At 35.6% G+C, this 141,559-nt stretch overlaps 8 protein-coding genes across 8 annotated transcripts; 5 read left to right on the top strand and 3 right to left on the bottom strand.

Moving 5' to 3' along the window:
* The first annotated feature begins 747 nt into the window (after positions 1-747).
* Positions 748-3,913, top strand: LOC123656909 (DNA excision repair protein ERCC-6-like). Its single transcript, XM_045592522.1, has 2 exons — positions 748-968; positions 1,024-3,913. The coding sequence occupies exon 2, from the start codon at positions 1,046-1,048 to the stop codon at positions 3,908-3,910; it is 2,865 nt and encodes a 954-aa protein (XP_045448478.1). The 5' UTR covers positions 748-968; positions 1,024-1,045; the 3' UTR covers positions 3,911-3,913.
* A 674-nt stretch (positions 3,914-4,587) lies between these two features.
* Positions 4,588-4,959, bottom strand: LOC123657460. The gene has a single exon (XM_045593003.1). The coding sequence runs from the start codon at positions 4,957-4,959 to the stop codon at positions 4,588-4,590; it is 372 nt and encodes a 123-aa protein (XP_045448959.1).
* A 2,060-nt stretch (positions 4,960-7,019) lies between these two features.
* On the top strand, positions 7,020-9,676 carry LOC123657509 (dual specificity mitogen-activated protein kinase kinase 6). Its single transcript, XM_045593050.1, has 3 exons — positions 7,020-7,334; positions 7,798-7,963; positions 8,586-9,676. Exons 1-3 carry the CDS (start codon positions 7,267-7,269, stop codon positions 9,360-9,362), a joined length of 1,011 nt encoding a protein of 336 aa, XP_045449006.1. The 5' UTR covers positions 7,020-7,266; the 3' UTR covers positions 9,363-9,676.
* A 35-nt stretch (positions 9,677-9,711) lies between these two features.
* On the bottom strand, positions 9,712-45,697 carry LOC123657508 (transmembrane protein 94). Its single transcript, XM_045593048.1, has 27 exons — positions 45,464-45,697; positions 45,070-45,326; positions 44,885-44,992; positions 43,005-43,153; positions 42,619-42,771; positions 40,071-40,279; positions 39,785-40,004; positions 38,934-39,137; positions 36,267-36,451; positions 35,405-35,528; positions 28,570-28,704; positions 27,494-27,639; positions 27,097-27,239; positions 25,442-25,518; positions 24,986-25,185; positions 21,143-21,275; positions 20,762-20,902; positions 17,784-17,912; positions 17,564-17,643; positions 16,541-16,664; positions 16,114-16,164; positions 13,357-13,479; positions 12,623-12,787; positions 11,398-11,674; positions 11,212-11,305; positions 10,724-10,933; positions 9,712-9,968 (listed from the first exon to the last, which is right to left on the bottom strand). Exons 1-27 carry the CDS (start codon positions 45,574-45,576, stop codon positions 9,896-9,898), a joined length of 4,023 nt encoding a protein of 1,340 aa, XP_045449004.1. The 5' UTR covers positions 45,577-45,697; the 3' UTR covers positions 9,712-9,895.
* A 484-nt stretch (positions 45,698-46,181) lies between these two features.
* On the top strand, positions 46,182-83,374 carry LOC123656862 (WASH complex subunit 1-like). The gene is made up of 6 exons (XM_045592474.1): positions 46,182-46,269; positions 50,648-51,060; positions 51,145-51,438; positions 52,659-53,008; positions 74,623-74,755; positions 82,852-83,374. The coding sequence occupies exons 2-6, from the start codon at positions 50,686-50,688 to the stop codon at positions 83,041-83,043; spliced, it is 1,344 nt and encodes a 447-aa protein (XP_045448430.1). The 5' UTR covers positions 46,182-46,269; positions 50,648-50,685; the 3' UTR covers positions 83,044-83,374.
* LOC123656861 (cytokine receptor) lies at positions 46,292-50,475 on the top strand. Its single transcript, XM_045592473.1, has one exon. The coding sequence runs from the start codon at positions 46,573-46,575 to the stop codon at positions 50,338-50,340; it is 3,768 nt and encodes a 1,255-aa protein (XP_045448429.1). The 5' UTR covers positions 46,292-46,572; the 3' UTR covers positions 50,341-50,475.
* Positions 83,375-88,657: 5,283 nt separating the features above from the next.
* LOC123657374 (WD repeat-containing protein 13-like) lies at positions 88,658-95,464 on the top strand. Its single transcript, XM_045592931.1, has 11 exons — positions 88,658-89,106; positions 89,846-89,901; positions 89,992-90,111; positions 90,291-90,398; positions 90,625-90,778; positions 91,429-91,595; positions 92,258-92,318; positions 92,419-92,501; positions 93,047-93,210; positions 93,757-93,956; positions 94,698-95,464. The coding sequence occupies exons 1-11, from the start codon at positions 89,025-89,027 to the stop codon at positions 94,796-94,798; spliced, it is 1,296 nt and encodes a 431-aa protein (XP_045448887.1). The 5' UTR covers positions 88,658-89,024; the 3' UTR covers positions 94,799-95,464.
* Positions 95,465-97,290: 1,826 nt separating this feature from the next.
* On the bottom strand, positions 97,291-120,829 carry LOC123657461. Its single transcript, XM_045593004.1, has 19 exons — positions 120,824-120,829; positions 119,315-119,392; positions 118,652-118,934; positions 118,260-118,327; positions 117,676-117,882; positions 117,179-117,309; positions 115,897-116,017; positions 115,171-115,286; positions 110,766-114,432; positions 108,479-108,620; positions 107,562-107,751; positions 106,448-107,448; positions 105,056-106,312; positions 102,884-103,059; positions 100,304-100,354; positions 99,740-99,925; positions 99,096-99,219; positions 98,228-98,338; positions 97,291-98,114 (listed from the first exon to the last, which is right to left on the bottom strand). The coding sequence occupies exons 1-19, from the start codon at positions 120,827-120,829 to the stop codon at positions 97,291-97,293; spliced, it is 8,739 nt and encodes a 2,912-aa protein (XP_045448960.1).
* Positions 120,830-141,559: the final 20,730 nt, after the last annotated feature.

Below are 141,559 nucleotides of genomic sequence, written 5' to 3' on the forward strand. Positions count from 1 at the left end.
CTGAAATCTATAGTCTATAAAATAAATTAAAAAATATATATCATGGAGCATGCGTGGCGGGAATTTTAAGAAAACAATTGTCAATGTCAAAGTGTGAATGTTATCATTCGATTCTGCAAAAACGCAGCGATCGATTCCCGGGAATCAAAGTTGGATTAAGTCTAACTCCAATCCTCGCGAAATATTAACTCATAACCCCCACAACTGCGCGTTTCCACAATATTGCGACCACACAGCTGACACCTGAAAGTGCCCAAAGATGCGTTCTACTTATAAAATTCGCCTACAAGTATACTTACTACTTACAAGTACTACTTATAAGTACGCCCACGGCGTTTTTTACCTTAGTGGAACGGTAATTTCAATAGTCGATGGCGTTGTGGGCCTTATATGGAACGCACCAAATCTAAACCAAAGAGTATATAAAGCTTCTCACCTAGAGTATGTTTAAAGGTGATCTAACCCATTCTAAGACCTAGCCCACCCCAGCCTGCAAAATAATGATATTTGTAAGAAAAAAAATACTAATCGATAGATTTTCAATAGCTCAATTCAACTACGTTGTCTATTAATTAAAAATCAATAAAATCGTTGAAAAAATATTAATTTATCAATAATTTCAAACTCCTATATCTTTTGATGATTACAATATTTCAAATTGCTCATTGTGTTAAAAAACTACTAAGTTGATTCCACAGAGCATAGTAATACTTACAGAAAGTTGGTTCAAAGCATTAGAATTATTTATATAGATGGTTTAAGTAATGTATTATCTATGCTAAGCATTTCGAATAATGTGTTCGTATTCTGTGGAAAATAAGCAAAGAAAATAATTTTTGATAAACTTAAAGCTATTAAATAAAAAAGTTTTAAATACAAATGAATGATAATTGTAGGCACATCAGTTTTCAACATGGTATTCAATAAACTTTGACGCTTTGCTTTGACGTTTGGAAGTATATTTTGTAATTTACTGTATTACTTATATTTTGTAATTTAATTTATTTACTTATATACTCTTTGATTTACTGTAAAATTAAGAAACATGGTTGATTCCATAATAAATAAGTACTTAGAGACCCAATTAGCGCTTGCAAAACAAAAACTTGAATCAAAACATGAAATTGTAGACAGCGTAACGCAAAAAAGTAAAAAAGTAGCAGACTTAATATCGAAAAAACAAAAGAAGAACTTTCAAATCACTGTAAACGAAAATGATAAAACTGATAAAACGTTTCCTCAAGCGAGTACGTCAGGAACGAAAAGTTCTGACGAGGATAGCGAATACATACCGTCCTGTGAAGAATATGACGATGTACACCTACCGAATTTAGCTTCTACATCTCGTACTAAACAAAATATCAAGAGAATAATTGATGACGGAAATGAAATTCTTTATAATGAAAGAATCGATAATTGGAGAAATTGTCTTAAATCATGTCTGTCTGGAACATATGACGGTGCATATAGTTCTGCTGACATACAATACATTTTGGAAGGATATAAAGACCATGATGTAAATCATGAATTACAGAATGGCTTTTGTGTCCCTAACTTCATTTGGAAGCAGTTGTATAAATATCAAAGAACTGGAGTCAAGTGGCTGTGGGAGTTACATCAGGTGGACTCAGGGGGGTTACTGGGAGATGAGATGGGTTTAGGAAAAACTGTTCAGATCATTGCTTTTTTAGCGGGATTATCAAAAACAGATTGTGGCACCTGGGGAGGACTAGGTCCCTCAATTATTGTAGCTCCAGCTACTGTTATATACCAATGGGTATCTCATTTTCATTTTTGGTATCCACATCTCCGAATAGCAGTACTCCATCACTCTGGTTCCCACAGTGGCAATCACAATAAACTGATTCGAGACTTGCATTCATCACATGGTATTTTGTTAATTACATATGCTGGAATTGTCAAATATATAAAAGATTTATTGTTGAAAAAATGGCACTATATTATCTTAGATGAAGGACACAAAATAAGAAATCCCAACACTCAAGTTAGTAAACTAGTTAAAAAGTTTAGTACCCCTCATAAACTGTTAATTACTGGTTCACCCATGCAGAACAGTCTGCAAGAATTGTGGTCTTTGTTTGATTTTATGAGACCAGGGCTACTGGGTACTCATACTGCATTTATGGATCATTTTGCAGTACCTATAACTCAAGGAGGTTATGCAAATGCCACTGAATATCAAGAAGCAACAGCCTTAGAAATTGCTAAAGCTCTGAAAAATATTATTACACCTTATATGTTAAGAAGAACGAAGGCAGAAGTACAAGATCATATCCATTTACCAGAAAAAAATGAGCAAGTTCTCTTCTGTGCTCTTACTAAAGAGCAACGGGATTTGTATATGGGTTATCTCATGAGCAGCACAGTTCGTAGTATATTGGATAAAGATTCAAAATTTGGAGATCCTTTAAGAGCTAGAGTTTTAGTTGCATTATCAACTCTCAGAAAAATATGTAACCATCCTGATCTTTATCTTTATGAAGCATATGAAGAAAACGAAGAAATAGATGCAGAAACATTTGGTCTCTGGAAAAGATCTGGCAAAATGTCAGTTGTACATTCCTTATTAAAAATTTGGTTAAAACAAGGTCATAGGACATTAATATTTTCACAGTCTCGAGCAATGCTTTGTTTATTGGAACAGCATTTACAAAATCATAACTTTAAATATTTAAAAATGGATGGTACAGTTAGCATTAGCAATAGACAAAATTTAATTAAAACTTTTAATGAGAATCCTGAATATTTAGTTTTTCTTGCTACAACTAGAGTTGGTGGTCTAGGAGTAAACTTAACTGGGGCTGATAGAGTTATTATATATGATCCAGATTGGAATCCCGCGACAGACAACCAAGCCAAAGAAAGAGCTTGGAGAATAGGCCAACAAAGAAATGTTACTGTATACAGGTTGCTCTCTGCTGGGACCATTGAAGAAAAAATATACCAAAGACAAATTTTTAAAAATTTCCTTAGCAACAAAATTCTAATAGATCCTAACCAAAAAAATGTCCTCACAACAAGTACTTTACAAGGTTTGTTTACACTTGAAGACCTGAACTGTGAAGGAGATACAGAAACAGCAGCTCTCTTCAAACATACCAAAGTTAATTTGACTGATCAAGTAAAAAATGAAGAAAAAAGAAAAATATCTAAAAGTTCATCATTCTCAAAACGAAAAGTGGAAGAAATGCGAAGGAAAGCTAGAGAAATAAGTAAAAAAATTAAAAAGAACTTAGAGATGGCATCGGCCAATCAAGATGACCCTCGTGAAAAATATAAGAAAAAACGAGAATTAATATTAAATCCACCAAAAATTGAAGAACCAGAAACAAATATTTTTGACAATAAAATAACTAGTACACCATTTGAGTGTGTTCTTTCCGAGTTAGATATTGTAAATAAGCACACAAAAAAAGATTATGAAGAAAATTTAATAAAAGATGTTTTAAATTCTCAAGAAGATGATAAAATAAATGAAATAACAGGCGAGTCTCAGAATGTAAAAGACGAGAAAAGCATAGAGGCTAACAATAAGACCAGCGAACGAAACTTACAATTAATAACAGATAAAATAGATGTAATTGTTGATAAAACTAGAACAAAAGAAAAATCTAAGTCTCGGAAAAGAAAATACTCATCAGAATGTGAGATCGAGAATTTGGTAAAAGTGAAAAAAGTTAAACATAAAAAACAGAAGAAAGATAAAAATAAAAAATGTAGTGATGATGATTATGTTCTAAGTAAACTCTTTGCTAAAGCAACTGTTAAAAATGCATTACATCATGATGTGGTTGTTGGTTTGGCTGAGAAAGAAAAACGACACAAAATACGACAAGAAGCAATTAGAACTGCTAAGAAAGCTGTAAGAGCAATAAAGTTTTCTACATAATGATTCAACATTTTATTATTTACCATAGTTATATTTATTCAATAAACTAAACTTACTATGAGTACTAAAAATACTTTTAGAAAATTTATTACTTTATATTTAAAGGATTTTGATATGCTTCTAGAATTACCTATATAAAAAAATACAAGCTTTTCATTTATTTTATTTTATTTTATTTGGTTACCAACAGATATACATCAGATATAGTATTAAGAGTACAATTTATATGAATCGTCATGTTAGGATTTAGATCCAATTACAGGCAAACACAGCTTCCTCATTTTAAGTCCAAATATTTTATTTTAAATGCGCTAAAATAAAATAAACATTTCCGCTAAAACTTTCATAATTAACATATGAACATCATTACACAATTTATAAGATTTAAAAGCTTGTCGCGACCTATATAGATAAGTAAATTATAAATAAATAAGTATAAACACACACGGTCGTCTGTTTCTAAAGTAAGAAACTTAATGCTTGTGTTATAGGTAACAGCCGACTAGTATAGCTACATATATATTTTTTGATATACATACTTATAAATAATAAATATATAAGCAGAAAGCAGGTTTACTACAAACTGCGCCAACGGGCTAGTCAATTAACGACGAAAGTGATGTCTTTATCTTTCGAGTACATTCTCGTATTGCATTAAAATAACTAGTCCGCCATCTTTAAAAGTCCACCACCTCCAAAGGTCCACCACCTCTAAGGGTCCACCACCTCCAAGGATCCACCACCTCCAAAGGCCCACCGCCTCCAAAGGCCCACCGCCTCCAAAGGCCCACCGCCTCCAAAGGCCCACCGCCTCCAAAGGCCCACCGCCTCCAAAGGCCCACCGCCTCCAAAGGCCCACCGCCTCCAAAGGCCCACCGCCTCCAAAGGCCCACCGCCTCCAAAGGCCCACCGCCTCCAAAGGCCCACCGCCTCCAAAGGCCCACCGCCTCCAAAGGCCCACCGCCTCCAAAGGCCCACCGCCTCCTAAGGCCCACCGCCTCCAAAGGCCCACCACCTCCAAAGGATAACCATCTCCAAAAGTCTACCATCTCGAATTGTCGGCGACAAGATTCTCTTCCATTGGCTCGATTCTTTGACGCTGCGTAGAGATGTCGGGTAGTGACCCGACTGCATCTTCTACTGTATCTACCACGGGAAGTGTTCTGAGGAATTGTTCGGACTGATACCTACAGTAGAATTCCACCACCGGACATCGCATCAAAATTCCAAATTTCACCCACATCACCTCGATGTCCGACAGCTTGATTTTTGCGCCATTTCCTGCTGTACACGACCACTCTATGGAACCAGCTACCACCTACGTTATTTCCAAACCGATACAACTTAGGGACCTTCAAAAGAAGAGCATATTCCTATTTGAAAGGCCAGCAACGTGCCTGCTAATCCTTTGATGTAGCGGGTGTCTGTGGATGTTATTTTCATTTAACACTAGGTGAGCCAACTGTCCGTTTGCCCCCTATTCTATAAAAAAAATATCTCCAAAAGCTCACCATCTCTAATTTACATTTACGATTTACAGGGACATCACTTCATGTTTCAAGCTAAGCTTAGCAAGCTCTTTCATTTGATACCCATATTGGAGTGCATTAAAAATACTTTCCGCCGTCTTGGGGGTGGACGCCATGTTGAGTTTGGAATGACGTCACATAGCTAAACATGCATTGTCATTCAAACAAAACTTTTATACAATATTTCAGTTCAATCGGTTAAATATATATGTTTTAAAATTGAGTTGCGAGATTCAATCCTAACAAACATACATACATACATTACAAGTTAAATAAAAGCTTTTATCATAAAACAAATTGTTTATTGCAGATGTTTTCATTTGATAAATCTCTAAAAATTTCTTTAAGTAGGATATTTTGCATACCTATTAGTGATGTTTCGGATATCTGTATCAGCGGATATCCGCGGGAATAATGAGATCTGTATCCGTATCCGTCACTTTTCAAGCGAATCTTAGACGGGTCTTTTATTAATTTTCAAATTCAATTGTCAGGATTAAATGCTGCATAATAACTTAGATTATGTGAACATTTTTGAATATCATATCAAAAATTGACCGCTCCAGCGGCGTTCGAACCCGCGTCTCCGACTGATCGTGTCGGCGCACTAGCCAATTCAGCTATGGAACGATGTACCCGCTAGATCGAAATTTTTGATACGATAATTTTTATATTCGGTTTAAGCGAACCGTGGCGCCGTCTATAGTGAGCTCTTTACAGAAACCCGTAACTATTCAAAGTTTCATATTACAATGAAAATCTTTGACAGGAGACGACACCATGCTATTTTTAAATATCTACGATTTTATTTTTGTGTACCCACACATTAGGAATTCTAAACATTTTTGAATATCATATCAAAAATTGACCGCTCTAGCGGAGTTCGAACCCGCGTCTCCGACTGACCGTGTTGGCGCTCTAGTCAATTAAGCTACGGAACGACCTACCCGCTAGATCGAAATTTTTGATATGATAATTTTTATATTCGGTTTAAGCGAATCATGGCGCCGTCAGCTCATTCTATGAGAACAAAGTGTTTATTATAACGAAAAATGGGAGTCTTTTTATATAAGTTCTCACTGAAATAAAATCGTTCCTTAATGTTCTTAATAGCACTTAATAAGATAATAATAAGAAACCGAATGTTTCTTAAACGACTGCTACCGACAATTATTGCCTGTGATTTAGATGGATTATTATGAAGACCAAACCATTCAGCCCACAGGGTTAATAGCTGAAAGGTCGTCATTTAGATATTTAATAGACTCATGCAGCTCGGTCAGCTCAAAATGACGATATATTTGCAAATCATCCGCATACATGTTGTAGGGAGAAGAAATAGCACGTGAGATGTTGTTAATAAACACAAAGAATAATAAGGGAGAGAAAACGCTGCCTTGTGGAAGCCAGCGGTGTTTTATATATATTAAATTCTTAATTGTGTCTTATTATTACGTAATACAAAAATATTTAAAATACGTTTAATAATTCATTAAATATTACACTTAATTTTTTAACTAACTTCATGATTTTTTTACAAGCTTGGTATTTTTAACGAAAATTTTGTCGGCAACACTATTAGCAAATGTCAAACAAATTACTGAAATTGTGAATATTGTAATAATTTACACATTTTTGGGTAAATGTAGGAATTGTTTATAAATTTACCTTTTGAAAATCATTCGTAAATCAGTCGCTTTACAAATACTGTAACGATATGTCATTTACAAAATAATTTATTGGTATTGTATCTCAACACGAGAGATCTGGGTCTAATTTGGAATAGCATTAGTTTGGTCAGGTTTTCGAAGCGATCTTGTGGTGAAAATGTCCGGCCGGAGGAAACCACCACCGCCAGGGTTTAGTTTCAAACCCCAAGAGGAACAAGTTACTGTGTAAGTTAAATGTATTGCACCTCAATATTTTGTCGATTGATGCAGTAAGTTGTCTATATTTAAATAACAATTTAATTTCTGGGACATGCATTTATTCACTACGTTTTGTTTTATTTTAAGATACTTTTTAACTGTGTAACTTGTGTGTCATAGGTTATAGTTGTTTTCCTTTTTTTCCATTTAAAATTTATGGTTAAATAACTAACACCAAAATGCAGACTTAATATATAACTTAATGAAATAATTGCGTTTATTAGAGAGTGTATGTGAGATATGTCTATAAATTTCTCATGGGCAAGGAAGGAAGCTGGATTCAATTTCAGATTTCAACAGAAAAATGACTAAATATTATTCCATTATTTAAAATATATTCTGATATTCTAATTTATTATTGTATATCATATTAAAGACTATCTTTAATATGGCATGGTTTAAAAGGGTTCTTATAGATATAATGTTTCAGGACTCCTCCAAGAAACCTGGACAAGCAAACCACTATCACAGTCGATGATAAGACTTTTACTGTCCATGCTGATGACCTGGTGAAGATTTGTGATCTTGGACGTGGAGCCTATGGCATTGTAGAAAAGATGCACCACAAACCCAGTAACACAATTATGGCTGTAAAGGTATATGTTACTAGTCGACCCGTGCCCACTTCGTTGGGCGTTAATTATTATTATATTAATCAAATAATATACTTTAAAGAACAAATTTTATAGCACTTAAATAAATAATATGTTGCTCCCGTGTATTTATTATTTTATTACAGAACCAAATAACATACTTTAAAGAACAAATTTTATAGCACTTAAATAAATAGGTTGCTCCAATGCCATCTATCAAAAATCGAGAAAACGTCGTCGATAGACTAAAATAAGACAAAATTATAACATCGAAAGACTAATAAATTGTTTTCTAATACCGATAGATGGCGCTAGTTTATTTACCATTTTGATATTATATTTTAATATTTTTCTTATTTACTGAATTTTTTGTTCAATTACAATAAAATATAGCCTATGTCACTCCTGAATATTGTAGCTTTCTGTTAGTGAAAGAATTTTCACGATCGGATCAGTATTCGCGAAGATTTCCCCCTACATACAAACAAAGTTAACAAAAACTTTACCTCTTTATTTTATTAGTATAGATTAACATTTTCTTCATGCCTACTATAACATACATAATTAAATTTTTACTTACATAAAATAAGAAAGTATTTCTAATTTGATTACTTTTGTCTTACAGAGAATTACAGCATCATTTAATGCTCAATCATTGGAGCTAAAGCGTTTGTTGATGGATCTCGATGTCTCTATGAGGGCTAGTGCATGCCCATACACTGTCCATTTTTATGGTGCCATGTTCCGAGAGGGTGATGTATGGATCTGTATGGAAGTTATGGATATGAGTCTTGATAAGTTCTACACTAAGGTCTACAAGAACAATAAGACTATAACAGAAAATATTCTTGGCAAAATTGCATTTTCAGTTGTAAGTGCCCTCCATTACTTGTATTCAAAACTGAGGGTCATTCACAGAGATGTAAAACCTTCCAATATCTTAATAAATAGGAAAGGGGAAGTGAAGATGTGTGACTTCGGTATCTCAGGATATTTAGTTGACTCAGTAGCTAAAACTATTGATGCAGGATGTAAACCATACATGGCACCAGAACGCATTGACCCAAGTGGTAATCCTGGTCAATATGACATTCGTAGCGACGTTTGGTCCCTTGGAATATCTATGATTGAACTAGCTACTGGTAAATTCCCATATAACACATGGGGCACACCATTTGAGCAACTTAAGCAAGTAGTAAAAGATGATCCTCCAAGTCTTCCAAGTGGTCAATTTACACCAGAGTTTGAAGATATGATTACAAAATGTCTCAAGAAAGATTATAAACAAAGACCTAATTATGATGCACTTTTAACACATCCATTTTGCTTGGAGCACAGTCAGAAAGAAACCGACGTGGCCTCGTTTGTTCAAGAAATACTAGATTTACCCGATGATTCCTAGTGATAGGAATAAATTATTTACTTACCTATAAGTACAAGTGTTTAGCAACTAACAATAGTGTAGACAGTAGAGATCATAATTAAAAATTGTTATTAACACTTAATTTATGGCAAGATTAAGTATAGTTGTTTAAAGGATGTAGATTTATATTTTGTAAGTCTGTGAAACATAACATTGAAGTATTTTGTCTATTCTAAAAGCCAGTGCCTAATTTCTAACAGTGACTTGTAAGCCATTTGTGAATTGTTTATGACAGGGCGAAACATTATATACATCACAAGATAAATTAGTCCAAATAAAATATTTGTTTAAAATTATATTTTCTTATTCTACCATAAAAATATCCAGATTTGTGAGAATATCATTTATTAAAAAAATTAATGTCTGTAATGGATTTGTTGAGTAAATTAAGTACAAAATAGAAGGAAGGTACAAAAAAAGTACAACATTTCACTTAAAACTAAACTTCAACCATTGGCATTGTCATATTAAAATTTACTCAATTGTAATTGACTAGATATGACAATCTCTCTCTAAAAGGGCGAGTTCATCCCCAACTTAGTGCCGAAGTCTAATCTAGCTCGTCTCTGATTTCTTGCGTCAACTCTGTAAGACGAAACAGATGGTTTAATAAGAGTAAAATATTCTACAGTATCATTTTACTTATTCATTCATACACACACCGCCATAATTCCCTGTGTGGCTACGGCAGTAAAGAATATAGCCACCCCCTCTACTCGTGGGTGTCGTAAGAGGCGATTAAGGGATAACACAGTTCCACTACCACCTTGGACGTTAAAAACCCGACCGATGGCGCGATAGCCATCCAACTGCTGGCTTTGAAATAAACAGGCCAAAGACGGGCAGCAGCGTCTTCGGTGCGACAAATCCAGCCCTGCGGTCACCAATCCGCCTGTCCAGCGTGGTGACTATAGGCAAAACTTGTGGAGGCCTATGTCCACTGACTGTAATAGGCTGAAATAATGATTCACTTATACAACGTGCTATTAAACTGGCGTCTTTCCGTTCAGGTTCATATACAGACACTTGTAGGCATACCACAGCCGAAATTCGCTTCAGCCTATAATATCCCAGAACTGGGCATAGGCCCCTTTCACCATGTAGGAGAAGGATCAGAGCTTAATCCACCACGCTGCTCTTTCGTGGAGGCCTCGGGGCTTGCAGTCCCAGTTCCCCTGAATCCGGCCCTTTGTATGCATATGGATGAGTCCCTGGGTCGAAAATGCAAATTGACCCGGTGTAGGTGGCGCTGTCGTCATGTCAGCAATCTATCGTGTGCCGGCGCCGCTAGTAGTTTTCTGTTTAGCTTCCTGGTGAGCCTAAGCGCATAGCACACTCACTTGAGCTCCTGCCACTTGATGAGCTCGTTGAGCGCGAGCGCCAGCAGCGGCGAGGCGGCGGCGGCGGCCAGCAGCGGCGGGCGCACGCGGTAGCGCGGCGCGCACGCGCCCCCCGCGCGCCCCGCGCCGCCCGCGCCCCACGCGCCCCACGCGCACCCGCCGTACGACTGCCGCACCAGCGCCGCGCTGAACGTCACCTGCGCCACCACCCTGCGGGACGACCCTGCCCTTACTCTAATATACGATCTTTATTGCACTTAAAAATACATACGGAAACATTACAGGTTCGTGGCAATAGTAAGAATTATCTTTTGTATTGTATTGGTTCCATATAATGTACATGTGTACTGAAACATTGTCATTAAACACATGAGGGTGTATAATTTCTAAAGCCGGATTTTAAACTTTTACTACTTTGAAGCGGACTGAGTTATAAAAAAGAGTGATTTTTAAGACTACAATTGTTTAGAAAAAAAATCATCACTTACAAAAACACTACAGTCACACACCACACCCAATTCGTCCAGAATCGCGCTTGCCAGATAGAAGAATGCCGATGTATAAACGACAGCGATATAACGACTGCAAAGAGCAAATCATTATTATTACATATTAAAAATGCATAAAATTCGTAATATTGTAAAAGATAAGATATAAATAATAATAAAACTCACTTAAATGCAATGTTATCAATGCTAGAGTAAAATGTTGAGCTAAATAAAACCCGTCGTAGAAATCATCTCCCCAGCCGTGCCAGCTCTTCAACGACAAATCTTCGCTACTCGAGTAGTTGCCAACGTTAACGGGATACACCAGCCAGCACGAGGTTCGATTCGTGAACGTGGCTATCTGCTCGCAAAAGCTTCGTAATGTAAGGCCGTATATAATTAAGATCGAAATAGCCGAAGGTAGGAACTTGCATGCGTAGCACCAAAATACGAACACCGCCATCTGTCGACAATTTAATATTTTATCATTACAAAAGAAGCGTACAAAACGTGTAAAACGTTGTGCGAAACTGAGCGTTGTTGTAAGCGGTGCATACACCGGTGACACAGGAGAGTCGAGTCTTTCATTTTTTTATACCTTTAGGATGGAAAACAAGCGTACGGTCCGCCTGAGGGTAAACGATTGCCATAGCCAATAAATGCCTGCAACGTTAGGAGCATTGCCGCGCCTCGCTTTACGTCCTCTCGACCTTCTTTATGAGTTTTTGCTACCTTTTTTAGCGCAGGAGCACAATACTACTTGAAAGCAGTATTATTTGCTGTGATTTTCGCAAAGAAGCCAGTGACTGTGTAGAGTGTAGAGTGTAGAGGCAGTCGTAGAGAGCGGCCACTCACCCTCGCGGAGAAGGCGCGCGCGGGGCGCGTGGCGGCGCGCAGCACGAGCGCGGCGTGCGGCGGCGCGAAGCTGAGCGCGGCCGCCAGTGACTGTGTAGAGTGTAGAGTGTAGAGGCGGTCGTAGAGAGCGGCCACTCACCCTCGCGGAGAAGGCGCGCGCGGGGCGCGTGGCGGCGCGCAGCACGAGCGCGGCGTGCGGCGGCGCGAAGCTGAGCGCGGCCGCCAGTGACTGTGTAGAGTGTAGAGTGTAGAGGCGGTCGTAGAGAGCGGCCACTCACCCTCGCGGAGAAGGCGCGCGCGGGGCGCGTGGCGGCGCGCAGCACGAGCGCGGCGTGCGGCGGCGCGAAGCTGAGCGCGGCCGCCAGTGACTGTGTAGAGTGTAGAGTGTAGAGGCGGTCGTAGAGAGCGGCCACTCACCCTCGCGGAGAAGGCGCGCGCGGGGCGCGTGGCGGCGCGCAGCACGAGCGCGGCGTGCGGCGGCGCGAAGCTGAGCGCGGCCGCCAGTGACTGTGTAGAGTGTAGAGTGTAGAGGCGGTCGTAGAGAGCGGCCACTCACCCTCGCGGAGAAGGCGCGCGCGGGGCGCGTGGCGGCGCGCAGCACGAGCGCGGCGTGCGGCGGCGCGAAGCTAAGCGCGGCCGCCAGCAGCGCGGCCACGAGGGAGCTCACCACCGCGCCGCCCACGCTCAGCGCGCCCGCACCGAAACACATCACCGATCCCACCTAATAAAGACCCACAACCATTCCATACAGTATTGATGTCGGCTAGTTTATAGCATGGACAGCTGCATCCTGCATTTATCTTCTAAGCTAGTTTAGATTTTATTGATATTTATGGATCCTTTCCCGTTAGTCGTCACGTTTGGTTAGCAAGTTTTTTAGTTTCAGTCTGCTTTGCAAGAACGAATATACCTACTATAAAATGGTCCTTCGAGCCGGATTAAGAAAGACTAAAATTATTTTCTAATGTTTACACGAATTTCATTTCGGAATTTTCGGAAGAACCTCCTCCCGTGGTCATGGTTGCTGTAAAGTATCCGAAATGTCGGGCATTTAAAAATCCGAAAAAGTTCTGTCATTATAAAGACTAAAATTGACTTAACAATTTCAGACTTAGTCATTTATAAACAAAATTTTAGTCTTTAATAATAGAAAGGATATAATCTCAATTTCAAATGGTGGTTTTATTTGATGAAATTAATAATATCCGTTTCCTCAGCGTAATAACACTGTTACAAATCAACATAAATCCCAAAGTGTTCAAAAAGTCGTGGAATTTTTATTTCGCCTACCTGCAATAGTGATAGGAAGCAAGAGCTACAGATCCAGAACTGCGTGCTGTTCCACACGCACATCGTAAAGTGACGCGACATCGTGATGAGCGCGAACAGGGACACGTCTGCGTCGCGAGACATCTGCCGGGACGAACGGTCACACTTTCAGCATAGATAAAGTAAAAAAATAGATAACGCACCTAGAACAGAAAACTGAAGCCACTTTTTTAAAGATGTGTGAGTGAGTGAAGTGTTGACACTTTTCAAAAAAAGTCCCTAAAATTTTTATTAAACAATTAATTTAATATAGGTAAAATGGGTATGTGAAAATAAAAACCTGTTTATAGTTTTAAATATATTTACTCCTTTTTTCGATTCAAATTGCTACATAAATCTATTGTAGCTGTGTTTTGATTTATTGAATTATATAAATCTGTGTCAATGAAAACTTGCGTTTTTAAGTAATTGATAATTTCTCTGAGGGGCAAGTTCCTGCTTTAAAGACGTCTAACTCTTTGCTGTAATAAATTGATTTTATTTTTAAATTTTTTTTAAAATTAAGTTCCTGTTTTTTTAACTTTTCTCTTAGTTTATGTTTTCTAGGTGTATCGAAGATTGAATCTTGGTTAACGACTAATTTAGACTCATCCGGTAGGTCCTAGAACAAAAAATATAACATTAAAATACGTAGTAGTAAGTATCAGTATGTACTTGATGGTACTCTACGAAGTCCACGTTTTGTACCGTACATGTCAGCTTTATCAAAATGGTTTGAACAAACAAACTAGATGAGGATGGCTGTCGTTGTAGTTCATTTCGGCTCAGTCGTAAAGCAGCTACCCATTCATCTCCTATTAAAATATTCGTTGGAAACCTAAAACCATGATATTTAGTAGTCAAATATGAGTAGTTAATTCACAAATTTAAACAGAAACAAACGAGTTAAAAATTCATATTTAACTTGACTTCAATTTAGGAAAAACATAAAAATCACACGATAAAAAAAAAACAATAATGTTGTCAACTTTCTACTTAATTATTTTTCTATGATTGCCTACAATATACTTACCCGCATTTTGGGCTAATGGAAATAAAAATTACTGGTAACACTCCCTCGGTACGTCATTTCGGGACATCGAAATTATAAGTTCCGAATAACCTCAACATTATTTTGGAATAACAAGAAATATAAAGTTTTGTATGTACTTACGTGTGAAACGATATTTCTTCAGACTTTTTATTCACTTTGGTATTGTTTTTGCACCATTTAATTACATAAGAACGGCATTTTGAAGGCAAAGTTACTGTACGAGGGCCCGTGAGATACTAACGAAAATGAGCGTAGTTTGATGCATATGTGTGCGTGAGCGCGTGTGTTTACTTGAAGGAGCCGAGTTTTGTGGCTTCAGTAACAACAAAGGCCGCGCATTACCTACCTTTTTTTACTTGATCTATGACTTTCAGTATTAAAACAAATTGTCACACTTTCACCATTAAGCAAAACAAATGGTTACATTTTCAGGATTAAACCAAACAAATTTTCCCACCTTCAGCATTAAACAAAACAAACTGTCACGCTTTCAGTATTAAACCAAACAAATTGTCCCACTTTCAGCATTAAACAAAAAAAAAAAATGTCTCACTTTCAGTATTAAAGAAAACAAATTGTCACACTTTTAGTATTTAACCAAACAAATTATCCCACTTTCAGCATTAAACAAAAAAATTGTCTCACTTTCAGCATTAAACAAAACAATTTGTCACACTTTTAGTACCAAACTACAATATTATTTTGATCAAAATATACCGGCTTATTTGGTTAAGAGCAACATCATTTTTTGTATATTAAAACCTGCACATAAAAATGTATAATGCAGTTTGTGGCTGTTGCGCTGGCGGTTGCGAGTTCGATCCTCACACATGACAAATATTTGAATTGGCCATATAGATGTTTGCCGTTGTCTGAGTGTTTGTGCAGTCCTTGTGGGTCTCCCCACTGTTCCTCGGAGAGCACGTAAAGCCGTCGGTCCCGGTTGTCATATACACCTGATAGCGATCGTTATTCACAGTAGGGAATATATCCACCAACCCGCATTGGAGAAGCGTGGTGGATTAAGATCTAATTTTCCTCCTACACGGAGAAAGAGGCCTATGCCCAGCAGTGAGGTATTACACGCTGAAGCGCGCACATAAATACAAACATCATCATTTCAGCCTATTAGAGTCTACATCTGGACATAGGCCTCCACAAGTTCGCGCCAAAAATGGAGTGAACTCATGTGTTTTGCCCATAATTACCACGCTGGGCAAGCGGGTTGGCGACCGCAGGGTTGGCTTTGTCGCACCGAAGACGCTGCTGCCCGTCTTCGGCCTGTGTATTTGAAAGCCAGTAGTTGGATGGTTATCCCGCCATCGGTCGGCTTTATAAGTTCCAAGGTGGTAGTGGGACTGTGTTATCCCTTAGTCGCCTCTTACGACACCCACGGGAAGAGAGTATATATTAGTATATATTGGCTATATTGTTAATCCCGTAACCACGCAACAAAAATACAAACATACAAATATACGTATATTAGCTACAGAAACCTTTAAGAACCTGAAGATTAATAATTAATGACATTTTAGAAATTTTCACAATCACTGACTATTTTACACTGACGTTCTTGAAGAATATTTAGGCAAATGAGAGTTTTCACTAAACTATAAGTACTAAAAGCCTAATTTTTTAATTGTTTATTTCTTATGACAAATTTTCATTTCTATTGACGTACATACCTGACTGTAGCAGTAGTTGGTGCACGGCTGACTTTGCCATTTGTTTTTCAACTTTTAGGTAAGCGTGCGTTAATATTTATATTAATAATTGCTTAAAATACCCTAATGCTAATTGCTTAACTAACTATATACTACGCTTTTTATATAACTTTATAATAACAAGTTTGGGAAAATAAAAAGAAACTGCAATATAAGGCAATGATGTCATATACCATTGGAATTCTATTTTATATCTAACTTTTGAAATTTATTTTTGTCATTTTTACTTAAATTCACCTTACTTATTCATATCAATCTAATTAATTAATATGTTCATTTATTCAGAATTATGACTTTTTTTAGCGCCAAACACGGATGACTTTTAAAAGTTTTTCAGCTGTAGTAAAAATCGTATTAAACAAGAAAACTTGATATGACAATATATTACCGTCAAGGAACACGGCACAGAGTTGAGCGATCTTGCTAAGTCGATCGGCCCGATGCAGTCTCGAGGCACTTGGTAAGGCGGCATTTTTTGACACAACACTGGATATAACGGCTCAACTGCTATGCTGGCGGGGCAAAAATATAAAAAAAAAATGTATTACTGTTCTCGACATATTGATGACGGTGATGGTTTTCTAACATAAATACTAATATTCTTTGACGGTTAGCAGGAAAGTGGACATAAGGTCCCAATCAAACCACCAATTGCAAATTCATGCGACGTTTCGATCCTTTATTGGACCATCATCAGGCATCTATATCATATCATCATGGTCCAATAAAGGATCGAAACGTCGCATGAATTTGCAATTGGTGGTTTGATTGGCACCTTATGTCCACTTTCCTGCTAACCGTCAAAGAACACTTATAACAAATGGACACAACGATAAATAATAAATACTAATATTTTAGAGAGGAGAGTTTTAATTTTTTTCTGTTAAAACTACTTACTGGATCTTTGATTTTAAAAATATTTTTACTAGAATAATAATAATAATCAATAAATAAGAAAATAACGCCTTACACTCAATGACCCCCACTAAGATTAACTCCTGTCGGGGTCCGAAAACACAATACACAAGCACGAACACTCAGACAACGGCAAACATCTGTATGGGCAATACAAATTCTATTTCATGTGCGACGTTCGAACCAACAACTACTAGCGCAACAGCCACAATTAATGCTGTGACCGTTCACTGTTGCGCTAAATTGTCGTCAAATGTTACGTTAACACTGAGTGACATACGCTATATTTTAATAAGACAAAACGTAACATCTAAAATTGTGTAATCCACGCAGGAAAAGGCGCAGGCATAAATATATTTTTTTTATATCGTACGCTAGCAAAGATACATTCCGTGATTTACTTTTTGGCTGATGCTTATATTATAGACCAGTAATATGGTCCGCGGCCATTTTTTTTGTACCGGAATTTTTATTGAAATAAATAAAACAAAATAACCTGGCATCAGCTTGCATAAAAATCTCCATGTTTTGACAGTTGGCTGCTGAACCCATCACGCACACAACTTCGCTATAATCCTAGAATAAAAAAAGAACACCTCCTTACATTCACGAATCAATTCAATAATGAAATAATTGAAGATGATAAAACTTTATTACTTCCAAGTTTTTTTATTTTTTATAAAAAACGTCGCCTATATCCATGCCGATAATCATACCTGCATAATTTCAATCATTCGTTGAACAGAGCTGGCAGTGCAGTCCGTGAAGAGAGACACCAGCAGAGGCACGTTGTCCACTTGTTCGATATGAGGCCTTATGTTTTCAATACCACGAGGCAGTTTCGCCTGTGAGATATTTAAGGGTATTATAAATTAGGCACATATTTTTTCGAATTTAGAATGCAATTTAAATAAATAGTTATGTCCGTTTTTTCACAATTCCACCTTCTGCAACATTTGAAAGCAAACTGGTTTAACAGTCTGCAAAATAGGGACAACCATAAAATGATGTATTCGAAAATGGCATTATAACATACTTGGTTTGAAATGAATTAAAATGATTCTAATAACTAGAAGAAGCATTTAAACTTTAACATAAATAAAATGAAAGATTCCGATGAAGAAAACATATTTTTTGACTCAAATAAAAAATAACATACATAAAATGAAAGATTCCGATGAAGAAAACATATTTTTTGACTCAAATAAAAAATTTGATTCACAACACTGATTTTTTTTTTACAAATTTCGTTGTATGTTTATGGGAATAAAAAGTGCAGGAAGGAAATAAAGCAAAAGGTAAAAGCATTTTTGTCACAAGCAACAGTCACATTTTTATTTGCTCCTATTTATAAACTTCTTATATTGATGATATTTACAAATGGTACGCTCACATAAACTTCAAAATAAGAGTTCGACGGATTCGGCTAATTTACTTTTTTGTATGTTCCGTAATGCCCGTGGAAGGTTTTAACACGTTCAGTGCCACCGACTCGCCCTGCGTGTTTACGTTAATTTTATTCCAGTGCCGGTGACTCGCGTGGCGAGTTCAGTGTTTTTCGGTAATATTTTCAAAACGCTTCTGTATATTCTGTTCAAAATTACATTATAGACTTAATATGATATTATTTAAACATTTACATGGTGGCCTGGATGTAAAAAACATTTTTACATTTGAAAGAAAAAAAAATATTCTGCAATGCCATGAACTCGCTAGGCGAGTTCAATGCCGCAGATTCTCAAACTTTAACGTCGTCAAATTAATAGCTTGGATACTATTTATAATATGAACCTAAAACAGAATGAAAGCATCACAAACATCTAAATAACAGATAAATTGCGGTTTTATTAACACATATGGTTTTATGTTTGATTTTTAGTGGGTTGATGTGGCGTTCACTGTAAATCTAATATCAAATTGGATAATTCTTTTTTTCGTGTTTGTTATTGTCAGGACAAGTTTCGTTTAGAAGAAAATTAAAAGTTTTTTTTTTTTTTACTAACATAAGTTTTTTTTTAATTTCATGATATGAAATGTGAGTGAGTGAAATACACTCGAGAGCAAATAAATCGCACAGCCCTTACATTTTAATTTTGACCGCAAGTATTTTTTAATTTAATGTTGTTTGCAAATACAACTAAATTAATAATTATAATATTAATAACGAATTAAATTGAAGTACACATTGTTAGCTTTCTAAAAACCCATTATGTGTAGCTTTGACCTTCGAAATCATTACAATAGCTACAAAACAATAGAATTACCCAAATTCACTCTTTCGGGTAGTTCGGTTTGTAAGACTTTGAGCAGGTATAAAAGGTTAAAAAAAATATATTTTTTCGAAGACAATGATTTGTTAATACGAGGTATTGCCCCCCCCCCCCCCCCAGCCTGCATAACCACTTCCATTCGATTTTTCATTGTAGAAATATATTTTTTTACAAACACTTGCGGTATGCTGTCCCATTCTTCCTTGATTGCGGTTTGGAGCTCTCTTAGACCTGTCGGCGGTGCGTTTCTTGCCCTTACTCTTTTCTTTAGTTTATCCCATAAGTGCTCAGAAAGAATTCTTTCAGAAATATTATTAGTATAAAATATAACCTTAAAATTAACTACTGTATAAAAAGTTGAGAACCACTGCCTAAATTACGAAACAAACTTTCCTACTTTTTTATCCTTTGAGTTTTTTGCCATGTTTTTAAGTTAAAACACACTTAATAGTCCTCAAACACTTTATACTTCCGATACAAACGTTACGGAGACTAAGCCGGCCACAATAATAACAAAAGATAAATTTTACCCTTACATAATGCCAGTGAACTCGCGTGACGAGTCCATTCAAATTATATTGCAGTGCCGGCGACTCGCTTGGCGAGTCCAACGTGAAATGTATGCGGCATCCGCGAAGACATCATGAAAATCGCAGTGGCATTGAACGTGTTAATACTAAAAATATTTACTAATAACTTATGAGAGGACGAAGTCTGTCCAGGCTTGGTTACAATAACGACCACGAAGTATGAGATTTCAATGATTTGTACGCCAGTTTGTTATTTGTTCCTCATACTTTTCACATTGAAATTAGACAAAAAACACTAGTCTCGGTGCTTCTCCATGGGGTTTTGCATAATGACTTGAGGTACAAAAATGTTTCATTAAAAATAAAATAAAAAGGTTTTACCTAAAAAAAAAAAATCTTTAATTTTAAGCCAACTGTAAATAATTGATCAGATATAATCTTTTTCAGATTGTTATGGACAATTCTAAAAAAGGGGACAAACCGCATAACAGACTTTGCCGTATGTAGTTTTACCGCATAAAACAATTTTTTTTAATAATTTTTCAATTGTATCATAATATGCGCCGTATTTTTTCGCCAATATATCGCTTTTTTTAAATTTCTTTTGTATAAACTTTATCCTGACAATAGCGATCACAAAAAAAGATATAATCAATTTGGTGCAGTCGTTCGAACGCTTACATATTACATACATTACGGCGATACATTTTTATTTATATTACGACGCCTTCAAACCAATAACGTTTAAAACATACAATTAGAGTTTATGGAGTATTGCAATTAATGCTGTCAATTAGTATTTTTAGTTACATTTTAGACTCCACAGAATGCACCGCTATTATTGCTGAAATCGATTGCAATTTGACAGTTTTACCGCTGTCATTATGTACAGACCCGATTGCTCATGTCGAAGTTGAGCGGCGCAGTGTGGTCGGTGGAGTCGGTGAGGCAAGATAGCGAGCGGCAGGCGTCGGGGGGCGACTCGGCGCCCAGGAGGGAGTCAGTCGACGTTCGGCTACCGCTGCCGCGCTGGAACTGCAAGTGCACCCTTGTTCACTAGGGTTTGGGCCCTACTTGCCAAGGGTATTTCAAAACTCCAAACTAGTGTTAGTGCTATAAGGGTACGAAACTTGAAAAAAATGTAGAGGCTTTTTTTAGGTTGGTTGTGAAAAAATGGGAGATATTTTTTATTAAGGTGCATACTATAAAAATGTTATTATAAAAGTTTTGGTAATAAGCGAATGCTTGTATCCGTAAATTCAAGGTCAGCGTTACCTTTATTCCACATTGAGTCGTGATCGAATGTCTGGCTTTCTTGATTTCATCGTCAAACTTAACGGTATTGTGTTCGACGTTGATAGCGCCCGGTGCGGACATCGATAGCGCCTTGGATGAGGATATGGTGCCACTGAACATTTACATTAGCGAAAGATTTGCTTTAAATTAGAGCCTTAGAAATCCTATCATAAATAAATCTGCTTTTTTTAAATATAAACTTTCATAAATTTATCGTGACATACTAAAAGCTAACTCTACATCGCACCAAAAGTATTAAAAATACGTCATAAACCCGTATACTTGATATTGGTTATCAGTGATGATGTTCAGTGTTAAAAATCAATATAATGTTTACAGAGGAATTAAACAAATTAGTAAGGTTAGTACTGGATTCCATGCAATATTGTCGGATTGACTGCGAATATAACTCGGGGGTTAAAAGCGAACTACCTTCGTGTGTTGCTTTAGATTAGTCTTATAATTAGTACCAAAAAGTAAACTAAGCGAAAAACAAAAAAATAAGCAAATTTATATCACAAGTCCATGTCACTTCCTATTAACAGACACTTTTTAACCGACTTCCAAAAAAACTTTTGACCGGGTGGACCGGTTTCGACAAATTTTGTTTTAATCGAAAGGTGGTGTGTGTCAATTGGTCCCATTTAAATTTATTTCAGATCTAACAACTACTTTTCGAGTTATATCTAATAATGCGTTTTTACTTGACGCTTTTTTCGTCGACCTACGTTGTATTATACCGCATAACTTTCTACTAGATGTACCGATTTTGATATTTCTTTTTTTAATATGTACGATTTTATTTTTGTGTTACCCACACATTAGGAATTCTAAACATGTTTCGAAATTTCTTTTTTTGTTGGAAAGGAGATATCCCTAGTTTGGTATCATCATAAGAAAACCAGGATCTGATGATGGGATCTCAGAGAAATCGAGGGAAACTCTCGAAAATCCGCAATAACTTTCTACTGGGTATACCGATTTTGATAATTTTTAATTTAATCGAAAGCGAATATTTATCATGTGGTCACATTTAAATTTTATCGAGATCTGATAACTACTTTTTGAGTAATCTTTGATAACGCGTAGTTGCTTGACTATTTTTTTCGTCGATCTACGTTGTGTTACTTGTCGATGTAATTGAAGTCGGTTTTTTTTCGTTTGCGAGCAAACACAATTATTTAATAGGGTATTAACTTCCCATTTTTCTATTCCATCTTTTTTATACCACAAGTATGGTGTAAAAAGAGAGGGTCAATAAGTGTACGGTCATCCTGATAAATAATTAAATAAATGTAAACGTTTACCGTGGCCTATGAATGCAACAGCAAGGGTAAGGTAATACTTGCCCAGTAGAACTGCTCCAGATTTTTAAGTTGACATTATTTTTCTCAGTAATATAAAATGAAAATAGGAAGCGCCATGTCAAGGAAAGTGTTCTACGTAACTAATACATTGTACTTCTGTTATACATATATTTTCTTATACTAATATTTTATGTTTTTTTTTTTATTATTTTTACAAAAGATACACGTGCATTAGTTTCGTCTCGGCTGATTTGACATTTTGTTTTATTTCTCGCTAAAAATACTTTTTAACTTCTGAAGTTTTGGATTTGAGCAATATTATGCTTTAAAATATATAAAGCCTTTTTTGATATAAATAGGTCAGCAAACAAGCGTGCGGCTCACCTGATGGTAAGCGATTACCGTAGCTCAAGCGCGTTGCCGACCCTATCCCTAATTTCCCCCAAGAGCTCTGGTCACCTAACGCTTAGCTACTTCTTCTACTCGACTAATTTTTTGTACATAGTTAAAAAATGGTCTGCAGAACATGTGGTGTAATTTATTGTCTCTCGTTTGCATCCCCCGGTATGATCTGTTCGTCCCACCGTCATAATATATAAAACAAAACGTCAATCAAAACAGACAAGCGTGCTATTACTTAAAGCGCGATAGTTATAGACGAACCTAAAAGTAAAGGCGTCGCCCGTATCGGGCCTAGTGAGTTGCGAGGCGGTGTTATGGCGGCCTCGCAGCATCTGAGAGGACAGCGGCGATGCCGGCTTGCTGTCAACAATACTGTCTCTTTCACACTTCCTTTCCTTACCGACTAGTGCAGTCGACACAACGTTAACGTATACCTTAGTAGCATTTTATACATACACACAAATTATATAGTTTGTGAGGATGGATAAATATATAGTTTTTTTTTACACAAAAAACTACTGCATTGACTTCAAAGTTATATTGATGTATATGAATGGGTATTTGGGAAATTTTCACAGCGTATATATCACGGAATAGAATCCCATTTCATGGGAAAAACTGCGATTACAAAATAAAACATGAATCTTTAATAACTGCTCCATGTTGTCGTCGATTCGTAATTAAAGTAATTTTATCTTCCACTTATATTTCAATAAGAATATATTGAAAGCTTTTATATTGATTGATTTGATACATATACGTATGAAGTGAAATCGGAAGACAGTTTTATCACTTATAAATTATTGAAAGCATGTGAATACGAGCAATGACAAGCTAATACTTTTGACAAGCCAAAGAGCTAACATAATTTTGTTCGTTCAGGTAGAAGCTTATATACATTTTCGTTTTCATCTTTTAGTGTTCACAGCATCTTATATCTTGTAGGAAATCAAAAAACCATGCAAAAGTAGGAGGTACCCGATGGTACAAGGAAAGAGTATTCAGCGAATAACAAATTTTGGTAAATGAGTCAGATGTCAGGTGTTTTTAAGAATTTTCTTTCCTATTTCATATAGGTAGTTGATTTTATTTGAAAAAAATTTTCAGCAATATAAATGGCGACTATGCAATATTTAACTTCGAAATTTAAAAAACAAAAGACAAAGATTAACACATATTAAACCTAGTACATATTCATTAGAAAACAAATTATAGTTCACAACATCCAGAACACTAAGAAGGTTATCAAAACTCATTCATAATGGAAATAATAAACTATTCATAATATGTTTCGTGTTATATGTGAGTGATGAATGTATATGTTAACTCTTTTATTCATTATGTATAAAAAATGTTAGTTGTGTGTTCAATCAACCAAGTTTTGTAAGATGTACCCTCCAAATTGATAAAATTTGCAGCAACATTTTATTATGCCCCGTCCAAGAGTTATATTTTCAACCAAATTGCTTTAAGCATGTGTTTTCCATTCCTCTTCTATCTCTAAGTAGAACCATCAGTGTTTATATGAAAATTAAAATCACTAGGTTTGCGGTTCGCCAGTTGGTAAGCGGATACCGTAGCCTATAGAGGTTGGCAACACTCCAATGCCCCTCCCCCGGATCCCTTGCTACCTTACATACCACAGGAATACAACACTACTTGAGAGTTACTGTTAACGTGAAGTGATCACAGAGCAGTCTTTAAAAAATTGTGTTTTGGACAAAACAAGTAAAAAAAGTCCTTTTGTAAAAATTATACTATATCTTTTTTTCATTTGAAAAGTAGTGCAATAATTTTGGAAGAAAAAACATTTTAATAATTGTATTTGATAGTCATTTTTAGAAAATTTTCCATCTTTCATCTCTTATTATTCTATGTAAAATTAATTAATAATTAAGCCAGTAGTCTACCGCTCAATTTATATCAAGGCAGGATGGAATGAAAGCGAATTGTATAAACAAGCCCTTAAGCAGAGTGCTCCTAATATAGGCAAACTTCGATTAATGAAGTTTTTGATTTACCCTCAATTGCAACAACAATGCAAGAACAAATGTTCTTGCAACCATGGAGAACTTGTATTTATTTCGTCGGATGTCATGCTGCTATAGGTTACCTGTGTGTGTGTTCGCTCATGAGCGAGATGTGGCAGTTCCAACCAGACTCGAGGCCCATCTTCTCGCTGAAGACTCGCGAGCGCAGTTCATTTTCCTTGCTGAAGTGTACGAATCGAATGCAGGCGCGCTCCAATCGCTCGATAAGCTCCACCATGTCACTCTGCGCCTGGTACTGCATCGTCACCATGCCGATGAACACCTGGAACGTAATATCTTCTAATAGTACGTCTGTCAACAATTACTAAAAAGGAACAAAGAAATTGCTGAAGGTGATTTATCCATGACGATATGACACGGTTATTTATGAGAGTGAGTGATCAATATCAGACAATAGTTCATTTACAAGGCCGACCATAAATAAAATGGGAAAGAGCCAGGCAAAAAAAAAAGTTCATTTACAGGCCCTAGTTTAGTCTACTCAAGTAAACAGTATAACTACCTTACAAAATTTGTACCTGATTACATTGCATGTCGAAATATCCGTCAGCATCACTGACATCGTCGTCTGTCACTTCGTTGAACAACAATGAATCTGTAAAGTATAGTTTAAGTAAGAAAATATTATAAGATTTTTATACTACTAAAATTTACGGCACGTAAGACATTTCAGTGACATATTTATTTTACTTTATTTTATTAATTTATTCCATCATATTACATCTAAGATTACAGGATATTATTCGTAATGCGTTAGTGTCGTTGTCGTATTTAATACATGAAATGACAAAAAATGATATGAATGATAACTCCCACAATGTCCCACTCGTCGGACATCGCACTCGGCGCGCACATGCGGATGTCGACCACTCCTACTTGTCAGCTAACGCATGAGGCGCGCACGTGAGGCTGTCGGGCCACGCCCACTTGTCGGACATCGCATGCGGCACGCACGTGAGGCTGTCGGGCCACGCCCATTCGTCGGACACCACATGCGCCACTCACGTGCGGATGTCGGGCCACTCCTACTCGTCAGTCACCGCACGCCACGTACGTGAAGCTGTCGGGCCACTCCCACTCGTCGGACACCGCAAGCGGCGCGCACGTTAGACTGTCGGGCTAGTCCCACTCGGACACGTACCGGTGGAGTGGAAGTGCAGCGCGCCGGCGTCCCAGGCGGGCGCGGGCGCGCGCGCCGGCACGTGCGCGTACAGCGCGCGGCAGTCGGGCGGCAGCTCCAGGTACTGCGACACTCCACTCGGACACGTACCGGTGGAGTGGAAGTGCAGCGCGCCGGCGTCCCAGGCGGGCGCGGGCGCGCGCGCCGGCACGTGCGCGTACAGCGCGCGGCAGTCGGGCGGCAGCTCCAGGTACTGCGACACTCCACTCGGACACGTACCGGTGGAGTGGAAGTGCAGCGCGCCGGCGTCCCAGGCGGGCGCGGGCGCGCGCGCCGGCACGTGCGCGTACAGCGCGCGGCAGTCGGGCGGCAGCTCCAGGTACTGCGACACTCCACTCGGACACGTACCGGTGGAGTGGAAGTGCAGCGCGCCGGCGTCCCAGGCGGGCGCGGGCGCGCGCGCCGGCACGTGCGCGTACAGCGCGCGGCAGTCGGGCGGCAGCTCCAGGTACTGCGACACTCCACTCGGACACGTACCGGTGGAGTGGAAGTGCAGCGCGCCGGCGTCCCAGGCGGGCGCGGGCGCGCGCGCCGGCACGTGCGCGTACAGCGCGCGGCAGTCGGGCGGCAGCTCCAGGTACTGCGACACTCCACTCGGACACGTACCGGTGGAGTGGAAGTGCAGCGCGCCGGCGTCCCAGGCGGGCGCGGGCGCGCGCGCCGGCACGTGCGCGTACAGCGCGCGGCAGTCGGGCGGCAGCTCCAGGTACTGCGACACTCCACTCGGACACGTACCGGTGGAGTGGAAGTGCAGCGCGCCGGCGTCCCAGGCGGGCGCGGGCGCGCGCGCCGGCACGTGCGCGTACAGCGCGCGGCAGTCGGGCGGCAGCTCCAGGTACTGCGACACTCCACTCGGACACGTACCGGTGGAGTGGAAGTGCAGCGCGCCGGCGTCCCAGGCGGGCGCGGGCGCGCGCGCCGGCACGTGCGCGTACAGCGCGCGGCAGTCGGGCGGCAGCTCCAGGTACTGCGACACTCCACTCGGACACGTACCGGTGGAGTGGAAGTGCAGCGCGCCGGCGTCCCAGGCGGGCGCGGGCGCGCGCGCCGGCACGTGCGCGTACAGCGCGCGGCAGTCGGGTGGCAGCTCCAGGTACTGCGCCGCCAGCGCCTGCGACACTCCGCGCGTCAGCGGCCTGTCGGACCACGACCCGGTAAGATTCGATAGTTGAAGCGGCATTTTGACGTACAAAAAACGTAGCAGTTACAGCGTTAAAATATAAATATCTACTTGTTACAGCTCATGCGTGCAGATCGTGCGTCAGACGCATGACAATGCTAGACACTTTTTGAGTATGGAACTATACAGTAGTCTGCTAAGAGTAAATTTGAAGTAAAACTAGTCACAAAAGAGGAGTTTCATTGTTGTACCTAATCTAAATTAACGTACTTGTAAGCAAAAGCAGTGCAATAGGCCGTTAGCGAATTTCTTTGGTAGAAGTCGATGATCTTCTTGCGAACGGAGGGCGATATAGGCGTTAAGTCCCGACCGTTCCAGTAATCCACGCAAGAGTCTAAAATTATGTCAGCGGTGCCCTGGAAATATAAACAAGAGTGTGATAGGCGACCAAAGTGACAAAACCAACTGATCCGTCCAATATTGGTCATGCTTGGACTGATAACATTTAATTTTTGTATCTTAATGGTAAAGTTTGGTTTCTTAGAAGGTACATATCCATTTTGAGACTATAAATAATAAGTTAAGTTTTTATTGGATTTCAGCCAGGGATAACAATTTAAAATAAAAACAAAACTTAAGTATCAAGACACATTTATCAAAATCTTAATTTCAGATTAGTGTCGTTGTCTTAAAATTTTAATATACTCAGAAAAAGGTTTTTATTTTCATCAAGTATACAGCATAATATGAAATTTGTGCAAAAAAATGTAGAACGTATTATTTTTTGAACACCACAAATCATTGTTACAGTTTCAAGACAGTTACATATTATGTAGTACAATGGACTGTCTTATAAACAAAGTAGCCATTTCTACCAGATAGCCCCAACTTTTCGTAAGCCAAAATAACTTTTTTAAGGGAGCGTATCCATACTACGTGACTCATTCAGGGGAGGGGGATTTTAGGTTTTCGTCACGTAGTCAATCTAGTAGTAATCTCTAGAAAAATCTCACCTATTTTTCAGCTATATTCAAATATAAAAAAAATTAAAATATAATGGCGCTTTTTAAACTTACAAGTGGCAACACTGACACACATATGCTAGGATGTCAGCTGATTAATAACTGACAGTATACCGAGCAGTGATGTGTGGTTAAAAAATTATTGAAACAATACTTCTACACTTCTGAATTACAGCGTCAAAACTTGAGGGAGGTCTTAGCAAATACCACGGGTGGTCACCAGAGGGGGGGGGGGGGCTGGTTAAAATTGTAAAAACGGGTATGGGTACGTTCCCTAATAATATATTAATATCTTAATTATCTTAAAAGGAGATAGATAGTTACCTGTGTAAGCATTTGGAGTTGATTGGACTGATCTTTAACAATAACAGCTAACATGTGCGGCAGCGGTACCTTCACTCGTGTATTGAGATGTAGCGAACGCATGAAGCGAGTTTCCCTTCTTATTGTATCTGCTTGCTGAAAAATATATATAAAAATAGCAAACGTTGTCCTGTCTCAAGAACTATATTAAGAACATCAGAATCATGATGATTTCTTAAACTTTAACCAATTATTATTAGTTTGGTTTAGTTTTGTTTAGTTAAATGACTCAATGGAATTGAATGTGATGTCAATTATTGTATTTTTATCTTTATATGATATGTATTTAATATGACAACGACACTAACGCATTACGATAATATCCTGTAATCTTAGTTGTGAGATGATGGAATAGATAAATAAATAAATTTCTAGGCAATTCTGTTAATTTATCTTTGTTTTTGCTCTTCTGTAAAGTAATGATTTTTGACTTGTGTCACTTATCACATGAGGCAAAGATTTACTTATACACCAGCAAATGTTATTGGAGGCTGACTTTGGAAGTCGCCTTTAGAACTTCAATTTTTAATAGTCATATTTGTTTTAGCTAAAATATTTTCTGCATTTTCGTGTATTTAAAACTTTGCCTATGTTTGGAAGCCATGTTTTTTTCTGTATTAAGTATAGTTCGCGTCATGTAAAAAGAACGCTGGCCTTGAAGCTGCTCAGAAGCGATTTATCGGTCTATTTGGTGGTACGGGGTAGGGGACGGGAGTGTTTATCAGGTGTCGCATGCTTGCCGGTGTGCTATTGGTTGGACAGTTCGACGTCGACTCAAAATATTATCGCGCACAAAAGTTTTAAATTACAAAATTCTCCATTTACTATTTATTTCACTAAAAAACAAATATCAATTTATCATTTTAAACACATAAAAACTATTGAGATACGAATATCGAGAGTACAGATAATTAATATTTTTGAATACGACATTTCAATAACTAAAAAATTTGTTATTGTTTTTGTTTAAAAAAAAATGTGATTTTGTAAAGTGATAATTAAAAACCTGACCGTTATTTGAAGCTTACTTGTTTGAGAGATAGGCCCCTCCACTGTTTTCCGTCTTATTCACCTCTCTTTCTACCCTATATGTCTGTCTCTTTCGCACACATCCCCACCTACCACCAGGCAGGGCCACGACATTTGATGTAACGGTCGGAGGCCCGCTCGCGTCATTGGCGTCCTGTTTTCCGTCGAGAAAGGAAGTCAGATACCACCTTTATCTGCGTATTACAAAAGTGTTAAATTCTGGTTGAACGTAAGTGTAAAATATCTTCTGTGCTTCAAGGTGGGTTCATTGCGGTGAAATGTAAGTACAGCTTTGAGTTTTTGAGTGATTTTAGAATAATATAACGATTTTATCGTTCGGTACAAATTAATTAGTCATTAAAAAGCAAAAGTTAATTTGATTGTACATGTTACTTTCTACCCTCAAAATTTTTATTTTTATTAAAATGTTATAACAAGATTTTTCAAGGCGATATTTTACTACCCGTCTCTTATTATTTTTTTAGCCATACATGTGATTTTAAAGTATGTATTTATCGGAAATATTTGTATAGGATGGACGACTTTATCGATGAGCAGCAAAATGTGGAGTACGTTCCTGCATTGGCTTCGACAAGTGCAACGTCAACGCGTGAGACACGGCAACAAGCAGAAGATAGACGGTGTACTAAGCCCACGGATGCTTCAAAATCTAAAAGAGCCAGGTCAGTGGGTAGCACGTCATCAAGAAGTAGTAGTAGTTCAAGTAGTAGTAGTTCAAGTTTGTCTACATCATCTTCCGATGCAAAAGCAAAACGATCTCGTCGCCGTAAACGCAAGCATGGTAAAAAAAGGAAGGGAGGAAAAAATAGTTATGATAAGAACCGCCTGGATAAATTAACGCAGGATATAGACGAACTGCGCCGACATTTAAATTTTAGTGCTCCTAGCAACGAACAAAGTTCTTACAATGACCAAGAACCAATTGTAGACGATAATGTAAGTGGTATCTTGTATAGCGAATTTGAACAACCTGCTGAGCAAAGTCAATCGCCTTTTCAATTTAACTTCGACTTTGAAACAAAATTAAAAGAATCTGCTATACCTAAAACACCACAACATTTCTTAAAAATTCTTGATGATATTCAATATTTTAATAAAAGTGAATGGTCTGAAGTGCGTTATGCAGAAGTACAAAAATTATACAACCACACACCGGGCTTTGTAGATTTAGAAACAAACGATGAAGTAAAATCTTATGATCAATTGCGTAATTTGTCATATAATGATAAAGCTTATGCGGCTCTTTCTTTTTGCATTCTTAAACAAAGGGAGGCCCTGCAAGCCAGCCTTAAAGACTTAATTTCCTGGGCTAGTAATGAAACGAATTTCAGTGTTGAAAATATGCATGATAAAATTAACGACTTATTCTCAAAAGGTGAATATGCCAAAGTTTCTGCGGATTTATTACAATTAGTCTGTGGACATCGTGCCGAAGCCATACAGATGCGTCGGCAAGGTTTGATTAATTCAGTACGTGACCCACTGCTGAAAAACACCTTACGTAAAATACCCCCTTCCAATAAGCACCTTTTTAATGAGGAATTATTCACTACATTTCTGCAAAAGAACAGCGGTGTCAAAAAAGTCTTTATGCCACTGAACAAGACCAATACTGGCCCTGTTTCGCGAGCAGGATCCAGCAGGTCAATACGCCACCCCTCGCAGGGGTTGGCTGCTTTTCATGGGCCCTCGCAGGGTACCACAAATCAAGGATGCTGCTCCTCCCGAGCTCATTCGCAACATTTTTGTAATCAACAATCCTCGCAGGGTATTTTCTGTAACCAGCCCTCGCAGGGCTATCACTATAATCGTCCCTCGCAGGGACAACCTTCGCTAAATGCAACAAATCGCACAGCACAGGCGACTAGAGGTTCCTTTCGTTCGTGAGGAGGTAACACGAGCAGCAGAGGTCAAAATAAAAACGAACGCAAGCGCCCTGGAAATAGAACCGACTTCGACTCCAATAACAAAAGACGAAAATACTGACTCGACGTTCAAGGCCGGGCAACTGCTTCATTACTACCGCCAGTGGGAAGAAATGGGAGCTCCAAAGTTTTTACTACAGATAATAAAAGGGTATCGGATACCCTTTCGCAAAAAACCTCCCTTAGTCTTCCCCAGCATCACAAGCGTAGCTTATTGCACTCCAGAATCAGATGCAATGACGGAGATAATAGAAAAGATGAAATCTCAGAGAATTTTAGAAAAAGCTCAGCTCTCCCCAAGTTTCTTGTCCACGATGTTTCTGATAGCAAAGAGCGATGGCTCGAACCGGCCTATATTCAATTTAAAAGCCCTGAACCGATATGTTATAACCGAACCATTCAGATTGATAAATGTATTTCGAATACCAGAGTTCCTGCAACAGAACGATTGGCTGTGCAAAGTGGATCTTTCACATGCTTACTTTCATCTACCTATAAAAGAAAGTCACAGGCGATTTCTTCGGCTGATTTACAAGGGAGAACTGCTACAAATGACTTGCCTTCCCTTCGGCCTAAGTACGGCTCCGAAAGTATTTGCTTCATTGACCAATTGGATTGCTCAAATTCTGAGGCAGAAGGGTCTACGAATAATTGTGTACCTGGACGACTTTTTAATAGTCCATCAGGATCGATCCACGTTACGAATTCACGTACAAATGCTCCTAGACCACCTGCGTTACCTAGGCTGGCAGATAAATCTAGAAAAATGCTCTCGTTCCCGAAAAGAGTCTAGTCTTTTTAGGTATCCTTTGGGATCCTTGGAAGAACAAAAAATTCCTTCCAGAAGAAAAAATGAAGAATATAACCAGCAAGATACTTCCTTTGCTGAAAAGCAAACGAGTAAAACTTCGAGAATTACAGAGTGTTGTGGGGCACTTAAACTTTGCAAGTTTTGTTGTGCCCAACGGCAGGTTGCATTTTCGAGAACTCCTAATATTCCTCAACTCTTTACTGAACAAGCCTGCAGTAGTAGCACAGTTACCAGAAAAAGCTATAACAGACCTAAAATGGTGGCTCCAAAATTGTCATCAGTGTTCAGCAATTCACCTACCACCGCCGAGCCATTTCATAACGACAGATGCTTCCGATCTAGCCTGGGGAGCACAAATCGACGGACATTCAATATCAGGGACATGGACCGACGAAGAAAAAGCCTTACATTGCAATATCAAGGAGATAGATGCTTGCGGTCCTGAAAGTTCTAGAGAACCAAGGTTACCTACTGCGTCAGTCGACGACGTTACTCCAATGCGACAATCGCACCGTTGTGACTTACTTGCGGAACGAAGGCGGAACAAGATCTGTTCCTCTGTTGGAGCTGACGGCCAGGGTTTTTCACCTAATCAGTCTCAATCAGATTCAACTGTCGGTTTATCACATTCCCGGTCTCTACAACAGCCATGCCGATCATTTATCGAGGCACCGGCTACCGCCGGAGTGGCATCTCCTAGAACATTGCGTAGAAAAGATATTCCGCAAGTTCGGGACACCAGTAGTGGATCTCTTTGCATCTCGTCGGGCGCATGTAGTTAGCCAACTATGTGTCACTGGAGATAAACGATACAATAGCCCTATATCACGATGCTTTTTCTCAAGTATGGAACTACAGCCTAGCTTGGATATTTCCACCACCATACATAATTCCGAAAGTCCTGTCTCATTTGAACTCGGCGATCGGAGTGTACCTGATAGTGGTCCCACGCTGGGAACGAGTTTTTTGGCGAGCCGATCTAAAGTCACGAGCGCTGGCAGCTCCGTACACGATATACAAACTGGAACAGAACCTCATAGATACAACGACCAACCTTCCACCTCCCAAAGTCCAGGAGATGACCTTGGAGGTCTGGAAGTGTGGGGGTGGTCAAGGAATTTAATCGAGTGGAGTAAAAATCAAAGGCAACTACTCTTATCTTCCTGGCGTCCTTCAACTCGCAGAACGTATCGAGCAGCCTGGAATAGATGGTTAAGCTAGTCTAAGAAACATAAATTAGATCCTTTTCAACCGGATGGTTCTATATTAGCTAGATTTCTAGCTGACTTGCATATAATTGAGAAATTGTCTTATAACACAATTTTACTACATAAATCCGTAGTTGCTACACTTTGTAATGCGAACCAGCCTACTGACTTAAGTTCTCATACATTAGTTAAACACATTATCAAGTCGATAGCTTTAAAGAAACCAGCTAATCGAAAGCCTCCTATATGGGACATCAACGTGCTAGTTGATTACATGCAGAGTATGCCCATAGATGAAAACAATACTTTCGATACGTCCAGACATACGGCGGCGCTACTGTTGTTATGCTCCGGTAGACGAATTCACGATCTAACATTACTTTCAATAGATTCACAGCATTTAGTCGAAAACAATAATAGTTTAGTGATGTGGCCAATTTTTGGGTCAAAGACGGATAGCTCTGAGCATAGGCAGTCAGGTTGGAGGTTGATTTCTAACTCTGAAAACAAAAAGTTAGATCCAGTTTTTTGGGTTAAACAAACTATGAAACTTCTTGAACCGAAACGTTAAGCTTGCAACTGTACAAATCTTTTCATTAATATCAGAGGCAAACCTAAAGCAGCCTCACGTACCGTAATTGCCGGCTGGTTTAAATCGTTGCTGAAAGAAGCTGGTATATCTGCCTCGGCTGGTAGCGTAAGATCAGCGGTAGCATCTAGAAATTGGGCTGATAATCTTCCTCTAGACGAAATTTAATCACGAGGAAATTGGAAGACATGTAACACATTTGCTCGGTTTTATAAGCGCGAAATCCAACCACAACCAGCTAACAGTAGTGTTACCAGTTTATTTAACCCAATTGACTGATTTTTTTTGTTAAAATAATATCGTTTTAATTATTATAATTATTTTTAATGAAAATTACTGAATCACATTACTTTTTAAATACATTGAGTATTTTTTGTTTTGGTTATACATCGATTACAATAATTAAATACCAATTTTAAAGTTTATTTAACTATTAGCTTTCAAAAGAAGAACTTAAAAGATTTATTTTTGTAAAAGTTAATATGGTATAATATAGTATACTTGGTTTTCAATAAATAGTTTTTTATCACACATCCCATTTCGTGAACCTTTCTCTTGTGTTCCTTTTATTTTATGTGGCTATCATTCACATTGGCGTCCACTACCACCAGGCGATAACAAACATCTCAAACAAGTAAGCTTCAAATAACGGTCAAGTTTTTAATAGCAGCGTTTTACCTGAAAATAAAACGCTTATTAAATACTTACCTTATTTGAAGCTTACATTTTTAACTCTGCCTGGTGTTTTTCGATCCAATAACGCGAGCGGGCCTCCGACCGTTACATCAAATGTCGTGGCCTTGCCTGGTGGTAGGTGGGGATGTGTGCGAAAGAGACAGACATATAGGGTAGAAAGAGAGGTGAATAAGACGGAAAACAGTGGAGGGGCCTATCTCTCAAACAAGTAAGCTTCAAATAAGGTAAGTATTTAATAAGCGTTTTATTTTCAGGTAAAACGCTGCTATTATTATACTTATTTAGTCCGAATTATTCGCACTTGTATTTCTAGTATTTTTTTATGTACCTACCAATAACCATTATACGAAGCCGCGAGTGAAAGCCTAATTAAAAAATTAATCAGTAGTACTTATGCGCGAGTATACCCATGCGCAAACGCACCCCCTCCAGTTTCTTTCAGCGTTCTTTTTACATGACGCGAACTATATTTGAGTCGTTAGTATCGTTTTTATAAAATATTGACGGATATTCTCACCAAGTGTCTAAATACTGCTAAACACTCTTGTACGTTATATGACTCGGCAACAGCGTCAGAGAATCCGATCTGCTTGGCTAATTCGCACAGACATCGTCTATTTGTCACCGGTACTAGATCCTCACTAAAACATTGAAAATTTTTCAGGCTTATTAATAAAGCAATAACGGAAACTTTTTACGTTTTAGTACATATATATATATACACAGACTTTTTGCCATAAAAAGTATGAAACGTGCAATGATTAGCTCGTCACTAAAAACTCACTTCACGCATCACTGTAAAACGTCACTCTCTCTGACCTGTCAGCGGTACTTTCACGATTTTACTGTCCATATTTTTTATACCACGTGCCTTATATCTTTAAGAAGTAAACTTAAAAAAAAAGAGTGAGCTCCTTGTATCTTCACTAACTTATATCTCCCTCTCAACTTCCGCGCGCCTCGCCCTATCCCACTTTTCGAAGAGCCCTCGTCACGCATGCACCAGCTCGCTCAAGTCAAGCGCGCGTGAAGCAGTTAAGTTCAAAAGACAGAGCAGACGCGGCCCAGCCAGCGCCCCCGTCACGCATGCACCAGCTCGCTCAAGTCAAGCGCGCGTGAAGCAGTTAAGTTCAAAAGACAGAGCAGAGCGGCCCAGCCAGCGCCCTCGTCACGCATGCACCGGCTCGCTCAAGTGAAGCGCGCGTGAAGCAGTTAAGTTCAAAAGACAGAGCAGAGCGGCCCAGCCAGCGCCCTCGTCACGCATGCACCGGCTCGCTCAAGTGAAGCAGTTAAGTTCAAAAGACAGAGCAGAGCGGCCCAGCCAGCGCCCTCGTCACGCATGCACCGGCTCGCTCAAGTGAAGCGTGAGCAGCGGCCACCTGTGGAGCGCCTCCTGCGTGAGGTGCGCGCAGAAGTGCGCGTAGGTGTGGCGCGGCGCGCGCGCGCACGTGTTGAGCAGCGCCGCCAGCCCCAGCGGCTTGAGGCGCGCCAGGTGCGTGCGCCAGCGCTGCTCGTCGAACTCCACGCGGAACGGCGCGTTCTGGTCGTGCGTCAGGTCCAGCACCTGCGCACAATAAAAATAAATAAAAAGTATTTAGTGCTTTTAGAATAACAATAATAACCGAACTGGTGTAGCGGTACTAGTAATCGCCTAAAACACCGACGGTTTGAGGGTTTGATTCCCGATCGGAGTTGATATTTCATTTGTACAAAATGTCTTTCCGGTTGGATAAGCGTCCTCGGAGAGCGCTTTAAGTTGTCGGTCCCGGTTGTTATCATAAATACCTGATAGCGATCGTTGCTAATAGTAGAGAACACATCCACCAACCCGCAGTTTAGCAGTGTGGTGGATAAAGCTCCGATGCTTATCCTGCATGGAGAAAAAGGCCTATGCCCAGCAGTAGAATGTTACAGGCCGAATGCGTATGCGCTTATTGAATATCTGTATCTATGTCCAAAAAATATACAAATGTTATTAGCACTGGTGGTAGCAAATTCCTCCCGGGAACTCTGGTCACCTCACTTACCAACAGGAATACAACCACTGCTCGAAAGTAGTATTATTTAGCTATGATCTTCTTTCTGTCGGTCTGCTTCATATTTTGAGTAGAAAATTTCCTGTTGTGCCCTACCTCAATTTAAATGTACACTCGCGTGCAACTGAATCGACTCAAGCCGTATATTGGTATATAAGTTTGATTTTTCGGAAAATGGCTTATCCGATTTTTGTAAAAGTTTTTTTATTCGAAAGACATATATTTTTTTTTCATAAACATACCAATTTTCAAATAAAAAATGACAAAACTTTTTGAATAAATACGGTCAAACAGGAGCATTACAGAAATTACTCGTTGCGGTACCGACGAGTTGCGAGACTAAATCATGTATAAAAGCTCACATGACCCATATTTCTTATCAGTCACTTGTCAGATGTTGGCAGGTACACATCTCCTTAAGCTCCCAGTATTTTAATCGCGATCCAATGGACACTACCTCAGAAGCAACGGCCCAAGTTGTAGCTTTGTTGCAAGCGGGCCATAATCAACGACAAGTCGCTCGTGAACTTAACACGAGCCAATCAGCTGTTTCACGAGTATACAAAAGGTTTCAAGAGATTGGTGGCTTCGTTCGGAGACCACAAACCAATAGACTCCGGAACACATCTGAGACAGACGACCGCTTCATTGTCTCAACTTCGTTGAGAAATCGTCATCTCACGGGCGTTGATTTGCAACAGAAGCTCAGAAGGGTTCGAGGAGTGGCTGTCAGTCAGCGGACAATTAGAAGACGCCTGAAGAAAGCCAATTTACCTCCTAAACGGCCAGCCAGAGGCCGGAAACTGACCGCAGCTCACCTTCAAGCCCGACTTCAATTTGCTCGTGAACACCTCAATTGGACTATTGATCAATGGAGCTCCATTCTGTTCACTGATGAGAGCAGAATGTGTCTCCATGGCAACGACAGAAGCGACCGAGTGTACAGGCGTCCAGGGGAACGGTTTTCGCTATGCTGTTTCGCTGAAACAGTATCATATGGCGGTGGTTCAGTCATGATGTGGGCTGAAATATCATATGAAGGGAAAACCGAGCTTGTTTTCGTGCCTGGTGGTGGTCGGAGTGGTGGTCTAACAGCTCAAAAGCACGTGGAAATCATTCTCCTCGATCATGTTGTACCTTATGCAGGGTACATAGAAGAAGATTTTCTATTGATGCATGATAATGCTCGGTGCAATACAGCAAGTGTTACTCGCCAGTTTCTTCAAGAGGTGCAAATTGAGACGATGATATGGGCAGCCCTCAGTCCTGATCTGAATTGCATTGAGCATTTATGGGACGAGCTCAAACGGAGGGTGCGAGCTAGAGATACGACTCCATCAAGCATCGTCGAGCTCAAAACTGCGCTAGAGGAAAAATGGAATACGATACCTCAAGATTTCATCAAAAAATTGATAAAATTAATAAAAAATCGCATGCAAGCCGTTATAAAAGCTAGGGGAGGCAATACAAAGCATTGAAAATTTAAATTTTCTTTACTTTTATCAAAAATAATTTTTTTATTCATTATGTTGTTGTTTTCATTTTTCTTCATTTTTTATGCATTTCTGTCAAATTAAATTTTATCAATAAATACTCAACCGATTTTTCTCATTCGAATAGCATTTTTTAAGAGAAAAGATTAGGCTTTCAAACAAAAAAAAAAAACAAGAAAATCGGATAAGCCATTTTCCTAAAAATCGAACTTTTATACCAATATAGGGCTTGAGTCGATTCAGTTGCACGCGAGTGTATATATATGTATTATTTATCTCTTTATAGTGAATAAGATTTAAACCTTATTGTTTGGCGAAGCACTCTAATGAAAAGAAGCTTTTATGAAACCAACAACACACGACCATGAAGAATTATATGGATAGTTTATGTAAATGACATATTTCAATTCAGTTTATTTTCTTTCTTATCTATACCTGTAGTGAATCATGAAGTCGAATGTAGTTAGTCAAATTTGCGTAGAATAGATAAGCAAGTATAATCACATCAAGTTCATACTTCGACAATCGTTGAGGGCTCTGGGTTTTGTTTTACGTCATCATCTTGATCTAAATTCGTTTGGCTCTGGTGTCCCATGGATCCGATGAGACTTGTTTTACTGGAGTTATGCGACGTTGGACTAGAATTCCTTAGAAAAAACACTTTTTCAGCTGTAGGATTTGGCCATGACAGTATACCTTTCTTATCCACACAACAAAGAGCCTTAAAAAAATTAAATTATTTAAAGAAATATGTATTAAATTCAAATAATATAGCTAATGAATTTACACATCATATAATTTCTAAAGGCGGATTTATATTTGACTGACGTGTCGTATCGTGGCGCATCGGAACAGAATCGCTATCATACATTTTGTATGACAACGTGTACATTGATGTGTTGTGACATGTCGTGATGGCTTCTGATGTGTCGCATCAGAACCGATCCTGGTTCACGTCAGACGAGCAGGTTGCAAGGAGTGCTGAAACGGTGCAATCACGACACGTCAGATTAATGTGAACAGTGCTGTGTTATGACGCGTCAGCGTCACTTGTTTATTGACATAAATTGCAAAATGATTGGATGAATCCAAAAGCTCCTCCTGTTTCTTTCTTTTTTTAAAAGAGTTGCCAGCATTGATAGTTGAATGTTTTCTTCAAAATCTGAATTAGTATCCGATGGCACATAGAAGAACATTTAAACGTTTGACCTTTTCTAGAGCTGCGGCTGTAGATGATTCAAGATATTGTCCTGATGTGTTAGAACACCTAACCTTAATAATGTAAACGGTAGCCATCACGTCATTACACGAGACGTGTCGTCACGTCAGTCATATATAAATCCGCCTTAAATACATAATGTAACTTACTGATAATGAACCTAAAACATGAACAATATTGGCAGTTCTAGTGACCATATCTTCCCTTCCAATGAGAATATTCCAGAAAGTTCTTCCCAAGGTCTTCAATGCTTGTGGCTTAAGGTTGGACTCGCTGAGAGCTTGTATCAAGGGATCGCTCGGATCCTCTGATATGGAACACGATTTTGGACGAGTGTACTTTTGTCCCGTTTCTGATAAAAGTTTAAACCTGTAAAAAACAAACTCATAAATATTCATAGCTTAGGAAGATGAATACAAGATGTGTCTAACATACCTAGCTAAGCCGTAACAGTTAAGTGTTACCCAAGCAATTGGAAAGACGATTTGTAGTAAGGGCAGTGAAGCGGCTATGATCTGTAGAAAGTACACCTCGGTCCAGTGCGTCACGCCGGGCAGGTGGTACAAGTAGCGTATCAAGCTAGTCACCACCATTACCAGTATCACGAACGGCAATACAATACCTTCTATTATTTTTACTGTGCACTGTTAAAAAAGAAAACGTTTTATGTTTAAAATTAACAGAATAAAAAATTAAGGAAAAACTTATCGTGTAAAAGGTTTTTCGTTAAAGTGGTACATACATAATATTAACATTTTATTGTTTTAATTTTTATTTGAATATTTAATATTACAAATGTAGCGTAACGCAATTTGGCGTTGGGGGAGGGGTCTAGTAACAAAAAAAGGCGGGAGAGAGGTTCGAATATTGTTTTTTTACCGACGGAAGTAAAATCTGAGTTGGCAAGCCATTTTCCGTATTAAAAATTTAATATTATAAGTGTTTGTTTATTAAATAACATTATGAATAAATAAAATAAACAATATACTCATGTATTGCGAATTAGAAATCGTCTTTGCCATACCACACTATGTCTGGGTAGACAAAATACCAATATACTTCTTATGATCCGGAATCAATAGGAGGATAAGGTGTGTCACCAAGATTGCTGAAGCAGTGCCTTTCAATTTTTTGGTAGAAAGATTGATCACAAAGGACGTACACCATCCTAGAATTGTCGATAATTTCCTTAACGACTTAAATTAGGTAGACCAACAACCAATAAGCAACATTAAAAAAAGTTTGGATATATGACAATTATCTTACGTCACGTCTAATTTGGCCTTTCCTTGTATATGACATTGGTATGGTATTGGAACCCTCCTGGCAAAACTAGATGCAAACGTCGTAAAGTTATTGAAGTTATGGCTCGGAATAGCACATTCAGCTGACCGTTTATTACTAAATTTACTAAACTAACTATATTTAAGGATAAAAACAGTGTTGGGATGAAGTTAAAGAAGCCATCGGAACTTTATAAACACCTCAGAGTTACCAAAATGCATGTCTTGGAACAATCCCAGGATGAAATAGTCTCATCTTTACCAAAAGACAAATGTGTTATAGAGCTTGGTCAAGACTTTAATTTCATAAACAATTTATGGCGGGTGCACAGTTTAATAGACAGACTGGGTTCTGCAAAGTAAAAGGAATACCGAGAAATAATACGATCTGTAGAAATATTTCTGAAACAAGATGAAAATGAACAACTATAAATTGCACGCAACGAATTTGGAAATGCAAAGTGAGCTACCAAACCATTGGTGAGTTCTGCATCCCGTTAGCCCTGAAATGGCACATCTTACTATATGATTGGTATCCTGCCCTATTAAAATTCTATCTTAATGCCTTCCAAATGACCCTCCCAGATTAAAGTAACCTGATGGGGGATGGGGATGATAAGATGGGGGAAAGCCTCTGAAAAATCTTGCTATACTTTTGGTGGGGAAGTAGGTACTGCTAGGCCTTTATTGATAGGTTGCAAGGTGCTGCTTGATAGGGGTTATTACTCACGTCGACATGATAGAGTACTTGAAGTCATACGTGTAGCAGTAAGTCTTTCAGTAGCTAGAGCCCAAAAAGGATTGTCCACAAATAAACGACAAATTAAGTTTATAAAGGATGGCTCAACTGTCAACTCTAAAAGCAAGCCTTTCTCAATCACAGGTATGGCACCTGATTGGACTATTTTAATGGATACGCATGACACGCACTATAAAATCTCAGAGGATGTTGGTGTTTCGTCATCCAGACCTGACATTTTCCTCTTTTCTAGACGCTTTAAACATATAATACTAGTAAAGCTCACTGTACCGTGGGAAACCAATATTCCTAAAGACCACACAATAAAATTAAATAAATATTACGATTTAGTAAACGAATTAAACAAAAATGATTATGTGGTTAATTTATACGCGGTAGAAGTAGGAGCGAGAAGTATACCAGCAAAATTTCTCTATAACCTTTTGAAATACCTTGGCCTATCGAGAACTACAGTAAGTTCTATTTTAGAACGAGTGTCTTAGAGTGTACTAACAGGTTCCTACCAAATTTAGCTAGGCAAGGCGGGAGCCTCGAGCAGTGAAGGTGAGCGTTGATGCGCATCTCAAAGGGGGCCTCCTTAAACCTACACCCAGGTCGCAAGTCCTGGGAACCGCTCAGAGTTTCTCCTTCTGCCACACGATGGATGACCCGCATGGTGAATCCATGGAATGCCAAGAAGTTTGTCTCTCTCCCTCTTTTAGGTAAAAATGGTCCCTAATGTTTTACAAAACTTTTGGATTGTAGAGCACGGGGGAAGGGTTGTACAGAAATTAATATAATAACATAATACTGTAATATATTTTTGTATTATTAAATTTCTACACACACATATATTCTTATTCTATAAAAACAAAAAACAAAACTGCATAAAACCACTCTAGACTAATTAAGTAAAGGAATAATAAGCACATTTCAGGCAGCACATACAGGACAGACTCACCAAATACCTCTGTTTCTCAAATACAGTCACTGGTCTTGTGGTAGCTTGCTCTAATGCCAACTTCAGATTTTTCAAGAACGGTGTCTCGCACATTATGTATTCTTTGTTCGGATGTGGCACTCTTACTCTTGGAACGCTAAAATGTTCTTTTGCCTGTAAAAGAAAGATTGACTAATTGAGAGTTTTTTTGGTATGTAGTAAAAATACAAATCACACTTGAAGGTATTTTACCATAAATATTTTTTAGTGACAAAAACTGAAAATTAAAAATATTTCATCAAAATGTGAGACTCTACAGTATGTATTTCATTAACAAACTTTAGTTATTATAAAATAATTTTTTATAATTAGTCATTGTTAAAATTGCAAACTAAAAAATTCTATACCTGAGACCCTGATAAAAAGATTTGTCCAAAGAAAAGTTCTGCATCGTCAGATTCAAGACCTCTACAGTGACCTGGAGCCTCTTGACCTGGCCTAAGAACAATTACATCACCCTCCACCAGAAGAGCCCAAGGTAAGTTGACAATAATGCCTTGAAAACAAACAATTTTTTAACCAGCTTCAAAAAATGGAGACTATTTGATCATATTTTTATTACAGGAAAATGTCTTAGAAAGGTAAGTTTGCTACAAATATTATATTTTCAAAAACAGACATCTAAAAAGTTTAACTTTTTGAACAAAATTTTTGAATTGTTTCTAGTGACAAATACGGTCAATTTAAGAGCCATTTCACAATTTTACGCTCTGCAAGTTTAGGTAAATTTGGTCGCATCGCGCGAATCGTACGAGCCGTCGTCGAGCATCTTTGTGCTAGTAAGTATAGTGTGACAACCAAAAGACCATCTTGATCATTTTCTAATGTATAATAAAAATTAATAACTATGGTATAAAATGTTTTTTACATAATTAATTTGTTAAAAATTTCAAGTATGTTATATAACAACAGTCAATAAATTTAAAATAAAAATAAAAAATCAATTTTATGAAACAATTTTTTTTAAATTGATTTAGTTTTTTCAGTTTACGAATGAATCTAATATTTATGATATGAATAAAATAGCATTTTATGACATCGACACCGACAAACATATTAATTAACAAATAACAAGACAAACAGATTGAAATGCCTATTTGTATTGATAGTGTGAGAAAAGAAAATTAAATTATACATTTGTCTACAGAAATTATCATTATATTATTTTACAGTCATTTTCGTAATATGTTTATTTTGTTTATATTTTATTACGAAAGTATCAAATGCGGTTTATCCGCTATAACAACAGGCGCTTGGCGCGTGTGAGCGAAAGAGACGGCTACGCAGAATTTGGCGTGGACCTTACCTCTAAGAGCGCTAGCGCTCGACTGATTTACTGAGCTTGATGCGTGGTAATATATACTATCTTTTTATTATTTAATATAAAATGTATTAAAAATAATTACATCTTTTAATTATTTTTTTTGTATTCCTTAATGATGTAAGTTTACTTTGATGAAGATAGTTTGTTAAAATTTCTTAGTTTTCTAAGAGAAATATCGCTTTTAAAATTGTACTTATTTGGAAAATATTCATAACTCTAAAATTTTTTTATCGTTTAATAGAGATACAAATGGAATAAAAATCTATGATAGTGTGCAACAAAATTATATTCCACATATTATGATATATTTTTAAAATGGTTTCAACGTAGAGGTTATTGAAAAGTAGGACTTCAAAGTATACATTGCGACAGTTTACCCAGGGAGGAGGCTGATGAAAAGGTTAATAATTTTATACACATAATATAAATCAAAATTCTGATCCGACTATGGACTACAACAAAGGTTGCTTTATTATATTTCAAGAATATAAATTACATTATTGCATCCAACACTGAGATTAACGACGTCAAAATATTAGAATTTTGCGGATTGTTACCGATTTTTGTGAAATGGCTCTTAATCCTTATCAAACCAGTCTAATGAAATGTAAATTTTATGATACTATTTTCAAAAAATATCACACTACAAACTAGTTGACTTTCGAAAATTGTTGTATGTGATATTGTGGAAAAGAAGACTTAGGGCCTATTTTATCAATTGTAGATAACACCATTTGACAAATTACAGTATCCGACAGTAAAGCTATAATATAATAACAGTATAAACTATATATATTTATAAGATATTTTTATTCCAATATATTAATTTTAAAGTTGTCGTTTATTAATGCAAATAAGCCCTTAACTAATTTTGAAAATTAAATTGTATTAGTTAATGAATACCATCTCTGTAAGTCCACTGCAGTATCACGCAAGGGGAAAAGGGAGCACACAAGTGTGGATAGTGATTTTCTTTCCAATGACATTTTTCTATAGCTTCGTCAATAGTTTCTGCAATAAATATTATAAAATAAGCCTCATTCAAATTTCTATACCATAAAAAAAAACTAAAGTTACTAAACACATACCCAGTACTTTCTTAACACGATGAGGTATTTCGTTATTGTATATATATTCTTCGTTAAAAGCTACTAAAAAATTAATAGCAAGTAAAATAAATAAAAATAAAGCTTCCCATAATAAGTACTCTTGAGCCAGTAAAGTTTCACCAAAGAGATATGTCAATATAAGGCAAATTATATTTATAATAGTGACGGTATACGCAATTCCGGATAGCAATACTTTTTCAGACGTGAACGACAAAATATGTCGTACGACACCAAATCTGAAAAAAAGGTATTTCATTGTAAAAATTTTGACCTACCTAACAAAAGCATTTTATTATAGTTACTCTGAAATAAAATTAAAAAATATTAAAAAATAAATAAAGACGAAAGTTTACAGTAATAGTAGTATAAATACCCCATGCGATTTTTCTGTTTATGTTCTTCAATAACAGTTCGAATGTCATCACGTAATTTTATGAGGGCATTTTTGGTTGAGTATCCATGATTATGTTTGTTTTTGTCATCCATTGTATAAAAATGTATTTACATAATTACTTTAAGTTACTAGTCTACATAGAAAAAATGTGAAATTATGTAAATTCCTAAAATAGTGATTGAAAGACTAGTAGGTACTGGGTAAAAATTTTTTGAAGTGCGTTCGGAGAATATTTTTCAGTGATTTACAGTTACAAATTTAGGCATCTTTATAATTTAATATGAATTATTTCATTTAATCCGATATTTATAATTGTATTAAAAGAAAAAATATATATGTTTCAGAGACATTTAGTCAAAACCAAAGGTCAAAACTAGATTTACAGAACAGTTTCGTTTTTTATAGTTATTTTTATGTTTAGGTTTCGAACGTCTTACTACTTAACTGTCACAGACTGTCACTTTATAATTTTTTTTGGGATTTCATGATATTGTCACTTTACATGGAGCATATGCTCCATGTCACTTTATAAAATTTACAGTTTCGTTCGGAAACCTTATATCTTTCTAAAGTAAAAATAACTTAATTTACTAATAAAACATGTACAACTTTATTTTACTTTTTATTGTATTTCAAATTTTTAATATTTAAATTTTGTAGTAAATGTAAAACCAATTCTCATAGCTTTAAATCTGGCTACTCTTTCCTGTCTATTGATTGATGTCTGCACTGAAGTGAAGTTGGCGTTACTGAGAAATACTTCAAAGTTTTTCTTTCTATTTTATGTAAGTAGCGAGGCGTATTAAATTTTCATGCATTCACGGGGTTTCAAGGGTCGGTGTACCAAGTTTAGAATCATAAAATCTCTCGAAGCGACATGAGCAGTGTAAATGATAAATAAAAGGCTTGTGTGTTTTTTCGAATTTAGTCAACCTTGTGTCATCGTTTGGAGTGGACAGTGCGCCATTGACTTCTCGCGATAAAAATATAAAACAAGCAATGTGTTTATCGTTGTTCGTAACTTGTTTAGAAAAACGGCTTATGTTTTAAAATCGGAATGTGATAGAAGAAAAGACATTATATCCGTTATGGCCGATTTAGATTCACGTGAAAGAACGAAGTGTAGTGGTTCCAGGAACGGACCGCAGTTTAGATCATGGATTTGGTGTATACTAATAAAGTGTTTGATAAGTTTTCCTTGCATATTTTCAAAATGTCTAGGTGTAGATATAACAGTGGCATTGTACCCTCAAGGTGACATAACAGTTCCTTATGGTGATCCTTTAGAAATATTTTGTATTGCCGAAAACTTTTCGTCTAACGACATAGAGTTTTCACTCGCTGGCAAACATATCGAGTCTGAGATTGTAAACAGTACCACCAGAAGATTGTACATCAAGAAACCTGAAAAGCAAGTTAACTCTTACTACTGTAGAAATAATAAGACTGGAAAGAAATGTGTTTCCCGTGTGTTAGTCGAAAGTATTCCAGCATATGTGAAGGACTTTAACTGCCTGTCAAAGAATCTCGATATACTAAATTGTTCTTGGACGAGTCCGGAATCATATAGCAATATTAACTATTCCGTAACCTTCTCTATCAATGGTAATTTAGTGAAATCACCATGTATTGCAGAAAAAGTTGAAAATTCATTTACAAGATACTGTGTGTGGAATACAAGCAGCCAGCCTAGGTACAGGCAGCAAGAGGAGACGCAGTTCTTCCACCTAATAGCTTGTAACGTGTTTGGATGTATTAAACAAAACTTCAGTATAGATCACTATTCAATTGTCAAACCAGATCCACCGAGTGACTTGAGAGTAGTGAAGAATGGTAGCCACAGTGTTGTCTTAAAGTGGAGTGTTCCTAACAACATAGTGGACCTGTTAACATGTGGTGTTGATCATATAATAGAATATCAAATCGCTAAAATTGATAATACAACATATTTCCACACAGTAGATGCATCGTCTCTTCCTCCAAAAAATAAAACATATAGGTTTCAGTTAACTAATTTACCATATGCCCACATGCAGTACGAAGTAAGGGTATACATTAAATCAAAAAAAGCAGTTAAAAGAGAGTTTTGGTCAGATTTTTCATATGCAGTTTTCTATACAGCTAGTGAGAGACCAAAGAGACCTCCTGATATGATTGCAGGTGCTTTTAATCAAGCCACTTACTATAACAGTAGAATCATATATGTGTATTGGAAACAACTTGAGGAGTATGAAGAGGCAGGCGCTAACTTCACATATAAAGTACTTGTGTCTCAAGGTAACAAGACTGAAACTGTGTTTCCTGACAAGAATAAGAGCCTGAGCTATGTAAGTCTAAATGCTACTCTAGACGCACTGGACGTGTCCGTGTGGTCTTTTAATATAAACGGTTCTTCTGAGAACAGTAGCCACCTGTATATTCCACCAGAAAGAGACACCCGATCTCTGAAACCTTCATCATTTACCAAGTTAGCATATGAAAATGGTACCTATGAGCTTTCATGGGTGGGAATTAAAAATATAGATAATTACACACTATTTTGGTGTCAACATAACACTACAAAAATATGTGCTGGCCGGTTGGATTTTGCTGTGCTGGATCCTAAGAAAAATAATCATATTATTGATTTACCAAAAGAATACAGATATCAGTTTGCAATATCAGCGAATAATGGTACGAAAACTGGGGGAATGGTTTGGGCTAACTGTGATATATCAAAAGATGGATTTGCTATGTATGGCTTTCCTGTACATTTAGATTATGACATTCCTGGTAAAACATATGTAACATTGAGATGGGTGATGGACTGTGCCCTTCAAGATGGGATTATAACAGGATACAATATAAGTTATTGTCCAATTGTCCAAACGAGCACGGACTGTGATGGAAAAGTAAAATATGTTTTTATTCCTAATCCTAAACAAATGGACATTACAATAAATAATTTACTGCCTTATAAAACCTATCAGTTTACATTTTACCTTAAAACTATCTATGGCCAAAAGAAAATTGAAAATGCTACTGCAAGTATAACAACTTCAGAAGATAGACCTACGAGTCCAGTAAATGTTCACATACCAGAAATTCAGAATGATTCATTGACTGTTTCCTGGGATCCTCCTATACAAAGGAATGGTAACATTGGTAAATATATCATTTCCAACTATGGTAAAGAAATTTATGTTGATATAGTTTCTGAAACTGCAAACATCTCTAGACGGCAAGTCACAATACCTGATTTACAAGGATTCACTAATTATTCTTTGACCGTACAGGCTTGTAATATTCCCTTAGGCTTGTGTTCTATAGTTGGATATAATGATACAATATTTGTACGAACAAGAATAGGTTCTCCTAGCAGACTGAAAGCCCCTACTGTGAAAAACAGTCCTGATATGTTAAAATGGGAACCACCTACAATACCAGGTGGAACTGTAGATCTGTACCAGATAAGAAGAGTAAGGGATGATATGGAACCTGAAATTATGAATACAACAGATTTACAATATTCTCTTACTCATTGTGAAGGTGTTGTTTCAACGGAAATTTACCAAGTAAGAGCTGTTAATTTTGACTTTGATTTGTATCATGGAGTCCTAGGTACCGAAAATGTGACATTACCCAAAAGAATTTCGAATGAATCTCACATTGAGTATCCAGGTCCCTGGAGTGAACCTAGTACTGTTGCTTGTAGGAGCAGAGATGGACTGACAATGATCATAATATTTTTGTCTATATTCTCTATTATTGGATGTATTTACGGTTCAACAAAACTTTACAAAAAATATAGAAAAATGGAAGATATTAAGCCAGTCCTGCCAAATGGTTTGGGTATTCCTGAAAAAGATATTTCGAAGTACACATTTGGTGGTTGGAGTCCAACAAACAAAGAGGAGAAACCTTCGTCTGATGAAATGCTCTTGTTACCTAACACTCAAACAACAGTTTCATCACCAGACATGAAACAAAAAGATGAGAATTCTAGTGATCAAACTGATTGTACCATCATATCTGACTCGTCACAAGGACCTATTGATCAACAAGTGTCAACATTAGATGACGTTTCAGATTCTTCTCTTCACATTGAACCAGAATCTAAAACAAATGATGTTGATAATAATGAGATTCAAGAAGAAAACACTGCCTCGAAAGATATAGAAACTTCGCAAAATTCTCCTTACTTTAACAATGAATCTTTTAGGAGAAATCCGACAACTGGCTATGTCCAATCTGTAGTAAATCCTGCAACTGGATACTTGCAGTCAGAACCAGCATCAGTACCAGCACCATCATCAATAAGTACACCTTTGTGTTGTTCACCTCAACCTGCCAGTACAAGTTACGTTATGGCCGGTCTGCCGCCAACGATATTTACTAATGCGACATCGCAAGTTACAAATCCACCAGCTCCATCTTCGGGATACGTTCTGGCTGAAGATCCGAATCATAGATCTATAACGAATTTCTCTAAATTAGGAACTCTACCTCCCAAGTCCATTGGTCCAGAAAGCTTGCCTACGATGCCTACCTTGCCTACGCCAGCAAAGCATTCCACAGACAGTAGCTATATTCAGCTTCAAGCATTAAATTCCTTACCTAGTCTTAAGGCCACCGTACGAAACCCTGTGCCATTGAAGCCATCAAGCTCGAATGGCTACGTCAGTCCGGAAGACTGCGTCCTTAATAAACATCTAAATAATATGCTATCAGCTGGTCAACTTGCCGAGGAGCCTGCTATATTAGACCCGACAATGTCTCCCGAGGCTTATTGTCGGTTTTCCTGGAGCACTGACCCCGCGAATGATAATTTACACACGTTACTCGCCGATACGCCCACGCGAACGTCCAAGAATTGAGTCAATCATAGTATATAAGTTGACACAGAACTGATTAATGAAGATAGACTAGCTGTGACTGAATTGTAAATAGGAATTAGTTTTACTGTGTATAATAATAATAATTTAACGGACATTAATATATCATCCCCGATATTAGATGTTTTATCTAGTGATAATTTCTGTGCCTTATTAATTTATTTTAGATAATATCATTGACGTGTAGTAGGTAAGATTCAATTTTTATACTGATAATAATTAAAGCCTTAGGGTGTTTAGCGTTGTTAAAATTTTTGTGTAAATCACAAGTAAAACTTACTTGTTGCAGAATCTTATTATGCACAATACTACAAGATATTAATAATCATGGAAGGAATTTATAAAATTAAAATAATACCAAACGATTTGAGTATGGAAGAGACTGTTTTGCAAATTGCCGACACCTTAGACAATCTGAACGGAATAGTTGATGACATATTCACGCGTATATCGACTAGGATAGAACTGAATACAAACAAAACAAGAAAACTTCAAGAAAGAATTGATGCGTCTAGAACGAAGGTGGAGAAACTAGCCGGTATGCAAAAGGCGATCAAAGTGTTTTCCAGCGCGAAATATCCGTCGGCTATAGTGTATGAACATTATAATTCTATTTTCGATACAAACGTCTACAATTACGAATCTAAAAAAGTAACTCTGAGTGGGAAATCTCAGAGGCAGTCCAATGAGACAGCAATTCAGGTAACTAGAAACTACGAATCTTATATTAGACAAATGTTTATTCTAGTTTGTAAAACAACTGTAAAAAAAACTTTAATTTCGTAGGAGAAACTTCATTTCTTCCACGTGAAAGTCGTCGAACCAAAGGCGACTAAACCTAAACAAGATTTCGATCTCAAAGCTGTCATCGACAAAGCTTCGACTGTGGGCGATCTCCTGATCTACAACACTGATGAGAGTCCTTATTTGGTTTTGCCGACCAAGGCGCCCGCTTACGTGCCCAGGGTCAATACAAATGTTGAAAAAGAATTATTGGAAGAGGCGCCTCCGTCCATAATTAACAAAAACCTTTTGAAGAGAGAAATCGACGAGTATATGTACGCGCCAGGCATGGGGATGGTGAGTTAATATTTATTCTGTTTAATTGAGGTTTAGGAGTACTTATGTCCCATAATAATCAAATTCAACTACACGAGAAATGTAGTCAAATTAAGTTAATATACAATATTAGGTAACTTTAAAAAATACATCACATAATTGTGTTTGCAGGCAAACGAAGAAAAACCGATTTCAATAATACCGACAAGTAATACAACGTAGGTAGACAAAAAAATGTCGAGTAAATACGCATTATCAAAGATTACTCCAAAAGTTGTAATCAGATCTCGATGAAATTTAAATGTGACCACATGATAAACATCGGCTTTCGATTAAATTAAAAATCATCAAAATCGGTACACTCAGTAAAAAGTTATGCGGATTTTCGAGAGTTTGCCTCGATATCTCTGGGATCCCATCATCAGATCCTGATTTCCTTATCATGGTACCAAACTAGGGATATCTCCTTTCCAACAAAAAAACAATGATCGAAATCGGTCCATAAACGACGGAGTTTTCCCTGAACATACATAAAAAAAAACATATATACGGTCGAATTGAGTAACCTCCTCCTTTTTTGAAGTTGGTTAAAAAAGAAAAAAAAAATTCTTTCTTAATGAATTTTTAAATTAAATCACTATAGATTTTTTTTAAAGATATGGGATTTTCCATTTTATACGCATGATTAATGTACCCAGTGCCGGTATATTTAACAACATGACTTGCTAGGACAATATTGGTATCGGCACGGATTTTGAGCGCTCGGCGACAGAGTTAAGAATGCTTTAGGAATTATCCAGGGTTCGCAAACAGAAAATACTTTTGTTAAGTGCAAAAAAAAAATAAAAATAAAATGTAAAAGCATTTATCTTTAGCACAGGGGTCCCATAGGAAGAAATTTTTATATTACATTTATAAGTTTTACTAACTTAGTTGTAAGTTTAGTTTTAAGTTTTGTGTACCTAACACGTAGATTATTATTAAAATGTATTTTTTATAGTTTATACTTTGTAATTGTACTAACACTAGATTATAAGAAAAATTATTACTAACACTATATGGGCTAATCCCGAAATAAATATATTATTATTATTATTATTTAGTACTAATACTGAAGTTACAATCCCTTATTTATAGTAAAAATATTAAAAAAGTTGTATAGATAATTAGTAGTAGCAAATATTCTGTCATTTCAATCAAAGATATAACCAAATAGTTATTTTTTTTTTAAATTATAACAGGTACCGGAACTAGACATGCCCCTCGACCTGCCCCACCTGCCCGGAATCGCCGGGGACGTACAATTTACCATCGCTGACGACGATTCCATCGCGCCGTCGGCCGTCACCTCACCGGTGGCTCCGGTCAACACGGTACCGGAGACGGAACTACCGGAGCTGCCGGATCTGAACGAATTGCCCGAGGTCAAGTTGGATGCAACCCCGGATATACCGGACGCTCCTCCGGTTCCGCCAGCCCCGGTCGCCCCGACCGCCCCGCCCGCCCCTCCCGCGCCGGCCCTGCCCTCTCTCCCTCCACCACCGCCTCCACCACCGCCCGCGGACTTTGAAACACCGAAAAGTTCTAAAAGGTAAGTTTTTAGAATAATTATATTTTATAAGTATACTAGTTAGAAGGTGCAGGCGGTTTAAACTGCGTAATTTCTGATCTCGTGTGAATATCGGGATAAAAAGGAGCCTATGTGATATTCTGGATCTCCAGCTATCTATATCCTACGTTTTATTACAAGCAGTTGAGTAATCATCACATACATTTATAATATATATTAGTAGCGGTATGCATTGTCCGTATTTTGTACATTGTGTATAATCTTGATACGTTGTTTTAGTATGTTCACTATTAGACTATTAAGTACAGGTGCTTACAGAATAATTTGAGATTGCAGATAGGGAAAATTTAAAACTCGTCATGAGTTCACCGGCGTAACGATATAAAATTAAGTATTAAACATTTGCTCAAATTAATTTAATGCCTTTTTAAAGTTACAAAAAAAAATCTAATCATGTTTATTTAATTTATTTTATTATATTTGTAAATTATTAAAAAAACGTGGACTGTCTATAAATATAATCGTGCTATATTTACGCTTAGTAATTAACGATATACATTTATTCAAGAAATATTCCCGTAACCGAACTCGTAATTAAACCTAAATTATTAATTCTTCGGTGCGACAAAGCCAGTACTGTGGTCACCAACCCGCCTGCCCAGCGTGGTGACTATGGGCAAAACACATGAGTACACGTTATTTTTGGCGTCAACTTGTGGAGGCCTATGTCCAGCAATGGACTGTACAGGCTGTAATGATATTAAACTTAAAGAAGTTATTATAGCCGTATTATTTCCAGGCTACCGATTTTATAAATAGAATATATGAAATTGATGTAGTTTTAATCCTGTGTTGATAAGTGACACAAAAAGTATATTTATACAGATTACCTTTGTCTTAACCTCGTATCGAACTCATCAATGAAAGTGTTTCGTAATTCTAAGACCAAAAAAGGTAAGAGATTTTACCGTAGTTAATCGTATGTGTTCGTCAAACACTAATTCTTCAACTTATATTTGAATAGATTGCTATTAGTATTGGGAGGTTTATCTCTTGTTACTTTCCTGTCGTCCTGTATACCTGACTTTTTCAATATGCACCCAACAACATGTGTGCACATAAAAAATGGTCTGGGCCCTCATTAATTATGTAACAAAATGATTTTTGATATTTTTAAGGATATTTCTTCGTATCTTATACCTTTATACATTACTAAATAAGTGTTTATTTTTCATGATTTATTTTTATAAAAAGCTAAATAAACATTTTATAAAATACGCTAAGAAACTATTACGTCGTTTACTATGTCGTACACTGACTCATTAAAATATAAATTATGAATTAAAAATATATTTGTATTTTAAGTAATTTCGTCACAATGTTTATTCATACGCTCTGTCTCGCGTGACTCATAAACGATTACCGATATAATATTAAAATTTGTTATCAAAACATATGCATATAATATTTTTATCGAACCTTACTTTTTAATTTATGTACGAAAATTTAAAATCGATATATCCTGCTATTATGGAATCCACATACCACACATATAAACGTGTAATACGAAAATAAATAACTCGTCATGAATATTGTTATTGTAAATAGATGTCACTATGAGCACATACCACGAAACGTATAACGTATTTAAGTTTGCATTGTAGAGATTACGAATCGAGTCTAGTAGACAAATAGTTCACATATTTGTTCGCTGTTAAAATGCTAGAGAATTTATAGAAATAGGCACGTAAATTATTAATAACTACTGTTAAATTTCGTCTAGGCATGTAAATAGTGTGGAACTATGATTTTATCTTATCTAGAAACGTATGAAACGGTATGAGGAAATTAAAATGAATTATTAGATTATGCGGAGTCGGGGCGCATCTGAGCTACTAGCTCTCTAATCATGACCGGTTTGAAAAGTGGCTTCGCGGTAAAGATGTACCGATATCTCATTATTCTTAGTGCTTCAGATGATTATTTTGTAATATCAAAGGTTCTCGAAGTGCACTTAAAGGTATTCATCGCCTAGCATACCTTAAGGTAAAATTTTCCTGGTACACTTAGTGAAATATTATTTCTATGAAAAATATGCCTATCAAGAAATTTTATTTTTATTTTGTCTGCAAGTACTTAGTAACACACGTAGATCAAAGGCGTATGAAATTTAAGAAGATTGAAAAAGCCATAATAATGTATTAATATATGTGAGGAACCGAGCGGCGTTTTTTTAAGCATGTTATTGGCATTCGTGAAACGTACATTTTTCAAGTAAACCGACTGCAGTAGATGTTGCATTACATGAATTGTAAGTGGCATCGTTAGCCACAAAAGGAAGGCGTAGTAGAAAGGTTTTCGTAGAAAAATGTAAATCGTATGTTCCACTCGAGTCGGATTAGAGTTATGGGTCACTTGACCCTAGCTCGGACCGTCGATGGAATATTAAAATCGACTACATCTCGAGGAGACGTAAGCAACTTTTAATACGTGGCACGTCCGAAATGTTTACGCGCTTATTAGGAATCTTGAATCTTCGCTTCCCTGTACGAGATGTCGATGGCATTCCTGTAACGATATTCCGAGTTCGTATTATGGTTTATTAGCCGTATTTAATCAAGTTATAAATGAATACAGTATTTCTCACGAGATACAAATTTAATTTAGGTCCTCGCAGTGTAATTATCTTTCACGTATATCGCGAGCTTTATAACATGTGAAAGTTTGATTAACTTATCCACGGTACGAGCACGTAGGTTCTGCTAACGGCAGAATAATAAAATCATTAAGGCTATTCTCGGTTGGCAACTCGCACGTTCAGGGCTAGAATTTCTAGTCGTTCGCCATTTGCTGATCTTTATAAAATGGAACACCCGGATGAAAATTTCACCGTATGCATAAATGATTACATTTCAAGAATGGCGCCATCTAATATATTAAAGTTTCATGAAAATACACGGGAAAAGACCGGATTGGAATTTTAAATGTACTCTGCCGTTTTCAACGACTTGGTCTCGCAGATCTTTGGTGTAGATAACTCTTCCAAGAATATGGTAGTGTCACAATCCCCTTGTAATCCCGTGTTTTCTCCGAAAGTGTTATCAATCATCGTTTATATTTGAACGTTGCATAGTTCCATCGGTCCTAGTTTTTCTAACAATATAAAAGCACTAACGAGGTTCGAATAGTGGTTACCCAAAGCGGTGTGCCGATTGTTGGTGGAAAAGTTTACAAAATAAATCAAATTCAACGTATTTTGCAAAGTGGAAACGGTTTTGAAAACAAATCGCGTGCGTTCATTCCTAGGAACTTTGATTTGTACAAATAATATTCGTGTTTGTTTTAATGACGTATGGGAGGAAAGATAAGGTTTCACGTCTTATTAGCGCTGAACGGTCAATGTTTTGAAATGTAAAGGTCGTTTAGCACTCGCGTGCCTCGGTTTGACCACGTTTTTTGTATTCGTCGAAATCTTATTTTTTACTCTCTATCGAGAGCAACAAAGTATTCTTATAAGTGTATAATTATGATTTATGTACCACTCAGGAATAACGATTTTATTGAGCATAGCTTATTAGATATATACTAGCTGACCCCGCAAACGTTTCTTTGCTATATATGTTTTTAACCCGCTTAATCCCCCCCCCCTTATAACTTAGGGGTATGAAAAATAGATGTTGGCCGATTCTTAGACCTATATGCCCACAAAATTTTATTAAAATCGGTCGAGCCGTTTCGGAGGAGTTCAATGTTTAACACCATGACACGAGAATTTTATATATTAGATTAACGCAAAAAGAACGTTAATTATTAGTAAGAAGTTTTGAAAACTTTTTCGGTTTTATTTTACAGTATATAAAGCAGTTCGGTTAGATTCACTCGAGAAAACACAAATTGTTAATCTTAAGAAATATATCCTTGATAAACCAACTCACCAATGTTTTCATTAAAACAAATATTACATTATTTTGGATGGTTTTTCTAAATAAAAAGAAAAAAATTTAAAACCTTTAAACCAAAGTTGATATTTGATTTTTTCATATTAAAAAAAAAAGTTCTTTTTAGTTACCTAAGCGTTTCAACTAAGAGGAAGGGACAAATGGATCGCCGAGTTAATCCCTTTTAAATCCCTTTAACATCTGCTCAAGCAAATCCTTTGGGTGGCAAAAAATTTTAGACGAATTCCATAGAGGGGAATTTTGTAAAATTAAAAATTAATATTCATGTATAATATGAATTATATATTCATGTATAATATGAATTATACATGAATACATACATGAATCCAAATATTAATAAAAATGTTAAAATGTATTTATCGTCGAATAAAAAATGATAATGAAGGAGTCACATCGAGTTTTAATTTTTTTTTTCTACGATTATGCATCATCCCCAAAGAGGTTAAATGAAACTAAATAACTCCGTTGCTATTTAGCGTATCTTACGTTTACCAAGTGTATGATGTAACTATTTTTATATAAACTATTATCAATTCACAATAACTAAGAATTGGTCTGATAGCGTTATCAGTGTATTTGCTAAAAAAGGGAAAATTTATTGTTTATATTTATTTACATTTTCTATAATTTTTCCTTGTTATTGCCTTTATTTTATTTTTTGTTATCTTTAATTAACATTTGTCATTTTAAGGTTTTCTCGTCCTTACGTTAATTGACTTGGACCATTGCCTTGATACTCGATTTTTTTTTTATGATGAAAAATTAATATTTTTGTGATGAATAAATAGATTAACATTTTTTTTTTCGTTTTTATGCTAATGTATTGTTGTAAATTTATTTCGATTGACGTTTTACGCTATGAAACAACGTGTAACAACTGTACGTGTGACGCATGCGTGTCGAAAGAACGTGAATATGGAATTTATTAAATAACCCGATTTTTATATGCAAATCTTAATAATATAATCAAATTGAAGGAGTCCAATTGAAAATAAAGGTTTTATTTTTCGGTATCATGTTTATTAATTGAGCCAGGGCACAGCAGGATACATGTTGCCTAAGACCTTGCGCAGCCTGAGGTAGTACCTCAAACGTACAGAAAAAAAAGTAATACACCTCACAAGTTGTGCTCCTGTTATAAGTAAGGTACTCAGAATTTAAAAAGGTCGGCAAAACACTTATGAAGCTTCTGGTGTTGAAGGTATCCATAGGCTACGGTAACCGCTTTCCATTAGACGGCACTTACAGCTGCTTGCCACAAAAAACGTAATATTTATTCGCATTAAGTTTCGGTAGTTATCAGATTAATTAGCTTTTATTATTACGGTTCGGTACCTATGAATCATATTACGTGTTTGTCTATAAACTTCCCCGATAAGCGCTTTAATATGCAAAATATATTGTAATTGAAGTTTCATGCTTTTAAACAGACAAATAAACTTTACTTGTTTAATATAGTAGTGTGGAATATTCTCGTAATATAAATATATTAATTTTATACATGAAGTGTACCTACACGCTATAATTTCGTTACACACTCGTTTGTGACGTTAAAAATAACCTGGTCCACCTGCGCCATACATCTCATCCAGTAATTAGTAAATATGGCATGCGGTTCTCGGCATGCCGTCGCGATATTTCCTTTAACATGACATTGGCCAAGTTGACGACTATACGGCTCGCTCGCTGCGGGAAAGATGCTATTCACGATATGACAGTCGTAAATTATTAAATGATTAGTTAACACGTTGAACGCCAGACCAAAAACCATGTTTAGTCCAGTGGGCCGCGACGGACACCATGTGACTGCCATTATATTGGGTCCAAGAGGCCGTGTCGGACACCATGTGTCCGCATGCCCTCGATCACTTCAGAAGCCTCTAGGGAGCCGACAGACAGTGTTTCGACTGTTTTTACTAAGGCAAGTGACCCGCGCGGCCTCACAGTGCAATAAGGCCACATAGCACAAAAAAAAAATCGAAAACACTTTGAATTTATAGGCTTTTTAACAAATTGTTTCCAAAAATGTTATAGCTGGTGTCTGCCACTTGAGATCTTGGAAAATAATGGGTAAATAACTGTTTCCGTCAGTCGCCCATTATTTTTGAGGTTTTCGCTGACAATATTTGCAGAAAAACACCTTAACAATTTTTTGACGATTCTCGATTTATTGGTGTGGCCCCAGGCGAAAGTATGCTGTCGGACATACGGTGTCCGTCATGGCGTCCAACGTGTTAAATAGTATCACGCAAAGCATTAAAATGCTTTCAAGGACGTACAGATCGCATTATTTGTTGGAATAGACTAAAGTTCTCGTTTGTCGTTGCGACGGTCCTGATGTGAATGGTTCCTGTAAGACTGGGCGACCCTCATTTGGCATTGGAGTCTGTCGATCAATCACATAGTAGAAACCTTGCGCTGCCGATGCGGAGTCATTAGCGCTCTTACATGCTCGCTTCGCCGTTTAACTTTTTTTTTTTATCATTTCGATTTCCAGATATTCACTCGAAACCGTTTATTTATTCATACAAACCATAAAAACATCTATTTAGTGGATTTTATTTTTAATTGGAAGGTATTGTGCTATATTTATTATACTAGGATCTTTATCGTATATATGTGTATAATATTAAAAACAAAGTATCGTTACAGTTTCCTGTTTTTGTTTAAAACCGTACTTATACGTTTATAAACATTAAATTTTGTAGCGTTAATATTGTTGTGACGTTAAAGATGTTGTTAATAATATATAAACCGTTGAAATTATCTTTGCAATTCAAGACATATTTTCACTATGTATAATAATAACAGGAAAATATACATAGTTTTGTATATTCAAATTACATATTTAACTGTTCAAAATACTGCAATCGTACGTAAATGGAGCTGGCGTTAAATATGGCCCAACACCTTTTGTCATCTAATTGTTTGAATGACCTTGATTTAAATTAGCATTATAATGTATATAATGCTATTGAATTGTCCTATAAGGTTGGAGGAGTTGCAAAAAAATAAATTGTTCTAACTAAAGCTCGAGATCTTAAGGTAATGATAAAAACAGACTATTAACTTCTAACAAAATTCCATAGTTAAATTATTTATTATAATGTTTTAAAGTCATGATTAAAGCCCATACTTTTTCAAAATTTAAAGAACCATTTCTGTTGATACGATGCGATTAGTTATTCAAAACGTTAGTTCTTATTTTATTCAAGCTTAATAATTGCACAGTTTATTTAATTATATTTTGCCTTTACTATTTTTAACGAGTTTCAAGAAAACATCTAATTCTAGGCGTTTCTTTGTTTGCTTCATCTTCTTTATTTCTTTGGCACTTCTTTGTGAACTTTGTAGATTTTCATAAATTTTTCTTTCCTTAAATTTCGTAGTAACATATCTTTGTCAAGAGTTATGTTCACTTCAAAGAATTTGGCCTGACTATCATATTTCTATTATTTGGGAAAGAAGTTATACATCGCACGATCCGATATTGATAGAGAGAGATAGGGCCATTGTTAGGGTGTGGCCAATGCTTTTGTTCGTTTTTTTGAAATTGTAAAAGCGCGTTCCTGTTGAATACTTCTAAAATGTTCTCTAGAGAAAATTAATGATTTTTATATGTAAATAATTTTATAAACAAATAACAAAAAAAACAATATTGGATATAGTAAGTATATAAATATAATAAATATATTAAATATATTATGGACTAGCGGTCCCCGCGAGTTCGTCCACGTGGAATTTAACAAAAAAGTTATTGTTCAGTTAGCAGAGTTATAAAATAAAAGTAGCCTAAGTTACTCCTTACTACATCAGCTATCTGCTAGTGAAAGTCCCTTCAAAACCGATTCAGCTGTTTCAGAGATTAGCCGGAATAAACAGACAGACAGACAAAAATGGTAAAAAAAATGTTATTTTGGTATATGTACCGTGTATACCTCCATATGCATTTAGTGAAAAGCGGTTATGTTAATATTACAAACAGACACTCCAATTTTATTTATTTGTATAGATAAGAACATATAAATAAAATAATTATTATGTAATTCTTGTAATCTTAAAAACTATCGTCATCAATTCCTTCTGATGAACTTTTCTGTACACACGTGAATAAATAAACTGCAATATATTTTCTTCATACATCGTATATTTTTGTTTTGATCTTGTTTATCACATGATTGCCCATGACGACCATTTTTTGTTATCCACTTTAGCTATTCCTTCAGGCCTAGCATGCACGCAACGACAAAATTTTGTCTACCCCTTTTCTCGTATTATCTCTCTATGTCTACAGTAGCTAACATGCGTGCACGCGATACTCTTCTCGTTACGTCAATAGAAGAGATAATCATTAAATTTTAGTGATCTGTGATATTTATCTCTACGGAAGCTAACATGACATCGTAATTTTGTCGAATTTTGTCGTTTTAGGAAGAGAAACTTCTCGTTTTCAATATTATCGACGAGAAAGACGATAAATAAAAAATAAATAAAACCGGGTGCCTATTTTTTGTATACCATGGCGTTTCCCTATTATAATTATATAATTTCGGTATACGAAGAGCGGGAAATGCGAAAAGTCGAGTGAAGTGTGCCATATAATGACACAAAAAACGTATTTGCGCCCTGTTGCTTCTTATTCTAAATAATAATAATAATAATACTTTATTTCAGACCAAAGTATAAGTCCATATTGGGTTAATACAACAAGACAAGACAACATTCAGAATAAAAAACAAAACAAAATTATATAAAAAAAATCAATAAGTAAAAATAAAATTAAATAGAATAAAAGTAAAATCAATAATCAAAAAAAAAAAATTCAAAAATTCAAAAAAATTTAAAAATTAAAAAATAAAAAAAAAACAATGCGTGATAGAATTACAATTATCTAATGTGCGACAAGATATAAAGCACAACATGAGCATATTGTTTTACATATATAATTAAATTCATTTACTTACGCCGTTTTATTTTCCATATTAGATTTTTTAAATTAGATATACACTTTTTATCTTAGCCAAAAGGCCGAGAACATTGTTAAATAAAACATGTGTCACTCGTTTGAAATTATACAAACGTTGGCTCATCCCGGTTTGGCACGATTGGTCAATAACCTTGTAAATTCAACTTTACGACATAAGAAATAAGAATGATATTCAGTTGTGATTATGGTTGATAATGTTTCTCTACTCGACAAGGCGAAGTCTTCGGAAGAGAATTTTGTCTCTCGTAGTGCGCATGTTAGGGTAATCGAGAAAATACTCGATGTAGACATTATCTCTCTCTCTCGTCAAGAGATATCTCGTTGTATGCATGCTAGGTCGGCTTGTAACAAAAGAATTCGAACTTCATCAATTTTATAACTTTTGTATTTTGCTGCCTTTCACTTGAGCCCAGACAAGCTCAATTGGGTTGAGCTCACAGTCATACGGTGGCAAACGTATGACGCGACGATTTGTGGACTTTGCCATCTCGTCTACGACAGCGGTCTTTGTTTTGCTTAACTAAATCCAAAAGTTGCAACTTATACGTCACGAGCAATATTTTTCGATTGTAGCCATTCAATGATGTCTTGTTTTCAAGATGAAGTTTACTTATTTATTTACTTAAATAAGACACCAGCAGTACACACATGACAACATGTTTAGTCAACTTTTCGAAAAAGATACGCTGCATTATCTAAAATAATAACTGGATTCTCATCCAATTTAGGTAAAACGTCATGGAACATATTTTAAGACATTGGCGTCCCTATCTTGCTGGTAGTCAGTAGTCACCGAAGATTCAAAATATTTCAATCCTAAGGTTGGAGCTCCTCTACAAATCCATGAATACTGCCGATGTGTACAAGTGTTATCCGCTTGTGTTTTCCTGCAATAATAATAATAAAGTCAATTCGTTAGTGGAATAATGTATATCATAAACTTATACATGTATATATAGCGTTTTTATAGGATGTGTGGAGGTTTATTTATAAAAAAAATGTAAATAAAGAAAATATAAAATTAAACACGATATACAGCCTGTCGGATTTATCAATCTTGTTGATGGCCCACCTAAGAATACAGATCTCGGTGTAGTCTATTATATCAATAGTCGCTGAGGTATCAAGATGTTGGAATTTTGACTCAGCACCGACCAGTGCAGTCTTGACATATAGTACATCACCAGGTAGACGAAAGATTACAAATAGGACACTGGTTTTGCTTCTCAAGGTCGCGATCGTTATTCGTTAAAGGGGACTTGTGACCAGCTGTAGCCACCCACTGACAGACGTATATTAATATATACGTCAATCAGTGGGTAAAGCTAATACTTGATGGGTTGATGACCTTTTACTGAATTTACAAATGTACAATTTTTTAATAAACAAGTGTTCTAATTCATTAAAATAAAAAGCGGCGCTTGTTTGTTTCATTAAATATAGATATTTTTTGCATTTACAATTTATCTAAATACCAGTTATCGAATAATATATATTTATATATAGAACTTTATGTTAATATAATTAATGCTATTAATATATTCGTCGAATCGTGGTCGTTAAATGTCGAAACCAGTAAACGGTTTACCAGAAATTACAAATTAGAATGTTAATCGTTTCTAAAAAAAAAACGTATCAATTATAATATCTTGACAAACTAGATAAATATTTCTTTGTTTATGGTCTCAATATTATGTTACATTTCTTGGGAACCGCTACTTCAATTTATTACATTTGGTTCTCTATTAACCGGTTGCATTCATTTCAAATTCAACAAAAATAACTCGTAATTATTTATGATAGTAATGTAATATTAACAATATACCTATATTGTTTTAGAGTATTTCTGACCAGTTTCACTGGGTCTGATAAAGCTGTCCGAAGTACAGCGACATGCACTAGATAAGTTTTTGATATACACCGCACCCCAAAGAAAAAGAACCTGGTCGGTCCTGTTTATTATTTTTCACCTTCAAACTTCAGTAAAATATATCTGTTCAAACTGTGACATGTCGTTTATTAGTAGGTATTTGCAGGCAAACAAAGAAAAACCGACTTCAATTGTATCGACAAGTAATAGGTATAACGTAGGTAGACAAAAAAAATGTCAAGTAAATGCACATTATCAAAGATTACTCCAAAAGTTGTAATCAGATCGCGATGAAATTTAAATATGACCATATGATAAACATCGGCTTTCGATCAAATTAAAAATCATCAAAATCGGTACACCCAGTATAAAAGTTATGCGGATTTTCGAGAGTTTCCCTCGATTTCTCTGGGATCCCATCATCAGATCCTGGTTTCCTTATCATGGCACCAAACTAGGGATATCTCCTTTCCAACAAAAGAAGAATTATCGAAATCGGTCCATAAACGACAGAGTTATCCCCGAACATACATAAAAAAAAAACATATATACGGTTGAATTGAGTAACCTCCTCCTTTTTTTGAAGTCGGTTAAAAACAGAACCTACAGAAATATTACCTGCTGCTAAAACCTATCATAACTTTATGTCAAATAATTATCAATCGGTAAAACAGATTCTAAATGAATGAAAAATGATTCTAAATGAAGATTCAAAATGAAACGTGACTTTGTTTTACATCAAAACATATACTTTGAAATATGTTGTTTATCTATACAATTGTTATTCCAAACGGTGACAGCAACTCTGGAGCCGTAGTAGTAGACACTTGGAAGGTTTCGTAGAATATGTATTGTGGAGTTTTGTATCGCAAACTATGGGGGTAAGCGGGTTTATAAAAATCTCATTCGCTCGATTTGTTGTTGTTGAATTAATATTTATTTACAAATACGTAATATGCGAGTGAAGTCACGTGCAACAGAGATTATACGCTTATTGGAGATAGCCGGCTCTATGGCCGCTATAGCGATAAATCATTGAGGAAAACATAAAAGATTGAAAAGATTAATCTTCAATTTACTTAATAAATTCGAAGAATTTGTAATTGTCCGTTCATTACCAGCTGGAGAAACCAGGGTTATTAAAAATGAAATACACAACCCGCTTTGTTACGACAAAACGTAACGTAAATAAACTTAACTCCGATAGGATGACGTCACCGAGCTAATTCATAGAACGGCTTACAAGGCAATTGCGGGCGCGCAACAATAATACGTGTGCGTGGGTAAACGATGATGCGTTTTGCTTCGTTTAGAGAATTGTTCGTTATTAGTGTTGGAAGTAAATCCTCATCCCCACTAATATTATAAATGTGAATGAAAGTTTGTTTGTAACGCTTTCACGTGAAAATTAATTAATCGATTATCTTGAAACTTAGTACACATATTTATTCTTGGAGATATAAGAAGTAACATAGGATACTTATTATTATAAAAATTCAATGCGAGCGAAACCGCAGGTAAAAGCTAGTCCTAAATAAATAAAATAGTAAAAAGTTCACTCTTATGATGTACCTACTGCGGTAAAACTACAGAATTGATTTCAATTGAGCCTTCTAAGATTAATTCATTTGATCGATTCTTATCTAGAGATAGAATTATTACAAAAAAGTTGTTTGGATTAATTCATTTAGTATAAATTTATAAGAAAGAAGAAATTTATACATTTACTAAGCACTGTCTTCAGTACCTGTAATGTGTTTTTTACAATGGAGTATTTAACGGTTTTTCCGTTGCACATAAAAATGCATTTTTAACATTAAAAGCAGCGTAGTTTTATAGTCGTTTGTATCTGCTATATCTTTCGCTTCAGCCTGTAACATTCCACTGCTAGGCATAGGCCTCTTTCCGGAGGAGAAGGATCCGAGCTGAATCCACCACGCTGCTCCAATGCGAGTTGACGGACATATTCCTTCCTATGAGTAACGATCGGGACCGACGACGGCGTCGGTCCCGGTTATCTCCGCTACATCGTTAGGCAGACCTAAATAAGTGAATAATCCATATTGCGGAATATTTATTATTGAATTCATAAATTCAGTTTAAGATTGACATATTTCAATGGGCGATTGTTAAATCATTACTTCCACTTGCAGACAAGGCACGTTGACCCTCTATAAATTGAATGTAATATCACCAGGCGAGTGTCATCCGTGCGACTGTACAATTTGTTCGGACACAGCTATAAAAGTGCCAATGAAATTTTTATTCACCTTAACTTTTTTATTACAAAGTAAAAATTTCCAGTAACGGTACGAGTATCTGTTAATCTGCATTCATGATAGTATTTTATTGTTTTTTTCACTACTGAGTGACATTTAATAAAAAAAGGGTGTATTTAACGATAAGAATCGCAAGAGTGCGATATTTATACTTTTATATTTTTTCTAGACCTAGTTTCATCGACATTCTTCGGTCGATATAAACGGCTTAGTTCTTTTTTAGCGGGGAACCTCTGGATCAGAGCTTACTTATAAATAACGAGAAAGATAAATGAATTCGTCAATCTCTTAATTATTTTAGTCCAATCCGTGTATACTAAAACGATTCGTTTTGTAAGGACGTAATAGTTTTGAAATTTTTGTTTAAGCCACCCCGGTCGGTATTGTAGGTTTTGTATTGTAATTGATTGATGTCTAAATTAATAAATATCCTCTTAGACCCGACTAGAATAACGAGAATCTGACAGGTAATAACATAAAATATTCTTACGCGGTAATAACTTGCGACGTAGGTATTTATAGTAACATAATTAAAAAGTAATCTCGAAGGCTTATAAACCATCGAATAATTGTAGAGTCGATCAATGAATGACAGCAGGAAATTAACCGTCCTCGGTCATTGTAATTCGAGTTGCACGCGATGTGAAACAAACTAAACTAATATTAAGACGTTAAACCATAAAACAACAATAAATGTTCCATACATTTAACATGTTTGTAGTGATCCTTTGTGTCGCATTTCGGCACTGTTACAAGCTATACGCGTGGACGTGTGGTCCCATCATGTACCGTCAGCAATAAATAAACATCTATTACTAAGCTGTCTTGTCAAAGTCCGTTCTGTCAAATGTTAATCGTAATAATATATTTCTTTTTTTTTAATTTTTGTATTACTACCTTCCGCGGACCTTATAAACTTAAAAACCTTACCTCCTTAGGAATATTCATTTTTATTTATATAGATTAAAATTATTTTGTTACACAAATAAAATACAATAAACAATTATTTGATGTATAAATAGTATACTGTTTGAAAAAGTGCTCCGTTTTAGGTATTAATAATAATGCTTATGACTACAAGAAGTCAAAAAATTACATCACCTATATTAGCACCTGCGTAATTACACGTCAAATTTATATGTAGACCAATAATTCATTTCACGGTGGACGGGTTGAAGGAAGCATACATTAACCGAACTGGAACCATTAAATTTATTGATAGTTAAATTAGTTCCAGCTACTTAGCTTTTATGAACTCTTAAGATCCACAAGTCGCAATGTAGTTTCTTGTAAAAAAAAAAAAACAATTTTATGTTTTAATTTTTAGTCATTCGGGAATACACAAAGTGTTTTCGACAATGTTTTCGACAAATTATATAAAGGTATATTTATTTTTGTTATAATGCCTAGAATCTAGAATAAATACACTTAGTAACTAATACTAGATAGAGATCTCTTTTAGAGATATGTTCGCCTTTGCCAACTTGTTTTTGTAATTGAAAACTGTAAATATATTAAATGTAGTAAATATAGTGCTATAAATAATACGTAACTTGCTTTAAAATTGTTTAAATATTACTTATCTATCACATCAGGACTAGAGCAATAATGAAATAGTACAAAATGATAAGTTCTAGTGATACTTTAGGAATAGAGCGGTGTCTCAGACCCTATTATTTAGACTCCACTGCACCTAAGCTTTTAAGCCTCTCTTGAGCCATTAATGAATGCGTACTCTCATAGGATTAAAAAAAATCGGCATCTTTAAATCAAGGTATTATGTAATGAAATACTTTTTTTGTGTCATTCTGTCATAATACGAGAGCTTATAAATATAAATCTATACTAATATTGTAAAGAAGATTTATTTTTTTGTTTGTTTGTAATAAACATACTCAATAACTGCTGGACCGATTTTTAAAATAGTTTCGTCAATGGAATGCTACGTGATGAAAAATAACAAGTGACAGGCTATATCTTAAGAAAGAAACTGCAGTTGTAAAGATCGTTAAAATCTAAATAAAAATATGTAATAAGTCTTTTTATACGTATACACAATACGTATATGCTCTTATACTAAACTTATCTCTGTAACATTCTTCGTATTGAAAAATCTTTTATAGGTAGTTTTGGCAAATTGAAATCGGGATGAGACGGCTTAGGTAAGATCTAAGCCAACTTCCAATATAGCCTGACGTTATGGGCGTAATTAATGAATGCTGTCTACGTGGTTATACGTGTATCTTTTCACTGAACAACACAATAACTATTCTTCTGTGACCTTAGGTGTGTGTTCAGAAAAATATATTACTCGAGTTCACAATAAATGAACAGCAAACAAACACATGTTTCGTAATAAAGATACGAATAACGTTTACTTAGTTTAATCAGTTGTTATTATTTCATTTCTTAATTCTTTGTAATTGTTTTGTTTATAATTTAATATTTAACATTTCTGACTATTATACATTAATTATTTATCGTGAAATTTATTAATTAAACAGTTTATAGCGCCTTAGATATGAACATGGTGTCGAAACCATCCCCATATCTTGTTAAAATAACGCTAGCCTTGCGACGCCAATAGGTCATCGCGACGTCATGTTTATAATAAATAAAAGACAAAATTTCGTTGAAATTGTTTATAGAAAATTTATAGTAAGAAACAATAATTACAGTCTTATTCAGAATTAAGATTACTTACGAGATACTAATATATTTTTAGTAGTTTATGAGGGCATCGGCCCTTATAAATAAAATTTAGTGGCACATAGTGAGGAAGGAAACGTTCGCGCGTATTTCTCACGAAGAGCTATTTATGTTGGGCGCCTATGTTACGCTCGCTGTCGTGATCTGCGTTCCCAGAAACGTCCGTAGAGAGTTGTAATCTGGAAAGTTTTTCTATTTTTGTCTCCACTGTCAATGTCTACTCGATTCGTACCTCTATATTAAGGTTATCTCTTGTACCACTGCCTCGTATATTGTATCGCTAATCATATGTGTTTTTATTTCATCATCATCATTACAGCCTATACAGTCCACTGCTGGACATAGGCCTCCACAAGTTTACGCCAAAAATAATGTGAACTCATGTGTTTTGCCCATAGTCACCACGCTGGGCAGGTTGGTGACCGCAGTACTGGCTTTGTTTTTATTTACATCACTATTAATTACTTAATAATTTTACTTATACGGGACTTACCGCGTTAGTCATTTTGAAAGTTCCAAAATTCTGGCGACGTGCCAGAGGCTATATGTGCACGATATTTGATAATTATGTTCACGGGCGCCTGTGATAATCGCGGTACTAAATCCCGTATAAATTATTTATAGACACCCAGAAAATTTAAACTTTATATAAATGCCTTAATGTACTAATGATCATTGAGTACTATTGATATTCTTGGTTTCTTTCCGTCCATTAAGCGAAATTAGCAATAAACATAATTGATAATTTTGTTTGATGTTTAACGAATGGTTTAAGTGTCATTTAAATTATTAGACGATAGCCTGTAATCACGTTCGTTCACAGTAAAATATTTTGTAGTACATCATTATAGTTCGCGTCATGTAAAAAGAACGCTGGCCTTGAAGCTGCGCAGAAGCGATTTATCGGTCTATTTGGTGGTACGGGGTAGGGGGACGGGAGTGTTTATCACTGTCGCATGCTTGCCGGTGTGCTATTGGTTGACAGCGGTTGACAGTTCGACGTCGACTCAAATTATTATCGCGCACAAAAGTTTTAAATTACAAAATTCTCCATTTACTATTTATTTCACTAAAAAACAATTATCAATTTATCATTTTAAACACATAAAAACTATTAAGATACGACTATCGAGAGTACAGATAATTATTATTTTTGAATACGACATTTCAATAACTAAAAAAAATTGTTATTGCTTTTGTTTAAAAAAAAATTGTGATTTTGTAAAGTGATAATTATTATACTTATTTAGTCCGAATAATTCGCACTGGTATTTCTAGTATTTTTTAATGTACCTACCAATAACCATTATACGAAGCCGCGAGTGAAAGCCTAATTAAAAAATAAAACAGTAGTACTTGTGCGCGAGTATACCCATGCGCAAACGCACCCCCTCCAGTTTCTTTCAGCGTTCTTTTTACATGACGCGAACTATACCTCGTATACATATTTATCAAAGTGCACTTCGAGCTGGATCGGTGCCAAACGAACGTTTTGAGACCAGACGAAAATTAAATATCTTTATATGTCTGTGATAATTATAGAATCGACATTATTTGCCTCTTGAAATAAAATTTATAAGAATAGTTTATTTTTAAAATTGAAACAGTCAATATTATTTGTTTTTGTAATGTCTACTTATTGTGTTAATTTTGTTCTGTATGTCGTTAATAGATAGCTTTTCATTTTGTATGTTTGAAAATAATGTGCAATATATTTTGGTGAGAGAAAGAAAGTTGAGTATTTACATCTATTTCATTATGTACTTTTTTTTAATTATAGTAAACGCTACAATAATATTATTCTAAGGAGGATAAATGTGGTTCCATCGATTTGGTGGTTCCCGAGATCGTTTAAGACTGGAATTCCATTGAGTACACATATAATAAACGTTTTATGTGTGTTCCACGAAATGTAAAATGTTTTGTATTTTTTTTTTTCCGGTCACCTTAAGATTTTTTAACGCAAATGTTTGACGCTTACTTACCTCTATTAGCGCAATTTATTCCTAGTTTAAATTGTTACCGGTAAACAATTAATTCGCTTCTAAGAACAGAAAATAAACGAATACGCTCAGTACTATTTATAAAGTATTCGTAATGTATCTTTTAAGTGTTAGCAGTTTTCGTTTTAGTTATAATTTGTTATATAGGTAGTGTTTTTCGTACCCAGGTGTTAGTAGGATTATTTTTTATACAAAAATTCCGTTGTCGGTCTGTCCGTCGGTCCAAGTTACACTAGAATTGTGACTTGCAAGCTAGAATTGAGCTTTTGTATAACTATTGTCATACTTATAAGTTATAAATGTAAAAAATGTATCTGTACCCCAATATCCGTGCCGATATCTATAAAAGTCACCCAAACACAAACGTTACGTCTGCAACAAGATAGTTCTAGGGTCTATCATATCGAACTGCGGATATCCTTTTGTCGTTTATCGTATTCTTCACGTCCTGTTAAATTTCTAGCATCACTATCAATTATTATTATTATTTATAATTATATCCTTAGAAATCAATTTAATAGATTTACCCGTTACCACAAAATATCATAATCAAACGAATATTAGGTACTCTAAAAATCTTTCACGAAGTTATTAAAATGCAATTATGTGAAATATTTAAGATTTTTTTTTGTTCTGTGTCCAATATGAATCGTTTCCCACTGTCTAAAAATAATGAATTAAAAACATATTTCGAAATATACCTATATATATATGTATATATATATAATCGATTAACCGTTATAAGCGCTCACCGCAGTCCTACTGACTTAAAGCTGGCGAGAACTTGTACCAACGTAGATACGTTACGAATATTAGGTACTCTATATCTAATTATATATATATATCTAATTATATATATATATATATATATATATATATATAATGACGAATCAGACCTAATTATACAAATCCCAGTATCTACGTTGGTACAAGTTCTCGCCAGCTTTAAGTCAGTAGGACTGCGGTGAGCGCTTATAACGGTTAATCGATTTATGCCCATCGTGAACACCGTCGTGACTAACAGTATAAAACAATTAGTACACCGCAGTTAAACTTAACCCAACACGTTCAATCGATACCTCATGAAGGTCATAACAATATTTAGTCCCTGCAACCCTATTTCATGTCACTTACAATTTAAATTAACATCTTTTTAATATTATTACACTTGTATGTAATACGACCCTAGGTAGTTAAAGTTCTTTGTTCAATACGATCGTTTCAAAAATTCAACATAAGCATGGCGACTTTTGTTTTGATGAACTGAGATCAAGGACTCAGTTCAATTGAAAGAGGCCCGATGTGAAAGGTGAAGGCATCTCGTTTATGTGACCTAAATATTGCGCCGTTTCAATTTTAGCGCCACGCCGCGCCGTGTCGTGTCGTTTTAGACACTGTCCAAATATTATATAGGTCGACATATTTGATCATATTTTTTATTTACTAAGGCGATTCCATAAAATTACAACTAACGGTGCCACGCGGTTTCACGCGCGTAATTTCCGGCCCCGTGGGAATGTCGGTATTAAAGTTAGCCTGTATGTCATTCTGGATCTCGAGCTGCCTACGTACCAAGTTTCATTACAATCTGTTAAGTAATTTTTGCGTGAAACAATCCATCGTCACAATCTTTCGCACTTATAATATTGTATTAGTAGGATGTATAATAATAAGTTTATATATAATAAATGCCCGCATGATACTAACTAATGAATGGAATAAGTATGCCATTTATCATAATACCAGTTCGCGAGGTGTCACAAGCGACCTTCGTTTTGTTTACTAAATTAATTATATCGATTTCTGAGTACTTCATTCGTCCCGCATACACTTTTATATTCGTTCTTGCAATGTCTTGTTTGCATTGGTTAAATATTTTGGATTTTTATTTATCATTCTTTGTGACGTCGGTTGCGGGTAGGAGGACAATATAAGCAAGTTATGCGTAACGAATTCGTAAAGAATGGTACATTAAGGGCTACACTTAGTGTGACCGCCTAAAAAGATGATTCATGGGATTTGAAAAAACTACTTCATAAAATATTTTAAAATTTATAGGATATATTTATAAATAATTAATAAATAAACAGATATTTTGAAATGAAAAAAGAAAAATTTTTAGCGAGTTTTTTGCTATCGCTCAAGTTATTAAAAGAGTCTTCCACTGCTGCAGTGATTGTGGCCTTCACCGTGGCTGAAAAAATGTGTGCGTGTACTAGTGTACACACGTAAGAAGTGAAATTTCTCTATGACCTTATTTTTCGAACAATGATCTACTATATGCAGCTTTACAGAAATTGGTTATTAAAGTTAAATTAGAAAAAGTTTAACAAAAGGTTTTTATTATCATAGCCATGAATACAAATAATACAATAATTATTTCATTTTACCTTATTACTACTAAGATTATTACAGCATTTCATTAATTGTAATAGAATTATTACTATCATTGTTATCGATATTATATTTTTTTATTATTAATGGCTTATGGTAACTGAAATATGAAATATATATAAAAAATGACTTAATTAAAACTTGCTTGATTAAAAGTCATTTTTTTTTAATTTCAATACGTTACTAAATTACTAATAGTATTTACTTAATAAATTAAACTTTAACAATTAAACTTGAATAATATAAACTTTCTAATACCCGAGCTCCACTTTAAAAGTTTAGTCTGTAACACAAAGTCTCCTACTTGTTCCAGGCGCCCCGGCGTTACAGCTAAGCTAGACATACCGAAATGTAATACAAAATTTAAGTTTAATTCTTATTCGGTACGTGCCTCCATACTATGGAACAAACTCCCAAGAGTCATTCAAACTAGTCCTTCCCTTTAATATAAATTAAAGAAACACTTGCTTTCACTAGCTAATGTGTAATCATCTGTATATTATAGAATATGTATGTATTTACTTAAATATTATAGTGAGTATGTATATGTATAAGTATTAAGTATATTTGTATATTTGTATTTTGGTATGTATCTTTATATTAATTGTTAATGTAGTATGTTACATTTTTGTATATATATAAATTTTATTATCTATTATTTATTTAATTTTTTTGGTGTTTTTTTTTTATTTTCTTCTTAATAAATACTTCTTGCACTGTTTGCTTCGCTATATGAAACACTTACTCATGACCATGGGTTTACTGGAAGAAATCTCTTTCAGAGATAAGTCCACCTTTGCCATAAACCTTACTATTATTCTGTTTTTTCTATACGTATTTTTGGGTGCAATAAAGTATTATACACAAAAACTAATTGAACTATTCATTTAAAATTTTAGTATTTTATTTTTAAAGGCCTATCGAAATATCAAAAAATCGATTTTTGAAAATTTCATACGAGGTGTAGCGTGCCCCTTAAGTATAAAAAAGTGAATATCTTGCAAAAGTTACAAAATGTCGTCAAAAAAATATACACAGTTTCTTAACAATTTTAGATGCAAGAATGTCACTCCCGAGAAGTAATTTTGTCTGCATTTAAGACGTTGCCACGAAGTCTCCGTTTCATTTGCAATTTCATCTTCTCGTGAAGCTTTTGAGAAATGCAGTATAAATTACACTTTTAGAGTATATTTCTGTTTTACTTCGTAAAATATTATTTGATCTTAAAATAGATTTATTTATTAACATATATCTCTATCATCTATAAGAAGATATAAGTATATGAATGTCGTGAAGGTTTAGCTATCGCACCGCATATTAGAAAAAGTTTTTATGGTTATAGAAAAGATCATTATAGAATCAGCTTCAATGTATAATAATTTTTTGTAAAATCAAACTCCTTTTTTTAATTCAATTATATTATATTATTATTAGAGAGGAGCGCGTGCACGCCCCCGCCTCCGCCCCGGCCGGCGACGCGCACTCCAGCCTCATGGCCGCGATACGACAAGCCGGCGGAGTCGGGCGCGCCAAGCTCAAACCTGCCGCTGAATCTACTCCTGCTAAGGTAATTATTACTACTAAATGTTCATAGAAAACTTCAGTAAAATACCTATTTGTCATCCTAGACTGGAACATTCAGACACATAGCTAAGCACTTTCAAAGATTACCATCATCATCTTCATCATCATCATCTTCATCATCATCATCATCACCATCATCATTTCAGCCTATTGCAGTCCACTGCTGGACATAGGCCTCCACAAGGTTATGTGTTCAAACACATCACACACGAGTTCAGAGGTTAATTGGTTATATTATAACCTAACAGCTATAAAGTAACTTTAAAAAAGAGGGTAAAAGGTTCGATGTCATCAACACGTTAGAGCTGTTTTTACCAATACGCAGTAGTTCTACGTATGCATGTTAGCAACTATGAGGGTACAATTAAATAATTTATTTGAAATCTGCTGGTCATTCTCGTCTATGTGATGTCGCAGCTCAATGTAGTGTTATTTTGTAACGCACACGATACGTTATCTGAATGATAAATAACTACTTAATAATCAAGCTTTATTTTTTATAGCTTTTTATTAGGCCGTTACAGGTCATACTTATTCCATAGAAGTCGCCTAACGTGTTATTTACGATGCATAATAAACCTAATATTTCATTGGAATCACAATTAACATCTTAATAACCAGACATTTCGGATAAGATAATTTATAATCTCGAAATATATTTTAAATCTCAGTAACATAAAAGATTCCGCGTAAATTCTGCGAACTCCGTTCAACTGTAAAACATCGAAGGTACCCGATTATTATTTATTAGTCAAATATGCAAATCGTAACTCGTTCCACTTTTTGCTTCATTGACATTTATATTGACCGTTTGTGACATTATACGAAATTATTATTCTTAATTTATCAAAATTAATTCATCAATAATTGCATACATTCTTGCAGCTATATTGCGTTTAAGGATAATTCATGTCGACATTTATATATTTTTTGTCGTTTCAATGTTCTCCGGTTTTTACGAAAATTCTATTCCCGGTAGGAAACAACGAATTCATCAGTCTTCATATAATTATGATCACAACGGTCGGTTCAACGAAGCCGCGATAATTGTACGTTGTTCGGTTTCTCAGAAACTACTAGTATAATGGATATGATAGCACATTGATAATAGTATCATTTCCCATTGTTTGTTACTTTACACGTGTTAAGCGTAAAAAGAGTTCGCCGTTAATTAAAACAAGCGCTGCCTCAGTTCGATAGATTCAAAGATCGGCGTTAAGGACGCTATCACATTTTTAACTCGCTCAAGTTTAGGTATTTAAGTCTCGACACAATAACATTACGCGTACGCACACATTGATACCGCTTTCTGCTCGATTTTGTACCGACGTAACTTATCTTGGTACTTGAAAGTATTAATTTTTAATTTTACTGGTATTGATTAGTAAATTTAGTTGTAAGTTTAATGTCGAACTTGGTAACTAAGTAAAAAATAACTACTCTAGTATCTACTCGTAAGTTGTATTTAGTTTTCTTTCATAATTTGTTTCATTGACAGTTTTTTTATTATTGATTAGTTTGAATACTGTTATTATTCTGTTATTGTTTTGATATATCTAATAATATTTTTTGTACTTGTTTGTTGTGTGTGTGTTGTTTTTATTTGTTATTGTAGTCAGGTTGTTGTAGTATTTACTTGGCACCGACTTAATATTATAAAATATTTATTTAATCATTTCTGATTAACTAAATCAAAATACGAATTACTTTGTACTAAGTAAATTTATTTTTCACTTTTTAGTTTCCTGTTTGAAGTCGGTTTTTTTTTTGTTAAAAATTATTTTATTTTACAATTTTTAGTGATGGGTAGTCCTAACAAGGATGCTTTTTCTCTTGTGTCGGGGGTCCGAAAACATACACAATACACAAGCACAAACACCCAGATCATGACAAACATCTTATATGGCCAATATAAATGTCTGTCGCGGAGATTGAACCCACTAACGCCAACGCAACAACCAGTACTGTGACCGCTGCGCTAACGCGTCGGCATGCTATGAGTAAAGTTCGCTATCAGGTGTACGTAATAACAACCGGGACTGACAGCCTAGCGTGTTCTCTGAGGCTAGGTTGGGAGAACCACAAGGATTAACAACTAGACCGAAAATAAATATTTGTATAAACATAAATATCCACTCCGAGCGGGAATTGAACCCGCGACCGTCGGTGTTTAGGCGCCGCCGACACGGCACATGCACCATTATATCAAAGCGGTCGTCAAACAGCAAAAGGTAGCTGCTGTAAATTGTTGAGAAATTCCCTCCAGTGTTTATCGGCTCCATCATCAAACCTGGTCCTGCGACACAGATGACCACACAGCAGGTAATTGCTATAAATCGTTGAAAAGTTCCCTCGATTATCTTTCGTCTCCATCATCAGACTGTAATGGCACTTGTAACTCATATAGGTGCAAAGTTCTCATCGATAGAAACGAATTAAGTTCAAACAGCAGGTAATTGCTATAAATCGTTAAAGAGTTCCCTCGACTATCTTTTGTCTCCATCATCAGACTGTAATAGCACTTATAACTAATACAGGTGCAAAATTCTCATCAATAGAAACGAATTAAGTTCATAAAGCAGGTAATTGCTATAAATTGTTGAAGAGTTCCCTCGACTATCTTTCTTCTCCATCATCAGATCGATTCCAGACCTTTATTAAATAGTAGTGCTTTATAGTACTTAATGAAAACATGATTAAATTTACTAGTCACCCGTACGATTTTTGAAAGTTTCCCTCAATTTCTCTGGGATCCCATCATCAGATTCTGGTTTTCTTATCATGGTACCAAACTAGAGATACCTCCTTTCCAACAAAAAAAGAATTATCAAAATCGGTTCATAAACGAAAAAGTAATCTCCGAACATACATTAAAAATATATATATATACGGTCGAATTGAGTAACCTCCTCCTTATTTTGAAGTCGGTTAAAAAGAAGACAAATTGCGAAGATTACTTATTATTATTGATTATTATATATAAACCAGATGCATAGCAAAGACAATCGATTGTGAAGATCTTGAGTTGCAAAGTTATGGATTGCGTGGGAATTTGTAAAGTATCGATTTCGTCCAAGCACAGTATACACAAGGAACTCATTTTTTACGTAATTATTACTTGCGCTGAAGCGATACAGCCGTGCTTCCATGAGCGCGTTTCGGCGCGGAATGACGAACGACGATGGTTCACTTGTAAAAAATGTATGAAGAAATTTGAGAGCGTTTCTTATTTTTCTCATAAATAGAAATGTTATTTATTTTTATATAAAATATCTAGCGCTACGCATAGAGGACTAAATAAGCAACAATTTCTTAGTGTAGTTATTTTTCTTAGTGCAGTGTATTTTGCTGTAATGGTTCCTATTCAGACCCTTCTTTTTTTAATTTTTTGCGATTTCCGTGATGGTTAAACTGTATTTGTGTGAAAAGTTTGTATGGGGCTATATAATTTTTATGATCTCACTCGGATGTGAATATATTATCTTTCATTTGAAACCAAGATATCTTCTCAGGGTGACTCCTAATTAATTAAAATGGTACGTGAAATACACTGATATTTGTGGAAAAATGTGATAGCGTCCTTAACTGGAAACTCTGTAGGGCTCGTGTTGCATTATCGAGAACTTTGCGATAACGCTCGCGTCCCTGTCTTGCTTTTAACAATTTTCTGTAATGACATGTCGTTGCAATAAGACAACAACGTATTTGCTTTTTGTTGTCAAATTGTTCCGTTTATTAAACGATGTTCTTGCTATCAAGATTGACAATCGCCTTCAACTACGCCACTCGTCTGGAATGGAGACATATGAGAGCTTTTCCATAATTTTCCATAAGTCAATCTCGAAACTGTTTCGTACTTGACCTTTAGTGATTAAATCATGAATTATTTTATTTTTTAAATGGAAATTACAGGAAATTTATTATTAATAGCAATGGAGGCACGTGAAAGCAATTCACACTTGACCGTTTTTAATAAGATACTGCGGTGTTGTCATTCCGAGTTCACGACGGATGCGTTTCGGCGAATTGTTAGTTTTTATCCGCGGGGTGAGGCATTGAGGAATTAAAAACTTTTAGAACTTTTAGAAAATTAGAAAATGGGTACGCCGTAGTTTACTAATGTGTGTAGTAATATTTCAATAATTATGTTAAATTATCTAATATATATATAAAATTCTCGTGTCGCGGTGTTTGTAGTTAAACTCCTCCGAAACGGCTAATAAGGAATGTTAAGGGTAGTCCACCCCTAAAATTTTTTTTTTATTTTTTTTTTTAAATTTTTAGTTAAATTATTTATTTTTTATGATACAACATTTAAAAAATACATACAACCCTAAATTTTCAACCCTCTACGATCAACCCCTATTTTTAAATAGCGTTTAGCGGCAAGACAACGTTTGCCGAGTCAGCTAGTATTAATATAGAAAATTACTCTGTACAACTAATGTTAAAGTTGAAACATTATTGATAATTCTGACAGTTCGGTGCATAACTAAATTAATGCTAGCCTGTATTGCGACCGAAAAATACGAACTATTGCGTGATGTTGAAGTAATCAATTACTTTACTTTAACTTTTTATTATTTGTTCCGTAAAGTAAAATCGACAAATTCTTTCTTAAGCTATGGCTATTATATATCAAGAAAAATAAGAATTCATTTGTTACATACATATATAGAGATATATATTATGTATGTATGTAAATATAAAATAATAATATGAAATACATATAAACAATTGACAAATTACTAAAATTAAATGTAGGATCTTTAAAATACTTTTGATGCATCCCTTCTAATTGAAAATGAAGTACGAGAATTATACTCGTATTTTATCTCAACTTGTAGTGGATGCTGCTTGAGTTTAACACCGTTTTGTTTATTTTTTTTTAATTAAATTAAATTGATTAATTTTAATTTAACATGGGTAGAAACTTTACTGAGTTGGAATGGATTTTATGTTGATAAATAAATAAAAAATTATAGTATAAAAGATTAGTACATTTAAATATTATGAAAGTCGACTTCTGCTGATCGCCAAGTTTCTTGCTCTTTTGTCGCGCATTTCCCGGGAATATGCAAGTTTCTTTCGGACACAAGGAAACACGTTTCATTGTTTTTATAGATTATTCGCTGAAGACGCTCTGTGAAACGACTTCGTTGAAGGTGGCAAAAATTATCTTTTTTATGTTACTTTTTTTTTGACAAAATGGAACATAATTTTTCTCTGGGGTTTTAGACAGTGTTGTTATTATATAAGTGTCCTCTTATTAATTTAGCGTGGGGAACCTACATTAGAATTTAGTTAAATTACGTATGACTAAAAATTAAAGTATGTAGATTTTGCGATAAGAGGCTAGTCTGTATATATAAAAATAAATGTTTGTCTGTATCTCCTTTCTGGAATCGTAAACTATGCATTTGATTACGTCATGTTCTTCACCAAAGTGTTATGCATGAGCCCTCAAATGTTTCTGAGTTGTTACGACCAAAAAAATAAAATAAAAATAGCGTAGCAGCGCGCGCAGGGTACAGCTAGTTAATAATAAAATAAAATAAACACTAATGTTAAAACCGGTAAAGTTTTTGTAGTTCAAATGTTTCTAGGTTGTTTCTTAGCATTTCAGAATCCTATTTCTGTAAGTAATACTGCAGTCCAATTTTGTCAACGCATTCTTTCGTTTTCGTCATAAATAAAAATTTGTGAACCTGTGTCGAATTTATGCAGGAAAAAAAGTACTAATAACTGAGTACTTGAGTCTCAGTCACTTAAAAACGTAAAACCTAGGCATGTGTGTGTTCAAAAGCTTCATATGTTTTATAAATATATCTATTAGTATAACAGCATTTCTAACAATAAATGGTAAAGTATTATATGAGTTAGTTTCACATGCGCGTGTCTTTTGACGATACTTTTAAAGTATTTTGTCTCAAGTTTCATTGAGTTACAAATTGTTGGTATAGTAATGTTTAAATGCCTCTCAGCTGGGCGTAAGCTTAAGCTTCCACGCTGTCCCACTGCGAGGTAAGCTGGTGGATTAATTTGTCAACAATAATTATTATTTCCTACACGTATCGTTGTGGAATGATGCATTTATTAAATTTAGTTTAACCGTAGAATCGTATTGTTATTTTTAAAACGCAAACAAAACTAGCCGACTTAACAAAGAATGCAAGGGTCACTATTCAGGTATTTTGTTAAACCGATCGATTACACGGAATTCATCTGAAAGCAGGTCTCGCATTGAACCGGTGCCCAACGTCTGGGCCGAAGGCTCATTGTTCCCGTGAACACTGGTCCTATTCTGAAAACTGTATACAATGTAGTATAAAAAATATACCGAGTCAAATTAACTATATCGTTTCCGGAACACGTCCTTAAAAACATATGTATGAAAAATAACTTAAATACTTATACAATATAGTTATACTCTATGAACTCTCTAAAAACCCGAGGATCTGTAGCTAATTAATAAGAAAATGTTAAAGGTTTTTTTAACGGTATTAAACGGATTCAAATGTACTTTGTTTTTTTTTTTTTTTTTTTTCTTGATATACAACTAATTAATTCCGTATTACGAAACTGATAACATTATCTTTGAATAAAATATAGAATAATAAAATATGCTTGTTTTTTACTACGTCTACTTTTCTTAGAACATGATTATTTACATAATTTTAAGTAAGTAGTGATGTTTGTAACGTAGAAGAAGAAAAAATATGCAGGCAAAAGACCAGATGACTAACAATGCGTGCGCAAATGTGGGTAAATTATAATTAAATGGTTTGTATAGTTTTACAATTGTTTATTAATTCACGCCGCGTCTTGTAATTAGGTATATATTAGCCAGCCATTATTGACGTAACGTGTATTGCAATGGCCCGTAGCGCTCAGTGCGTGCACACCTTCGGTATGATCATGACCATTTGAAGAATTTAAATTTTGCACTAAGTAGAATGCCTTTTGCTCTCTTATTTTTTCCGGCTCGCTTGCTTCTCGGTAAGCGCTCGTTGAAATACCATTGATATGGCCTTAAAAAGGAAGAGCAGGTTCAGTTCCAAATGTTTATTACTTGAATTATTCAATTGAGCTTTATCCTGCTCGTTCGAAAGGGACGGTGCTATTGGAACGTTAGGTGGTTCGAACGTAACCGAACAACGATGACCTTAAATGGAACTCTCTCGCTGTGACCTCTGTGGGTCGTAACGATCGATGTCTTCGAAAAATTTGACTCGTCCGTATATTATATACACGTATCGTTATGTGCCTTAAGACATTTGTTACATTTAATAAATAAAATTATAATGAATGTGTTATTTACAGCTGCATATCGCGGATACGGTATTCATTGAATTACATGTCAATTGAAATCGATAACGGTGTCAGACTCTTGGAAATTTCTATTTTTATATTCACAGTTCTAATAATTAATTCTTATCATTATTATAAAATACTGCCATTGACCTCATTTAATATACAAATCGATATAATTCAAGAGAAATCACATACTGATTTACGTCGTGTTTATATATCGTCAGTCGATTCTGTAAATATTCCAATTTAACCTCTAGCGTGTAGTATTTAACCTCGAACTCCGTTTATCACCCGTCACTAGAGATAAAATAAAATGAAATGCTATCAATCATTCATATTTACTGTAGACATACTTTTACGGATGTTGAAAATAAACGTCCTGAAAACAATAACCGGGTGCTATAAATAATCAAAACTTTTGTATAAACAACCACGTTTCGATGACTAAAAATTATTTCGTGTAATATAACAATATAGTCTGTTAAACTGTTTCATAATTACGTTTGCCATCTGAAACGGGTCTGTCGATGTTTCATGTTGATTTCTTTTAAATAGCTTCTTAGATCAGTTAAATCAGTGTTCAGATCAGATGTTCATAATCGAGGGTAGTTGAAATAAATTTAATAAAAACTAATAATAAAATTCTATTGTGTAAAATTAAGATAAAAAGAAAGAAAGAAAGCGCTTTTAACATTTGAAGCCTACTTGGGTAAAATAATATGTGTTTTGTTTTTTGTTTTTTTCATTAAAATGTTTGTCTGGCAGGGTGGTAACGCGTCTATCGGAGGTGATCTAATGGCGGACCTACACGCGAAGCTTTCGATGCGACGGCGGGGGATATCGGGCGCCGAGCGCTCCAGAGGCGGATCCGTGCTTCACACACTGGCGAGCGTCATCCCCGAGCCCGGAGACCAGTCCTCGCCGCAGCGCTCCTCCAGCGAAGATGACTGGGACTGAACCAACTGAACCGACCGAACCTGTGCTAGTATGACGTATTTCAGCACGAGTTCCATCTAATTCGACTGGAAATAATGTCACTGTGATAAGTAATAAGATTCGTTGCAATAGGTGTTCGTTTCGAAGTCCTGTCCGATGAAATTGAGGGCTTTCAGCAAAAAATTTAAATTTCGTCGAAAATAAAGCGGGTAAAATAGAAGGAAACAATTAAGTGTTACTGTTAATTTTGATTTTATTGTGATTGACTGTCGACTACTTTTATCTTTTCAGCTTTTATTTTCTTTTGTATCTTTTAATAAGTTTCTTTATAAAATTAAATAAGTTTACAATATTCTCTGCAGTTTGTATGAATTCTAAATATTTCTTTTTGACAAAAACTGTCACAAGACTAAAAAAAAAATTAACCGTCGTTCACGTTACTTATACTTCAATAAATTAACACTATATATTTAGTGATGAAATTTATACTTTTATGAGATAACGTCACAATCAATACTAGATACTTTTGTTTCGTATTTTCTAATTGCTGCGACTTCTAAGAAACTTGAATGTCGAATCGATAACGCTAATCCCTTTAAAAACGGTTCTCGCTAGTGATTAAAAGGTCATTTGGGAAGTTTTGTTAGAATATCGATAACGGTGGTAGCCGGCGTCCCTCGTCACCGAGTTTTAGTGATGCTCGGGGAGTTCGGGAAGGGCCGGTTCCGGGAGGTTATTACGATAATCACATTTCTCACTAGAGGCTGTCTCGCTTTCGTTTCGTGGAAGGTGCGCTCACATAAACCGTCCCCGCGAACTATCAACTGGTTCGGGTGATTAGCATTTCCAGAATCGAGGTGAAAAAATACATACGTTTAGTCTTAACTCGGCGATGGCCCGCGACGCGGAACTCGACGGTACTTGCGCGACCGAAACTTCACTAAACTCGTTCTAATTTACGCCGCTTCTTCGAAATCGACTTTTCGTTTTATAATTCCCTCGACACGACCGAAAAAAAAGGAAATTAAAATATTTATTCGTATATATTACTCGGAAATTTCTCGTTTATATAAACTTTTAAAAGATAAATATTTTTACTATTTACATAGTTACGGGGTTTCGACTTTTATTGACTACGTCGATAGGTATATTTTCCGTGGTAAATATATTATTTTAGCAGGGTAGGAATGTAGGTCGGTAATACGTGTGATATGAAGAGTGCCTGCGAACAGGTGCTAATATTAGTCGAAGAGTTTTTATATTTCTATAGTATAGTTGGTTTTGCGTCTGCGAATTATACGAATAAACAAAATTGTGATCTATCATTGCGTTGAAAATTTATGATTTATCTATAGTAACATAGATTTATTGTGGTTGGCATGTTTTATTATTCCGTGGATAGTACTTGAATTATCTGCACGTATCGCTGTGTTGCCTAGCCTAGGTAAGAATAGACACGGCACGTTTATGACTATTTTTTGTCACGAAGTCTAACATGTCTAGCATGTGACGTTGACGATGTAATAAAAATAATAAATAATGACAATTTTGTGGCCCTAAATGGTTTTATTAAAAATGTTTTTCTAGATCACAAATACACGACAATATAATATATAATCATAAGTTATATACAGTAAATAAATTCGCTTATGTATTTTCTAATACTTTTGATATTTAGAGTCTTTAAGAGAATTTTTTCGTAAGACTATGTAAGTTGTTCTATTTAATAATTTTAAGAATTGTTAATATTTTGTGTCGTTAGCTTCTCGCCTTTCTTTCAGATTATTGTCAGATGTCTATCAAAAGACCTCTACTCGTAATAGTACGGTGTCGTTTATACTTCATCACATTAGTATGAGATGCGGGGCGCGGTCTCGTTAGTGCCGCGAATTAGCTGTCACGTATATTTGACTAATTGCAGATTAATTCGGCTATAATATTATATTACGTAAATTACGTTACGTATTGCATGTTTTATTTATAGTATAGTGTACTATTCTAACTGTCTATCTAACTGTGTCTACTAGAAATCGAATTTTGACACAATTCGTACAAAGCTTAGGTCAAATTTTTTTACCTCGTAAACAAAATAGCTTAGTGTAGGAACCAGTCAAAAGTTTGCATTGATAATAATGTATTTTTGAATTTTAGTGTAGCAATTAATTTCATCACACTTATCCACGCGAGCTCACGTCGGAGTATATTTTGCATGTACTGTACCGGTGAGATTACATCATTGTTTGGTTATTCATTTCTATGCTGTAATATTGTTCGATTCTCGCCTGATGCTTGAATTAAGCGCTAATAAGATTTTATTGTACGGACATGTCGAAAGTGAGTAAAACTGATCGAACGAGCGCATTTTATTTATCGAGGGTTATCACAGAGAGATCGAGTTTTATCTATTCTTATGTTGTTCTTTGTTGCATGTTAATATTTGAATGAAAAAATATAAATGTTATATTTTCTATTTTAGAATTAATTATACGCTGTTGTAATTGATGATGACCCTGATGCGATCGTCTGTGATTAATGACGACTCACCTTACACTTATTATGAACTAAAGATTCGAGTGTTCTCACCACGAGTGACTCGCAACTCGTAACGTAATCCGTCTGAGCGACGCGAGTTCTAATCTAGAGATTCAGATTTACTCGCTCGACGTAATGCCATTCGTGTAATCTAACGCCTATAGTGTAAGTTTAAATCTAAATAGATATAAGGGACCTACACCGCTATCGTCAATAGTAAAGGCAACTTGACGGCAACTGTGTTGATATTATTAAATCTATTATCAATAAGTTTTAATCGTGTATATAAATTAGCTGTAGATCTTTGAATTGTATAAACATTTCTAAGTGTCTTAAGGTGTATCTAGTAAGTAATACTTGCCTTATTGTATAATTAAGTTTAAGCTTTGGACTGATTGATTTAAATGATCTACATATTTTATTATAGTTTTTTTACTGTGCATTTTTATTTGAAGTCAATGCGATGCTTTTGTAATATTCACTATTAATTATATTATTTACAGCAGATAGTAGTCAACGCTTGAGATGGATTAGTGATTACGAATGTTCAAAGTGAACTGTTAGCTCGTTAAATTATTTATGTAAAACGACTATTTAAATGAACTCGTGCTAAGTATATAAAGCGACTAATGAAATAGGATGTAGTATTTATCTAATCTCATAAATATAATAGTGCGCTGAACTAATCCGTCTGGTAGGTAGGTATTTAATGTTTGTAAATAGTAACAATGCTATGCCCAATTTACACGTCTATTCAATTAATCTGTGTAAACCGTCTGATAAAAACGATTGTTGTATGATTGTTAAGATGTATGGTCATGAGAAAATTAAATGAGATATTTGAATTATTTCGACTGTTTTTATTTACCTCATTACCCTATTTCAATATAAACAATGACAATGCAATAAAACACTTAGGCACGCTTTGCACAATCTCGATACAGTTATGATTAATAATTCGGAAATGAAATAGGCGTTTTACTTTATTTTATAAAAAGCGATGAAACATCTGGCGCCCAAAAAAATTTGTAGAACCCAAATTAGATTTTTATTACGATAATTTTTTGTGAACCGAAATGATTCCTTCCCGGTACAAATGAATATGGCGGTAATCGCGGGTCAGCGACTTCTTTTCACGCATTCTGATTATTTATAACGGCAGAGCCACCTCGCTAGAAAGGTACGTGTTTCGGGTTTTACACGGCATTGCCCCAGAATAACGCCCGTTGAGATTTCTCGGTATCACTGCGTCGAGTATTTCGGAATCGGAAATAAGGATTCCGGGAAATCGCTGGCCTCTGTGGCGCGCGTGGCTGAGGACGCCCTGAGTGGGCGTGATGAATAGCCTTTGAGCCGAATATGCAGCAATTCCTTCATTACCGCGCTGTGTTCACTACGCACTCGCCGATTAATTTAGTTGTACGTGGGAGCAAAACTTTTCTAGGTAAATTATGCGCACCTCAACTTGTAACGATGCTTAAAATGTTATGAGAAAAAAACAATCGTTTTCAATCAAACGACGCATAAGGTTTTTTCTGTATGATTTTGAGTGATAATATAAACAGTGACAACCTCGAAAAAGTAGAATAAATTATCATATCAAGTTGTTTTTAACTTTTTCCGCTCGTGAGCAAAAATATAAGTTTGGTACACTTGTCCTCTGTTGATGCTATTTGAATATACCGAGATAAAAATAGTATTTAATCAAGTAGATTTGAAATCAAAAAGAACAGCTAAAATTACTTTACTCGTAAATAGCCTAAGGGTAATATTTTGATGATATTAAAAATAGCTGTGCCCGCGACTTAATTCGGGTGAAATTTAACAAAAAAGTTTTTGTCCAGTTCGCAGAGTTACAGACAGCCAAAATTATTTTAAAAAAATAATGGTTGATGTATCGTGTATACATCCATATGCATATCTATATGTAAAACACTGCAATTTTATTTATTTGGCTAGATTAATTAATATAATAGAACAAAATAGAATGGAATAGAACGGAATAGAGTAGAATCGATAAGAAAATCGATCATAAAATCGAATAGAATAGAATAGACCAGAATGGAAAAGAATAGCGCAGTTATAAAATAAAAAATTCTAATATAAAAGTAGCTTAAGTTACTCCTTATTACATCAGCTATCTAGTCATCTAGTGTGAAAGTCCCATCAAAATCGGGCCAGTCGTTTCAGAGATTAGCCGGAACCAATGGACAGACATACAGACAAAAATCGTAAAAAATGTTATTTGAGTACCGTGTATACATCCATGATCAAACACACAGCAGCCTATCGCAGTCCACTACTGGACATAGGCCTCCAAGTTCACGCTAAAAATGGCGTGAACTTGTGTGTTCATCCCTAAAAATTTAGTAAAAGTGGTGATTTTAATATTACAAGCAGACACTCCAATTTTATTTATAATACTATTTGTTTTCAAAACATTTCCTAAGGCATTGTTTAATTTCTTGCTAAGAATAAATATATTTCGTTGCATTCTATAAACAGGGAACAATTGATCTGAATGTAAGGCTTAAGTGCTTAAGATTTCGATAATTCCTGCAAACTGCAAAAACAAATGAATGGACACTAATAAATTACAATAGAGACATTATTTGGTAAATACAACATGAATGAATGAACGTTAGGATCTATGATTTACACAATACTTCATCTAAAAGTAACAAAATCCTAAATATTATAAATAATTTGGTATAATATTAGTTTTTCAGTAAAATTTATAATCTTAGCAATTGATTTTTTTTTTAACTTCATCTATGTCAAAGCATTATTAAAATTTAAAATTAAGATTCTTATTTTATTTATTTTTACTTTCTTGCGTAAATATAGTAAAACACTTTTATGCTTTTATATAAAAAAAGAGAAACTGCTGCACAAAAATAAAATAAACAAAAGGCCCAAAAAAAAATCTCTTCCAGACAACCTCAGGTAAAAGGAGATTATTTGTAACAAAGATTATTTAGTAACAAGATTATTTAGTACAATTATATTAGTAACCAGTGTATCTTAGTGATATAAATCACCAGACTTTTTAGGTATAAATATAACTTTAGGAAAATAAATAAAAATTAACAACATGACACATCTATGTATTTATTGTTATTTCTTAATGAAAATGTATTTTACAGAATAACATTCTAGAAAGAAAAGATCGGAAGAAAGTATGTAATTAAATCAAATCCTATTTAGAGGAAATTGAGTCAGTGATTACGATAATATTTATAATCCTGATATACGAAATGTATTTTAGGACGTCTTCTGTACGTCAAAAGCAGCTGTTACTGAACCTGTAAAACGTTTAATTGACATATTGTCACTGTCAATAATGTAAATAAAATTAGTGATTGTAATATTTTATATATAAGACAAGATTCAAATAGCTTGTTTTGAATGATTAGTTCTTAACGTTTGTTATAACAAGAGTATATTCTTGACATCATAATTACTTGAACATGGCTGCAGCGTTTCAGCAGCAGATATTTGCCCTAGATGCGCGGTTTAATGCCTACAGAGCACCAGGAAACCCCAACTTTAGTATGTCATTCAGCTTAAGGTGTTTTGGAAGATGTTGATGATTGATTAATTTTATTTGAATATCTTTTTTTTGACGCCGCGTTGGCGCAACGGTTACAGCCATGGATTGTACCTGTTGCGCCTGCGATTGCGGGTTCGATCCTCGCACATGACAAACATTTGTATTGGCCTTACGGGTATTTGCCGTGGTCTGGGTGTTTGTGCAGTCCTTGTGGGTCTCCCCACCGTGCCTCGGAGAGTACGTTAAGCCGTCGGTCCCGGTTGTTATCATGTACACCTGATAGCGATTGTTACTCATAGTAGGATATATATCCGCCAACCCGCATTGTAGCAGCGTGGTGGATTAAGCTCTGATCATTCTCCTACATGGGGAAAAAGGTCTATGCCCAGTAGTGGGATATTACAGGCTAAAGCGTATCTTTTTACAATTATATTACCCATTATTAATATTATTTATGCACAAAAAAGTTTATTGTTTAACTTTAAAATTGTTTTTTCTTTCTCAAAATTATCATTTATTATTGTTACGAAATTTACTTTACTACGAATTCCCGAATATTATTTTTAGCTTTAAAATTATCTTCTTTACATTCGAAATAGGTTTGTCAAAATTTGCAAACATAATTCATTACGTTATAAAAATGTTACTTCTTTCACTATTTTGAATTCAAAATCTTTTTTTAATTGAAATATTAAAGTTGTAATGTTTTGCTGTTCACAATTATATCTGACATTTCAGAAACTTTGTATATACGTCGCAGGAGTCAACTTTTAAGAGAAAATGCAAAATTTAAGGTACTTTGTATTTATTTATTTTCCTTGTCATCTATAGAAATATAAGAAATTTTTTTGAAAATATTTTATTGATTGGCGATTTGTATACAGGATATAGATACAATCAGAAAGTACATAAATATCAGAAGTCAGCTGTTACAGAGAAGATATGGAGTGCAAGATAATATCTCTATCAGTTCATCATCATCTCGACAAAGGTCAAGTAGTAAAGTAAGTAGGTATAAAACTTGATTTTATAGAAAAGAGTAAAAGCAAATGAGTTTTTATAATTTCTATACATGCTTTTTTGTAAATTAAGGTAATAATCTTTCTTATACAAGTGTTTAAATATTGTGCATACGAAATATAAAATTATTAATTATCAAATGATTCCTTTAATCTTATTTCAGGCTAGCCTACCTGTTGAGGAGAGTGTCACAATTAATGCTAAGAAAAAGAATGATATGACAATATCTGAAAACTACGCTTTCTCTGGAGTTCATCACATATTTGATCAGGTTTAATTTGAATATATTCATAAATATAAGAATAAAATCTTTTTTTTTGTGTTATATAATTTAAGATTCTGTTAAATAAGATTTTTGATAATTTTTTTTATTCACTAGCATGTCTAAATTCAATTTAATCATATAGGTTCAATATTATTTATGTATATATTATCAATGTGTGCAATAGACATAAAACAACAATAAAAAGATAATATTCTATTTTTGAATCTGCCAGCACACGGACCAGGTGAGTATGGTGAAGTTCGCCAACAACGACCGCAGCAAGCTGTGCTGCGTGTCGCACGACGGCACGGTGTCCGTGTGTGACGTCACCGCCTCGCCGCCTCGCGTCAGCTACGTCCTGCGTGGACACACCAAGCCCGTCACAGGTAGGGAGGTCACACTAATAGAGATTAGTTGAGTCCGTACTATTGCATTTCACAGAAAGGTTTTATAACTGCTTAGACACGCGTTACGTCTATCCCACTTCTAAACTTTGAGGAAATAAAACTTCCTGATTTGACTTATAGACTACTTATTATTTCCTTTAAATAGTGCAAAAAATAAGTACTGAGTAGACTAGCGTTGGCTTCTTCCTCTGGTAAACGAATGGCTCTCGTCCACTGTCTCTGGATGTTTTAACGAAAATATATTCTGATTGGTTGTCGACAGGTAGAATATTTAAAAAATATATTAAATATATAATTACAGATCATTACATTTTAACTGGAATAATACAGTATATTATCATGTTAACGACAATCGCAACACATGTGAATGATGTCAAATTAAATTTAAATTAGTATTTGTTACTCTTCAGCCTACTTGAATAGTGTAATTTTTGATTTTGGTTTTTCAATCCATCTGAGTTCCTTTTGGAAGAGACCAGCAGACCTTTTGGTCTGACTCGATAAAAGTAAAAGTTCACTCAAGAAGGAACTTCCCCAGTGGGACCGTTCCAAATGTTGAGTAGGATATCTGGCGCTGTGGCCCACGCTAGTGACACAGAAGCAGCCGGTGTAAGCTTGCCGGTCGGCAGGCTGCGACTGGTCGGCGTCCAACGAGGTGCTGGTGACGTGCGCGCTGGACGGGCTGCTGCTGGTGTGGGACGCGCGCGCGGCGCGGCGCCTGCGCAGCGTGCCCGACCAGCTCAACGCGCCGCTGCTGTGCTGCGCCTTCCAGCCCGCCAACAACAACATGCTCATCGTATCCTCGCACACGGCACCCGCCGCGCCCTCTACACTGCTACACTTGTTACACACGGCTACAACTACAGTTGATGATTTTATCTGATAATTTAGTACATTATTACGTTGTACATAATTAAACACAAGTCTAAGTTCAGCAGCACTTGAAGTTTTAACGTATATCTCCAATGTTACAAATATCAGATACTGCCTCATTTACGCACACGACAACATCCCATTCAACGCTACTACATGACCACCGCTCTGGTGTAGTGGTGTAGTCACCTAAGACCGACGGTTTACGGGGTCGATTCTTGCTTGGGATGGATATTTGTATTAGTACAAATATTTCTTTGCGGTATGGATGTCTGTCCACGTTCGTCTCCTCACCGTGCTCCGAGAACACGTCAAGCCGTCGGTCCCGGTTGTTATCATAAATATCTTATAGTTATCATTACTCATAGTAGAGAACATATCCGCCAACCCGCAGTGGAGCAGTGTTGTGGATTAAACTTTAATCCTTCCTCTTCACGGAGAAAGAGGCCTACGCCCAGCAGTAGGATATTACAGGGTGAATGCATGACCACACCTATTACATTTTGGCGTGATTGTTTCGTATTTTCTTAGCATAAAAACAAAATCACTGCATATTTTATGAATAATTCCTTAATTCAAAAAAAGGCTGGTAATGCGAGAGGAATGGTTGAAGTCCTCAATGTGTCGACGGGAATATATCCTAGAGGTACGTACACGGTTTACAGTTAATACAGTTAAGCTTTTACCAGCGGCTTTCATATTTATAATATTATAGAGATGTGTGAAATAAAATATATTTTTTGTAGGTGGCAGTAGTATTTTAGGAGGTCGCGTAATGGCGATTGCGTGCGAGTCCAGCGGTAGAATGTTCTGGGCTGCGAATGACAAGGTATAATAAATTTTAGTTCATGTCTAAAAATATTTAAATCTGCTAACTTAGATATGAATCAACTCGGTACTTATAATCTTACTGTTTATAAGTACCGTAAATTGTAACTTTTTGTGTTTTAGGTTTTAAGCTACATTAGGCAATTAATGAAAAATAATGAGTCTAGAATTTTTTAGTTATTTTAGCTTATATTTCTCTTAACGAAAGCAACTTCTTAAAATGAAAAGAACTAAGTAATGTAAATGCCCTATTCACGTGGTGCGTAATGGTAATTGCAGTAACCGTAAACTAGACAGTTGTTTTTTTGGAAACTGGCAAACTTGTTTTTGAATTTGTTAAAGTTGACCTAAAACCAGTAACTTAAGTTGCTAATAGTGTGTGCAGTATCAAAGACAAAATCATAAGCAAAATGTTAGTTACCTATTTATGAACTGTAGGTACTGGAACGATTTTTTGATTATAACGATTTTAGTACTCTCTGATTAGAATCCGAGTGCGAACTAGCCTAAATGGCCAATAATGTGGCTCGCCCGATGCGTGTACAGGGGGTGATCGTGTCATATCGTATGTCGGGGGCGGGCGGCGCGCTCAGCAAGCTCCGTCGCTGCTGTGTGGGCGGTGCCGTCACCAGCCTCGCCTGGAGCCCGTGGCTGGCGCGCCACCCCGCGCTGTTAGTCAGCGCCGCCGACGACTCCCTCTACTTGTTCCGGTAACACTCTCACCATTACTGCCTTCTTGTTCTTCTGTTCATCAGCCAAGCCTGAAGCTGCTGGCTATTTTCTTATTCTAGGACGTTTTTGAGCTCATCTCATTTTGAGGCATTAAATTCCTAAAAAGCCACGGGGAACACTGTTAAAAGGCATTGAGTTTTTTTGTATCCAGAGATTATTTTAAAACTGCGCAACATAATTATGTACTGGTAATATGAATGAATAATTTGACTTAGTCATTGAAATATTACGGAAATCCTCAGAAGACGTCTAGCATGTCGTCAGCTTAGTAGTAGAGTTGTGAGAATAGAGAATTTGAGGTAGAGTGAATGTGTTAGCAATTTTCCTTATTATTTAGGAAATATCTTGCTCAGAATTTAAAGACTTGCTGGGAAAGCACTCGGACCATACAGATATTACCGACCTTATAAATCACGACAAAATAACACTACTCTCGAGTAGTGGTGTTCGTGCGGTGAGCGAGGTGGCTAAAATTCGAGGGGAGAGTGGTAGGGTCGGCAACGCGCTCACGTGTCCGTGCGCAGCGTGGCGGGCGGCGAGGGCGCGCTGGCGCCGGCGAAGCGCTTCGAGACGGCGCACCGCTCGCAGCTGGTGCGCTCGTCGTTCTGCCCGCTCATGTCGTTCCGGCGCGGCGTGTGCGTGGTGAGCGGCGCGGAGGACGCCTGCGTCTACTTCCTCGACATCGAGGGCCGCGCCGACCACCCCGTCGTCAACAAGCTGCAGGGTGAGCTGAGCGCTGTTGTTGTACGTGCTGAACCTTACGCCTGCCCAGCGTGGTGACTAGGACAGGTGCGTGGCAAAACACATGGTTTACACCATTTTTTGGCACGAACTTGTGGAGGCCTATATCCAGCAGTGGACTGTAATAGGCTGAAATGATGATGATAATGACATGGTGAATAAGCTGCAGGATGAGCTTGCGGCATTCATCATGATTGACCCTTTTTACACGGTTGACTCTTTTTACACGGTTGACTCTTTTTACACGGTTGACCCTTTTTACACTGTTTACCTTTTATTATATGATTTGACATTTAATATTGTCATCGATGGTTAAACACTTCATTCCAATAAAAGATTGAGTAGCTATATTAAAAAAAAAAATGATCAAAAAATTTACATAATTTTTTTTGTTTGAATTTTACTAGCAAAACAATCCCTATCACGATTAACTTTTTATTGAAATATTGTCATACCTATTTAGTATTAGTAATAATTGTATATTATATTTCCTATTATCATTAATGACGAATTCCGTCTCTTGTGCTTGAATTAAATTTTAGTTAACTTATAAACAACCTAACAATAATAGCAAAGCTGTTGCAAATATAATATATAATATATATATATATATATATATATATATATATATATTATGTCAAAACATTAAAAAATATAATTTCGTTAACTATAATAATAGTGGTAAATATGATATAATATGAAGTCATGAGTAACCCGAATGCAGGGCACGCGTCTCCGGTATTGGGAGTGAGCTTCAGCTACGACGAGAGCCTGCTGGCCACCAGCGACGCCGCCGGCCTCGTCATCATCTGGCGTCGCGGCTGACCTCTGTGCTTGCTATACTCACTTAGGGACCGGGCCATCTATAAATCACACTTCATGGTAGGGATCCACGAAGTGTGATATTGTGTGACAGGGGTAGGAGGGGTCCAAAAATTTGTAGGCACGTTTTAAAGAATATCTAATTGTAAGTATTATAACATGATATTTAAATACAAACCTATTGACGGTTAACTTAAAAAGAAATAAAAAATTAAAGTTTAAATTATTTAGTAGGAGAATTGACTCTCGTACTAGTGTAGGAGCCGACCTTTTATTTTGATAATATTTATAAATTTTTATACTCATTGATATTGGTTAATTGATGTTGATTTTGTAGAAAAATAATTTAAAACGGTATAAAAAATAATGTCAAAACTGATGTGTAAAATTGCAAATACGTGAAGTTACACAAGTTGGGGTCGCATAAATGTACTAAGGGTCTCATAATGTGTCATAAAGTACGGGGGACGGCTCAAAACATCATAAAAGTCGTGTGACGTAATTTATTGATTGCTCCTTATACTGTTACTGCATTCCATTATAGACTCTATCCACTACTCTGTACTTAAGATCTATTGAAGCCTTGTTAAATCAACATATGAATGTATTATTTATTTTGTTCTACATGGCTGTTCTGCTGTGGACGTAAATAAAAGTCATATAAAGTCACAAGTTTTATTAATTATTTATTTTTCATATAAATACTTTTAAAGACTCGACAAAGTCACAATATGAAAAGACTTCCAATATGTTCACATTCACTAAATACTGCCGACAGCTCATACAAAATAACAACTTACAAACAATAAATACCATAATTATTATTGGACAATTCATTCAAATAATTCCTCATTATTATTACAAAGGTAATCTAAACAAATCCATCGTGTTGGAAAGACTTCGGAACGAATTAGATAATTTATAAATCTACAGCTCGATCCCGAGCGTTCGAAAACAAAGGGCTCTAAGATCTAACCGATTAATATCCCTAAGTCGTAATCGCAACAAAACGAACATCTACTGCGTATTTACACCTGTACATCAACGAAAACTTTCTAAAAATGTAAATAATAAATTTCAGAACAATAAACGTAGTACGGGATAATAAATTTTCTTAATAAAAAAATTTCATCAGCGATAACTTTTTTAAATTATATTTACAGCAGTAACTAAATAACTAAAACGCGACGATATGGAAATGAGAAGAATTGCACATGAGGTTCACTTGGACGTATTGCATATTTGATGACTCGATCTCGTGGCTCACACTCTGTGGCACTCGGCTGGCGCTCGTTGGCGCTTATTGGCGTGCGTTGGCGCTCATTGGCGTTCATTGGCGCTCGGCGACGCGCGGACTGCCACGTGTGGGGGGACACGTGCGGGTTCAGCGAACATGATCAACACTCTAATATGCTCTCTGACCGAAAGACGTGTTTATCTAGTTTCTACAGCGTGTTTAAAATTGTATAGAAGTATAAATTGAAACTTGGAGGGTGGGGCGCCGCCGAGATATCCATAAATACGCAATGACCTTTCACCACTCGTATATATATATCTAAACCTTATCTAATATAAATTTTCACTTAACTAGAAATTGGCTTTTAAATTTGAACATTACGCATGGGTGCAGTTGTAGTAACGGAGGCAATTTCATTGAAAAAAATTAAAATATTGCAAATAAGTAATGATGCATTGAAAAATAAACTTTCAAAAGTAAAATTATTATCATATTTGTTATAGAGTGTTGATTGGTTATGAAAAAATAATCAGACATTAAAAGGTTAGATGAATATTCAAAATAAAGTAATGATGGAACTGCACCCCGAAATTTTCGGATAGGTTTTTAATCCCGATGCAGATTAATTGTGCGTGGATTTAGTGTCACAAGTAAAATTTATACCAATGTATTTTCGGATGCGTGTGACGAGTGTTGTTTGGCATATTAATTTATATTTGTGTACGCTCATGTGGCGAACGTTTGTAACATTCGGAAATAATATTCACTACACATGTCTCCGAACATAATATTAAAATACACATTACAATCTAAACCACTACGACATATGAAATAATAAAAACTTTACGTATGAAAATCCTAGCAAGTATAAGGAGTTTCTACAGCTGTATAAAACTGAGTAGGCCGCAGTCGCGGAATCCAAGTGATTCGGTATAATAATAATAACAATAATCGAAGCGCTCTATCTAGATATACATTTAGAATAATTCACGGCTATTTGTACCATAGTTGTGTTAAAAGATTCACCGGTATTACCTATCGAATATTGCATCGTCGCTAGGCGCCTACACGACGTCGATCTCGTGTTCATGTGTATAATTTAATAGGACCGTACAAAACGATCACATTCCGATATGTATAAAAATGTTACGCGAAAAAAAATCCGAAATAGTAATAGAACACTTAACCGTACGCTCGTCGATTACCTTAGATTATAATGGCATCGCGGGAGACACTAGTGCCGGCGCGCAATCGTCCACTACGAGACGTGCGGCGCGGGCTCGCTGCGCTCGGTGCGCTCGGCGCGCTCGAGCGTGGCCTTGGAGCTGCTCTCAATTCCCGAGTCCTCGTCGCCGCTGTCCAGCAGCGTGCCCTCGCCGGGCGCCTCCGCCGGCCGCTCGCAGGCGGGCGCGGGCTGCGGGACGCCCGCCGCGTGCTCGCCGCCGTCGGAGAGCACGATGGCGCGCTCGGCGTCCGGGCGCGGCGGCGCGCCCTTGCCGAAGGTGGAGAACGTGGGCTCGGGAGCGCCGTCGGCCGCGCGCCGCGGCTTGTCGAGCACGAAGCTGAAGACGCGCGCGTGGCGCGGCGAGGGCGCGTGCGGGCTGGGCGGCAGGTCGAGCTTGAGGCGGTCGCGCGTGTGGCGCAGGCCGCCCAGCGCGCCGCCCGCCGCCCCGCCCGGCGAGCCGGGGCTCGCGGACTCGCTGGAGCTGGCGCTATCGGCGCGCCAGCACGGCGCCTCGGCCGGCACGCGCGCGCCGAGATCGTCCTCACCCAGTGAGCCGGGGGTCGCGTCCTCGACGCCGGAGTCGGGCGTGGTGAAGTCGAGTGGAGCGGTGAGCGGAGTTGTGAGCGGAGTTGTGAGCGGAGTTGTGAGCGGCGTGGTGAGCGGCGCGGTGAGCGGCGTGGTGAGCGGCGCGGTGAGAGGCGAGGGCGGCGGCGGGAACTCGTCGCCGAGCTCGTCGGGCTCGCGCTCGAGGCCGGCCTTTAGATGCATGCCGGGGAAGAACTGGCTGCTGGTCGACATCACGCCGAGACTCTCGAACGGCCGCGCCGAAGACGAGATGAAGAAGTCTTCGTCGTAATCTGGGGGACAAATAGATCGTACAATTTTATGAATACTGCTCTGTAAATATCTGCTCTGTATATATCCTTTAAAATAAAGACATTTGTACAAATACAATGGCGTCGATACATACCTGCACCGAATGCGATACTGGACCGAAGAGGAAATAAGTCTAAAGGATTCGGTGCACCGAACAACTGCCCGTACCCTAGTTCTACATCTTCGGCGCTCGAAGGATCCCACTCTAAAAATAATATTACAATTATTTAATATCATATCAATACATTATTATCATCAACAATACATTATTTTATATTACTTAGCAAACTTGCTAAATTCAATAAAACAATAGTAAACGGAACTTAAAATAAAATTGTCTCATTTCACTTCCACATTACAAATAAACCTCTTACAAAACTTAATTTCATAATGATCGATGGCAGACAGATGACACAGACGAGTCACTACATATTGTAAAGGTAGGCGATAATACACACGCTTTACAGAAAGTTGTAAGCGCCCAAAACCGAGGTGATTAATTGACAAGAAGACGTTGTGCTTTTTACGGTCTTTATTGAACATTTAATTAAAATTTAATAAAACACAATGAAATAGATATACGTAAACATATGAATAAAATGTTCTACATATTAATATGTGAAGCAAAAACTTTGTACCGCTTTATACGAAAATTGCGCGGACGGAGAAGTATGAAATTTCGCACACTTTGAGTTTATATAGAGGAGTGCAGGAAAAAAAAAGTTAAATCAATAAAAAAAACATTACACACACTACCACGTATTTGACACACACACACACACATATATACTATTTTGTTTATTATTATAGAAGTATAGTCTTTGACAGCAGAACCTTAATAATGTTCAAACTTATAATTTAAATTAATTATAGTCGAATTTCGACCACTGGGCGAGCCACTACTATAGTAAAATAAGCAAACTCGCACTCATGCACACACCGTATGCCTACACTACACTGACCGGAGTAGGTGGAGAAGTCAGGCAGGTAGGCGGGGGAGTCCGCGTCCAGCTCGGGCGCCTCGCGCGGGTACTCGTACACGCAGTGGTACTTCTGCCGCTTGAACACCACGCGCTTCTTGATGTCCTGGCCGTCATGAGGGTAAACGAATAAAATACACACCGCAGCTATGTATATTACTGATTATTGACCTTTTCAAAAGCACATCGTCGTTTTACAAATTAAAATTATATGGGTCTTTGGTAAATTAATTCGTGATTTCTTGCTAATGTGAAGCTACCACCGATCCACAATATAGATTTTGCCGATAAAAATATACTGAACTACTAACAATAACTGACAATCATTATAAATTTAAGTCATGTGTAGTATATATATATATATCTAATATATAAAATTCTCGTGTCGCGGTGTTTGTAGTTAAATTCCTCCGAAACGGCTTGACCGATTCTTATGAAATTTTGTGTGCATATTGGTAGGTCTGAGAATCAAACAACATCTATTTTTCATCCCCCTAAGTTATAACGGGGGGGGGGGAGATTGAGGACGTTAATAACACATGGCAAACAACGTTTGCGGGGTCAGCTAGTATATATACACAGTCATTTGAAAACGGAACTCTATAACTCTAAAAAATAATACTCACCGGAGCCTGTTCCATACTCCTGAGTGAGGACTTCGAGGGTGCGGCGCGGCAGTCCCACGAGGAAGGGACAAACTCCACCTCGTCGCCCTCGGAGCCGGAGCCCGAGTCTCCGGACGCAGAGGAGGGTGCTTCGCCCTCGCCTGCGCCCTCGTCCGTACAGCTCGGTTGCGATCCGCTGTCGCGCTGCTGTTTGTATTGTTATATGTATTACTGATATTAAGTTACACTATTGATTTCTTTTCTTTTAAATATTTGTATCGTAATATTACTGATGATGAAATAATAATTTAACTGTAGTTTAGGCCAAATAATATTTGGCATTAAATACAGATGATTGATGAAAATTCCAAATCGTCCTCCATGGTAAGCTAATGTTTTGAATAAAATAAAATTCTATACACAAGATGAGCTTACAACAAAAAATTAATATTATGATTTATATACAAAAAATCGCTCGAAAAAGCATGACAATTTAAAATAGTGATAGAAATAAAACTAAGTACTACTAGGGGCTAATGACGAACACGAATGATGCAACGTACAAGGGTGAAGGGACGTACTCACGTGGTCAAAGTGCGTTGAGGGCACGACGGCGGTCTCGTGCCCGTCGCCGTCCTAGCGTCACACAGACAAACGTACATGTACATGCAGGCACACCGACACCGTTACGGGGCTACCATATAGACATGTACAAATAGCATTGGATTTTTATAAACACGTAAGAACATTCTAACATTTTTTTCTCTTTTTAACATAACTACCTAAACATTTTGAAATCTTTTTGCCATATATTTATATTTTTTACCTAAACTAAGATTGACTAACTATACAATTTTCATTGCTCGTAACTTGATATCATTACAAAACAAAGTCTTTTAAACAACGCAACGGATTTTGATGCGATTTTCTTTAGTAAACAGAGTGATTCCAGAGGAAGGTTTATATGTATAATACATGCATAATATAATATAGGAACACTGATAGTTTTAGCATCCGCGCGAAGCCGGGTCGGTCGCTAGTATGTAAAAAAATATCACTCGAAAATTGAACATGTCTATAAACGTAGATTTATTAGAGGACTTTTTACTAAAACAGGACCTTCTATAAATAGGGTTGTAAAAGATAAAATAAAGCAATATTCAAATTTTATTTGAAGTGTTTATTGTTTTTAACAGTTCAGTTAAGTCGATTATTTACAAAAAAAAAAAAAAACAACAACTATAATATTACAAAAAAAAATACCTTATTATATAACATAAAACAATAAACACTCCAATTTTTATATAATAAAGTTATTTTACAAGACCTCCGCCCAATCCCCAAGCTATAACATAATCAGAAATAAAAAACACATAAGATATTCAACACTCAAATCAAACATACAAACACTTCCACACACTAGTGTCTGTTTTCAAAATCGCATTTGCAGTATTTTGACTAGTACAAAACAGAGCCATAGGGTCAGTTGTCTGAAGCTGGCAAGTACACAATAATGACACTTGTGCAATTTTATTATACAGACTGTTTATACGAGATAATATTTTATGTTAAATAAATAAATGTGCAAACAAAACATTATATCTTTCACGCTCGTATGACTGATGTTACATACACATAATTACATAAAATGTTTTGAAATATAATCTATACTAATATTATAAAGAGGTAAAGTTTTTTTTTCGAAATGATTGTTACTGTTGGCCCTACTGGCCTTTACAGCATCACCGGTTAGAGGGGCCGGGTACTATAGACACCGGCCGCGAAGGAAGATGTGGGCCCTTTTGGAGGGCACGGGGGTGACATTCGTCCTAAGGGTGTCTCCTAGCGAGATCGCACCTCGGTTTAGATCGTCGTCGAAGTGGGTTCTAACTTTGGTTGTTTGTAGGGGGTAATCTTCGCAAAGACTAATCCGATCACGAAAATTCTTTCACTAACAGAAAGCTACACTATTCAGGAGTGACATAGGCTATATTATATTGCGATTAGTTCGTCCCTTTCTATGAAAATATAATATTAATAGTACATCTAACATGTTTGTTCCATTACTTAATAAAGAAAATTAGTCTGATGAATTAAATCAATTATGATTTCCAACGATGGATAATGGTTTGTTTCTACTAGAACATTCTTGTTTTGCTTTAAGCTTTTTTAGCAATTAAAATTCTTATTCAAGAATCTTTATAAAAAGTAAGGTGGATAAATAACATGACAAACATATTCATATTAAAACAACATAGCAAAACAGCCGTGAGAAAACTGTTTATGTAATTACATAGTGACTTCTCGTGTTACAATGTTAGATACAATACTCATCTGAAATGGCTGGACAGATTTTTATGAAATTTTGTCTGCATATCGGGTAGCACTGAGAATCAGTCAACATCTATTTTTCATACAGCTAAGTTTATAAGGGGGGATTTTTTTCCACGCAAAATAGGCGCATTGAGAAAATCAATCAAAATCAAGGGGGGATTAACGGGGTTAATAACATATATGGCAAAACAACATTTGCGGGGTCAGCTAGTATAAAATATTATCTTTTATAACAGATATATCTTCAATATTATATGCAATATGTTAAAATGTGTTACATACCAGCTTTAGTTAACTTACCTATATGTACTGTAATGTATATATTATTCAAATCAGGGTAAAATTAAAACAAGGAAAAAAATTAATGCACCCACACAGAGGACCATTCCGTAAGCATAAGAGCTCTCATTCTCTAATAGGTAAAACTATAAAGGCCTCTTTCACCAGACCAAGTAAGATAAAAATAAAGAGTTAATACATTACATTTTTAAGTTACAGTATTTACATATCTTAAATATTCTCTCTTAATAAATGACAAAAAACTAATAGTCTTTCATAAAAAAGGAGTATCTTCGTTGAGTTTAGAATTTTTTGTCAAAGAAGGATATAGGAGTAAGCTAAAATTATTAAGCGTAAAATTATTATTAACTATTTTATATTTTACACAACACTCCTTTGAATTTCCATTTTATATTTCTTTGGCTTAAGAATATATTTAAAAAAAAAAATTAAGTTTGAAGATTAACCAAAGCAAATATTTACTTGCCAATCAGACTTAAATTGGTGAAAGAGACCTTAAAGCTAAATAAATATACAAGTTATTTAACTTACCTTCCAAATAAACTCGCCGCTCGATGAATTAGTGGAATGCGAGTCACTATCGCTGTCCCACTCTTTCAATATCTCCGCGGAGGGATCGGGCTTGCTGTCCTGCTCGCACTCGGGGGACGTGGGTTCCGTGGGAGAGTCTTGAGTGAAAGATGTTGACATTATTTCTGTCGCTGGACCTGGTAAATTATAAGATAAATTATATGCACAGATGTCATATAATGTTGTTTTTTTTTTAAATGGGAGCTCGAATCACATATAAAAAAATAAATTGACAGATTTAATTTTTTTATCGCTCTTATCGCTTCTTGAACAGCCAGTAAATAATTCCACTTAATTATAAATTTGTATTTTTATTCTTTATATACTCATTTAAATTTGTAAGACATACTAAGAATTTTTTTTAAAAAGACTAAACTGAAAATTCGCGATAGCCTATTTGATATAATCTAATCGTAACTAGGGATGACGAGTTCTTTGTACAATTTTATTTTCAAAGAATTATATAGATAAGATGTGCTGTTAAAGTATCTGAAGTTGATATTATTAAAAAAATATATAAATAAATAAGATACTGTGAAACCTCCATTTTCGTTTTTTTTTTTGTGATAAACTTTTAGGGTTCCATACGAAAAGAAAAAATACCTATTTTACCAAGACCAATGAGGTCCTCTTACAATGAACGTATGCGACACTTTAACAATAAACTTTATGACACAAACAATAAATTTGCATAAATAAGCGATAAGGTGTATCAATTTCGTAATAATAAGTAATTAGGTTGAAGGTTTGGTTAGATTAGGTTAAGTCCCTATCAATTAAAGCAGGGTGGGTCTATAGGGCATTGTAATTTGTATACTATTATAAATAGTATTAGTAGGAGATGCGAATTAGAGACAAACTTCACACATCTTAATGGATGAAAATTATTATGTATTTATTTTAGTGTATTAGAAAAATTCAATAGTTCCGAGGTCCTATGCTTCATTGATTACACTTAAAGCCTTTGATTGCGTCCAGTGGGACACACTGTGGAGTATGCTACTTGGGATGGGAACTCCGGAACACCTTGTTACCCTTATTCAAAATCTGTACACTGAAAGCCATTCTTTCGTCAGGATTGGTACGGAATGCTCCAGTATGTTCCAAACAAAGAAAGGTGTGAGACAGGGTTGTATTTTGGCTCCGCACTTTTTAACATATGCGGAGAGTATATTATTAGAAAGAGGATTGAAAATTGGATGAAGGGTTTTCCTATAGGCGGGAAAAGACTATCAAATCTCAGGTATGCTGACGACACCATCCTCTCGCAACATCCGTAGAATATATGAGAGTGCTGTTCCATAGGCTGGAGTTAGAAAGTCAAAATATGGGGCTTGCAGTAAATCGAACGAAAACCAAGGTGTATACTCGTAGTGGATCGAGCCGGAAACCTATCAAAAGATACTCTCAATATTCCGGGCGTTGACACCATCGATCGCTACATTTACCTACGCGCCCAAATCTGCAATGACGGCAGTTGTGTCCCCGAAATAAGAAGGCGTATTGGGATGACAAAACATATTATGATGCGTCTGAACAACATTTGGAAAAGGGGAATCGGTATCAGAACCCAGACCAGACTGGTACGAGCCCTTGTAATCCCTATCTTCCTCTATGGAGTTGAAACATGGACAATCCTGGCCCGAGAAAGACAAAGGATTGATGCATTCGAAATAAGGTGCTGGAGGCGAATGCTGAGAATACCTTGGAATGCGACACGCACTAATGCATCGACCCTGGCCCAGCTCAAGCTAAGATAATAATTATTTTATTTTTATTCACTAAGCAGATAAGTAATAAATAAATATCAACACAATACACACACGGTCATCTGTTCCTAAAGTAAGCAACTTAATGCTTGTGTTATAGGTAACGGCCGACTGATATGGCTACATTTTTTTTTTCGATAAACATACATATAAATAATACATATATCAATATATAAATAAATATTAATATTACACCCAGACTCGGGGTGGGAATCGAATCCACAACCCTTGGAGCAGAAAGCAGGGTCACTACAAACTGCGCCAACGGGCTAGTCATGGGTGTGTGAGGCTGGTGGGCTATGGGATGGGTGAAGATCACGTCAAGTTCGGGTTTTACGATTCAACTAATATAGAATGCACTCACCAGTGAATCTTATATCACTTAGAAGGGGAAAATAAGAATCCAGTTCACAAAATTTTTGTTCGTTTTTTAAAAAATCGTCGGTAGCTGACGTTATCTGTTTCTCTTCTTGTCCAGTTACGTCGGAACGAAATGTACTCTTTCTTTGTTCTTTATTTGAGGAAACTTCATTCTCGTACGATTCTGATTCCGTGACATTTTCTAAGGATTTCTCCGAACGTACCGTTTGTTCATCCTTATTATTGTCACTAAGCCCGACATCGTTATCATCGACATTGCTTTCCATCAGTTCCTCAAAGGTCTCATTTAGAAAATTTACAGTCGCAAACACTTCATTGGTTCCATTAACTTTCGCAATTGAGTTTGAAAATTTTTGGTCTGTTGAAATTATTGTTCTCCCACTGTCTTGTGTTACGATTTCACTTTGAGACAGCGACATTTCTGGACCGTTTTTTGGTTCACTTGGCATACTGACTGATGAAGACGAATTTACAACTTCACCCGACGATTCGCATTGTTTTACAGCTTGGTTCTTGTTAATACCATTTACCTTTTCACCAATCGGACTGTCGTTCTGCCATATATTTTTTATTGGTTGATAACTACCCGCATGGGAATCATATGTGTAATTCATATCCTTTCGATCTTTTTTCGTATGCGAATCGAAAGTTCTATTTGGACTAATTTTAGATGCAATTAAAGGGCTTTCGGTTATGATTATCGAATGAGGCTGCTCAGTCTCTTCTTCTACATTTAAATCAGTGACAAACACATTTAGTGGTTGCCTGCCATCTATATTATGAGATTCTAATAAATTCGTATTGTTAGATGATACAAAAACAAGAGATTCTGGTTCCGTATTGACTGTTTGGCTCTCAGATTGACTAGTGAGATCCAAACCAGTGTTTGTTAAACTGCCCATTATGAGTTCACTGGATCTCCTCTCGCTGTTAAGCAAGAGAGAGCTAGCATCGATTAGCGACGAAAGATCTTGAGGTCGATTCTTCACGGAGTTTTGGAACTGGCGAAAATCTTCAGAACTCACTCCGCTTTCCATACTTTGACTAGACTTCTCACTTGTATGGACATCCTGTGGTTTTGTTATCGCCGAATACTCAAAATCCGAGTACGAAGGAGTTTTTGACGACATATCTTTAATAATATCTTGACTAATTGTCTTACTTTCTCCCTCTAACAAAATTTCGGTGCTCTGGCCCTCATTACTTATGTTTGAGGAAATATCTTGAGGTCGGATTTCAGCTGATTGAAAAAATGAACGAAAATTTGGAACATTACTTTCAATTCCCGCACTGTTGTCTGCCGGTACATCAGGTAGGTTAATTGGTATATTATCTATGGAATCGCTATTTTGATTGGTTACAGCGAAAGGGGTACTTGTTGCAGAATGTGCCATGTTTATAAAATGAATATTTGGACTGTTATTACCTTCGGCAGCAATTTGAGTATCAGGGTTATCGCTTTTGTTTTCCGGGGGAGAGTTATCTTTAAGACACGTAATTTCCACACTATCTAACTTTTTTAAACGTGATTCCGAAGTAAATTGAGGGCTTTCAGTAATATTAACATCCTTTTTTTCAACCTGCTTAGGTGGAGTAAAAGTGAGTTCGTCACCAATTGGTGATCTTCTCACGAATTCGGGCGGAGGTAGTTTCCACGCGTCTTCCATACCGGACATTAGTTCTGTTGTGCAATTAGAATAAGACGGCTGTCCAGACATTAAAGTGCCGTAGGCTAAATCTTTCGTTTGAGTATTTTTCGTAGAATCATTTAAATCAGATTTCGTAATCACAGAGGGAGTCGTAGTCGCCACTTCTGTTTTAATTTTCGTATAAGTATAATTATCGTTTGCGGTGATCGAATCGGGCGAAAACGTTCCACATACTTCCGACTTGCTGTCGTGAATTATATACGTTGAACAGTGACTCGCTTCCTTTTCGTCCTCGTTATGAGTTAATGTGTCATCACTTTCGCTTTTGTCTCTTTCAACTTCCGTTTCGAAGTCCAGGGGGACGTCAGGGTCCATGGCGAGGTCGTCGAAGTTTTCCTCTACGTTGTAGAGAGTATCGTTCGAACACCACGAGTCGATACTTGTAGCTTTTGATAAGCATTGAGTTTCGGACGGTTTAGATGACTTGGCGTCTGTCGGCACTGTGGTTTTAGAACATGTGGACAACCCGGCTGCGATATCAGAGTTCTCCGGGACAGATGTATCCGTTGTGGGACTAAGAAGGAAAGGCGACACTTGTGAAAGCCTCTCGCAGTTCGATTCTTTTTCGTCTTCATCTTTGTTGAAAGTTCTATCATCGATAGGCGAATGGTTTTCCTGTACCTTTCTTAACGGGCTGGCATTTAAGCTATCTGCAGACATGGTTATTCTGGAAACAAAGCAAAAAATATATTTAATACGAATACTTTATTGAAATATGAAACAGTAAAATACAATATCTATTTTTTTTCCCTTAGTCCTACAAACTAGTAAAGTCCTTACTCCTTGCTGCTAACTGCTTCTTTCTGCACGGTGTACGTATGGTTTACCGAAGGTTCCTTGGAGTGGATAGTGTACGTGGAGTGTTGAGGACCACTGTTGGCAGCTGTGGGAAGATCGGTCGCTTCGTCCGTGGAATTGTTGTAGGGCTCAGGATAGCTTGCCGAAGATTCGGTACGTAGTGAAGCATTCCCTGTGTAAAAATATAATGTTCAAAATATACAATAGACATTCTCAATCCTTTAGTAGTATGTAGACAAACAACACATGCATAAAACAGTGAGAAATAAGCATAAAAGATTGTGCTATGCATCCATTATTATTTTACTTTTGCAACGTACCTATAGTACGTGACCCATTTTTTTTTTGTAAATTTTACCTCTCTGTGACCAACCGTATTTGAATAAAGGTCGAAAAAGCGTCAGATTTTTCTAGAGGATATTGACTATATAAAGAAAACTTAAGACCATTGCCCCTCTCCAGTGACCAAGCATGGTATTTTTGAAGGCCATCCTCCCATCCTGAACGAATCACGTAGTACGTGTCCTAACAGCGTGTGTGTGTGTTTGTGTAAAAGTAGTTCGTAGTTCACCAAAGTCTTAATTCTAGAAAACTTGTGCAATTGTGTCATTATTTTTAACTGTGGTTCTAAAACTATTATTTAAGGTTACGGTTTCAAAGTTTCAATGAACAAAAATAATAAAAATTAACCACAATAACCGAAAATGGTTACAGTTTGACCAAATTTCTAAGTTTTTCTTAAAAACTGCATGGGGTAGATTTTTTTTTCACATTTTTCTCATGATATTTACAATCAATCCTATCACCCCGTTTCGGTTTGACGTTGAGTTTTAGGACACCCTGTATATGTATATATAAGCACCGCCATAAAAGTAAATGTGCCAATGCGCCTCACTCACAGTGGTCGTCGTTCTCGTAGGCGCAGAGCTGCGTGCGCGTCTCCTCGGCGATGGGCGACAGCGCGCCGTACGTCAGCACCAGCTCCGGCGGCGGCGGCAGCTCCGACCACTCGCCCTCCGCCGCCGGCTCGATGCCTGCCACCTGGAAAGTAGGGACAAAAATTATTTACCACCCATGCTACATTACAACTACTTGCTAATGACAACAGTAACAATTCAAAAAATATAAAATAATAATATTAATAATACAAATATAAAATTACATACAGAAAATCTACATAAAGAAAGTACAACAAAAAAGGGAATATCTAATATATAAAATTCTCGTGTCACAGTTTTCGTTGCCATACTCCTCCGAAACGGCTTGACCGATTTTGATGAAAATTTTTGTGCTTATCCGGTATCTATGAGAATCGGCCAACATCTATTTTTCATCCCCCTAAATGTTAGGGTAGTCCACCCCTAATTTTTTTTTTTTATTTTTTAGACAAAATTTTTAATTTCTATTTTTTTATGATACAACATTAAAAAATACATACAACCCTAAATTTTCAACCCTCTACCATCAACCCCTATTTTTAAATAGCGTTTAGCGGCAAGACAACGTTTGCCGGGTCAGTTAGTCTAATATATAAAATTCTCGTGTCGCGGTCTTTGTTGTTAATCTCCTCCGAAACGGCCTGACCGTTTCTCATGAAATTTTGTGTACATATTGGGTAGGTCTGAGAATCGAACAACGTCTATTTTTCATCCCTCTAAATGTTAAGGGTAGGTCACCCCTAATTTTTTTTTAATTTTTAGATAAATCATAAATTTTTTATTTTATTATTATTTGGCGATGAAAAATACATATAACCCTAAATTTACACCCTTCTACCACCAACCCCTAATTTTAAATAGCGTTTAGCGGCAAGACAACGTTTGCCGAGTCAGCTAGTATTATATAAAAAGATACATTTGCGAGCATTAAACGCTTTATATTATTTACGATAAGGCGAATATTTTGTTCTTAATTTTTCTACCTAACTAGTATTTATTTTAAAACAGTTTTAGGTACAAATAACTTGGCTTTAGATTTTTGTTTTTGTCTATTCCAAGCCATGTTTAAATTTTTGCAAAAAAAAAATCTTAAATGTAAGTGAAATACAGTTTTTAATCTAGGATTTTTTTAAATATAGAGTTTAAATTACCACTTTTAATTGAAATCATGAATTTCCTTCCTAAGCAAATGCTTATGAAAAAGTTCACGAATATAGTACATACTAGCTGTGCCCCGCGGTTCCACTCGCGGTAATTTCAGGAAATATAGCCTAAAAATGTATCAAAATTAACACAATTTTTTTTTTAAATTCGAACCAGTAGTTACAGAGTTTAGCGCGTTTAAACCAACAAACAAACTTTTCAACTTTATAATATTAGTATAACTAAATAATAAATAAATATCTAATACACAATACACACACGGTTGACTGTTCCTAAAGTAAGCAACTTAATGCTTGTGTTGTCTTATAGGTAAAAGTCGACTGCTATAGCTACTTTTTTTTCGATAAATACATAAATAAATATATATATTACACCCAGACTCTGGGTGGGAATCGAACCCACTACCGCCGGAGCAGAAAGCAGGGTCACTAAAAACTGCGCCAACTGGCTAGTAATAATAATAATACTCTTTATTGTCCACAACAACAATCAACACAATAACATATTTCAAATAAAGAAGAGTGTACAAAGGCAGTCTTATCGCTAGAAGAGCGATCAATTCCAGACACAGCGTAGTGAAAGCGGTAGGGAAGTGCACACAGAGAAGTGACGATTAATGTCACCACCATACAGCGTAATACACATATACAGAATAGTAGTATAGATGTATAGATTTGTTCGCAAAATTTTGTCGTTTTACTATTAAAACGTTTGGTTATTTCATACCTATCTGGGTGGTAGATACTCAGGCGTGGTAAACGCGGTTTTGCATAAATACCGATTTTGCGGAAATTCCGGGATAAAAGTTAGCCTATATGTTTCTCCACAGTCCCCTCTATATTCCAGTGAAGTTCGCTTACGCGTATATGTATATAATGGGATAAATATCCTATTTAAAATGCTATTGAAAATTATACAAATGAAGTAAATGTTACTTGTATATAAATTAATTATTAATTCCCTATAATTTATTGTGTATTTACTTAATTTTTTTAATCAAGTCGCGTTTAAAAATGAGAAGTAAACGTCATGAATAATTAAATATATTTTTCTACAATAATAAAACATATAATACAAAACATACCTGCGCTAATGGCAACTTTAACTCCAACTCGTTCCTCAATTCTTTCATCCTCTCTTCATCTATTGCGAGGTTTTCTCTCAGATCCTCCACCGACCCTCCATTCCCAGCCAAATATGATTCTGGAATTGCATCGTTATCTCCGATGAGCATCGAGTCACCCAATGTTAAGCCTTCTTCAGTCAACGGTCCTGAATATTCTATATTTAAATTGTTTTCATTTTCAGCCATCGCCAGTTTGGTCGTCATTTGGAGCTCTATTTGATTCATATCTACCGCTTCATTATCCGTGCTAGGGTCCTGAACGTGTGGGCCGTTAATATCTATATCAACTAGATATTTTTGTTGCGAAGACGATGCAAGGAAATTTCCAGGAGAATTGGGTGGAGTCAACGGTGATACGCGTTTTTCTGTCGAAGATTGCTCTTCAGTTTCATCTGAGATCATTTCGTTACTTTGAGATTCTGGTTTTGCTTCACTCATCGTCGCTATCTGATCAAAGTGCAACTCGTCAGGGAGTAGATCCGGAACTTCATTCAGAAAATTTCCGTCTCGTAGCGGAGATGGTGTTTCGAGATTAATTTCACTAAAATTAGATGAAAAAGCGAGTAATTCTTCTTTAGGTAAGTCTGATAATTCGGCCATTGATTTAACACCTTTATATAAATCTAGTGTACAGTTCTCAAATGGGCCTAAAACTACAGAACTATTTTCATCATAAGTATCAGTGTGGTGACTTTTAGAAGGAGATTCAAATGGACTTATGTTGTCTGGAACGTATTTCTGTTCTAGCTTTGTTAGTGTAACTCCAGGACCGTAGTCTGGTACTTTTGTTACAGAGAGAATATCTGTAGATGGTTGGACAGGTTCCAGAGTATTATCTGTTGAAACGTCGCTACCTTTAGGCGTACTTGTGCTTACTTTATCCTTAAAATCTATTTGTTGGCTACTAATACATTTTTCTGATTGCAAAAAACTATCTGTTTCTTTTATAATACTGGGCAGATCTAAATACACAGTTGAATCATTTTTGATCAGAGCGCGAGGTGATTCAATACCTGGTGCTTCAAGACAAGACTTTATAACATCCTTAAGGGTATTATCCTCATTGTTAGCTTTTAAAATTTGACTATTTATATCATTAGTGAGATCCATATATACAGTACTATCACTCAATTCCTCTTTTACTGGAGGTTTAGACACTTGAACATCATCTAATCTGTAAGTATCTCCATCGATCACACTTTTTTCTACTGATTGTGAGTTAATTTTTTCGTCTATAGTTTGTACTTGATCAGGCTTCAAAAAACTTTCAACTGTTATTTGATTATTGCTATTATTTACGTTATCAAATTGTTTTTTAACATCTAAGAGAAGAGAAGAGTTTTGTAAGGGAGATGCAACTTCTACATTAGAAATTATTTGTACTTTTTCAGGTTGCTCTGTTTCTATTTGTTTCAAATGATCATTTACGGACTGTAAAACATTAACATTTTCTTCATTTCTATCACATTGACTATCACTTATATCATTAGTTGTATTTTCAAACCTTATTTTATTTCCTTGATTTACTGATTCACTTTCAAGATTTCCTTCTGTCTGTATAAACGGATTTACTTCTTGAATTTCCATTTTGGTGTTATGAGTTTCTGTTAAAAAAAATTCACTTTTACTATTAAAATCACTAAGAATATTCTTATCTACTGAAAGGCTTAAAATTGATTCAATATTGTTTAAATCTTGTTCCTTAGTTTTTAATACATGGGAACTTTCGCTTTGTGGATATGATTTATCCATTGAATTGGCGTCATCATTTTTAGAGTTTGTTTCTATACTATCAGCATGTGTATTGCTCGCGTTGTCTCTTTCTGCGGTTATATCTTCATTTACGTGTTTGGGGAAATCGTTTAACAATTCTAGTGACGATCCCAGGCTGTAATCATCCTTATACTTAAATATTTCATCGAATTCTGGAAATGTGATATTTTTATTTTCCTCATGACTTATTTCAGAAATTTCATTTGTATTATCAATTTTTTGTATATAAGAATCAATGTTCACAGTGGGCAAGATTTTATTAGTCTCAGGTGAAGATTTTAAGTCGTCAAGTGGTTCCTTACTAGAAGATTCAAATTCAGAAAGGTTTACAATAGTTTCAAATGCCTTTTTATCTTCAACTTCTGGAAGTAAACGTGAGTGGGACGAATCTATTTCATGTTCTAGAACAGATTTATTAATACCAACAATTTTATCAACATTTTCAATCAATGCGTTATTGACTAGTAAGTCAGTTGGTTCTTTTGTTGACTTTACAAGATCTGAGGCTGACAAGCTTAAATGTTTTTTACTAGGACTTTCTTGTAACTTATATACTTCATTTTCGATATTAGTGGAAGTTTCTCTTTCTTTAATTCCTATTTCATTACTTAGAAATTCCTTATTTAAATCTATTGACTTAGTTTCTGTACTATCGTTTTTTATATTTGTAAATTTATTATCATATGATGTTTGACAGTCTTGTTTTATAATCACTTGTTCAATTGTTTCACTTACACTAGGCATTGAAGCTACACATAATTCCATTAGTTTAGGTGCTTCACTATCACTACTGGCTATTTTACTTTCTTTTGGCAGATCACTATCTTGATGCTCTTTACTAAGTTTTCTTTTACTTAATACACTATGGTTTTGTTTAGAATTAGAGTTGGCTTGTATTTCAATATCTTCTGAAACATCTAAGCCTTTAATTGGTGTTTCCGGCGTAATATTCTCGAGTGTTTGTTGGCTAGTGGTGTCGCTATGGCGTTCGAAAGAATGACTCAGTGTGCCAACAGTATCACGATCTCCTTCATCTTCATCATCGCCTTCAGTGGCTTCGGACTCTTTAGCAAAACCCATTTCGAGTATATTTTGAAAATTACTAATCCCTGGAGATTTTACCATAGATGTTTGCATAGGATAGTCTTTCTTACATTCCAAACTTAAATTATCTCTCGAAGGACTAGCTTGGTGGCTCGACTCCGAGCTCGAAGTTTTCTCTGAATTTAAAATATTATCGAGATTCTTTATAACATCACTAACGTCCTTATAGTAACTTACGTCGTCTTGGCTGTCGGTGATGATATCTTTCAACCATGGATCGACGGAGCTATCAGAGCGATCTTGTTCTTTCTCTTTACTTTCTTCGAGGTTTATATTGCCTTGATGGCATTCGAGAGCCGGGGTTTCGTTGTGAGTGAGGTAGATATTTCGAACGTCTTCGAGTGAACCGTGGAGGTTGGTTAAGCTATCTGACTTTATTTGAATTGAGAGAGGATCTTTGTCGGACATTATGCTACTCGATCTAGAGACGGCCGTATCCATTTCGACGCTGAGAGAGTCCTGAATGGTCTGGTTGTTATCAAATTCTTGGTCGGAGCCCGTGAAGTGTGAGGCCATGGAAGTGGATGGGGCATGGACGATAGCGACATGCTCGTCTATTTTCGGTATAGTGTTAGGTTTGAGTCTCTGCCATCGTTCCTCAAAATCACTGCTGGCGTAGCCATCGTCTTTGACGGCATCGCTAGTATGTTTATGAGTAAAATGCAAGTGATTCAACAGAGCGTGCACTTGGGCGGCGGTCGGTCTCGCTTCAGGATTCGGGTTCCAGCACAACTGCATTACTTGATATCTAAAACGAATATAGGTAAAATGTAAGAATTCATTCAGGTAACTGGTTCTATGAGAAATATTTACAGCGTTTAACAGTTAAACTGGTACAATCCACAAAAATTGTGAATATTGAGTTTAACTTATTAAAAATCAGTTAGTGTTACTGGTGATAATATTCAAACCAAGATTTAATAATTGTGTTTGCAGGCAAACGAAGAAAAGCCGACTTCGATTATATCGACAAGTAATACAACGTAGGTAGACGAAAAAATAGTCAACTAAATACGCATTATCAAAGATTATTCCAAAAGTTGTAATTAGATCTCGATAAAATTTGAATGTGACCACATGATAAACATTGGCTTTCGATTAATTTGAAAATCATCACACAGTCACATCGCCCAGTAAAAAGTTATGCGGATTTTCGAGAGTTTCCTTCGATTTCTCTGGGATCCCATCATCAGATCCTGGTTTCCTTATCATGATACCCAAAGTAGGAATATTTCCTTTCCAACAAAAAAAGAATGATCAAAATCGGTTCATAAACGACGGAGTTATCCCCGAACCTACATAAATATATATATACGGTCGAATTGAGTAACTTCCTCCTTTTTTTGACGTCGGTTAAAAAAAACATTCTCATATTACTAGCTATCGGACCTTTGAAACAAAATTGTGACTGTTTACATTTTCATTAGTTTTCAAACTGAACCCGGTCATAACATTTTTGTAGTAGTATAAGATACAAATGTCTCACAGGTGGTTCCGGTAGGGGCAGGGCAGGTCGGGCGGTGGCGGATCGTCGGGCGGCGCGGCTCCCCACGCGCACACCTCCCACACTAACCGCCCTAGCGACCACACGTCGCCACTGGCCTATGGAACAGGACAGGATTAATAACATTACTTATTTACAGTTAGAATACACGAGTTTACATCAGTGTTGTAAGTCGTAGAAGGTCTTTTATAATTCAAATAGTCGTCCCAATCTTTTTTTTTATTCATGAAATAGAAACACTGATTCAATTTATTATCAAATACACAGCGATTCATATAAATTAAATTGGTAAGCATTTTTATGATTATGTGACATATTTTTACATTCTCAGGTTCAAGAACTTTATTAATTGTAACAATAACACAATTCATTTATATAACAAGTAAGTAAAGTTATTCGCTTTAAACATAAAAATGGCAGTTATGTCCAATTAAAAAAAATGATAATATTGGTGGTAGCTACATAAAGTATTTATACAACATTTTGCGGAACATATTACACAAAATTATGTTCATTTGATACTGATGATATGTGAGTAAAACAATAAAAATATTGTTATCTTTAATGAAATTTATAACTATATGTGAACACTAAAACCATCTATTGACAACCCATGTGCAACTTTTCTCTTAATCTCTCTTTTGTCTTTCTAAAAAGTCAGTCTATGTATGATTTATTACAAAGCTGAAGTCAAAGTTAGCGTGCTACCGAAGGTCTGTTGTCTGAGGCGGGGGCGCCGCCGGTGTCTCGTTCGGCGCGCGAGTAGTGTCCCAGCACAGCGCGAGGGCTGTCCGCTCCGCGCACCAGTACGTTGCCGCTCCACAGGCATCTGGAGCGAACATATTATTTTTGACACATCAACAGCATATCACACAATACTTTCGCATATTATATAACATCAGTATAAGCACTGGTATGAGTGCTAATGAAAGACGTATGCAGCATTCTCTTAAAAAAATAAAAAATCAGTTTTTTTTTTAAACTATTACAATCAATCATTGGCCTTAATCCGTCTATTGCAGACGATGTAGACAGTGTCAGACAGACACTCTGTCGCCTTGGACATTCTTTAGGAAAACGCAGAGTTGCCTAAGCTCTGCGCCACCCTCTCGACCTCACTGGCTAGGCCCACAGGAACGACGAGTCGATACGTGTGGAGCCAGTTCGGCTGCAGGAGTCATTCGCATTTTAGAGCTATGCCACGAATGCTTGACGGAGACCCCTTCCGGGTTTCAAATGAAGTTTTCCTTCTCCAGGACCCTGATGATTTTGAACCAGGTTTATCCCTCGGTCGCTTTTTACGACACCCACGGGGAAAAAGGGAGTGGTGCTATTCTACTTAGCCGACACCACACGACAAGTTTAAATTATTACACTACTAATAAAATACACACACTAAAATATTATAGTTACACAAATGGTACAGTAAAGAAAAAAAGGGAGAAGTGGTATCATTCTATCTATATATCTAATTGTAGGTTTACTTATCTAATCACTACACCTTGTACACATTGTATTTTTTTTTACATTTACGCTTTGCCCATACTTTAAATAACAGCGCATTACAAACAATTTCTTAAATATTGCCGTATCTGAAACTATACAAAACTACACGACGAGTTATAAAAATTACCTCCCGATTTAAACTGTTCTCAACTATCGTTTGTTTGAATATTATAAAAGAAAAAGCTTATGAGGGTAGATTGGTATTTTTAAATCTTTTACACTGGAACTACTGATCCGTTTATGATGATATTCGATCGGTATAGACGCTTGATAGCACGGACTAAAACAGATTTTAATTCATATCACAATTTCATATCGAGATTACATCTGAATTAGGACTTATTGCCAGAGAACTGGGCACAACCAATATTATTTCTCTGATTAACCAAATTTATTTTTGTTATGAAAAAGTAACAAAAGTATGTAATGTTGGAAATATGTTAGTTGCATACTACTTTTTGGTAAAAGGCTCAATGATACTTACCCATACAGGAACCCTCTCGAATGCATGTAGGCGAGGGCGGAAGCGACATCACACATGAGTTGCAGCGGGACCCCACTTTCATTTAAAATGGCCATCTTCGGACGATTTAGTACTAGGTACTGGTGCAGATCCTATGAAGGAAAACGAAAAAAATATTCATTAAATCTTTCGAAATAGTTTAATATTAACTAACAAGACTAGCAATTGTAAGTCAACTAAATTCATCAATAAAAGGATGACTGAGTTGACAGAACAAATAAATGAAAATTAGATGTTCTATTTTAAAATTCACCTCGTGCTATTACGTGGTGGAATAATTACATTGACAAGGCAGGACAATTGGCTGGGCAAAGGCCTCCTTTGCCCAGCCATGTGTTACATACTTGCTGATAAAGTAACGGTAGACAAAAATATGACTGGTTTTTGCTTTTAATTTTGTAGTGGACTTTTTTTATCTTTGTTTATATTAGCTTGTTGTAAAGATAAACTGTTCTTACCATTGAGCACAATTCAAATATAAGTATCCAAGGATCTTCCTGCAGACATTTTGCCACGAATCCCAAGACATTCTCGTGGTTCATGTCTCTATAAGGACGCGCTTCGTTGAGGAACCTCGCCTTGTCTTCTAGACTTGCATTCTGATTAAGGATCTTAACGGCAACTGTTGAGGTACCAGACCCATCCTCTGTCTCTCCTTCGACCACCTTAAAATTAACAATAAAAATAGTGATTTTTTCATCTAAATATATTAATGAAGGTTATTTTTTTTCAGTTCGGTCGCCCAGCCAAATGTCAAGCCTGCCGTAAGGAACTTCGTTCCAATAAGACGTTATTCAGTTTTTTTTTTTTTAATTTATTTTTTATTGCAGAATACGCAGTTATCTTTTAGGTTTATACGTCAAAGTCATTGATATCATCACACAGTATACATCACACATATTGCTTAGCAAATGTAGAAATGGGATCAGATTAATCGATGAATGAATGATTATACAATGTATTGCTCTTACATGTAACCTATATAGGTGAAATTTATTTTTCAATAATTTTCTAACGTAGTATTTAAAAGTTTAATACATACTCGGCCAAACCATCCTCGACCGATTTCACGTAGATACTGCAATTGATTTCTAGGAAAATCTTCGCCAGCTGTAAACAAATTTTGAAAATATTACAAATTTTATTATTATGCGAAGCACTAATTTTATTCTCGTAATTATTACGAAGAGCGCTAATATTAACGCGCCAGTGCGTCATAACATATTCAGAGACGGTTCATTGTTATTTTCACAATACACCTAATCAAATAAATTCATTATTTACAACGAGATGTACGTCTTACAGTCATGTTTTATAATTGTTTACGACAGCATAGAGATAGATATGATCAATTTCTTTTACTATATAATTTTAGGTTGATTTTTATTTTACTTGAGAAGATTTCTATATAGCGATAGTTGTAAAAAATCTTACCAAACCAATCGGCGCATCCTTCCAGAGGATCGAGCACCCGTATACCAGACGGAAGAGGCTCGAATTCGACAACCGATTCTCTACTGATTCGGTTTCGTTCTTCATTCTCACTGACGATATATACGGCTGCGTTGTTGTTGGCGATGTTCTGCATCTCCCGCAGCGAGATGGGACCGTTGTTGTTGTCCTCGTTGATATTGTTGTTGACCGGCTCGGAGAAGCCCGAGTCGGGCGGCTGCGAGTGTCGGACATCGTGCAGATGTGACACGCTTGAAGCGAACAACTGTTGGAAAAAAAAATTATTTAAGTGTTATAATACGTTTAGATGTATGGTTTATGTTTTAACATTATATTTTAAAATCACGTTTCCACCCAAACAAACAAGAAAACCAAAACTTAACTTTTAAGCCACTTAAACTTAAGTATTAAAATTAACGACGCATTTTCTATGCATGCATTTTATATCGATTTAGTACCAGAATGTTTTTCTATAAGGGATAAAAATATATAAAGTTATTCATTAAAATTATTTTTTATAAATATTATTCTGTATAAATAATAGGTTAAGTCTATCGAATGTAGGAACGTCACAAATAACAAAAAACGCCACGTAGTAAACGAAAGAACAAATAAACAATAACAAATAGTTGTAGAATGAGCTACCTGATTGTCCGTTCCTTCGCTCGGCTGCAGACAAAGAGAAAACAAACCATGAATTATGTTTTTCGAACAACAATCACACTGTTAGTCCTGGTAGTAAGCAATGACAATGCCTAGGGCTACCATTTTTAAAACATAAGATGAAAAACCTTTTCGAGAAAGTACTTCCTCAACAGTGAACATTTTCCATGAATGTAACATTCATTTTCAAATCGATTTCCAAAATTTAGTTTAAATGACTTTTACTAAATAAAATGATGACGACCGCTCTGGTGTAATGGTGCGTGTGCTGTGTCGGCGGCGCCTGAACACCGACGGTCGCAGGTTCAATTGCCGCTCGGAGTGGATATTTGTGTTTATACAAATATCCAACTCGTTAGCTAGGTTAAGCTGTCGGTCCCGGTTGTTACCATGAACACCTGTTAGCGATTGTTCGCATAGTAGGGAATATATCCGCCAACCCGCATTGAAGCAGCTTGGTGGATTAAGCTCTGATCCTTAATTCTCCTACATACGCAATTTTCTCCTACAAATCGGTCAATAAACCATAAAAAAAAAAAAATTACAACATGATTATTTCGACCTAAAATACTTATCAATTTCACATGAATGTGCGTATTAGTTTTGTAATTATGAAGATCATATCTATACAAATATTATAAAGTTGAGAGTTTGTTTGTTTGTTTCAACGCGCTAATCTCAGGAACTACTGGTCCGATTTGAAAAAAATTTTCAGTGTTTGATAGCCCATTTACCGAGGAAGGCTATATATCATCACGCTAAGACCAATAGGAGAAATGCACCAATGAAGAATATTTCAAAATCGGGAACTTTTTTCTTTTGAGAGCTATTCCCCAGTTGCCTAAAGAATCTGTTCCACGCGGACAAAGTCGCGGGCAGAAGCTAGTCTTTAATACATTTGTACAAGATATTTTACTGTTTTTTGTTGTGCAGATATATAATCAATATCATATAACATACACACACGGTCGTCTGTTCCTATGATAAGCAACTTAATGCTTGTGTTACAGGTAACAGCCGACTGTTATAAGTATACATTTTTTTTTTTATAAACATACATAGAAATAATACATATATAAATATATAAGAAAAATATTATATGTCGGAACTAGCACTGTCGTACGCAATTAGCAAGGAATTTATAAACAACAAATGCACATCGTTCGATAGTCAACTACCCTCAGTCATTATATTACTCGAGTTATTCTGACGTGTATAAAACGAACGGTGCAACCGCTGCTAAGGCAGTCTTGGCTCTGGCTTGGCACGATACACTTGTTATATCCTGCTAGTAGCTTAACCTAGACTCTTTCAATAATTAATTTGTGCAAACGAATTAATTGTTACATATTAGGGCGGACAACTCGAGCAGTGAAGGTGAGCGTTGATACGTATCTCAAAGGGGCCTCCTTAAACCTACACCTAGGTCGCAAGTCCTAGGCACTGCTCTGAGTTACTCCCTCTGGTATACGATGAACGAGAGAATTATACCTTCATTCCGACATATATTACACCCAGACTCAGGCGGGAATCGAACCCGCAACTTGCGGCACAGAAAGCAGGGCCACTACAAACTGTGCCAACGGGCTAGTCTAGTTAGTCTATATAGCTTTTTAATCTCGTCTTATAAACATACTGAACGATCAGTGGGGTAACGTCTGTATTCATAATTACTGCTCCTCTTAAAGATTAAAGATTTCACAATGATATACATTAAAATAAATTGTTTTAAAGTCTATACTTATCATCGATAAATAGGCTCATTAACACAATAATAATTTGATCGGTTCAATATATGTCTACATTTAAATACACAAACAAATTCTTTATTAGGTGAATTATTTTATTATACGTTTATATTTTCGTTTGTTTTTTTTGCATATAAAAACTGAAAAAGCACTCATAGTCCGTTATAATTCCATCTGAATATTCAAAGTTAATTTACGTTTAATACGAATTAAATAAAGTTTTGTACTTTGTGATTGAACGTTAGTTTCTTTATGTGTTTATTTTTTATTTTTTTTATTTGTGTTGCAATCAATATCAGTTTAAGACTGTCCATTATTATTATTATCACCATACTCAACCAATGATGATCTAATCGTGAAACTGTGACACAAATTAAAACTATATTACAAAGATATAAAATTAAAATTACAAAGAGATAAATAAAAAATTAAAACGCAACGTTATCTTAACAAGTAAAAAACTGTAAAACGTACATCCGTATATTGAATTTGGGGCTGATATAGTATTCTAATATATTAAAAAAAAATTATCCGTATTATTAATATTATAAATGTGAATGTAAGTTTGTTCGTTACGCTTTCATGCGAAAGCTTAACCGGTCATCATGAAACTTTGTACAAATATTCTTGGAGGTATTAAAAGTAATATAGGATATTTTTTATAAAAAAATATTCAATGCGATCGAAAAGCTAGTAGCTAAAGTAGTATATAAAAATTAAATCTAATTAGCGTTATCTTTACTAAATTAATCGTTAACATCTTTGACTAATCGCACGCCAAACGAAAATGGACATATTTATTTTTAAAAGTAAGGAAATAAATCACTCAGATCTTAAAACTTCGTATTGATCGATGTAATAATGACAAAATGATGATAATCGGATGACGCAAGTGCAAAGTTGTACACGATCTTCTTTTGTAATGAACGTACTTTTTGTCATGAACGTTGTTATTTTTTTCCTCGATGTGCTGATAAATTATTGTTATATTTATATTCATTTTGTTCAATTGTAAGAGATAATACGTGGACTTACGTTACGATACGTACGTGTATTTACATTAAGATAACTCTAACAATAAGAACAATCAACGGACTAAAACACCGAGTTATTTAAGGGTGTAAGTAGTAATTTTATGACCCAAAACTAATAGGACCCGTATTCGCAAACTTTTCAATCGCTTCACATGCTATGCGAATGCCTAATGCGCTCTATTTTAAATCTGTAGGAACGCCAGTGAAAACTTTGAGAGAAAAAAAATGATGTAATTAAACAGAATTGCAGTGAGCCACTGATATTTTTTAATTACTTAGTAAAATGAGTGTTTCATTTTCTACGAAAAATATAGTGGGTACTAACGGCGACGTCAACTGGGCAGAGTTCAAAGGCGCGGGGAACACCTTCTTTATAGACACGACAAGATTAATAGTGATGAGTCACATTTTTCAAATCGACTACAGCATAATGGAGCATTTCTGTATTCAAGGCCATTTGATTAGTATCAGCCACGCCTTAACACCATTAATAGGAGAATACTATAAAATTAACTTGATTCATTTGATTGCACATCGACAAGTCATAATCATGAATGTGTAATAAAAAATGTTAGGACTTCATTTAAGAATTAAATAAAGCATAGGTATTCTATGAAAAAAATATTTATGATATCTAAAAAGGAGGCGCGGCGGTATATATAACCAGCAGATCATATATAAACCGATTAAATAATATATCTAACGATAGTAACGATTCATTAATTCCATATCTATTACCTACTAATATTATAAAGCTGTAAAGTTGTTTGTTTATTTGCTTAAACGCGCTAATTTCAGAATCTACTGGTTAGAATTGAAAAATCTTTTTGTGTTGGATAGCTCTTTTTCGAGAAAGACGATAGGCTGTTTTTCCTCAATTTAACGAGGGTAAGACCGCAGGGTACAACTACTTTAATATCTAATATATAAAATTCTCGTATCATGGTGTTAAACATAGAACTCCTCCGAAGCGGCTCGACCGATTTTAATAAAATTTTGTGGGCATATCGGGTAGGTCTGAGAATCGGCCAACATCTATTTTTCATACCCCTAAGTTATAATAACATATATGGCAAAGAAACGTTTGCGGGGTCAGCTAGTATTTCATATAATAGAACGCAAAAATGTTGAACTGGACACTAGACTAATAAAACGAAAAGATTTGACTTCTTTGTAGGCGATAATCTGAAAAAGAAATACTTGACAAATTTTCACCAGGAAAATTCTACGTTATCACCGAGACATCGGCTATAATTTCGCGGCTTTAGAAATCAATGCGGGCGTAAAAGCGAGTTTTAAGTTTAAACAAACGTTACGTTTACCTAGTTAGCGTTTTAAAAATGCTGAGGATAAAACTATATCATAGGTACGTGGGGTACGGATTCAAGGCGGTGGGCAATCTAAATATTGGACATGGTTATCTTGTTTCAACGAGTACCCGCTTACCACACGCAATTCCGTGTGAATGGGCACAGCTGACGGCTGGTACCTCTTTTGTCAGTCTTTTGTTTAAGACCGTCATGATTTCCTAGTTACGTCACGTGGAAATTGTGCTCGTGTGTCATGAGAAGAACGATGGCAAGATAAATTGTTTTTTTTTTATTATTATTATATTATATGCAAATATTATATTCAATTATAAAATTTAGTTTTATAACTTATTTTTTATTATATCATTTTTTAATTGAAAATTATATTTTGCGAATTGCATTATTTTTTTGATTCGGACTATTTCTTGGTTGGGTGATTAAGACAAAATCAGTCATCCAAAGATATAAAAAGGTTGTAATTTTTGATGTTTGGCTTTGATAATATATATCTACTCAGAATATTGCCATAATAATAATAGACAAGTTGTTTAACATACGTTTCATAATATAATGAATATGACATTGAAAATATAGATTAGATTAAAAATAGTAAAACTGCCCTTTTTCCGAAAAGCTCTTAATTAAAAAAATACTGATATAAGAGCTATACAATAATATAAACGCACATACATATATTATATAATGTAAAAAAGTGTACCTAACTGTTGTCGTCCGAAGCAATTAAGTAAAAAAAGTCACAATGGTCGCAACAAAACTAGTTCAAGCGCTGCCGGTAGGCTTTTGGGGCTATTTTCAGCGGTTAAGAAAAAAAAAATACTTGTAATCGACTTCCAAAAAGAAGGAAGTTCTCAATTCGATTGTATTATTTTTATGTATATTACCTTCGAACTTTTGACCCCCAGTAGGAGCGGTCCCCCAACGCGATGTATTTTTTTAGAATTATTAATACTCGTACATACTTAGGTACTTTAAGATTGAGTTTCTTTAATTGTATTTTACTTTTTTAAGGCAACTCGGGTTATTGTGTCGGGTTTTTTTTTTTAATTTTTTAATTTAATTTTTATTTCCTTTGTACATAATGCTTTGTAACTACTAATAATGCTGCTTATATCATAACTGAGCAGCACATTAGTAGTTACATATATTAATAAGCAGTACATAAGTTTAACTAATGATGAGAGTAAATACAAAGCGAATATAAATACTATAATTATTATGGTTATTACACTGTGTCATTAAATTTCACTTCAATTTTCTACTTTCTACGTCATTTGGACTGCTTTGATTTGAGTATCAGTTTTAAATCAAATTTATGTAATAATCTACGTCTGTTTGAATCTTTATGTTTTGTTACGTTTTCTTATCATAACTGAAATTGAAATACAAATTTAATTTTCAAGTTAATAAAATTACGTTAATTAAAAATTTAAATAAAATTTTATAGCTTGACATGTGCATTTACGAAATACATGAAGCAATTGTAAAAAAATCATGCTTGCATTTATACTAAGAGTAAAATAAAATATTATGACTAATTACTACTTACTACAAGGAGATTAAAATTCGTACGTAATACATAACAAAAGCAAGAAAAAAAAAAATCAACAACAGATGACAACAATTACAGTCAATTTAAGGAAGTCTCTGTTATACAATCGAACAAAACCTAAACTACACGTACACACAATCAATGGAATTTTATATCACAATAGTAATAAGTATTCAAGGAGCTAACATCAGCGGCGCCGAACAATGAAGTAGCAATCGCTGACAATCTGCACACAATGTGAATGAACTTACATTTCTGGTAAATACTTGTAAACAAGGTATTTTATTACATAGGTTCACAACATGTAAATATTAGCAATAAATCTCTTACAAACATAGATAATTTACATTTTTAAATGTATTTATTAGAGATGTTTTTACTTTTCGTTATAACGTTAAGAGATGTTCGAATTATTATTTTAGAAAGTACTCCGTTTTCTTAAATTAAAAATTAATTCTGCTTTATTATTGGATAAACATCTCTGTGACGTAAAATATCGACAAACAAATTAACAACTTATGTCAACAAAAATTATGCTATCGTGCTATAAAAATAGCTAAACGAAAATAAAATTATTTCAAAATCAATATTGTGCTTCTTTGTTGTAGCTCTTTTAGTCATTTTGTTGTGATTTAACATAAAAAAATATATATATAAACATTTTGATACATACATTTAATTTTTTTTAGATCATAGAAAATAGATTCATGTTTTACGAAACTGAACTTTCCTATCGAAGCTACTTTCCTATCGAACCTAATCTCCTAAATCTAGTAAAAAAGTTAAGTTTTTATATTTTAGTTTTTTTATTTTTATATTTGAGTTTTAGTTTTAACGACAGATCATAACCTTAAACCATTTAATATGATTCAATAATTTCATACAATTACATTACATTTTTTGCAATGCAAACTTGCGTTTCCACTTTTCGGGTTCAGGAAACGGAAATGGCAGATGGTGTGTTGGGAGTAACATCTCGCTAATTGAATGTTACGAATTCTCAACCTCACAAAAAATAAGAATAAATACCCTAATGTAAATCTATTATATAACTGCCAAAATTTTATATTTTAAAGAAAATTTTAAATATTTAGGGTTCGACCATTTCGTTCAAATTTCACTGAGGTAGGGCAGAGCAGGAAATTTACTAAGATCACAGCTAAACACTACTGTTTTCAAGCAGTATTATGTTATTGTTGGTGAGTAAGGTGAAAAGGGAATTGGGGATGGGGTCGGCAACGCGCTTGCGATGCTTATGGTGTTACAGACGTCTATAAGCTACGGTAATCGCTTACCGTCAGGTGATTCGTACGCTGGTTCGTCGCCCTAGTTACATAAACAAAAAAAAAATTGGTACAATCATAGTATGGTTATTTATACTAATATATTAGTGGATAAGAATTGCGGAAAACCGGGATGTCTGGCACGAACTTGGGGAGGCCTATGTCCTATGCAATAGGCTGACTGTAACTGTTATACACAGTAAGCCAAGTTGGTTTCTTATAAGAATTTATTGCATTATCTAGAAGTACGATCAATTTTTATTTACACACAAAATCCGATAAGTGTGTTAACAATACCAATAAATTATTTTCGTTAAACCAAAATAGTTAAAGGGAATTAGTCTAATCCTTACAAATCCTTATCCGTATATCGGTAACAGGGACAAGGAATTACTGTAATCTGTATATAATATAACAAAAAATCAGCTTTACTTGATTAATATGTATTTGAATGTGGCTTTTAATTTAATGGCTACAGGATTTTTTAATATTACCCAGGTTCAAAAAGTTTATAGTGTCTACGCATTTTTGTTTTGTTCACTTTTGAAAATATAAAGAAAACAAACAAAAAACTTTTATAAAAAAAATGATCCAAGATCCAAAATCGCTAGGGTTCAAAGATGCAAAACCGCTAGGGTTTTAAGCATGTTACCTTAGTGCAGTTGTTTTCATGATCTTTTAGACATTAATTTCGATTCGATTCAGCCTGTAATATAACTCTGGTAGACCTTTTTTTTCCATGTAGGAGAAGGATTGGAGAATAATCCACAACGCTGTTCCACTGGTTACTAGCTGCTGCACTGCTTTAGCAGATATATTCCCTAATATGAGATATATAAACAACCGGGACCGACAGCTTAACGTGCTCTCCAAGGCACGGTGTGAAGAACCGCAAGGAGAGGCATCCAAACGAATATTTGTACAAATACAAATATTCACCCCGAACGGGAATCGAACTCGCCAACCGCCGGAGTTTAGGCACCTATACGCACCACTAAACTAGAGGGGTTGTTGAGAGAGAAAGTTAATATCACTTAATTCAACATTTTCCTTTAACGGCCACTTTGAATACTCTATTAATCTCTGAATATGTTTAATAGAAATAGAATTTTTATGTAAACTTTATACAAATGATGTAAAAAAACCTATCGCTAGTAAGCAAAACCAGAAAAAAAAAAAAAAAACAATATTCAAAACTAAAATGAAACGAGAACTGTTTATTCAAATCGTTTGGATTTAAATTTAAATACGCCATTGTTTTAATATGGAATCATAGTTAATCCTGGTAGTATCCTGGTAGGTAGTACGTGGTTGCAACGACTGGTATTAAGGTTAAACAAAAACAAACTGATACCTTTAATCCCTATAACAATACGAAATTTTCGCTTCTTTTTGTCTGCTAATGCCCATGATCACATCACTAATAGGGTACATTCACAAGGGTATCACAGGAGGCACAGATTTGGAACTTTATGTCAAAATAAATATCTATCGAAGATTTAATAATTGTGTTTGCTCGCAAACGAAAAAAAAAACCGACTTCAATTACATCGACAAGTAATACAACGTAGATCGACGAAAAAATAATCAAGCAACTACGCGTTATCAAAGATTACTCAAAAAGTAGTTATCAGATCTCGATAAAATTTATATGTGGCCACAAAATAAACATCAGCTTTCGATTAAATTAAAAATTATCAAAATCGGTACACCCAGTAAAAAGTTATGCGGATTTTCGAGAGTTTTTCTAGGATGAGATTTCTCTAGGTTACCATCATCAGATCCTGGTTTCCTTATCATGGTACCCAAACTAGGAATATCCCCTTTCCAACAAAAAAAGAAATATCAAAATCGGTTCATCCAGTAGAAAGTTATGCGGTATAATACAACGTAGGTCGACGAAAAAAGCGTCAAGTAAAAACGCATTATTAGATATAACTCGAAAAGTAGTTGTTAGATCTCAAATAAATTTAAATGGGACCGATTGGCACACACCACCTTTCGATTAAAACAAAATTTGTCGAAATCGGTCTACCCGGCCAAAAGTTCTGATGTAACATACATAAAAAAAAAAAAAATACAGTCGAATTGAGAACCTCCTCCTTTTTTGGAAGTCGGTTAAGAAATCCGAGGCGACTTCTGGCGATTTTTTTATTGTAATTAAAAGGAGAGGACTTTTTACTAAGGATAATTTATTATTTAGACTATTCCCAATAAATGCTAGAAACAAATATAATCCCAGTGTCAGATTTAAAATAAACAAATAAGACTATAAAATTGATTTAACTTTGTTCGTGTATGAGACAATGCGTTATAAAGCTTAACCCGACTGTTTGTTCTCTCACATTGTACGTCAAGATCGTTAATAGCGTTGTGGAATATTTTACCGAGAATACGGTATCTTTGCCATGCACTTTTGTAGAAAATTCGTAGTTTTCTTCATATACAATTCTATTCTATGCTATTTATAATTTCTATACAAAAGATCTAAACTAGGTATATTTTAGATCTATATATTATATTCCATTGAAATCTAATCAGAATTTTGTAGAAATCAGACATTTCAGAGATAAAAAAAAACTTCTACTTGCAAGAAAAATAAAACCTACTGTCCTAGAGAATAAGGTTTAAATTTCGTTAAGGGCAAAATTGTATTTCAGTTAGAATTATGTGATAATGATCGCTGATTAAACGTATGATGGTTGCAGGATATATTATCGTTGCATTGATCTAAGGTACGAGGTACAAAGGAGATTTAGTAGACAACTTTTGCTTTTTATTGATTACTTGCAAGGTCTTTCAAACAACAGTGATCTTTCTTGTTTTGTCTAACCAGTTATTTGTTAGGGTTTACCTCAGGATCGTTAATGGGGCTATAAGCTTACGACCTCTATCTATTCTACGCATTGAAGGACCTTTTGAACCACAATTGTTGATCGTTGTTGATTGATTCTTTTCTTTGTTAGCTGAAGTTTTAATGACCTAAAATAATGTTAATTTTGACATTATTTTCTATATTTAATTGTACCACAATCTTTAATTCGTTTTTTATAGTAAAACATTTGGTCACTTTTTCACTACATTATTAATTAATAGTTTAATGAAAATAAAGACTACAGACCAATACTATTTTAAACCTGAAAAAACGACAGTTTGAATGAAAATTCTAATCAAACATTATTCTATCAATCTTCATTCGCGTATCCTTCATCCTATTTGACATTGGCGAAATCATTTATGCTCTTCTGGGACGATTGAATTTATTATACTAAAAGAATTTTAAGTAGGACATTATTGTGAACAATTTCATCCATTGGTATTTTGTTGATCCGAAGAATTAAAAATGACATCTGAACATTCTCACGACGTTATTGCATCTTATTTGATGTATAAACGAAAATACCATACAGAAATAGTATCGATATTAATGACATTGTTTTCGTGCCAAAATTATTGGAATAGCGATGTGGACGTTGACGTCCTTTGAGATTTTTACAAACAAAATATATACCTGAAAATATACGACGAGGAACCTTGCTAGGCGGATAACAGTTATAATACCTACATATTCTCTCTTTAACAGTTTATGAAATTGTATTTTTTTTTGGATTTTTTTTTGTTTTAATCAAACGTTTTTAAAACATGAAGATGACCAAGGTTTTTTTAAAGTTTGGGTTTGTGACGTATGACAATAAATCATATTTTATTTCTTCATCTCAGGTCATTGATACAATTAATAGATATTATACTTACTTACTTAAAAATATACTATATTTAAGATCATATTACATGCAAATTTGGTGGTAACAATTCTAATACAGACAAAATATTTTATCCAGACATAATAAATTACATATTTGAAAAGAGAACTCAATAACTTACTTTTTGACTTTATTTAAACATTTACGTTACACACAAAATTGAATAAAAATATTGCAATCGTTTAGACTAGGTAAATAGTTGCTTACATAGTTGTGTATTATGATTTCATTCAAGTGCGACACAGATGGACTCGTGGGCGGGTCCCCAGTGCTATGTAAATCGACTGGGCGACTCATAAAAGATGATTGTGACATTTGCGACGACCAACCCGCCTTCCGTATTGTCCGCGTGGGAACGTTTATTACACGTAAACCACATTTATTAGTATTTTCTATAGTCAATTGTATTTGAAACGATTAGGGAATCACAAATAGTAATCAGTTTCATTTACTTCCATAATTTGCGATTCAATCGCGGATAATTTTTTTGTAAAAGTTCCCAAAAAATAACGAAATAATATACATAAAAACTGATGAACGTCATAGTGGAGAAAATTTTTAATATTTCAGTTTTAGTAAAAACTATCTTATCTCACGAGATCTCTCAAAATTCGATCGACGTTTACGAAAGATTATAAAATTTGCGACTGCAAACATGAGTCACAATAATTGATAAATATTGTTTCCAAACAACATAATTGTGTTTGCTGTGTAAAATACAGTCGAATTGAGAACCTCCTCCTTTTTTGGAAGTCGGTTAAAAACATATTATACATCTAAACAGACACACAGACGAGCAGACGTCATTTATAAGTAGGATCTAAAATAATTCCTCGTCATCTAAATTGTATTATGAAAAACCTAATTCAGTGTCCGTCTCGATTTCCTATTACTAGCACTTAACGTGCTAGGGCTAGGATGCAGCAAATAAGTATCAAGTGTCCGTATGCGATCAAATACCAAACATCGTTAGTCACCGCAACGAGATAAGAATGTTTATAAATAGGTTCATCTTAAATGCAATCATATCTTGCATTACGGCGACTCAGCGCGTCAGCTACAAACAAACGTCGCGGCGGTTAGGGTTGCCTTGCCTTTAAACAATTAGTATATAGTCAGTATAACAAATTTAAACATTCATATATTCCAAATACTTCTTTATATAAACTTATTACCATTTTTGTAAGAATATAGGTAATTGTTTAGTTGGGGATAGTTTTAGTAAGGCGTTGTTTCTTTATTATTGGTGTGGATCGTCAACCCTACAACGGCCGACGCGGGCGCATCGTGCGCTGACTCACTCGCTCACGCGCACGATAATTACGACGTAGAAGCACGTGTTCCCTTTCAAGTGTTGATGACTCTACTCAATAAACGCTCCTTGTTTGCTATTGATGCTTCTTTATTGTTTTCTAATTGCACAATAATTAGTGGCAGATCTGTGTATCCTTTTAGACAGACTTTAAAACAGACTATTATTGTACCGCTATTGTATCCCTACGGTAACGATATGACAATGTGTTTGTCCTAGCAGGACTAATGGGATATGTTATGGTGGTCTGACTTGTTTACTTTATAATTATGTCATATACTTCGACGTATAGTATAGGGGATCCGCTACCGTCACTGCATTGTGCGCGCGTCTGAACAACGTAATTACGGCTAAAGACGGGGGCGCTAAAAGCTCTAGTGAACGTACGGTTAAGTCACTGAAGTGACCGATTCGCCGAGGACGGCTAGAAGTAGGTATTATGAACGAAAACATGTAATTGCAACACTTTATGGTTTCGTTTAATCATGCATAAATACGATGTCATTTTCTATTTTTAGTAATTTTGATATGATGTACCGATATCGAGTTCGTTATTCAGCTAAAAGCTTGTCAAATATACGTAATCGACTGTAACATATAATTATGTACATAACATCTAGATTTTGTTTGACACTAGCTTTTACCCGCGCCTTGCGTGTATTTTTTTTACAAAAAGTATCCTATGTTACTTCTAATACCTCCACGAATATGTGTACAAAGTTTCATGATGATCGGATCAGTAATTTTCGCGTGAAAGCGTAACAAACAAACTTACATTTACATTTATAATATTAGTAGGGATTAAAATAATGATAAAGTTATGTTGATAACACTTAAAAGTAATTTTAGATCGCTCGATCTTAACCATAAAACTATGACTATTAAAACACTCGTATAGTCCAGACCAGAATAATGCTGCTATGTTCTAATATCTAACAACGACTTGATAGATGTGTCTGACGTGCATTATGATCAATCACATCCAAAAAAATCTTCGTCGATACTCAATGTCACTAAATATTTAATAATTTAATTGCAAAAAAAAAAATGTTTTAACAATATCCAAGTCATACGAAAGATATGGATGTGCTTTTCATGAATTATAAGAAAAATCTCTTCATCTAAAATTTAAGGAATTTTTCATAGTTTAATAAAATTAAAACTACGTTAAACATATAATAGATTCACGTGTCTAATGTACAGGTATTCCGATAGTGAGAACGTAAACTGTTCGCCTGACGCGGAGGAAGTTCGTGTTATATAACACTCAGCTGCTAAATGGAACGGAACGGTGAACGAAAGCAAGCGCCGATAACTTCGTAATTGAGTATTGAATAACCAATTTCCGAAAAGCTCCGGCGAATGCTTTTAAAGGGCGGGTAAAAGATAACTGATACAACTATGTGTATATCGATATCAAAGAATATTGATTTTTATAAGTTTTTGCGTTCTCAAAATAGACTAAAAAGGAATTTAAAAAAAAACCTTTCATGAACATTGTCACATAAAACATCGAACTATATTCTTAATTGATTTGCACATTTTTGTTGTTGTTTTAATAGACAAGAAAATTACTTAGAAACGATAGACCCTGAGACATTACGAAAATTTTACATGACTCTCTTCGCTTCAGCCTGTAATATCCCACTACTCATAGGCCTCTTTCTCCATGTAGGAGAAGGATCAGAGCTTAATCCATCACGCTGCTCCAATGCGGATTGGCGGATATATTCCCGCCGCGTTGGCGCAACGGTCACAGCCATGGATTGTACCTGTTGCGCAGGCGGTTGCAGGTTCGATCCCCGCACATGACAAACATTTGTATTGGCCATACAGGCGTTTGCCGTGGTCTGGGTATTTGTGCAGTCCTTGTGGGTCTCCCCACCGTGCCTTGGAGAGTACGTTAAGCCGTCGGTCCCGGTTGTTATCATGTCCACCTGATAGAGATCGTTACTCATAGTAGGGAATTTAAATGACTACATGCAAGCAATGTCACATAGCTCATTCGACCACATGTTAGTTCGCTCATTAAATTTACTGAAACACTTGGTGTATTTAATATTGTAAGTCTTAATGATACTGGAGTACATAGTGAATACTTTATACAACTTTTACGTACATAGTAACCACAAAGTAGTAATAATAGAAAATATATGAATAACTCCAAATTCTTTAGACATTTGTTACGGTATATGTTAACAGTGCTGCCCGCAGAGTAGAATAGCATCTCCTCACGTAAGAGGCGAATATGAAATTATTCTGGAGATTCCAAAAAACAAAGAGAACCTTAAAAATGAATTACTAAGTCTTCATAAAAAAAAGTAGCTAGAATAAGATATGTGTCCCTTAGCCCCAGATATCCCGCATACAGTCTGGTTGAATGTTAAGGAATTTCGTCGATCCATCAATTTCGATAATCCCACATCAAATGATCCTAACAAGAATAGTACATTCATAAGCCTTAAAGCAGATCATTCAACTGATCCATCACTTTATAGAAACCGAAAGAAGATCGAGTGGCTTTACCTCACATCGTAAGACATGTTGACAAAATTATACGAACGATTCTGCCCGCATTATCAGAAGGCTCAATGGATATCTGGGGCTAAGCGTTCAAGTGAGGTAATTTTCTCACTTGGTCGAATTTTTTGAAAAGCGGACTCGTGTCTAAAAGTCTAATCTAAATAACATTTGTGGACTTTTAAAGCGAGCTGGGATCTTGTGGAAGGAATGTGTATATTGCATAACCCAAAAGAAGTAAAATGATTAGGAGCATATTAAAAGAGCGAAAAAATGTGTTATCCTTCGTGTTTTTATATTGTCTTAATGTTCATACTGTGGCATTAACTAATTATTAATGAAAAGTGGGACACGATAACAATAGCGGACTCGGATATAATTTACAAACGGAAAACAACAAAACGTGTTTATTTTCTTCTTTAGAAAATTCTCGTAACAAGTACTCGTAAACAAGGATAGACACTAATTATATGTATGCTGACCCTTATTCGCTTTACAAAATAATTTGATGTGGGTTAAGTAACAAAAATATAAATGCACAATTTGTCCAAAAGTAGAAGTTATTCAAAAATAATTTGACTTGCTTAATATTAACGAAAAGATATTTTTTAAGTCAAAAAGTAGCCTTCACTTCAACACTCGTTCATTTTTGCAAAGCGATTTTGAGCGTTCGCTTGTCCAGCGACCTTGGTACGTGCGACCTACCTCAATGCTAACAAGTAGCTAACATCATCTAAGCTTATGACTCTTATCTATGTATGGATAGTTTGTAGTCCCGCTCGTTTAAGCAAATTTTGTGTTTATTTTGTATAAGTATTTATTTATTTATTCTTAGTGTACACCCAAATACAGACACATATAGGAAGATACAATACAAAATGTACAAAGGCGATCTTATCGCTAAATAGCGATTTCTTCCAGATAACCTTGAGTATTGGACACAATGTCAAAAATATTGAATTATATATAAAAAAAAGTTCGTTCTAAGAAAATATAGGAAAATATACGTGTTAATCATGAAAATAAAAGTTGCGGTTTTATTATGACACAATATATAGGTACAATTTGTTGCAAGTTTACTCTAACAAAATAGTACTAGAATTTGTGGTTGGTTAAGCCACATAAAAGGTAACTTATTTATTTGAAACTTCTCGTATAAACTCAAATGAGGCGCTACACACACTAAGGAACTTGTCGTCAGTACAGCAACAAATTTTAACTAACTTACGGTTCCAGGACATTTTATATAATAAATGTCACCGAAATTAGAAACCCGTCTGCCTATCCAGTTAAATCATTACTTAGCATTATTAGATCAATGAACTTATTCATTTAAATTCGCAGAACGACCCATTTGTGTCGATTTCCGGCTTGTCTCTGATAGTACACGTGTAAATCAAAGAGCACTTATTAATTTAAAAATAGAACATGCACGTTAAAAATGAGCGCATAAATATATTTCATGACATCGTTTTGTGTGTTCTCTAGGCGGTAGATCGCAGCTCGCAAGGCCCAACTGTGACACGGCGCATATCTGTTTCTTTGTGTTTGCCTAGTCTGTTCGCAATACGACGGAATAATACATCGCTGGGTCGAAAGCGTGATATTGTTCCCGTGTATTGGTTAAAGTAGTAATGGGTAGGTCGCAACGGAGTGCTATAGAGTCGCTAGTTGAGTTGAAAGGGAGGTCTAAGATTTCTGGGCATGCTGCCAACTCGAAGCGCCACTGCTCCCACTGCAGCGTCTGTCAGAGCCATCGCAAATTTTCACTCGGGTATTCTTAATCACAATCACATAAGAATCAATTTACTCCGTAGTGTGGTTTAACGTAAAAATTGTTTTGCGTCATCTAAATGTCTCGCACATAGTCTAGGGTTTTTAATGCGAACCAACTGAAATCCGATGATAAAGATTTTTTGGGAGAGCGCGGATATATACTGCTTGTATGTTGGAAATTATTAGAACCGTTAATTAAATACCATTAAGGTTAAAATATTACGATGTAGAAATCTACTATTCAATGAATAAATATCCATTGCTCTAATATAAACGCAAATATAAAACAGTAAAAATTTTAACCTATTATGCTTCCCGCTTAAAAATCGGTCGTGCCCCAGATAGTTCATGTCGGTCATTGACATTGTACAATTCCATTTTATTCATCTCAGTACAAATATTCCGGTAAAGAGTTTTGTACAAAATTATTTCAAAAAAAAGAATTTTTAATTGAATGTGGGTTGATAGAAATAAAACTTTGCAGCTTTGATGTAATTATTTCATCAACTGTTTGATCGGCATTTTAGACATCGATTCAATTGTTGGGGTCTTGTCAGGTACGACTATTCGTACACTAGTGGTCGTGAAAATTAATTAAATGATTATCTTGATAGGATGGTGGCCACAGTTCTAGCCGCTTCGCCAGCGAACGCAGATTTTCAGTTTCAGTAAAAATTTGTAATGGTAATAAAAACAACATACACATTACACTTGTATGACGTGATTTAGGCTTTTGTGTTTAAGTTTTTGATTTTCATGCTACCGTGGGTCATTGAGTACGAAGCTTTTTAACACGTTAATCTTGTAGTAAATTTTAATGTATTTTAGAGAAGACACTTTCATAATAAATCAGATTACAATAAAAATATTCATAAGCATATTAACGAGTGATCTGAATACTTCAAATAATAAAATAAAAAATATAGAATAAAATATTCGCAGGTGGCCAAGACTGAGTCATTTACGCGTAATCAACGAGCGTTTGTTTGATATACGGCTGTTTGCTTTACTTTAAACAACAACTTACGATAAATTAGATAGATATTATTTAGACAGAATGTAATTTAAGGTTATATAAACTAAAAAACTTTTTAACTTCCTAATTAGGATATTGTATGGGATGGATATTAGTCATCATTACAGCCTATACAGTCCACTGCTGGACATAGACCTCCACAAGTTTACGCCAAAAATAACGTGAACTCATGTGTTTTGCCCATAGTCACTACGCTGGGCAAGCGGGTTGTGACCGCAGGGCTGGCTTTGTCGCACCGAAGACGCTGCTGCCCGTCTTCGGCCTGTGTATTTCAAAGCCAGCAGTTGGATGGTTATCCCGCCACCAGTCGGCTTTTTAAGTTCCAAGGTGGTAGCGGAACTGTGTTATCCCTTAGTCGCCTCTTACGACACCCACGGGAAGAGAGGGGGTGGCTATATTCTTTAGTACCGTAGCCACACAGTACATATTATATATATATATATATATATTAGTATTTATACAAATATTTTTTCCCGTCTGGTTGTCTGTTCTTTTAGGTCTCCTCACCGCGCTTCGCGGAGAGCACGTTAAGTCGATCGTTACTTAGTGGAGCAGCGTAGCGGATTAAGCTCCGATCCTTCTCCTAAATGGAGAAAGAGTATAATATACTCAACAGTAGAATGTTACAGACTAAGTCTTATCGTATCGTAACGAAAAAATATTCATTTTTTATGGTTTTTACTACCGAAGTTAATTAAAAGAAAATTACTAAGCTCGTCCCTTTCTATGAAAATATAATATTATTAGTACATCTAACATGTTTGTTCCATTACTTAATTAAGAAAATTAGTCTGATGAATTAAATCAATTATGATTTCCAACGATGGACAATGGTTTGTTTCTACTTGAACATTCTTGTTTTGCTTTAAGCTTTTTTAGCAATTAAAATTCTTATTCAAGAATCTTTATAAAAAGATAGGTGGATAAATAACACGACAAACATATTCATATTTAAACAACATAACAAAACAGCCGTGAGATAACTGTTTATGTAATTACATAGTGACTTCTAGTTTGCTGTTTTATTTATTATCTTATATATAAAATTCTCGTATTACAATGTTATCTATATACAATACTCATCCGAAATGGCTGGACACATTTTTATGAAATTTTGTGTGCATATCGGGTAGGTCTGAGAATCCGCCAACATCTATTTTTCATGCCCCTAAGTTTTAAGGGGCGGATAAAGGAGGTTAATAACATATATGGCAAAACAACGTTTGCGGAGTCAGCTAGTCTTATATATAAAATTCTCGTGTCACAATGTTAGTTACCATACTGCTCCGAAACGGCTGGACCGATTTTTATGAAATTTCGTGTGCATATCGGGTAGGTCTGAGAATCTGCCAACATCTATTTTTAATACCCCCTAAGATACAAGGGGGAGGGGAATTAAGGGGATTAATAACATAATAAGTCGGATTAGAAATGAGACTATCGCGAGAGAACGAAAGTAACCGACATAGCCCATAGAATAAACAAGTTGAAGTGGCAGTGGGCTGGCCATCTGTGTCGCAGGACTGATGGTTGTTGGAGCAGACGGGTCCTGGAGTGGAGACCGCGTCATGGCAAACGCAGTGTGGGACGTCTTCCGGCCCGTTAGACCGACGATCTACGTAAGATTACCGGTGTAGACTGGATGAGGATTGCGGAAAACCGGGATTTTTAGCGCGAACTTGGGGAGGCCTATGTCCAGCAGTGGACTGCAATAGGCTGAGCTGTCTGAATCAACAAAGCGCATACATACATACTCACGACGTAGATTAAATGTAAAAGTTGAATAAGTGTCTACTGCAATGTTCACACTAGCTATAAATTTAAAAACAATTTAATCTGTGACTCGATTAAAGAAAGAACAAACTAAGACTAGACAGTGACCATTGATTCCCAGCACGAAACGGGATTCTAGTCAAGAGATGATTTTACGGGCGTAATATAAAAAACAAAAACTAACAATTTTAACCATAATTTAAATATCATTTTTAGTGACACTTAAAAAGTATAAAATCGAATAATAATTAAAATTGAAGTCGGTAAAGTGGGGCTCAAAAAAAGGAACCTACTGGTTGATATGATTCCAATCCTACTGGTGATCAGAAACATAAAATTAGGGCGAATTCTCATTTAACGAGGATGTACAATTATTCGGACGTAGTCGATTAAAAAAAAAATTTTTTTGCACACTGACCTTTTTGAAAAAAGTTGTATTTAAAAAAAAAAAACCCCTACGTGGGGAGAATTTAGACAGTTTTAACCTTTCTATACCTGCGTGAAAAAGTGTAACACATCTACCCGCGAATAGCCTTCAGAATTGAACAAAAAAAAAAAAAAAAATAACAAAATATTACAATTTTTAAAGATTTAGTTTAAGAGCAACAATACATAGCAAATTACTGTTCTGAAATAATATTCAGTATTCTGCGTTGACCTCGGTACGATATAATTATATATGTACATCGACGGCATATATGATTTCTATTTACAGCTTCATTTCTGCTGATTTCACATAACTACTAAAAAATGTTATGCATCTCGAGCGGGTTTACCTATATTTATTTACTGACGTAAAAAGAAAATATGAACAAGAATAAAATTAAATACTATATTTAGCCTATAGTAGCTGATATCTGCGAACTTGTTTCCGTTTCTTATTACATATTTCAACAAAACGACTTCGTTACAGTTTCCTACAGTTGTCTGGAGTATTAACTGCACCTTTGCGATGTGGATGAAACCCAGATTTAAATTAAGACCTCAAAGATCACAACTATGAAATATGCATTAAGTTTTATCAAGCAGATTTTGCGTGTTCCCGGAAGAAGCGCACAGACAAACAAAAATTCTAAAAATAATTCTTTAGTCACCTATGGCGGTCATATAATGACCTATTCTATAATTATTTTATTTTTCTAGATGTGTCTCATCGATTGATATCGTCCGGATACAAATTCATTATACGTATGTAGATTATTCGTAGCTTTCTGAAACCTTACAACCGTTTAGTTCCTTGTAAAGAAACAGTCTGTCTTTATAAAAACATACAAAAATATCAATAGGTAGAAATATTACTATCATTATAATCCAATAACATTTCTGTTATGTACACTTTCAGTTTACCCAGCAGATTTTAAGGTAATTTTAAAAAATATTGTTAAAAAAGTTTCTAATATATATTTTATATCCAATATTATTGATAACTCGATACAATTTAAAACCATCAAAATAAGTGATAGTATCGATGGATTCGATAACGTCAGTGCAACAAAACAATAGGTAGTTTTAAAGTGTACTGTATTTATTTTGTATAATACAAAAATACTTAGGTTGGGTCGATATCAGACAGAACTTGGGTTATTGAAGTTTTAGCGGGTAATACCCAAACTCTTTGTTTTGGGAGAAACCAAGAAAATATATCAATCAATCGATTAATTAAGTTAATAGTTCCTTCTCAACTTTTGTAGACTATCGCCGAGTTGCACGAAAAGAAATTAAAATTTAAGTAGTGATTAAACTAATTTAATCGCAAGAACTGTATGAAATTCTTGTGATTAAATTAGTTTAATCTCTACTTAAATTTTAATTTTGTTTCGTGCAACTCGGCGTATGACAAGAAATAAATATTTCATTGCAATCAGTATCTATATTTGCATGGAACTTAGAAATTGGGCTATTAAAATGTATTATCGATATATCCTAAAAAAAAAATCCATACAAAAGTATCCTCTACGTGCTTGGGTTATACGCCACAGCTCAACTTTACATGTTCATTTTTCAACAAATTATACATTGCGCCAAAAGTAGAAAATTTAGGTCAGCTTGCTAAACTAGGATACCTTAAAATTTAATTCATCTGCACCATCGGAGCGACTGTAATCTTCCGTGTCACATAATCTGCAGTAGAGGTAAAAATAGTGCTCTCAGCTTAATTAACCGTGGACTTTATTAATGAAATTTGTATCTAAAATTGAATTACAATCGTGATAAAAGCGTTTTGTAAGAAAACTACAAAAATGGTTCAAGAATACTTCAATAAATATTATTTTAAATGTTTTATATTTAAAAACATCGTGCAGCGATATCATAGCTTTGTGCAATAAAAACTGAAATAAATACCGAATGACTAACGAACATTCGATACGTATCTTAAGTTCTCACTGACATGGATGCATCATCGCGAAGAATAGATCTTGATAGTGCCAAATATCAGCTTGGGATGATTAACGTCGCCAGCTGTCCCTCAGCTAACGAGCCAGGCAGACTGAGCATTAATTACTGTGGTTACTGACCCTCCTGAGATACGAAACATGATATCCTCAGTACTTCAAACGGATTATAAGAATGAAATATCGATTGAAGGTTGTCGATTGCGTCATACTAAGTCCAGACGGTCAAATAAAATTTTAACACGATTATATTTAATATGCTAGTTTATTTTTGATGAATGAAGGTTTTTTTAGATTAATTTGGTCAATAGACATAATTTTTCTAATAACTTACACAAGTTATTTACGTTTATTATGAATAAGAATATTATCGTAATTATGATACAATATAAAACCTAAAAAAATAAAATTATCAAGAACAAAGAACAGTATCAGTCAAGGGCGCAAACGCATTTGATATGAAAGATGGGCTCATTAATAGTTTAAAAGCAAGCATAATATGATAACTCGCGTTACACGGAGGACGCGCAGTGCGATGACCCCATCGTCCGTAATTGATTAGATTCATCATTTTAGCTTTTATAAGTTACTCATTTTATAAAATCAAACAGACCTAAACTAAAACAATATTTCTGTTACCAATTTATTCAGTCGGATACCAGTGTTATTTCAGTCAGTTTGGTAATATTTTATATTGTACATAGAGCTGAA

This window comes from Melitaea cinxia, chromosome 10 (assembly GCF_905220565.1).
Source record: "Melitaea cinxia chromosome 10, ilMelCinx1.1, whole genome shotgun sequence".
NCBI lineage: Eukaryota > Metazoa > Arthropoda > Insecta > Lepidoptera > Nymphalidae > Melitaea > Melitaea cinxia.

Excerpts from the sequence above, each read along its gene's own strand:
- LOC123656862 (XM_045592474.1), top strand. The coding sequence starts at position 50,686 with ATGGAAGGAATTTATAAAATTAAAATAATACCAAACGATTTGAGTATG. Across the intron at positions 51,439-52,658 it reads ACGCGCCAGGCATGGGGATG|GTACCGGAACTAGACATGCC; the intron begins GTGAGTTAATAT and ends AAATTATAACAG. Across the intron at positions 53,009-74,622 it reads ACACCGAAAAGTTCTAAAAG|AGAGGAGCGCGTGCACGCCC; the intron begins GTAAGTTTTTAG and ends TATTATTATTAG.
- LOC123657508 (XM_045593048.1), bottom strand. The coding sequence starts at position 45,576 with ATGGATGACAAAAACAAACATAATCATGGATACTCAACCAAAAATGCC. Across the intron at positions 39,138-39,784 it reads ATGTTTTAGGTTCATTATCA|GCTCTTTGTTGTGTGGATAA; the intron begins GTAAGTTACATT and ends AATTTTTTTAAG. Across the intron at positions 36,452-38,933 it reads AGCCCTCAACGATTGTCGAA|GTGCTGGACCTGACGCACGA; the intron begins GTATGAACTTGA and ends TATTGTGCGCAG.
- LOC123657460 (XM_045593003.1), bottom strand. The coding sequence starts at position 4,959 with ATGGTAGACTTTTGGAGATGGTTATCCTTTGGAGGTGGTGGGCCTTTG.
- LOC123656909 (XM_045592522.1), top strand. The coding sequence starts at position 1,046 with ATGGTTGATTCCATAATAAATAAGTACTTAGAGACCCAATTAGCGCTT.
- LOC123657461 (XM_045593004.1), bottom strand. Across the intron at positions 115,287-115,896 it reads CCTCAGACAACAGACCTTCG|GCCAGTGGCGACGTGTGGTC; the intron begins GTAGCACGCTAA and ends CCTGTTCCATAG. Across the intron at positions 99,220-99,739 it reads GGAGTATGGAACAGGCTCCG|GACATCAAGAAGCGCGTGGT; the intron begins GTGAGTATTATT and ends CATGACGGCCAG.
- LOC123657374 (XM_045592931.1), top strand. The coding sequence starts at position 89,025 with ATGGCTGCAGCGTTTCAGCAGCAGATATTTGCCCTAGATGCGCGGTTT. Across the intron at positions 89,902-89,991 it reads GAGAAAATGCAAAATTTAAG|GATATAGATACAATCAGAAA; the intron begins GTACTTTGTATT and ends ATTTGTATACAG. Across the intron at positions 90,779-91,428 it reads ACACACCAAGCCCGTCACAG|GCTGCGACTGGTCGGCGTCC; the intron begins GTAGGGAGGTCA and ends GCCGGTCGGCAG.
- LOC123657509 (XM_045593050.1), top strand. The coding sequence starts at position 7,267 with ATGTCCGGCCGGAGGAAACCACCACCGCCAGGGTTTAGTTTCAAACCC. Across the intron at positions 7,335-7,797 it reads CAAGAGGAACAAGTTACTGT|GACTCCTCCAAGAAACCTGG; the intron begins GTAAGTTAAATG and ends ATAATGTTTCAG. Across the intron at positions 7,964-8,585 it reads ACACAATTATGGCTGTAAAG|AGAATTACAGCATCATTTAA; the intron begins GTATATGTTACT and ends TTTGTCTTACAG.
- LOC123656861 (XM_045592473.1), top strand. The coding sequence starts at position 46,573 with ATGGCCGATTTAGATTCACGTGAAAGAACGAAGTGTAGTGGTTCCAGG.